We start from the raw sequence: 144,179 nt of genomic DNA, 5'->3' as shown, positions 1-144,179 counted from the left end.
CTCAGTGACTACCACAGCAGTGGGATATTGTGCTCAGTGACTACCACAGCATTCGGATATTGTGCTCTGTGCCTACCGCAGCACTACGATATTGTGCTTAGTGACGACCAGAGCACTAGGATATTGTGCTCAGTGACTACCACAGCACTAGGATATCGTGCTCAGTGACTACCACAGCACTGGGATATTGTGCTCAGTGACTACCACAGCACTAGGATATTGTGCTCAGTGACTACCAGAGCACTAGGATATTGTGCTCAGTGACTACCACAGCACTAGGATATTGTGTTCAGTGACTACCACAGCACTGGGATATTGTGCTCAGTGACTACCACAGCACTGGCATATTTTGCTCAGTGACTACCACAGCATTGGGATATCGTTCTCAGTGACTACCACACCACTAGGATATTGTGCTCAGTGACTACCACAGCACTAGGATATTGTGCTCAGTGACTAACACAGCATTGGGATATTGTGCTAAGTCACTACCACAGCATTCGGATATTGTGCTCAGTGACTACCACAGCACTAGGATATTGTGCTCAGTGACTACCACAGCACTGGGATATTCTGCTCAGTGACTACCAGAGCACTGGAATATTGTGCTCTGTGACTACCACAGCACTAGGATATCATGCTCAGTGACTACCACAGCACTGGGATATTGTGCTCAGTGACTACCACAGCACTGGGATATTCTGCTCAGTGACTACCAGAGCACTGGAATATTGTGCTCTGTGACTACCACAGCACTAGGATATTGTGCTCAGTGACTACCAGTGCATTGAGATATTGTGCTCAGTGACTACCACAGCACTAGGATATCGTGCTCAGTGACTACCAGAGTACTGGGATATTCTGCTCAGTGACTTCCACAGCACTGGGATATTGTACTCAGTGACTACCACAGCACTGGGCTATTGTGTTCAGGTGACTACCACAGCACTGAGATATTGTGCTCAGTGACTACCACAGTTCTAGTATATTGTGCTCAGTGACTACCACAGCACTAGGATATTGTGCTCAGTGACTACCACAGCCCTGGGATATTGTGCTCAGTTACTACCACAGCACTAGGATATTGTGCTCAGTGACTACCACAGCAGTGGGATACTGTGCTCAGTGACTACCACAGCACTAGGATATTGTGCTCAGTGACTACCACAGCACTAGGATATTGTGCTCAGTGACTACCACAGCAGTGGGATATTGTGCTCAGTGACTACCACAGCATTCGGATATTGTGCTCAGTGCCTACCGCAGCACTACGATATTGTGCTTAGTGACGACCAGAGCACTAGGATATTGTGCTCAGTGACTACCACAGCACTAGGATATCGTGCTCAGTGACTACCACAGCACTGGGATATTGTGCTCAGTGACTACCACAGCACTAGGATATTGTGCTCAGTGACTACCAGTGCACTAGGATATTGTGCTCAGTGACTACCACAGCACTAGGATATTGTGTTCAGTGACTACCACAGCACTAGGATATTGTGCTCAGTGACTAAGACAGCATTGGGATATTGTGCTAAGTCACTACCACAGCATTCGGATATTGTGCTCAGTGACTACCACAGCACTAGGATATTGTGTTCAGGGACTACAACAGCACTGAGATATTGTGCTCAGAGACTACCACAGCACTTGGTTATTGTGCTCAGTGACTGCCACAGCACTAGGATATGGTGCTCAGTGACTACCACAGCACTGGGATATTGTGCTCACTGACTACCACAGCACTGGGATATTGTGCTCAGTGACTACCACAGCACTGGGATATTGTGTTCAGTGACTACCAGGCACTGGGATATTCTGCTCAGTGACTACCATAGCACTGGGATATTGTGCTCAGTGACTACCAGTGCATTGAGATATTGTTGTCAGTGACTACCCCAACACTGGGTATTGTGCTCAGTGACTAACACAGCACTGCGATATTGTTATCAGTGACTACCAGAGCACTGGGATATTGTGTTCAGTGACTACGACAGCACTAGGATATTGTGCTCAGTGACTACCACAGCACTAGGATATTGTGTTCAGTGACTACCACAGCACTGGATATTGTGCTCAGTGACTACCACAGCACTGGGATATTCTGCTCAGTGTCTATCAGATCACTGGGATATTGTTCTCAATTTCTATCAGAGCACTGGGATATTGTGCTCAGTGACTACCACAGTACTGGGATATTGTACTCAGTGACTACCACAGCACTGGGTATTGTGCTCAGTGACTACCACAGCACTGGGATATTGTGCTCAGTGTCTACCACAACACTGGGATATTCTGCTCCGTGAGTACCAGAGCACTGGGATATTGTTCTCAATGACTACCAGAGCACTGGGATATTGTGCTCAGTGACTACCACAGCACTGGGATATTCTGCTCAGTGACTACCACAGCATTCAGATATTGTGCTCAGAGACTACCACAGCACTGGGATATTGTGCTCAGAGACTAACACAGCACTGGGATATTGTGCTCAGTGACTAAAACAGCACTGGGATATTGTGCACAGTGACTACCACACAACTAGGATATTCTGCTCAGTGACTACCACAGCTCTAGGATATTGTGCTCAGTGACTAACACAGCACTGGGATGTTGTGCTAAGTCACTACCACAGCTTTCGGATATTGTGCTCAGTGACTAGCACAGCAGTAGTTTATTGTGTTCAGTGACTACCACAGCACTGAGATATTGTGCTCAGAGACTACCACAGCACTTGATTATTGTGCTCAGTGACTGCCACAGCACTAGGATATGGTGCTCAGTGACTACCACAGCACTGGGATATTGTGCTCACTGACTACCACAGCACTGGGATATTGTGCTCAGTGACTACCAGAGCACTGGAATATTGTGCTCTGTGACTACCACAGCACTAGGATATTGTGCTCAGTGACTACCAGAGCACTAGGATATTGTGCTCAGTGACTACCACAGCACTGGGATATTCTGCTCAGTGACTACCAGAGCACTGGGATATTGTGTTCAGTGACTACGACAGCACTAGGATATTGTGCTCAGTGACTACCACAGCACTAGGATATTGTGTTCAGTGACTACCACAGCACTAGGATATGGTGCTCAGTGTCTACCACAGCACTGGGATATTCTGCTCAGTGAGTACCAGAGCACTGGGACATTGTTCTCAATGACTACCAGAGCACTGGGATATTGTGCTCAGTGACCAGCACAGCATTCGGATATTGTGCTCAGAGACTACCACAGCACTAGGATATTGTGCACAGTGACTACAACAGCACTGGGCTATTGTATTCAGTGACTACCACAGCACTGAGATGTTGTGCTCAGTGAGTACCACAGTACAAGGATATTGTGCTCAGTGACTACCACAGCACCGAGATATTGTGCTCAGTGTCTACCACAGCACCGAGATATTGTGCTCAGTGACTACCGCAGTACTAGGATATTGTGCTCAGTGACTACCACAGCTTTCGGTTATTGTGTTCAGTGACTACCACAGCACTAGGATATTGTGTTCAGTGAGTACAACAGCACTGAGTTATTGTGCTCACAGACTACCACAGCACTTGGTTATTGTGCTCAGTGACTACCACAGCACTGGGATATTGTGCTCAATGACTACCACAGCACTGGGATATTGTGCTCAGTGACTACCACAGCACTGGGATATTGTACTCAGTGACTACCACAGCACTGGGCTATTGTGTTCAGTGACTACCACAGCACTGAGATATTGTGCTCAGTGACTACCACAGTACTAGTATATTGTGCTCTGTGACTACCACAGCACTAGGATATCATGCTCAGTGACTACCACAGCACTGGGATATTGTGCTCAGTGACTACCACAGCACTGGATATTCTGCTCAGTGACTACCAGAGCACTGGAATATTGTGCTCTGTGACTACCACAGCATTGGGATATCGTGCTCAGTGACTACCCACACCACTAGGATATTGTGCTCAGTGACTACCACAGCACTAGGATATCGTGCTCAGTCACTACCAGAGTACTGGGATATTGTGCTCAGTGACTACCACAGCACTAGGATATTGTGCTCAGTGACTACCACAGCACTGGGATATTCTGCTCAGTGACTACCACAGCACTGAGATATTGTGCTCAGTGACTACCACAGTTCTAGTATATTGTGCTCAGTGACTACCACAGCACTAGGATATTGTGCTCAGTGACTACCACAGCCCTGGGATATTGTGCTCAGTTACTACCACAGCACTAGGATATTGTGCTCAGTGACTACCACAGCAGTGGGATATTGTGCTCAGTGACTACCACAGCACTAGGATATTGTGCTCAGTGACTACCACAGCACTAGGATATTGTGCTCAGTGACTACCACAGCAGTGGGATATTGTGCTCAGTGACTACCACAGCATTCGGATATTGTGCTCAGTGCCTACCGCAGCACTACGATATTGTGCTTAGTGACGACCAGAGCACTAGGATATTGTGCTCAGTGACTACCAAAGCACTAGGATATCGTGCTCAGTGACTACCACAGCACTGGGATATTGTGCTCAGTGACTACCACAGCACTGGGATATTGTGCTCAGTGACTACCACAGCACTGGCATATTTTGCTCAGTGACTACCACAGCATTGGGATATCGTGCTCAGTGACTACCACACCACTAGGATATTGTGCTCAGTGACTACCACAGCACTAGGATATTGTGCTCAGTGACTAACACAGCATTGGGATATTGTGCTAAGTCACTACCACAGCATTCGGATATTGTGCTCAGTGACTACCACAACACTAGGATATTGTGTTCAGGGACTACCACAGCACTGAGATATTGTGCTCAGATACTACCACAGCACTTGGTTATTGTGCTCAGTGACTGCCACAGCACTAGGATATGGTGCTCAGTGACTACCACAGCACTGGGATATTGTGCTCACTGACTACCACAGCACTGGGATATTGTGCTCAGTGACTACCACAGCACTGGGATATTGTGTTCAGTGACTACCAGGCACTGGGATATTCTGCTCAGTGACTACCATAGCACTGGGATATTGTGCTCAGTGACTACCAGTGCATTGAGATATTGTTGTCAGTGACTACCCCAACACTGGGTATTGTGCTCAGTGACTAACACAGCACTGCGATATTGTTATCAGTGACTACCAGAGCACTGGGATATTGTGTTCAGTGACTACGACAGCACTAGGATATTGTGCTCAGTGACTACCACAGCACTGAGTGTTGTGCTCAGTGACTACCACAGCACTGGGATATTGTGCTCAGTGACTACCACAGCACTGGGATATTGTGCTCAGTGACTACCACAGCACTGGGATATTGTGCTCAGTGACTACCACAGCACTGGGATATTCTGCTCAGTGTCTATCAGATCACTGGGATATTGTTCTCAATTTCTATCAGAGCACTGGGATATTGTGCTCAGTGACTACCACAGTACTGGGATATTGTACTCAGTGACTACCACAGCACTGGGATATTCTGCTCCGTGAGTACCAGAGCACTGGGATATTGTTCTCAATGACTACCAGAGCACTGGGATATTGTGCTCAGTGACTACCACAGCACTGGGATATTCTGCTCAGTGACTACCACAGCATTCAGATATTGTGCTCAGAGACTACCACAGCACTAGGATATTGTGCTCAGTGACTACCACAGCACTGGGATATTGTGCTCAGTGACCACCAGAGCACTGGGATATTGTGCTCAGTGACTACCACAGCACCGGGATATTGTGCTCAGTGACCACCAGAGCACTGGGATATTGTGCTCAGTGACTACCACAGCACTGGGATATTGTGCTCAGTGACTACCACAGCACTGGCATATTTTGCTCAGTGACTACCACAGCATTGGGATATCGTTCTCAGTGACTACCACACCACTAGGATATTGTGCTCAGTGACTACCACAGCACTAGGATATTGTGCTCAGTGACTAACACAGCATTGGGATATTGTGCTAAGTCACTACCACAGCATTCGGATATTGTGCTCAGTGACTAACACAGCACTGGGATATTGTACTCAGTGACTACCACAGCACTGGGCTATTGTGTTCAGTGACTACCACAGCACTGAGATATTGTGCTCAGTGACTACCACAGTACTAGTATATTGTGCTCAGTGACTACCACAGCATTCAGATATTGTGCTCAGTGACTACCACAGCACTAGGATATTGTGCACAGTGACTACAACAGCACTGGGCTATTGTATTCAGTGACTACTACAGCACTGAGATGTTGTGCTCAGTGAGTACCACAGTACAAGGATATTGTGCTCAGTGACTACCACAGCACCGGGATATTGTGCTCAGTGACTTCCACAGCACTGGGATATTGTGCTCAGTGACTAACACAGCACTGGGCTATTGTGTTCAGTGACTACCACAGCACCGAGATATTGTGCTCAGTGACTACCACAGCACCGAGATATTGTGCTCAGTGACTACCACAGTACTAGGATATTGTGCTTAGTGACGACCAGAGCACTAGGATATTGTGCTCAGTGACTACCACAGCACTAGGATATCGTGCTCAGTGACTACCACAGCACTAGTATATTGTGCTCAGTGACTACCACAGCACTAGGATATTGTGCTCAGTGACTACCACAGCCCTGGGATATTGTGCTCAGTTACTACCACAGCACTAGGATATTGTGCTCAGTGACTACCACAGCAGTGGGATATTGTGCTCAGTGACTACCACAGCACTAGGATATTGTGCTCAGTGACTACCACAGCACTAGGATATTGTGCTCAGTGACTACCACAGCAGTGGGATATTGTGCTCAGTGACTACCACAGCATTCGGATATTGTGCTCTGTGCCTACCGCAGCACTACGATATTGTGCTTAGTGACGACCAGAGCACTAGGATATTGTGCTCAGTGACTACCACAGCACTAGGATATCGTGCTCAGTGACTACCACAGCACTGGGATATTGTGCTCAGTGACTACCACAGCACTAGGATATTGTGCTCAGTGACTACCAGAGCACTAGGATATTGTGCTCAGTGACTACCACAGCACTAGGATATTGTGTTCAGTGACTACCACAGCACTGGGATATTGTGCTCAGTGACTACCACAGCACTGGCATATTTTGCTCAGTGACTACCACAGCATTGGGATATCGTTCTCAGTGACTACCACACCACTAGGATATTGTGCTCAGTGACTACCACAGCACTAGGATATTGTGCTCAGTGACTAACACAGCATTGGGATATTGTGCTAAGTCACTACCACAGCATTCGGATATTGTGCTCAGTGACTACCACAGCACTAGGATATTGTGCTCAGTGACTACCACAGCACTGGGATATTCTGCTCAGTGACTACCAGAGCACTGGAATATTGTGCTCTGTGACTACCACAGCACTAGGATATCATGCTCAGTGACTACCACAGCACTGGGATATTGTGCTCAGTGACTACCACAGCACTGGGATATTCTGCTCAGTGACTACCAGAGCACTGGAATATTGTGCTCTGTGACTACCACAGCACTAGGATATTGTGCTCAGTGACTACCAGTGCATTGAGATATTGTGCTCAGTGACTACCACAGCACTAGGATATCGTGCTCAGTGACTACCAGAGTACTGGGATATTCTGCTCAGTGACTTCCACAGCACTGGGATATTGTACTCAGTGACTACCACAGCACTGGGCTATTGTGTTCAGTGACTACCACAGCACTGAGATATTGTGCTCAGTGACTACCACAGTTCTAGTATATTGTGCTCAGTGACTACCACAGCACTAGGATATTGTGCTCAGTGACTACCACAGCCCTGGGATATTGTGCTCAGTTACTACCACAGCACTAGGATATTGTGCTCAGTGACTACCACAGCAGTGGGATACTGTGCTCAGTGACTACCACAGCACTAGGATATTGTGCTCAGTGACTACCACAGCACTAGGATATTGTGCTCAGTGACTACCACAGCAGTGGGATATTGTGCTCAGTGACTACCACAGCATTCGGATATTGTGCTCAGTGCCTACCGCAGCACTACGATATTGTGCTTAGTGACGACCAGAGCACTAGGATATTGTGCTCAGTGACTACCACAGCACTAGGATATCGTGCTCAGTGACTACCACAGCACTGGGATATTGTGCTCAGTGACTACCACAGCACTAGGATATTGTGCTCAGTGACTACCAGTGCACTAGGATATTGTGCTCAGTGACTACCACAGCACTAGGATATTGTGTTCAGTGACTACCACAGCACTAGGATATTGTGCTCAGTGACTAAGACAGCATTGGGATATTGTGCTAAGTCACTACCACAGCATTCGGATATTGTGCTCAGTGACTACCACAGCACTAGGATATTGTGTTCAGGGACTACAACAGCACTGAGATATTGTGCTCAGAGACTACCACAGCACTTGGTTATTGTGCTCAGTGACTGCCACAGCACTAGGATATGGTGCTCAGTGACTACCACAGCACTGGGATATTGTGCTCACTGACTACCACAGCACTGGGATATTGTGCTCAGTGACTACCACAGCACTGGGATATTGTGTTCAGTGACTACCAGGCACTGGGATATTCTGCTCAGTGACTACCATAGCACTGGGATATTGTGCTCAGTGACTACCAGTGCATTGAGATATTGTTGTCAGTGACTACCCCAACACTGGGTATTGTGCTCAGTGACTAACACAGCACTGCGATATTGTTATCAGTGACTACCAGAGCACTGGGATATTGTGTTCAGTGACTACGACAGCACTAGGATATTGTGCTCAGTGACTACCACAGCACTAGGATATTGTGTTCAGTGACTACCACAGCACTGGGATATTGTGCTCAGTGACTACCACAGCACTGGGATATTCTGCTCAGTGTCTATCAGATCACTGGGATATTGTTCTCAATTTCTATCAGAGCACTGGGATATTGTGCTCAGTGACTACCACAGTACTGGGATATTGTACTCAGTGACTACCACAGCACTGGGTATTGTGCTCAGTGACTACCACAGCACTGGGATATTGTGCTCAGTGTCTACCACAACACTGGGATATTCTGCTCCGTGAGTACCAGAGCACTGGGATATTGTTCTCAATGACTACCAGAGCACTGGGATATTGTGCTCAGTGACTACCACAGCACTGGGATATTCTGCTCAGTGACTACCACAGCATTCAGATATTGTGCTCAGAGACTACCACAGCACTGGGATATTGTGCTCAGAGACTAACACAGCACTGGGATATTGTGCTCAGTGACTAAAACAGCACTGGGATATTGTGCACAGTGACTACCACACAACTAGGATATTCTGCTCAGTGACTACCACAGCTCTAGGATATTGTGCTCAGTGACTAACACAGCACTGGGATGTTGTGCTAAGTCACTACCACAGCTTTCGGATATTGTGCTCAGTGACTAGCACAGCAGTAGTTTATTGTGTTCAGTGACTACCACAGCACTGAGATATTGTGCTCAGAGACTACCACAGCACTTGATTATTGTGCTCAGTGACTGCCACAGCACTAGGATATGGTGCTCAGTGACTACCACAGCACTGGGATATTGTGCTCACTGACTACCACAGCACTGGGATATTGTGCTCAGTGACTACCAGAGCACTGGAATATTGTGCTCTGTGACTACCACAGCACTAGGATATTGTGCTCAGTGACTACCAGAGCACTAGGATATTGTGCTCAGTGACTACCACAGCACTGGGATATTCTGCTCAGTGACTACCAGAGCACTGGGATATTGTGTTCAGTGACTACGACAGCACTAGGATATTGTGCTCAGTGACTACCACAGCACTAGGATATTGTGTTCAGTGACTACCACAGCACTAGGATATGGTGCTCAGTGTCTACCACAGCACTGGGATATTCTGCTCAGTGAGTACCAGAGCACTGGGACATTGTTCTCAATGACTACCAGAGCACTGGGATATTGTGCTCAGTGACCAGCACAGCATTCGGATATTGTGCTCAGAGACTACCACAGCACTAGGATATTGTGCACAGTGACTACAACAGCACTGGGCTATTGTATTCAGTGACTACCACAGCACTGAGATGTTGTGCTCAGTGAGTACCACAGTACAAGGATATTGTGCTCAGTGACTACCACAGCACCGAGATATTGTGCTCAGTGTCTACCACAGCACCGAGATATTGTGCTCAGTGACTACCGCAGTACTAGGATATTGTGCTCAGTGACTACCACAGCTTTCGGTTATTGTGTTCAGTGACTACCACAGCACTAGGATATTGTGTTCAGTGAGTACAACAGCACTGAGTTATTGTGCTCACAGACTACCACAGCACTTGGTTATTGTGCTCAGTGACTACCACAGCACTGGGATATTGTGCTCAATGACTACCACAGCACTGGGATATTGTGCTCAGTGACTACCACAGCACTGGGATATTGTACTCAGTGACTACCACAGCACTGGGCTATTGTGTTCAGTGACTACCACAGCACTGAGATATTGTGCTCAGTGACTACCACAGTACTAGTATATTGTGCTCTGTGACTACCACAGCACTAGGATATCATGCTCAGTGACTACCACAGCACTGGGATATTGTGCTCAGTGACTACCACAGCACTGGGATATTCTGCTCAGTGACTACCAGAGCACTGGAATATTGTGCTCTGTGACTACCACAGCATTGGGATATCGTGCTCAGTGACTACCACACCACTAGGATATTGTGCTCAGTGACTACCACAGCACTAGGATATCGTGCTCAGTCACTACCAGAGTACTGGGATATTGTGCTCAGTGACTACCACAGCACTAGGATATTGTGCTCAGTGACTACCACAGCACTGGGATATTCTGCTCAGTTACTACCACAGCACTGAGATATTGTGCTCAGTGACTACCACAGTTCTAGTATATTGTGCTCAGTGACTACCACAGCACTAGGATATTGTGCTCAGTGACTACCACAGCCCTGGGATATTGTGCTCAGTTACTACCACAGCACTAGGATATTGTGCTCAGTGACTACCACAGCAGTGGGATATTGTGCTCAGTGACTACCACAGCACTAGGATATTGTGCTCAGTGACTACCACAGCACTAGGATATTGTGCTCAGTGACTACCACAGCAGTGGGATATTGTGCTCAGTGACTACCACAGCATTCGGATATTGTGCTCAGTGCCTACCGCAGCACTACGATATTGTGCTTAGTGACGACCAGAGCACTAGGATATTGTGCTCAGTGACTACCAAAGCACTAGGATATCGTGCTCAGTGACTACCACAGCACTGGGATATTGTGCTCAGTGACTACCACAGCACTGGGATATTGTGCTCAGTGACTACCACAGCACTGGCATATTTTGCTCAGTGACTACCACAGCATTGGGATATCGTGCTCAGTGACTACCACACCACTAGGATATTGTGCTCAGTGACTACCACAGCACTAGGATATTGTGCTCAGTGACTAACACAGCATTGGGATATTGTGCTAAGTCACTACCACAGCATTCGGATATTGTGCTCAGTGACTACCACAGCACTAGGATATTGTGTTCAGGGACTACCACAGCACTGAGATATTGTGCTCAGATACTACCACAGCACTTGGTTATTGTGCTCAGTGACTGCCACAGCACTAGGATATGGTGCTCAGTGACTACCACAGCACTGGGATATTGTGCTCACTGACTACCACAGCACTGGGATATTGTGCTCAGTGACTACCACAGCACTGGGATATTGTGTTCAGTGACTACCAGGCACTGGGATATTCTGCTCAGTGACTACCATAGCACTGGGATATTGTGCTCAGTGACTACCAGTGCATTGAGATATTGTTGTCAGTGACTACCCCAACACTGGGTATTGTGCTCAGTGACTAACACAGCACTGCGATATTGTTATCAGTGACTACCAGAGCACTGGGATATTGTGTTCAGTGACTACGACAGCACTAGGATATTGTGCTCAGTGACTACCACAGCACTGAGTGTTGTGCTCAGTGACTACCACAGCACTGGGATATTGTGCTCAGTGACTACCACAGCACTGGGATATTGTGCTCAGTGACTACCACAGCACTGGGATATTGTGCTCAGTGACTACCACAGCACTGGGATATTCTGCTCAGTGTCTATCAGATCACTGGGATATTGTTCTCAATTTCTATCAGAGCACTGGGATATTGTGCTCAGTGACTACCACAGTACTGGGATATTGTACTCAGTGACTACCACAGCACTGGGATATTCTGCTCCGTGAGTACCAGAGCACTGGGATATTGTTCTCAATGACTACCAGAGCACTGGGATATTGTGCTCAGTGACTACCACAGCACTGGGATATTCTGCTCAGTGACTACCACAGCATTCAGATATTGTGCTCAGAGACTACCACAGCACTAGGATATTGTGCTCAGTGACTACCACAGCACTGGGATATTGTGCTCAGTGACCACCAGAGCACTGGGATATTGTGCTCAGTGACTACCACAGCACCGGGATATTGTGCTCAGTGACCACCAGAGCACTGGGATATTGTGCTCAGTGACTACCACAGCACCGGGATATTGTGCTCAGTGACTACCACAGCACTGGGATATTGTGCTCAGAGACTAACACAGCACTGGGATATTGTGCTCAGTGACTAAAACAGCACTGGGATATTGTGCACAGTGACTACCACACAACTAGGATATTGTGCTCAGTGACTACCACAGCACTGGGATATTGTGCTCACTGACTACCACAGCACTGGGATATTGTGCACAGTGACTACCAGAGCACTGGAATATTGTGCTCTGTGACTACCACAGCACTAGGATATTGTGCTCAGTGACTACCAGAGCACTAGGATATTGTGCTCAGTGACTACCACAGCACTGGGATATTCTGCTCAGTGACTACCAGAGCACTGGGATATTGTGTTCAGTGACTACGACAGCACTAGGATATTGTGCTCAGTGACTACCACAGCACTAGGATATTGTGTTCAGTGACTACCACAGCACTAGGATATGGTGCTCAGTGTCTACCACAGCACTGGGATATTCTGCTCAGTGAGTACCAGAGCACTGGGACATTGTTCTCAATGACTACCAGAGCACTGGGATATTGTGCTCAGTGACCAGCACAGCATTCGGATATTGTGCTCAGAGACTACCACAGCACTAGGATATTGTGCACAGTGACTACAACAGCACTGGGCTATTGTATTCAGTGACTACCACAGCACTGAGATGTTGTGCTCAGTGAGTACCACAGTACAAGGATATTGTGCTCAGTGACTACCACAGCACCGAGATATTGTGCTCAGTGACTACCACAGTACTAGTATATTGTGCTCAGTGACTACCACAGCATTCGGATATTGTGCTCAGTGACTACCACAGCACTAGGATATTGTGCACAGTGACTACAACAGCACTGGGCTATTGTATTCAGTGACTACTACAGCACTGAGATGTTGTGCTCAGTGAGTACCACAGTACAAGGATATTGTGCTCAGTGACTTCCACAGCTCTGGGATATTGTGCTCAGTGACTAACACAGCACTGGGCTATTGTGTTCAGTGACTACCACAGCACCGAAATATTGTGCTCAGTGACTACCACAGCTTTCGGTTATTGTGTTCAGTGACTACCACAGCCCTGGGATATTGTGCTCAGTTTCTACCACAGCACCAGGATATTGTGCTCAGTGACTACCACAGCAGTGGGATATTGTGCTCAGTGACTACCACAGCATTCAGATATTGTGCTCAGTGACTACCACAGCACTGGCATATTTTGCTCAGTGACTACCACAGCATTGGGATATCGTGCTCAGTGACTACCACACCACTAGGATATTGTGCTCAGTAACTACCACAGCACTAGGATATTGTGCTCAGTGACTAACACAGCATTGGGATATTGTGCTAAGTCACTACCACAGCATTCGGATATTGTGCTCAGTGACTACCACAGCACTAGGATATTGTGTCAGGGACTACCACAGCACTGAGATATTGTGCTCAGAGACTACCACAGCACTGGGATATTGTGCTCACTGACTACCACAGCACTGGGATATTGTGCTCAGTGACTACCACAGCACTGGGATATTGTGTTCAGTGACTACCAGGCACTGGGATATTCTGCTCAGTGAGTACCATAGCACTGGGATATTGTGCTCAGTGACTACCAGTGCATTGAGATATTGTTGTCAGTGACTACCCCAACACTGGGTATTGTGCTCAGTGACTAACACAGAACTGCGATATTGTTATCAGTGACTACCAGAGCACTGGGATATTGTGTTCAGTGACTACGACAGCACTAGGATATTGTGCTCAGTGACTACCACAGCACTGAGTGTTGTGCTCAGTGACTACCACAGCACTGGGATATTGTGCTCAGTGACTACCACAGCACTGGGATATTCTGCTCAGTGTCTATCAGATCACTGGGATATTGTTCTCAATTTCTATCAGAGCACTGGGATATTGTGCTCAGTGACTACCACAGTACTGGGATATTGTACTCAGTGACTACCACAGCACTGGGTATTGTGCTCAGTGACTACCACAGCACTGGGATATTGTGCTCAGTGTCTACCACAACACTGGGATATTCTGCTCCGTGAGTACCAGAGCACTGGGATATTGTTCTTAATGACTACCAGAGCACTGGGATATTGTGCTCAGAGACTACCACAGCACTTGATTATTGTGCTCAGTGACTGCCACAGCACTAGGATATGGTGCTCAGTGACTACCACAGCACTGGGATATTGTGCTCACTGACTACCACAGCACTGGGATATTGTGCTCAGTGACTACCAGAGCACTGGAATATTATGCTCAGTGACTACCAGAGCACTAGGATATTGTGCTCAGTGACTACCACAGCACTGGGATATTCTGCTCAGTGACTACCAGAGCACTGGGATATTGTGTTCAGTGACTACGACAGCACTAGGATATTGTGCTCAGTGACTACCACAGCACTAGGATATTGTGTTCAGTGACTACCACAGCACTAGGATATGGTGCTCAGTGTCTACCACAGCACTGGGATATTCTGCTCAGTGAGTACCAGAGCACTGGGACATTGTTCTCAATGACTACCAGAGCACTGGGATATTGTGCTCAGTGACCAGCACAGCATTCGGATATTGTGCTCAGAGACTACCACAGCACTAGGATATTGTGCACAGTGACTACAACAGCACTGGGCTATTGTATTCAGTGACTACCACAGCACTATGATGTTGTGCTCAGTGAGTACCACAGTACAAGGATATTGTGCTCAGTGACTACCACAGCACCGAGATATTGTGCTCAGTGACTACCACAGTACTAGGATATTGTGCTCAGTGACTACCACAGCTTTCGGTTATTGTGTTCAGTGACTACCACAGCACTAGGATATTGTGTTCAGTGAGTACAACAGCACTGGGCTATTGTGCTCAGTGACTACCACAGCACTGGGCTATTGTGTTCAGTGACTACCACAGCACCGAGATATTGTGCTCAGTGACTACCACAGCTTTCGGTTATTGTGTTCAGTGACTACCACAGCCCTGGGATATTGTGCTCAGTTTCTACCACAGCACCAGGATATTGTGCTCAGTGACTACCACAGCAGTGGGATATTGTGCTCAGTGACTACCACAGCATTCAGATATTGTGCTCAGTGACTACCACAGCACTGGCATATTTTGCTCAGTGACTACCACAGCATTGGGATATCGTGCTCAGTGACTACCACACCACTAGGATATTGTGCTCAGTAACTACCACAGCACTAGGATATTGTGCTCAGTGACTAACACAGCATTGGGATATTGTGCTAAGTCACTACCACAGCATTCGGATATTGTGCTCAGAGACTACCACAGCACTGGGATATTGTGCTCACTGACTACCACAGCACTGGGATATTGTGCTCAGTGACTACCACAGCACTGGGATATTGTGTTCAGTGACTACCAGGCACTGGGATATTCTGCTCAGTGAGTACCATAGCACTGGGATATTGTGCTCAGTGACTACCAGTGCATTGAGATATTGTTGTCAGTGACTACCCCAACACTGGGTATTGTGCTCAGTGACTAACACAGCACTGCGATATTGTTATCAGTGACTACCAGAGCACTGGGATATTGTGTTCAGTGACTACGACAGCACTAGGATATTGTGCTCAGTGACTACCACAGCACTGAGTGTTGTGCTCAGTGACTACCACAGCACTGGGATATTGTGCTCAGTGACTACCACAGCACTGGGATATTCTGCTCAGTGTCTATCAGATCACTGGGATATTGTTCTCAATTTCTATCAGAGCACTGGGATATTGTGCTCAGTGACTACCACAGTACTGGGATATTGTACTCAGTGACTACCACAGCACTGGGTATTGTGCTCAGTGACTGCCACAGCACTAGGATATGGTGCTCAGTGACTACCACAGCACTGGGATATTGTGCTCACTGACTACCACTGCACTGGGATATTGTGCTCAGTGACTACCAGAGCACTGGAATATTGTGCTCAGTGACTACCAGAGCACTAGGATATGGTGCTCAGTGACTACCACAGCACTGGGATATTCTGCTCAGTGACTACCAGAGCACTGGGATATTGTGTTCAGTGACTACGACAGCACTAGGATATTGTGCTCAGTGACTACCACAGCACTAGGATATTGTGTTCAGTGACTACCACAGCACTAGGATATGGTGCTCAGTGTCTACCACAGCACTGGGATATTCTGCTCAGTGAGTACCAGAGCACTGGGACATTGTTCTCAATGACTACCAGAGCACTGGGATATTGTGCTCAGTGACCAGCACAGCATTCGGATATTGTGCTCAGAGACTACCACAGCACTATGATGTTGTGCTCAGTGAGTACCACAGTACAAGGATATTGTGCTCAGTGACTACCACAGCACCGAGATATTGTGCTCAGTGACTACCACAGTACTAGGATATTGTGCTCAGTGACTACCACAGCTTTCGGTTATTGTGTTCAGTGACTACCACAGCACTAGGATATTGTGTTCAGTGAGTACAACAGCACTTCGTTATTGTGCTCAGTGACTACCACAGCACTGGGATATTGTGCTCAATGACTACCACAGCACTGGGATATTGTGCTCAGTGACTACCACAGCACTGGGATATTGTACTCAGTGACTACCAGAGCACTGGGCTATTGTGTTCAGTGACTACCACAGCACTGAGATATTGTGCTCAGTGACTACCACAGTACTAGTATATTGTGCTCAGTGACTACCACAGCATTCGGATATTGTGCTCAGTGACTACCACAGCACTGGGATATTGTGCTCAGTTACTCCCACAGCACTAGGATATTGTGCTCAGTGACTACCACAGCAGTGGGATATTGTGCTCAGTGACTACCACAGCACTAGGATATTGTGCTCAGTGACTACCACAGCCCTGGGATATTGTGCTCAGTTTCTACCACAGCACCAGGATATTGTGCTCAGTGACTACCACAGCAGTGGGATATTGTACTCAGTGACTACCAGAGCACTGGGCTATTGTGTTCAGTGACTACCACAGCACTGAGATATTGTGCTCAGTGACTACCACAGTACTAGTATATTGTGCTCAGTGACTACCACAGCATTCGGATATTGTGCTCAGTGACTACCACAGCACTGGGATATTGTGCTCAGTTACTACCACAGCACTAGGATATTGTGCTCAGTGACTACCACAGCACTAGGATATTGTGCTCAGTGACTACCACAGCCCTGGGATATTGTGCTCAGTTTCTACCACAGCACCAGGATATTGTGCTCAGTGACTACCACAGCACTAGGATATTGTGTTCAGTGACTACCACAGCACTGGGATATTGTGCTCAGTGACTACCACAGCACTGGCATATTTTGCTCAGTGACTACCACAGCATTGGGATATCGTGCTCAGTGACTACCACACCACTAGGATATTGTGCTCAGTGACTACCACAGCACTAGGATATTGTGCTCAGTGACTAACACAGCATTGGGATATTGTGCTAAGTCACTACCACAGCATTCGGATATTGTGCTCAGTGACTACCACAGCACTAGGATATTGTGTTCAGGGACTACCACAGCACTGAGATATTGTGCTCAGATACTACCACAGCACTTGGTTATTGTGCTCAGTGACTGCCACAGCACTAGGATATGGTGCTCAGTGACTACCACAGCACTGGGATATTGTGCTCACTGACTACCACAGCACTGGGATATTGTGCTCAGTGACTACCACAGCACTGGGATATTGTGTTCAGTGACTACCAGGCACTGGGATATTCTGCTCAGTGACTACCATAGCACTGGGATATTGTGCTCAGTGACTACCACAGTACTAGTATATTGTGCTCAGTGACTACCACAGCATTCGGATATTGTGCTCAGTGACTACCACAGCACTGGGATATTGTGCTCAGTTACTCCCACAGCACTAGGATATTGTGCTCAGTGACTACCACAGCAGTGGGATATTGTGCTCAGTGACTACCACAGCACTAGGATATTGTGCTCAGTGACTACCACAGCCCTGGGATATTGTGCTCAGTTTCTACCACAGCACCAGGATATTGTGCTCAGTGACTACCACAGCAGTGGGATATTGCACTCAGTGACTACCAGAGCACTGGGCTATTGTGTTCAGTGACTACCACAGCACTGAGATATTGTGCTCAGTGACTACCACAGTACTAGTATATTGTGCTCAGTGACTACCACAGCATTCGGATATTGTGCTCAGTGACTACCACAGCACTGGGATATTGTGCTCAGTTACTACCACAGCACTAGGATATTGTGCTCAGTGACTACCACAGCACTAGGATATTGTGCTCAGTGACTACCACAGCCCTGGGATATTGTGCTCAGTTTCTACCACAGCACCAGGATATTGTGCTCAGTGACTACCACAGCACTAGGATATTGTGTTCAGTGACTACCACAGCACTGGGATATTGTGCTCAGTGACTACCACAGCACTGGCATATTTTGCTCAGTGACTACCACAGCATTGGGATATCGTGCTCAGTGACTACCACACCACTAGGATATTGTGCTCAGTGACTACCACAGCACTAGGATATTGTGCTCAGTGACTAACACAGCATTGGGATATTGTGCTAAGTCACTACCACAGCATTCGGATATTGTGCTCAGTGACTACCACAGCACTAGGATATTGTGTTCAGGGACTACCACAGCACTGAGATATTGTGCTCAGATACTACCACAGCACTTGGTTATTGTGCTCAGTGACTGCCACAGCACTAGGATATGGTGCTCAGTGACTACCACAGCACTGGGATATTGTGCTCACTGACTACCACAGCACTGGGATATTGTGCTCAGTGACTACCACAGCACTGGGATATTGTGTTCAGTGACTACCAGGCACTGGGATATTCTGCTCAGTGACTACCATAGCACTGGGATATTGTGCTCAGTGACTACCACAGTACTAGTATATTGTGCTCAGTGACTACCACAGCATTCGGATATTGTGCTCAGTGACTACCACAGCACTGGGATATTGTGCTCAGTTACTCCCACAGCACTAGGATATTGTGCTCAGTGACTACCACAGCAGTGGGATATTGTGCTCAGTGACTACCACAGCACTAGGATATTGTGCTCAGTGACTACCACAGCCCTGGGATATTGTGCTCAGTTTCTACCACAGCACCAGGATATTGTGCTCAGTGACTACCACAGCAGTGGGATATTGCACTCAGTGACTACCAGAGCACTGGGCTATTGTGTTCAGTGACTACCACAGCACTGAGATATTGTGCTCAGTGACTACCACAGTACTAGTATATTGTGCTCAGTGACTACCACAGCATTCGGATATTGTGCTCAGTGACTACCACAGCACTGGGATATTGTGCTCAGTTACTACCACAGCACTAGGATATTGTGCTCAGTGACTACCACAGCACTAGGATATTGTGCTCAGTGACTACCACAGCCCTGGGATATTGTGCTCAGTTTCTACCACAGCACCAGGATATTGTGCTCAGTGACTACCACAGCACTAGGATATTGTGTTCAGTGACTACCACAGCACTGGGATATTGTGCTCAGTGACTACCACAGCACTGGCATATTTTGCTCAGTGACTACCACAGCATTGGGATATCGTGCTCAGTGACTACCACACCACTAGGATATTGTGCTCAGTGACTACCACAGCACTAGGATATTGTGCTCAGTGACTAACACAGCATTGGGATATTGTGCTAAGTCACTACCACAGCATTCGGATATTGTGCTCAGTGACTACCACAGCACTAGGATATTGTGTTCAGGGACTACCACAGCACTGAGATATTGTGCTCAGATACTACCACAGCACTTGGTTATTGTGCTCAGTGACTGCCACAGCACTAGGATATGGTGCTCAGTGACTACCACAGCACTGGGATATTGTGCTCACTGACTACCACAGCACTGGGATATTGTGCTCAGTGACTACCACAGCACTGGGATATTGTGTTCAGTGACTACCAGGCACTGGGATATTCTGCTCAGTGACTACCATAGCACTGGGATATTGTGCTCAGTGACTACCAGTGCATTGAGATATTGTTGTCAGTGACTACCCCAACACTGGGTATTGTGCTCAGTGACTAACACAGCACTGCGATATTGTTATCAGTGACTACCAGAGCACTGGGATATTGTGTTCAGTGACTACGACAGCACTAGGATATTGTGCTCAGTGACTACCACAGCACTGGGATATTGTGCTCAGTGACTACCACAGCACTGGGATATTGTGCTCAGTGACTACCACAGCACTGGGATATTCTGCTCAGTGTCTATCAGATCTCTGGGATATTGTTCTCAATTTCTATCAGAGCACTGGGATATTGTGCTCAGTGACTACCACAGCACTGGGATATTGTGCTCAGAGACTAACACAGCACTGGGATATTGTGCTCAGTGACTAAAACAGCACTGGGATATTGTGCACAGTGACTACCACACAACTAGGATATTCTGCTCAGTGACTACCACAGCTCTAGGATATGGTGCTCAGTGACTACCACAGCACTGGGATATTGAGCTCACTGACTACCACAGCACTGGGATATTGTGCACAGTGACTACCAGAGCACTGGAATATTGTGCTCTGTGACTACCACAGCACTAGGATATTGTGCTCAGTGACTACCAGAGCACTAGGATATTGTGCTCAGTGACTACCACAGCACTGGGATATTCTGCTCAGTGACTACCAGAGCACTGGGATATTGTGTTCAGTGACTACGACAGCACTAGGATATTGTGCTCAGTGACTACCACAGCACTAGGATATTGTGTTCAGTGACTACCACAGCACTAGGATATGGTGCTCAGTGTCTACCACAGCACTGGGATATTCTGCTCAGTGAGTACCAGAGAACTGGGACATTGTTCTCAATGACTACCAGAGCACTGGGATATTGTGCTCAGTGACCAGCACAGCATTCGGATATTGTGCTCAGAGACTACCACAGCACTAGGATATTGTGCACAGTGACTACAACAGCACTGGGCTATTGTATTCAGTGACTACCACAGCACTGAGATGTTGTGCTCAGTGAGTACCACAGTACAAGGATATTGTGCTCAGTGACTACCACAGCACCGAGATATTGTGCTCAGTGACTACCACAGTACTAGGATATTGTGCTCAGTGACTACCACAGCTTTCGGTTATTGTGTTCAGTGACTACCACAGCACTAGGATATTGTGTTCAGTGAGTACAACAGCACTGAGTTATTGTGCTCACAGACTACCACAGCACTTGGTTATTGTGCTCAGTGACTACCACAGCACTGGGATATTGTGCTCAATGACTACCACAGCACTGGGATATTGTGCTCAGTGACTACCACAGCACTGGGATATTGTACTCAGTGACTACCACAGCACTGGGCTATTGTGTTCAGTGACTACCACAGCACTGAGATATTGTGCTCAGTGACTACCACAGTACTAGTATATTGTGCTCAGTGACTACCACAGCATTCGGATATTGTGCTCAGTGACTACCACAGCACTAGGATATTGTGCACAGTGACTACAACAGCACTGGGCTATTGTATTCAGTGACTACTACAGCACTGAGATGTTGTGCTCAGTGAGTACCACAGTACAAGGATATTGTGCTCAGTGACTTCCACAGCACTGGGATATTGTGCTCAGTGACTAACACAGCACTGGGCTATTGTGTTCAGTGACTACCACAGCACCGAGATATTGTGCTCAGTGACTACCACAGCTTTCGGTTATTGTGTTCAGTGACTACCACAGCCCTGGGATATTGTGCTCAGTTTCTACCACAGCACCAGGATATTGTGCTCAGTGACTACCACAGCAGTGGGATATTGTGCTCAGTGACTACCACAGCATTCGGATATGGTGCTCAGTGACTACCACAGCACTGGCATATTTTGCTCAGTGACTACCACAGCATTGGGATATCGTGCTCAGTGACTACCACACCACTAGGATATTGTGCTCAGTAACTACCACAGCACTAGGATATTGTGCTCAGTGACTAACACAGCATTGGGATATTGTGCTAAGTCACTACCACAGCATTCGGATATTGTGCTCAGTGACTACCACAGCACTAGGATATTGTGTCAGGGACTACCACAGCACTGAGATATTGTGCTCAGAGACTACCACAGCACTGGGATATTGTGCTCACTGACTACCACAGCACTGGGATATTGTGCTCAGTGACTACCACAGCACTGGGATATTGTGTTCAGTGACTACCAGGCACTGGGATATTCTGCTCAGTGAGTACCATAGCACTGGGATATTGTGCTCAGTGACTACCAGTGCATTGAGATATTGTTGTCAGTGACTACCCCAACACTGGGTATTGTGCTCAGTGACTAACACAGCACTGCGATATTGTTATCAGTGACTACCAGAGCACTGGGATATTGTGTTCAGTGACTACGACAGCACTAGGATATTGTGCTCAGTGACTACCACAGCACTGAGTGTTGTGCTCAGTGACTACCACAGCACTGGGATATTGTGCTCAGTGACTACCACAGCACTGGGATATTCTGCTCAGTGTCTATCAGATCACTGGGATATTGTTCTCAATTTCTATCAGAGCACTGGGATATTGTGCTCAGTGACTACCACAGTACTGGGATATTGTACTCAGTGACTACCACAGCACTGGGTATTGTGCTCAGTGACTACCACAGCACTGGGATATTGTGCTCAGTGTCTACCACAACACTGGGATATTCTGCTCCGTGAGTACCAGAGCACTGGGATATTGTTCTCAATGACTACCAGAGCACTGGGATATTGTGCTCAGAGACTACCACAGCACTTGATTATTGTGCTCAGTGACTGCCACAGCACTAGGATATGGTGCTCAGTGACTACCACAGCACTGGGATATTGTGCTCACTGACTACCACAGCACTGGGATATTGTGCTCAGTGACTACCAGAGCACTGGAATATTGTGCTCAGTGACTACCAGAGCACTAGGATATTGTGCTCAGTGATTACCACAGCACTGGGATATTCTGCTCAGTGACTACCAGAGCACTGGGATATTGTGTTCAGTGACTACGACAGCACTAGGATATTGTGCTCAGTGACTACCACAGCACTAGGATATTGTGTTCAGTGACTACCACAGCACTAGGATATTGTGTTCAGTGAGTACAACAGCACTTCGTTATTGTGCTCAGTGACTACCACAGCACTGGGATATTGTGTTCAATGACTACCACAGCACTGGGATATTGTGCTCAGTGACTACCACAGCACTGCGATATTGTTATCAGTGACTACCAGAGCACTGGGATATTGTGTTCAGTGTCTACGACAGCACTAGGATATTGTGCTCAGTGACTACCACAGCACTAGGATATTGTGCTCAGTGACTACCACAGCACTGGGATATTGTGCTCAGTGACTACCACAGCACTGGGATATTGTGCTCAGTGACTACCACAGCACTGGGATATTGTGCTCAGTGACTACCACAGCACTGGGATATTGTGCTCAGTGACTACCACAGCACTGGGATATTCTGCTCAGTGTCTATCAGATCACTGGGATATTGTTCTCAATTTCTATCAGAGCACTGGGATATTGTGCTCAGTGACTACCACAGTACTGGGATATTGTACTCAGTGACTACCACAGCACTGGGTATTGTGCTCAGTGACTACCACAACACTGGGATATTCTGCTCCGTGAGTACCAGAGCACTGGGATATTGTTCTCAATGACTACCAGAGCACTGGGATATTGTGCTCAGTGACTACCACAGCACTGGGATATTCTGCTCAGTGACTACCACAGCATTCAGATATTGTGCTCAGAGACTACCACAGCACTAGGATATTGTGCTCAGTGACTACCACAGCACTGGGATATTGTGCTCAGTGACCACCAGAGCACTGGGATATTGTGCTCAGTGACTACCACAGCACCGGGATATTGTGCTCAGTGACCACCAGAGCACTGGGATATTGTGCTCAGTGACTACCACAGCACCGGGATATTGTGCTCAGTGACTACCACAGCACTGGGATATTGTGCTCAGAGACTAACACAGCACTGGGATATTGTGCTCAGTGACTAAAACAGCACTGGGATATTGTGCACAGTGACTACCACACAACTAGGATATTCTGCTCAGTGACTACCACAGCTCTAGGATATGGTGCTCAGTGACTACCACAGCACTGGGATATTGTGCTCACTGACTACCACAGCACTGGGATATTGTGCACAGTGACTACCAGAGCACTGGAATATTGTGCTCTGTGACTACCACAGCACTAGGATATTGTGCTCAGTGACTACCAGAGCACTAGGATATTGTGCTCAGTGACTACCACAGCACTGGGATATTCTGCTCAGTGACTACCAGAGCACTGGGATATTGTGTTCAGTGACTACGGCAGCACTAGGATATTGTGCTCAGTGACTACCACAGCACTAGGATATTGTGTTCAGTGACTACCACAGCACTAGGATATGGTGCTCAGTGTCTACCACAGCACTGGGATATTCTGCTCAGTGAGTACCAGAGCACTGGGACATTGTTCTCAATGACTACCAGAGCACTGGGATATTGTGCTCAGTGACCAGCACAGCATTCGGATATTGTGCTCAGAGACTACCACAGCACTAGGATATTGTGCACAGTGACTTCAACAGCACTGGGCTATTGTATTCAGTGACTACCACAGCACTGAGATGTTGTGCTCAGTGAGTACCACAGTACAAGGATATTGTGCTCAGTGACTACCACAGCACCGAGATATTGTGCTCAGTGACTACCACAGTACTAGGATATTGTGCTCAGTGACTACCACAGCTTTCGGTTATTGTGTTCAGTGACTACCACAGCACTAGGATATTGTGTTCAGTGAGTACAACAGCACTGAGTTATTGTGCTCACAGACTACCACAGCACTTGGTTATTGTGCTCAGTGACTACCACAGCACTGGGATATTGTGCTCAATGACTACCACAGCACTGGGATATTGTGCTCAGTGACTACCACAGCACTGGGATATTGTACTCAGTGACTACCACAGCACTGGGCTATTGTGTTCAGTGACTACCACAGCACTGAGATATTGTGCTCAGTGACTACCACAGTACTAGTATATTGTGCTCAGTGACTACCACAGCATTCGGATATTGTGCTCAGTGACTACCACAACACTAGGATATTGTGCACAGTGACTACAACAGCACTGGGCTATTGTATTCAGTGACTACTACAGCACTGAGATGTTGTGCTCAGTGAGTACCACAGTACAAGGATATTGTGCTCAGTGACTTCCACAGCACTGGGATATTGTGCTCAGTGACTAACACAGCACTGGGCTATTGTGTTCAGTGACTACCACAGCACCGAGATATTGTGCTCAGTGACTACCACAGCTTTCGGTTATTGTGTTCAGTGACTACCACAGCCCTGGGATATTGTGCTCAGTTTCTACCACAGCACCAGGATATTGTGCTCAGTGACTACCACAGCAGTGGGATATTGTGCTCAGTGACTACCACAGCATTCGGATATTGTGCTCAGTGACTACCACAGCACTGGCATATTTTGCTCAGTGACTACCACAGCATTGGGATATCGTGCTCAGTGACTACCACACCACTAGGATATTGTGTTCAGTAACTACCACAGCACTAGGATATTGTGCTCAGTGACTAACACAGCATTGGGATATTGTGCTAAGTCACTACCACAGCATTCGGATATTGTGCTCAGTGACTACCACAGCACTAGGATATTGTGTCAGGGACTACCAGAGCACTGAGATATTGTGCTCAGAGACTACCACAGCACTGGGATATTGTGCTCACTGACTACCACAGCACTGGGATATTGTGCTCAGTGACTACCACAGCACTGGGATATTGTGCTCACTGACTACCACAGCACTGGGATATTGTGTTCAGTGACTACCAGGCACTGGGATATTCTGCTCAGTGAGTACCATAGCACTGGGATATTGTGCTCAGTGACTACCAGTGCATTGAGATATTGTTGTCAGTGACTACCCCAACACTGGGTATTGTGCTCAGTGACTAACACAGCACTGCGATATTGTTATCAGTGACTACCAGAGCACTGGGATATTGTGTTCAGTGACTACGACAGCACTGGGATATTCTGCTCAGTGTCTATCAGATCACTGGGATATTGTTCTCAATTTCTATCAGAGCACTGGGATATTGTGCTCAGTGACTACCACAGTACTGGGATATTGTGCTCAGTGACTACCACAGCACTGGGATATTCTGCTCAGTGACTACCAGAGCACTGGGATATTGTGTTCAGTGACTACGACAGCACTAGGATATTGTGCTCAGTGACTACCACAGCACTAGGATATTGTGTTCAGTGACTACCACAGCACTAGGATATGGTGCTCAGTGTCTACCACAGCACTGGGATATTCTGCTCAGTGAGTACCAGAGCACTGGGACATTGTTCTCAATGACTACCAGAGCACTGGGATATTGTGCTCAGTGACCAGCACAGCATTCGGATATTGTGCTCAGAGACTACCACAGCACTAGGATATTGTGCACAGTGACTACAACAGCACTGGGCTATTGTATTCAGTGACTACCACAGCACTATGATGTTGTGCTCAGTGAGTACCACAGTACAAGGATATTGTGCTCAGTGACTACCACAGCACCGAGATATTGTGCTCAGTGACTACCACAGTACTAGGATATTGTGCTCAGTGACTACCACAGCTTTCGGTTATTGTGTTCAGTGACTACCACAGCACTAGGATATTGTGCTCAGTGAGTACAACAGCACTTCGTTATTGTGCTCAGTGACTACCACAGCACTGGGATATTGTGCTCAATGACTACCACAGCACTGGGATATTGTGCTCAGTGACTACCACAGCACTGGGATATTGTACTCAGTGACTACCAGAGCACTGGGCTATTGTGTTCAGTGACTACCACAGCACTGAGATATTGTGCTCAGTGACTACCACAGTACTAGTATATTGTGCTCAGTGACTACCACAGCATTCGGATATTGTGCTCAGTGACTACCACAGCACTGGGATATTGTGCTCAGTTACTACCACAGCACTAGGATATTGTGCTCAGTGACTACCACAGCAGTGGGATATTGTGCTCAGTGACTACCACAGCACTAGGATATTGTGCTCAGTGACTACCACAGCCCTGGGATATTGTGCTCAGTTTCTACCACAGCACCAGGATATTGTGCTCAGTGACTACCACAGCAGTGGGATATTGTGCTCAGTGACTACCACAGCATTCGGATATTGTGCTCAGAGACTACCACAGCACTGGGATATTGTGCTCACTGACTACCACAGCACTGGGATATTGTGCTCAGTGACTACCACAGCACTGGGATATTGTGCTCAGTGACTACCACAGCACTGGGATATTCTGCTCAGTGTCTATCAGATCACTGGGATATTGTTCTCAATTTCTATCAGAGCACTGGGATATTGTGCTCAGTGACTACCACAGTACTGGGATATTGTACTCAGTGACTACCACAGCACTGGGTATTGTGCTCAGTGACTACCACAGCACTGGGATATTGTGCTCAGTGTCTACCACAACACTGGGATATTCTGCTCCGTGAGTACCAGAGCACTGGGATATTGTTCTCAATGACTACCAGAGCACTGGGATATTGTGCTCAGTGACTACCACAGCACTGGGATATTGTGCTCAGTGTCTACCACAACACTGGGATATTCTGCTCCGTGAGTACCAGAGCACTGGGATATTGTTCTCAATGACTACCAGAGCACTGGGATATTGTGCTCAGTGACTACCACAGCACTGGGATATTCTGCTCAGTGACTACCACAGCATTCAGATATTGTGCTCAGAGACTACCACAGCACTAGGATATTGTGCTCAGTGACTACCACAGCACTGGGATATTGTGCTCAGTGACCACCAGAGCACTGGGATATTGTGCTCAGTGACTACCACAGCACCGGGATATTGTGCTCAGTGACTACCACAGCACTGGGATATTGTGCTCAGAGACTAACACAGCACTGGGATATTGTGCTCAGTGACTAACACAGCACTGGGATATTGTGCACAGTGACTACCACACAACTAGGATATTCTGCTCAGTGACTACCACAGCTCTAGGATATTGTGCTCAGTGACTAACACAGCACTGGGATGTTGTGCTAAGTCACTACCACAGCATTCGGATATTGTGCTCAGTGACTACCACAGCACTAGGTTATTGTGTTCAGTGACTACCACAGCACTGAGATATTGTGCTCAGAGACTACCACAGCACTTGATTATTGTGCTCAGTGACTGCCACAGCACTAGGATATGGTGCTCAGTGACTACCACAGCACTGGGATATTGTGCTCACTGACTACCACAGCACTGGGATATTGTGCTCAGTGACTACCAGAGCACTGGAATATTGTGCTCTGTGACTACCACAGCACTAGGATATTGTGCTCAGTGACTACCAGAGCACTAGGATATTGTGCTCAGTGACTACCACAGCACTGGGATATTCTGCTCAGTGACTACCAGAGCACTGGGATATTGTGTTCAGTGACTATGGCAGCACTAGGATATTGTGCTCAGTGACTACCACAGCACTAGGATATTGTGTTCAGTGACTACCACAGCACTAGGATATGGTGCTCAGTGTCTACCACAGCACTGGGATATTCTGCTCAGTGAGTACCAGAGCACTGGGACATTGTTCTCAATGACTACCAGAGCACTGGGATATTGTGCTCAGTGACCAGCACAGCATTCGGATATTGTGCTCAGAGACTACCACAGCACTAGGATATTGTGCACAGTGACTACAACAGCACTGGGCTATTGTATTCAGTGACTACCACAGCACTGAGATGTTGTGCTCAGTGAGTACCACAGTACAAGGATATTGTGCTCAGTGACTACCACAGCACTAGGATATTGTGCTCAGTGACTACCACAGCCCTGGGATATTGTGCTCAGTTTCTACCACAGCACCAGGATATTGTGCTCAGTGACTACCACAGCAGTGGGATATTTTGCTCAGTGACTACCACAGCACTGGGCTATTGTGTTCAGTGACTACCACAGCACTGAGATATTGTGCTCAGTGACTACCGCAGTACTAGTATATTGTGCTCAGTGACTACCACAGCATTCGGATATTGTGCTCAGTGACTACCACAGCACTGGGATATTGTGCTCAGTTACTACCACAGCACTAGGATATTGTGCTCAGTGACTACCACAGCAGTGGGATATTGTGCTCAGTGACTACCACAGCACTAGGATATTGTGCTCAGTGACTACCACAGCCCTGGGATATTGTGCTCAGTTTCTACCACAGCACCAGGATATTGTGCTCAGTGACTACCACAGCAGTGGGATATTGTGCTCAGTGACTACCACAGCATTGGGATATCGTGCTCAGTGACTACCACACCACTAGTATATTGTGCTCAGTGACTACCACAGCACTAGGATATTGTGCTCAGTGACTAACACAGCATTGGGATATTGTGCTAAGTCACTACCACAGCATTCGGATATTGTGCTCAGTGACTACCACAGCACTAGGATATTGTGTCAGGGACTACCACAGCACTGAGATATTGTGCTCAGAGACTACCACAGCACTGGGATATTGTGCTCACTGACTACCACAGCACTGGGATATTGTGCTCAGTGACTACCACAGCACTGGGATATTGTGTTCAGTGACTTCCAGGCACTGGGATATTCTGCTCAGTGACTACCACAGTACTAGGATATTGTGCTCAGTGACTACCACAGCACTAGGATATTGTGTTCAGTGAGTACAACAGCACTGAGTTATTGTGCTCACAGACTACCACAGCACTTCGTTATTGTGCTCAGTGACTACCACAGCACTGGGATATTGTGCTCAATGACTACCACAGCACTGGGATATTGTGCTCAGTGACTACCACAGCACTGGGATATTGTACTCAGTGACTACCAGAGCACTGGGCTATTGTGTTCAGTGACTACCACAGCACTGAGATATTGTGCTCAGTGACTACCACAGTCCTAGTATATTGTGCTCAGTGACTACCACAGCACTGGGATATTGTGCTCAGTTACTACCACAGCACTAGGATATTGTGCTCAGTGACTACCACAGCAGTGGGATATTGTGCTCAGTGACTACCACAGCACTAGGATATTGTGCTCAGTGACTACCACAGCCCTGGGATATTGTGCTCAGTTTCTACCACAGCACCAGGATATTGTGCTCAGTGACTACCACAGCAGTGGGATATTGTGCTCAGTGACTACCACAGCATTCGGATATTGTGCTCAGAGACTACCACAGCACTGGGATATTGTGCTCACTGACTACCACAGCACTGGGATATTGTGTTCAGTGACTACCAGGCACTGGGATATTCTGCTCAGTGACTACCATAGCACTGGTATATTGTGCTCAGTGACTACCAGTGCATTGAGATATTGTTGTCAGTGACTACCCCAACACTGGGTATTGTGCTCAGTGACTAACACAGCACTGCGATATTGTTATCAGTGACTACCAGAGCACTGGGATATTGTGTTCAGTGACTACGACAGCACTAGGATATTGTGCTCAGTGACTACCACAGCACTGAGTGTTGTGCTCAGTGACTACCACAGCACTGGGATATTGTGCTCAGTGACTACCACAGCACTGGGATATTGTGCTCAGTGACTACCACAGCACTGGGATATTCTGCTCAGTGTCTATCAGATCACTGGGATATTGTTCTCAATTTCTATCAGAGCACTGGGATATTGTGCTCAGTGACTACCACAGTACTGGGATATTGTACTCAGTGACTACCACAGCACTGGGTATTGTGCTCAGTGACTACCACAGCACTGGGATATTGTGCTCAGTGTCTACCACAACACTGGGATATTCTGCTCCGTGAGTACCAGAGCACTGGGATATTGTTCTCAATGACTACCAGAGCACTGGGATATTGTGCTCAGTGACTACCACAGCACTGGGATATTCTGCTCAGTGACTACCACAGCACTAGGATATTGTGCTCAGTGACTACCACAGCACTAGGATATTGTGCTCAGTGACTACCACAGCACTGGGATATTGTGCTCAGTGACCACCAGAGCACAGGGATATTGTGCTCAGTGACTACCACAGCACCGGGATATTGTGCTCAGTGACTAACACAGCACTGGGATATTGTGCTCAGAGACTAACACAGCACTGGGATATTGTGCTCAGTGACTAACACAGCACTGGGATATTGTGCACAGTGACTACCACACAACTAGGATATTCTGCTCAGTGACTACCACAGCTCTAGGATATTGTGCTCAGTGACTAACACAGCACTGCGATATTGTTATCAGTGACTACCAGAGCACTGGGATATTGTGTTCAGTGACTACGACAGCACTAGGATATTGTGCTCAGTGACTACCACAGCACTGAGTGTTGTGCTCAGTGACTACCACAGCACTGGGATATTGTGCTCAGTGACTACCACAGCACTGGGATATTCTGCTCAGTGTCTATCAGATCACTGGGATATTGTTCTCAACTTCTATCAGAGCACTGGGATATTGTACTCAGTGACTACCACAGCACTGGGTATTGTGCTCAGTGACTACCACAGCAGTGGGATATTGTGCTCAGTGTCTACCACAACACTGGGATATTCTGCTCCGTGAGTACCAGAGCACTGGGATATTGTTCTCAATGACTACCAGAGCACTGGGATATTGTGCTCAGTGACTACCACAGCACTGGGATATTGTGCTCAGTGTCTACCACAACACTGGGATATTCTGCTCCGTGAGTGCCAGAGCACTGGGATATTGTTCTCAATGACTACCAGAGCACTGGGATATTGTGCTCAGTGACTACCACAGCACTGGGATATTCTGCTCAGTGACTACCACAGCATTCAGATATTGTGCTCAGAGACTACCACAGCACTAGGATATTGTGCTCAGTGACTACCACAGCACTGGGATATTGTGCTCAGTGACCACCAGAGCACTGGGATATTGTGCTCAGTGACTACCACAGCACCGGGATATTGTGCTCAGTGACTACCACAGCACTGGGATATTGTGCTCAGAGACTAACACAGCACTGGGATATTGTGCTCAGTGACTAACACAGCACTGGGATATTGTGCACAGTGACTACCACACAACTAGGATATTCTGCTCAGTGACTACCACAGCTCTAGGATATTGTGCTCAGTGACTAACACAGCACTGGGATGTTGTGCTAAGTCACTACCACAGCATTCGGATATTGTGCTCAGTGACTACCACAGCACTAGGTTATTGTCTTCAGTGACTACCACAGCACTGAGATATTGTGCTCAGAGACTACCACAGCACTTGATTATTGTGCTCAGTGACTGCCACAGCACTAGGATATGGTGCTCAGTGACTACCACAGCACTGGGATATTGTGCTCACTGACTACCACAGCACTGGGATATTGTGCTCAGTGACTACCAGAGCACTGGAATATTGTGCTCTGTGACTACCACAGCACTAGGATATTGTGCTCAGTGACTACCAGAGCACTAGGATATTGTGCTCAGTGACTACCACAGCACTGGGATATTCTGCTCAGTGACTACCAGAGCACTGGGATATTGTGTTCAGTGACTACGGCAGCACTAGGATATTGTGCTCAGTGACTACCACAGCACTAGGATATTGTGTTCAGTGACTACCACAGCACTAGGATATGGTGCTCAGTGTCTACCACAGCACTGGGATATTCTGCTCAGTGAGTACCAGAGCACTGGGACATTGTTCTCAATGACTACCAGAGCACTGGGATATTGTGCTCAGTGACCAGCACAGCATTCGGATATTGTGCTCAGAGACTACCACAGCACTAGGATATTGTGCACAGTGACTACAACAGCACTGGGCTATTGTATTCAGTGACTACCACAGCACTGAGATGTTGTGCTCAGTGAGTACCACAGTACAAGGATATTGTGCTCAGTGACTACCACAGCACTAGGATATTGTGCTCAGTGACTACCACAGCCCTGGGATATTGTGCTCAGTTTCTACCACAGCACCAGGATATTGTGCTCAGTGACTACCACAGCAGTGGGAAATTGTGCTCAGTGACTACCACAGCACTGGGCTATTGTGTTCAGTGACTACCACAGCACTGAGATATTGTGCTCAGTGACTACCACAGTACTAGTATATTGTGCTCAGTGACTACCACAGCATTCGGATATTGTGCTCAGTGACTACCACAGCACTGGGATATTGTGCTCAGTTACTACCACAGCACTAGGATATTGTGCTCAGTGACTACCACAGCAGTGGGATATTGTGCTCAGTGACTACCACAGCACTAGGATATTGTGCTCAGTGACTACCACAGCCCTGGGATATTGTGCTCAGTTTCTACCACAGCACCAGGATATTGTGCTCAGTGACTACCACAGCAGTGGGATATTGTGCTCAGTGACTACCACAGCATTCGGATATTGTGCTCAGTGACTACCACAGCACTGGCATATTTTGCTCAGTGACTACCACAGCATTGGGATATCGTGCTCAGTGACTACCACACCACTAGTATATTGTGCTCAGTGACTACCACAGCACTAGGATATTGTGCTCAGTGACTAACACAGCATTGGGATATTGTGCTAAGTCACTACCACAGCATTCGGATATTGTGCTCAGTGACTACCACAGCACTAGGATATTGTGTCAGGGACTACCACAGCACTGAGATATTGTGCTCAGAGACTACCACAGCACTGGGATATTGTGCTCACTGACTACCACAGCACTGGGATATTGTGCTCAGTGACTACCACAGCACTGGGATATTGTGTTCAGTGACTACCAGGCACTGGGATATTCTGCTCAGTGACTACCACAGTACTAGGATATTGTGCTCAGTGACTACCACAGCACTAGGATATTGTGTTCAGTGAGTACAACAGCACTGAGTTATTGTGCTCACAGACTACCACAGCACTTCGTTATTGTGCTCAGTGACTACCACAGCACTGGGATATTGTGCTCAATGACTACCACAGCACTGGGATATTGTGCTCAGTGACTACCACAGCACTGGGATATTGTACTCAGTGACTACCAGAGCACTGGGCTATTGTGTTCAGTGACTACCACAGCACTGAGATATTGTGCTCAGTGACTACCACAGCACTAGGATATTGTGCTCAGTGACTACCACAGCCCTGGGATATTGTGCTCAGTTTCTACCACAGCACCAGGATATTGTGCTCAGTGACTACCACAGCAGTGGGATATTGTGCTCAGTGACTACCACAGCATTCGGATATTGTGCTCAGAGACTACCACAGCACTGGGATATTGTGCTCACTGACTACCACAGCACTGGGATATTGTGCTCAGTGACTACCACAGCACTGGGATATTGTGTTCAGTGACTACCAGGCACTGGGATATTCTGCTCAGTGACTACCATAGCACTGGGATATTGTGCTCAGTGACTACCAGTGCATTGAGATATTGTTGTCAGTGACTACCCCAACACTGGGTATTGTGCTCAGTGACTAACACAGCACTGCGATATTGTTATCAGTGACTACCAGAGCACTGGGATATTGTGTTCAGTGACAACGACAGCACTAGGATATTGTGCTCAGTGACTACCACAGCACTGAGTGTTGTGCTCAGTGACTACCACAGCACTAGGATATTGTGCTCAGTGACTACCACAGCACTGGGATATTGTGCTCAGTGACTACCACAGCACTGGGATATTCTGCTCAGTGTCTATCAGATCACTGGGATATTGTTCTCAATTTCTATCAGAGCACTGGGATATTGTGCTCAGTGACTACCACAGTACTGGGATATTGTACTCAGTGACTACCACAGCACTGGGTATTGTGCTCAGTGACTACCACAGCACTGGGATATTGTGCTCAGTGTCTACCACAACACTGGGATATTCTGCTCCGTGAGTACCAGAGCACTGGGATATTGTTCTCAATGACTACCAGAGCACTGGGATATTGTGCTCAGTGACTACCACAGCACTGGGATATTCTGCTCAGTGACTACCACAGCATTCAGATATTGTGCTCAGAGACTACCACAGCACTAGGATATTGTGCTCAGTGACTACCACAGCACTGGGATATTGTGCTCAGTGACCACCAGAGCACTGGGATATTGTGCTCAGTGACTACCACAGCACCGGGATATTGTGCTCAGTGACTACCACAGCACTGGGATATTGTGCTCAGAGACTAACACAGCACTGGGATATTGTGCTCAGTGACTAACACAGCACTGGGATATTGTGCACAGTGACTAACACAGCACTGGGATATTGTGCACAGTGACTACCACACAACTAGGATATTCTGCTCAGTGACTACCACAGCTCTAGGATATTGTGCTCAGTGACTAACACAGCACTGGGATGTTGTGCTAAGTCACTACCACAGCATTCGGATATTGTGCTCAGTGACTACCACAGCACTAGGTTATTGTGTTCAGTGACTACCACAGCACTGAGATATTGTGCTCAGAGACTACCACAGCACTTGATTATTGTGCTCAGTGACTGCCACAGCACTAGGATATGGTGCTCAGTGACTACCACAGCACTGGGATATTGTGCTCACTGACTACCACAGCACTGGGATATTGTGCTCAGTGACTACCAGAGCACTGGAATATTGTGCTCTGTGACTACCACAGCACTAGGATATTGTGCTCAGTGACTACCAGAGCACTAGGATATTGTGCTCAGTGACTACCACAGCACTGGGATATTCTGCTCAGTGACTACCAGAGCACTGGGATATTGTGTTCAGTGACTACGGCAGCACTAGGATATTGTGCTCAGTGACTACCACAGCACTAGGATATTGTGTTCAGTGACTACCACAGCACTAGGATATGGTGCTCAGTGTCTACCACAGCACTGGGATATTCTGCTCAGTGAGTACCAGAGCACTGGGACATTGTTCTCAATGACTACCAGAGCACTGGGATATTGTGCTCAGTGACCAGCACAGCATTCGGATATTGTGCTCAGAGACTACCACAGCACTAGGATATTGTGCACAGTGACTACAACAGCACTGGGCTATTGTATTCAGTGACTACCACAGCACTGAGATGTTGTGCTCAGTGAGTACCACAGTACAAGGATATTGTGCTCAGTGACTACCACAGCACTAGGATATTGTGCTCAGTGACTACCACAGCCCTGGGATATTGTGCTCAGTTTCTACCACAGCACCAGGATATTGTGCTCAGTGACTACCACAGCAGTGGGATATTGTGCTCAGTGACTACCACAGCACTGGGCTATTGTGTTCAGTGACTACCACAGCACTGAGATATTGTGCTCAGTGACTACCGCAGTACTAGTATATTGTGCTCAGTGACTACCACAGCATTCGGATATTGTGCTCAGTGACTACCACAGCACTGGGATATTGTGCTCAGTTACTACCACAGCACTAGGATATTGTGCTCAGTGACTACCACAGCAGTGGGATATTGTGCTCAGTGACTACCACAGCACTAGGATATTGTGCTCAGTGACTACCACAGCCCTGGGATATTGTGCTCAGTTTCTACCACAGCACCAGGATATTGTGCTCAGTGACTACCACAGCAGTGGGATATTGTGCTCAGTGACTACCACAGCATTCGGATATTGTGCTCAGTGACTACCACAGCACTGGCATATTTTGCTCAGTGACTACCACAGCATTGGGATATCGTGCTCAGTGACTACCACACCACTAGTATATTGTGCTCAGTGACTACCACAGCACTAGGATATTGTGCTCAGTGACTAACACAGCATTGGGATATTGTGCTAAGTCACTACCACAGCATTCGGATATTGTCCTCAGTGACTACCACAGCACTAGGATATTGTGTCAGGGACTACCACAGCACTGAGATATTGTGCTCAGAGACTACCACAGCACTGGGATATTGTGCTCACTGACTACCACAGCACTGGGATATTGTGCTCAGTGACTACCACAGCACTGGGATATTGTTTTCAGTGACTACCAGGCACTGGGATATTCTGCTCAGTGACTACCACAGTACTAGGATATTGTGCTCAGTGACTACCACAGCACTAGGATATTGTGTTCAGTGAGTACAACAGCACTGAGTTATTGTGCTCACAGACTACCACAGCACTTCGTTATTGTGCTCAGTGACTACCACAGCACTGGGATATTGTGCTCAATGACTACCACAGCACTGGGATATTGTGCTCAGTGACTACCACAGCACTGGGATATTGTACTCAGTGACTACCAGAGCACTGGGCTATTGTGTTCAGTGACTACCACAGCACTGAGATATTGTGCTCAGTGACTACCACAGTACTAGTATATTGTGCTCAGTGACTACCACAGCACTGGGATATTGTGCTCAGTTACTACCACAGCACTAGGATATTGTGCTCAGTGACTACCACAGCAGTGGGATATTGTGCTCAGTGACTACCACAGCACTAGGATATTGTGCTCAGTGACTACCACAGCCCTGGGATATTGTGCTCAGTTTCTACCACAGCACCAGGATATTGTGCTCAGTGACTACCACAGCAGTGGGATATTGTGCTCAGTGACTACCACAGCATTCGGATATTGTGCTCAGAGACTACCACAGCACTGGGATATTGTGCTCACTGACTACCACAGCACTGGGATATTGTGCTCAGTGACTACCACAGCACTGGGATATTCTGCTCAGTGTCTATCAGATCACTGGGATATTGTTCTCAATTTCTATCAGAGCACTGGGATATTGTGCTCAGTGACTACCACAGTACTGGGATATTGTACTCAGTGACTACCACAGCACTGGGTATTGTGCTCAGTGACTACCACAGCACTGGGATATTGTGCTCAGTGTCTACCACAACACTGGGATATTCTGCTCCGTGAGTACCTGAGCACTGGGATATTGTTCTCAATGACTACCAGAGCACTGGGATATTGTGCTCAGTGACTACCACAGCACTGGGATATTCTGCTCAGTGACTACCACAGCATTCAGATATTGTGCTCAGAGACTACCACAGAACTAGGATATTGTGCTCAGTGACTACCACAGCACTGGGATATTGTGCTCAGTGACCACCAGAGCACTGGGATATTGTGCTCAGTGACTACCACAGCACCGGGATATTGTGCTCAGTGACTACCACAGCACTGGGATATTGTGCTCAGAGACTAACACAGCACTGGGATATTGTGCTCAGTGACTAACACAGCACTGGGATATTGTGCACAGTGACTACCACACAACTAGGATATTCTGCTCAGTGACTACCACAGCTCTAGGATATTGTGCTCAGTGACTACCACAGCACTGGGATATTGTGCTCAGTGACTACCACAGCAGTGGGATATTCTGCTCAGTGTCTATCAGATCACTGGGATATTGTTCTCAATTTCTATCAGAGCACTGGGATATTGTGCTCAGTGACTACCACAGTACTGGGATATTGTACTCAGTGACTACCACAGCACTGGGTATTGTGCTCAGTGACTACCACAGCAGTGGGATATTGTGCTCAGTGTCTACCACAACACTGGGATATTCTGCTCCGTGAGTACCAGAGCACTGGGATATTGTTCTCAATGACTACCAGAGCACTGGGATATTGTGCTCAGTGACCAGCACAGCATTCGGATATTGTGCTCAGTGACTACCACAGCACTGGGATATTGTGCTCAGTGACTACCACAGCACTGGCATATTTTGCTCAGTGACTACCACAGCATTGGGATGTCGTGCTCAGTGACTACCACACCACTAGTATATTGTGCTCAGTGACTACCACAGCACTAGGATATTGTGCTCAGTGACTAACACAGCATTGGGATATTGTGCTAAGTCACTACCACAGCATTCGGATATTGTGCTCAGTGACTACCACAGCACTAGGATATTGTGTCAGGGACTACCACAGCACTGAGATATTGTGCTCAGAGACTACCACAGCACTGGGATATTGTGCTCACTGACTACCACAGCACTGGGATATTGTGCTCAGTGACTACCACAGCACTGGGATATTGTGTTCAGTGACTACCAGGCACTGGGATATTCTGCTCAGTGACTACCACAGTACTAGGATATTGTGCTCAGTGACTACCACAGCACTAGGATATTGTGTTCAGTGAGTACAACAGCACTGAGTTATTGTGCTCACAGACTACCACAGCACTTCGTTATTGTGCTCAGTGACTACCACAGCACTGGGATATTGTGCTCAATGACTACCACAGCACTAGGATATTGTGCTCAGTGACTACCACAGCACTGGGATATTGTACTCAGTGACTACCAGAGCACTGGGCTATTGTGTTCAGTGACTACCACAGCACTGAGATATTGTGCTCAGTGACTACCACAGTACTAGTATATTGTGCTCAGTGACTACCACAGCACTGGGATATTGTGCTCAGTTACTACCACAGCACTAGGATATTGTGCTCAGTGACTACCACAGCAGTGGGATATTGTGCTCAGTGACTACCACAGCACTAGGATATTGTGCTCAGTGACTACCACAGCCCTGGGATATTGTGCTCAGTTTCTACCACAGCACCAGGATATTGTGCTCAGTGACTACCACAGCACTGGGATATTGTGCTCAGTGACTACCACAGCACTGGGATATTGTGCTCAGTGACTACCACAGCACTGGGATATTGTGCTCAGTGACTACCACAGCACTGGGATATTCTGCTCAGTGTCTATCAGATCACTGGGATATTGTTCTCAATTTCTATCAGAGCACTGGGATATTGTGCTCAGTGACTACCACAGTACTGGGATATTGTACTCAGTGACTACCACAGCACTGGGTATTGTGCTCAGTGACTACCACAGCACTGGGATATTGTGCTCAGTGTCTACCACAACACTGGGATATTCTGCTCCGTGAGTACCAGAGCACTGGGATATTGTTCTCAATGACTACCAGAGCACTGGGATATTGTGCTCAGTGACTACCACAGCACTGGGATATTCTGCTCAGTGACTACCACAGCATTCAGATATTGTGCTCAGAGACTACCACAGCACTAGGATATTGTGCTCAGTGACTACCACAGCACTGGGATATTGTGCTCAGTGACCACCAGAGCACTGGGATATTGTGCTCAGTGACTACCACAGCACCGGGATATTGTGCTCAGTGACTACCACAGCACTGGGATATTGTGCTCAGAGACTAACACAGCACTGGGATATTGTGCTCAGTGACTAACACAGCACTGGGATATTGTGCACAGTGACTACCACACAACTAGGATATTCTGCTCAGTGACTACCACAGCTCTAGGATATTGTGCTCAGTGACTAACACAGCACTGGGATGTTGTGCTAAGTCACTACCACAGCATTCGGATATTGTGCTCAGTGACTACCACAGCACTAGGTTATTGTGTTCAGTGACTACCACAGCACTGAGATATTGTGCTCAGAGACTACCACAGCACTTGATTATTGTGCTCAGTGACTGCCACAGCACTAGGATATGGTGCTCAGTGACTACCACAGCACTGGGATATTGTGCTCACTGACTACCACAGCACTGGGATATTGTGCTCAGTGACTACCAGAGCACTGGAATATTGTGCTCTGTGACTACCACAGCACTAGGATATTGTGCTCAGTGACTACCAGAGCACTAGGATATTGTGCTCAGTGACTACCACAGCACTGGGATATTCTGCTCAGTGACTACCAGAGCACTGGGATATTGTGTTCAGTGACTACGACAGCACTAGGATATTGTGCTCAGTGACTACCACAGCACTAGGATATTGTGTTCAGTGACTACCACAGCACTAGGATATGGTGCTCAGTGTCTACCACAGCACTGGGATATTCTGCTCAGTGACTACCACAGCACTGGGATATTGTGCTCAGTGACTACCACAGCACTGGGATATTGTGCTCAGTGACTACCACAGCACTGGGATATTCTGCTCAGTGTCTATCAGATCACTGGGATATTGTTCTCAATTTCTATCAGAGCACTGGGATATTGTGCTCAGTGACTACCACAGTACTGGGATATTGTACTCAGTGACTACCACAGCACTGGGTATTGTGCTCAGTGACTACCACAGCACTGGGATATTGTGCTCAGTGTCTACCACAACACTGGGATATTCTGCTCCGTGAGTACCAGAGCACTGGGATATTGTTCTCAATGACTACCAGAGCACTGGGATATTGTGCTCAGTGACTACCACAGCACTGGGATATTCTGCTCAGTGACTACCACAGCATTCAGATATTGTGCTCAGAGACTACCACAGCACTAGGATATTGTGCTCAGTGACTACCACAGCACTGGGATATTGTGCTCAGTGACCACCAGAGCACTGGGATATTGTGCTCAGTGACTACCACAGCACCGGGATATTGTGCTCAGTGACTACCACAGCACTGGGATATTGTGCTCAGAGACTAACACAGCACTGGGATATTGTGCTCAGTGACTAACACAGCACTGGGATATTGTGCACAGTGACTACCACACAACTAGGATATTCTGCTCAGTGACTACCACAGCTCTAGGATATTGTGCTCAGTGACTACCACAGCACTGAGATATTGTGCTCAGAGACTACCACAGTACTTGATTATTGTGCTCAGTGACTGCCACAGCACTAGGATATGGTGCTCAGTGACTACCACAGCACTGGGATATTGTGCTCACTGACTACCACAGCACTGGGATATTCTGCTCAGTGACTACCAGAGCACTGGGATATTGTGTTCAGTGACTACGACAGCACTAGGATATTGTGCTCAGTGACTACCACAGCACTAGGATATTGTGTTCAGTGACTACCACAGCACTAGGATATGGTGCTCAGTGTCTACCACAGCACTGGGATATTCTGCTCAGTGAGTACCAGAGCACTGGGACATTGTTCTCAATGACTACCAGAGCACTGGGATATTGTGCTCAGTGACCAGCACAGCATTCGGATATTGTGCTCAGAGACTACCACAGCACTAGGATATTGTGCACAGTGACTACAACAGCACTGGGCTATTGTATTCAGTGACTACCACAGCACTGAGATGTTGTGCTCAGTGAGTACCACAGTACAAGGATATTGTGCTCAGTGACTACCACAGCACTAGGATATTGTGCTCAGTGACTACCACAGCCCTGGGATATTGTGCTCAGTTTCTACCACAGCACCAGGATATTGTGCTCAGTGACTACCACAGCAGTGGGATATTGTGCTCAGTGACTACCACAGCACTGGGCTATTGTGTTCAGTGACTACCACAGCACTGAGATATTGTGCTCAGTGACTACCACAGTACTAGTATATTGTGCTCAGTGACTACCACAGCATTCGGATATTGTGCTCAGTGACTACCACAGCACTGGGATATTGTGCTCAGTTACTACCACAGCACTAGGATATTGTGCTCAGTGACTACCACAGCAGTGGGATATTGTGCTCAGTGACTACCACAGCACTAGGATATTGTGCTCAGTGACTACCACAGCCCTGGGATATTGTGCTCAGTTTCTACCACAGCACCAGGATATTGTGCTCAGTGACTACCACAGCAGTGGGATATTGTGCTCAGTGACTACCACAGCATTCGGATATTGTGCTCAGTGACTACCACAGCACTGGCATATTTTGCTCAGTGACTACCACAGCATTGGGATATCGTGCTCAGTGATTACCACACCACTAGTATATTGTGCTCAGTGACTACCACAGCACTAGGATATTGTACTCAGTGACTAACACAGCATTGGGATATTGTGCTAAGTCACTACCACAGCATTCGGATATTGTGCTCAGTGACTACCACAGCACTAGGATATTGTGTCAGGGACTACCACAGCACTGAGATATTGTGCTCAGAGACTACCACAGCACTGGGATATTGTGCTCACTGACTACCACAGCACTGGGATATTGTGCTCAGTGACTACCACAGCACTGGGATATTGTGTTCAGTGACTACCAGGCACTGGGATATTCTGCTCAGTGACTACCATAGCACTGGGATATTGTGCTCAGTGACTACCAGTGCATTGAGATATTGTTGTCAGTGACTACCCCAACACTGGGTATTGTGCTCAGTGACTAACACAGCACTGCGATATTGTTATCAGTGACTACCAGAGCACTGGGATATTGTGTTCAGTGACTACGACAGCACTAGGATATTGTGCTCAGTGACTACCACAGCACTGAGTGTTGTGCTCAGTGACTACCACAGCACTGGGATATTGTGCTCAGTGACTACCACAGCACTGGGATATTGTGCTCAGTGACTACCACAGCACTGGGATATTCTGCTCAGTGTCTATCAGATCACTGGGATATTGTTCTCAATTTCTATCAGAGCACTGGGATATTGTGCTCAGTGACTACCACAGTACTGGGATATTGTACTCAGTGACTACCACAGCACTGGGTATTGTGCTCAGTGACTACCACAGCACTGGGATATTGTGCTCAGTGTCTACCACAACACTGGGATATTCTGCTCCGTGAGTACCAGAGCACTGGGATATTGTTCTCAATGACTACCAGAGCACTGGGATATTGTGCTCAGTGACTACCACAGCACTGGGATATACTGCTCAGTGACTACCACAGCATTCAGATATTGTGCTCAGAGACTACCACAGCACTAGGATATTGTGCTCAGTGACTACCACAGCACTGGGATATTTGGCTCAGTGACCACCAGAGCACTGGGATATTGTGCTCAGTGACTACCACAGCACCGGGATATTGTGCTCAGTGACTACCACAGCACTGGGATATTGTGCTCAGAGACTAACACAGCACTGGGATATTGTGCTCAGTGACTAACACAGCACTGGGATATTGTGCACAGTGACTACCACACAACTAGGATATTCTGCTCAGTGACTACCACAGCTCTGGGATATTGTGCTCAGTGACTAACACAGCACTGGGATGTTGTGCTAAGTCACTACCACAGCATTCGGATATTGTGCTCAGTGACTACCACAGCACTAGGTTATTGTGTTCAGTGACTACCACTGCACTGAGATATTGTGCTCAGAGACTACCACAGCACTTGATTATTGTGCTCAGTGACTGCCACAGCACTAGGATATGGTGCTCAGTGACTACCACAGCACTGGGATATTGTGCTCACTGACTACCACAGCACTGGGATATTGTGCTCAGTGACTACCAGAGCACTGGAATATTGTGCTCTGTGACTACCACAGCACTAGGATATTGTGCTCAGTGACTACCAGAGCACTAGGATATTGTGCTCAGTGACTACCACAGCACTGGGATATTCTGCTCAGTGACTACCAGAGCACTGGGATATTGTGTTCAGTGACTACGACAGCACTAGGATATTGTGCTCAGTGACTACCACAGCACTAGGATATTGTGTTCAGTGACTACCACAGCACTAGGATATGGTGCTCAGTGTCTACCACAGCACTGGGATATTCTGCTCAGTGAGTACCAGAGCACTGGGACATTGTTCTCAATGACTACCAGAGCACTGGGATATTGTGCTCAGTGACCAGCACAGCATTCGGATATTGTGCTCAGAGACTACCACAGCACTAGGATATTGTGCACAGTGACTACAACAGCACTGGGCTATTGTATTCAGTGACTACCACAGCACTGAGATGTTGTGCTCAGTGAGTACCACAGTACAAGGATATTGTGCTCAGTGACTACCACAGCACCGAGATATTGTGCTCAGTGACTACCACAGTACTAGGATATTGTGCTCAGTGACTACCACAGCTTTCGGTTATTGTGTTCAGTGACTACCACAGCACTAGGATATTGTGTTCAGTGAGTACAACAGCACTGAGTTATTGTTCTCACAGACTACCACAGCACTTGGTTATTGTGCTCAGTGACTACCACAGCACTGGGATATTGTGCTCAATGACTACCACAGCACTGGGATATTGTGCTCAGTGACTACCACAGCACTGGGATATTGTACTCAGTGACTACCACAGCACTGGGCTATTGTGTTCAGTGAATACCACAGCACTGAGATATTGTGCTCAGTGACTACCACAGTACTAGTATATTGTGCTCAGTGACTACCACAGCATTCGGATATTGTGCTCAGTGACTACCACAGCACTGGGATATTGTGCTCAGTTACTACCACAGCACTAGGATATTGTGCTCAGTGACTACCACAGCAGTGGGATATTGTGCTCAGTGACTACCACAGCACTAGGATATTGTGCTCAGTGACTACCACAGCCCTGGGATATTGTGCTCAGTTTCTACCACAGCACCGGGATATTGTGCTCAGTGACTACCACAGCATTCGGATATTGTGCTCAGTGACTACCACAGCACTGGCATATTTTGCTCAGTGACTACCACAGCATTGGGATATCGTGCTCAGTGACTACCACACCACTAGGATATTGTGCTCAGTGACTACCACAGCACTAGGATATTGTGCTCAGTGACTAACACAGCATTGGGATATTGTGCTAAGTCACTACCACAGCATTCGGATATTGTGCTCAGTGACTACCACAGCACTAGGATATTGTGTCAGGGACTACCACAGCACTGAGATATTGTGCTCAGAGACTACCACAGCACTTGGTTATTGTGCTCAGTGACTGCCACAGCACTAGGATATGGTGCTCAGTGACTACCACAGCACTGGGATATTGTGCTCAGTGACTACCACAGCACTGGGAAATTGTGCTCAGTGACTACCACAGCACTGGGATATTGTGCTCAGTGACTACCACAGCACTGGGATATTGTGCTCACTGACTACCACAGCACTGGGATATTGTGCTCAGTGACTACCAGAGCACTGGAATATTGTGCTCTGTGACTACCACAGCACTGGGATATTGTGCTCAGTGACTACCACAGCACTAGGATATTGTGCTCAGTGACTACCACAGCACTGGGATATTCTGCTCAGTGACTACCATAGCACTGGGATATTGTTCTCAGTGACTACCACAGCACAGGGATATTGTGCTCAGTGACTACCAGTGCATTGAGATATTGTGCTCAGTGACTACCACAGCACTAGGATATTGTGCTCAGTGACTACCACAGCCCTGGGATATTGTGCTCAGTTTCTACAACAGCACCAGGATATTGTGCTCAGTGACTACCACAGCACTGGGATATTGTGCTCAGTGACTACCACAGCATTCGGATTTTGTGCTCAGTGACTACCACAGCACTGGCATATTTTGCTCAGTGACTACCACAGCATTGGGATATCGTGCTCAGTGACTACCACACCACTAGGATATTGTGCTCAGTGACTACCACAGCACTAGGATATTGTGCTCAGTGACTAACACAGCATTGGGATATTGTGCTAAGTCACTACCACAGCATTCGGATATTGTGCTCAGTGACTACCACAGCACTAGGATATTGTGTCAGGGACTACAACAGCACTGAGATATTGTGCTCAGAGACTACCACAGCACTGGGATATTGTGCTCACTGACTACCACAGCACTGGGATATTGTGCTCAGTGACTACCACAGCACTGGGATATTCTGCTCAGTGACTACCAGTGCATTGAGATATTGTTGTCAGTGACTACCCCAACACTGGGTATTGTGCTCAGTGACTAACACAGCACTGCGATATTGTTATCAGTGACTACCGGAGCACTGGGATATTGTGTTCAGTGACTACGACAGCACTAGGATATTGTGCTCAGTGACTACCACAGCACTGAGTGTTGTGCTCAGTGACTACCACAGCACTGGGATATTGTGCTCAGTGACTACCACAGCACTGGGATATTCTGCTCAGTGTCTATCAGATCACTGGGATATTGTTCTCAATTTCTATCAGAGCACTGGGATATTGTGCTCAGTGACTACCACAGTACTGAGATATTGTGCTCAGTGACTACCACAGTACTAGTATATTGTGCTCAGTGACTACCACAGCATTCGGATATTGTGCTCAGTGACTACCACAGCACTGGGATATTGTGCTCAGTTACTACCACAGCACTAGGATATTGTGCTCAGTGACTACCACAGCAGTGGGATATTGTGCTCAGTGACTACCACAGCACTAGGATATTGTGCTCAGTGACTACCACAGCCCTGGGATATTGTGCTCAGTTTCTACCACAGCACCAGGATATTGTGCTCAGTGACTACCACAGCATTCGGATATTGTGCTCAGTGACTACCACAGCACTGGCATATTTTGCTCAGTGACTACCACAGCATTGGGATATCGTGCTCAGTGACTACCACACCACTAGGATATTGTGCTCAGTGACTACCACACCACTAGGATATTGTGCTCAGTGACCACCAGAGCACTGGGATATTGTGCTCAGTGACTACCACAGCACCGGGATATTGTGCTCAGTGACTACCACAGCACTGGGATATTGTGCTCAGAGACTAACACAGCACTGGGATATTGTGCTCAGTGACTAACACAGCACTGGGATATTGTGCACAGTGACTACCACACAACTAGGATATTCTGCTCAGTGACTACCACAGCTCTGGGATATTGTGCTCAGTGACTAACACAGCACTGGGATGTTGTGCTAAGTCACTACCACAGCATTCGGATATTGTGCTCAGTGACAACCACAGCACTAGGTTATTGTGTTCAGTGACTACCACTGCACTGAGATATTGTGCTCAGAGACTACCACAGCACTTGATTATTGTGCTCAGTGACTGCCACAGCACTAGGATATGGTGCTCAGTGACTACCACAGCACTGGGATATTGTGCTCACTGACTACCACAGCACTGGGATATTGTGCTCAGTGACTACCAGAGCACTGGAATATTGTGCTCTGTGACTACCACAGCACTAGGATATTGTGCTCAGTGACTACCAGAGCACTAGGATATTGTGCTCAGTGACTACCACAGCACTGGGATATTCTGCTCAGTGACTACCAGAGCACTGGGATATTGTGTTCAGTGACTACGACAGCACTAGGATATTGTGCTCAGTGACTACCACAGCACTAGGATATTGTGTTCAGTGACTACCACAGCACTAGGATATGGTGCTCAGTGTCTACCACAGCACTGGGATATTCTGCTCAGTGAGTACCAGAGCACTGGGACATTGTTCTCAATGACTACCAGAGCACTGGGATATTGTGCTCAGTGACCAGCACAGCATTCGGATATTGTGCTCAGAGACTACCACAGCACTAGGATATTGTGCACAGTGACTACAACAGCACTGGGCTATTGTATTCAGTGACTACCACAGCACTGAGATGTTGTGCTCAGTGAGTACCACAGTACAAGGATATTGTGCTCAGTGACTACCACAGCACCGAGATATTGTGCTCAGTGACTACCACAGTACTAGGATATTGTGCTCAGTGACTACCACAGCTTTCGGTTATTGTGTTCAGTGACTACCACAGCACTAGGATATTGTGTTCAGTGAGTACAACAGCACTGAGTTATTGTGCTCACAGACTACCACAGCACTTGGTTATTGTGCTCAGTGACTACCACAGCACTGGGATATTGTGCTCAATGACTACCACAGCACTGGGATATTGTGCTCAGTGACTACCACAGCACTGGGATATTGTACTCAGTGACTACCACAGCACTGGGCTATTGTGTTCAGTGACTACCACAGCACTGAGATATTGTGCTCAGTGACTACCAGAGTACTAGTATATTGTGCTCAGTGACTACCACAGCATTCGGATATTGTGCTCAGTGACTACCACAGCACTGGGATATTGTGCTCAGTTACTACCACAGCACTAGGATATTGTGCTCAGTGACTACCACAGCAGTGGGATATTGTGCTCAGTGACTACCACAGCACTAGGATATTGTGCTCAGTGACTACCACAGCCCTGGGATATTGTGCTCAGTTTCTACCACAGCACCGGGATATTGTGCTCAGTGACTACCACAGCATTCGGATATTGTGCTCAGTGACTACCACAGCACTGGCATATTTTGCTCAGTGACTACCACAGCATTGGGATATCGTGCTCAGTGACTACCACACCACTAGGATATTGTGCTCAGTGACTACCACAGCACTAGGATATTGTGCTCAGTGACTAACACAGCATTGGGATATTGTGCTAAGTCACTACCACAGCATTCGGATATTGTGCTCAGTGACTACCACAGCACTAGGATATTGTGTCAGGGACTACCACAGCACTGAGATATTGTGCTCAGAGACTACCACAGCACTTGGTTATTGTGCTCAGTGACTGCCACAGCACTAGGATATGGTGCTCAGTGACTACCACAGCACTGGGATATTGTGCTCAGTGACTACCACAGCACTGGGAAATTGTGCTCAGTGACTACCACAGCACTGGGATATTGTGCTCAGTGACTACCACAGCACTGGGATATTGTGCTCACTGACTACCACAGCACTGGGATATTGTGCTCAGTGACTACCAGAGCACTGGAATATTGTGCTCTGTGACTACCACAGCACTGGGATATTGTGCTCAGTGACTACCACAGCACTAGGATATTGTGCTCAGTGACTACCACAGCACTGGGATATTCTGCTCAGTGACTACCACAGCACTAGGATATTGTGCTCAGTGACTACCACAGCCCTGGGATATTGTGCTCAGTTTCTACAACAGCACCAGGATATTGTGCTCAGTGACTACCACAGCACTGGGATATTGTGCTCAGTGACTACCACAGCATTCGGATTTTGTGCTCAGTGACTACCACAGCACTGGCATATTTTGCTCAGTGACTACCACAGCATTGGGATATCGTGCTCAGTGACTACCACACCACTAGGATATTGTGCTCAGTGACTACCACAGCACTAGGATATTGTGCTCAGTGACTAACACAGCATTGGGATATTGTGCTAAGTCACTACCACAGCATTCGGATATTGTGCTCAGTGACTACCACAGCACTAGGATATTGTGTCAGGGACTACAACAGCACTGAGATATTGTGCTCAGAGACTACCACAGCACTGGGATATTGTGCTCACTGACTACCACAGCACTGGGATATTGTGCTCAGTGACTACCACAGCACTGGGATATTCTGCTCAGTGACTACCAGTGCATTGAGATATTGTTGTCAGTGACTACCCCAACACTGGGTATTGTGCTCAGTGACTAACACAGCACTGCGATATTGTTATCAGTGACTACCGGAGCACTGGGATATTGTGTTCAGTGACTACGACAGCACTAGGATATTGTGCTCAGTGACTACCACAGCACTGAGTGTTGTGCTCAGTGACTACCACAGCACTGGGATATTGTGCTCAGTGACTACCACAGCACTGGGATATTCTGCTCAGTGTCTATCAGATCACTGGGATATTGTTCTCAATTTCTATCAGAGCACTGGGATATTGTGCTCAGTGACTACCACAGTACTGAGATATTGTGCTCAGTGACTACCACAGTACTAGTATATTGTGCTCAGTGACTACCACAGCATTCGGATATTGTGCTCAGTGACTACCACAGCACTGGGATATTGTGCTCAGTTACTACCACAGCACTAGGATATTGTGCTCAGTGACTACCACAGCAGTGGGATATTGTGCTCAGTGACTACCACAGCACTAGGATATTGTGCTCAGTGACTACCACAGCCCTGGGATATTGTGCTCAGTTTCTACCACAGCACCAGGATATTGTGCTCAGTGACTACCACAGCATTCGGATATTGTGCTCAGTGACTACCACAGCACTGGCATATTTTGCTCAGTGACTACCACAGCATTGGGATATCGTGCTCAGTGACTACCACACCACTAGGATATTGTGCTCAGTGACTACCACAGCACTAGGATATTGTGCTCAGTGACTAACACAGCATTGGGATATTGTGCTAAGTCACTACCACAGCATTCGGATATTGTGCTCAGTGACTACCACAGCACTAGGATATTGTGTCAGGGACTACCACAGCACTGAGATATTGTGCTCAGAGACTACCACAGCACTTGGTTATTGTGCTCAGTGACTGCCACAGCACTAGGATATGGTGCTCAGTGACTACCACAGCACTGGGATATTGTGCTCAGTGACTACCACAGCACTGGGAAATTGTGCTCAGTGACTACCACAGCACTGGGATATTGTGCTCAGTGACTACCACAGCACTGGGATATTGTGCTCACTGACTACCACAGCACTGGGATATTGTGCTCAGTGACTACCAGAGCACTGGAATATTGTGCTCTGTGACTACCACAGCACTGGGATATTGTGCTCAGTGACTACCACAGCACTAGGATATTGTGCTCAGTGACTACCACAGCACTGGGATATTCTGCTCAGTGACTACCATAGCACTGGGATATTGTTCTCAGTGACTACCACAGCACAGGGATATTGTGCTCAGTGACTACCAGTGCATTGAGATATTGTGCTCAGTGACTACCACAGCACTAGGATATTGTGCTCAGTGACTACCACAGCCCTGGGATATTGTGCTCAGTTTCTACAACAGCACCAGGATATTGTGCTCAGTGACTACCACAGCACTGGGATATTGTGCTCAGTGACTACCACAGCATTCGGATTTTGTGCTCAGTGACTACCACAGCACTGGCATATTTTGCTCAGTGACTACCACAGCATTGGGATATCGTGCTCAGTGACTACCACACCACTAGGATATTGTGCTCAGTGACTACCACAGCACTAGGATATTGTGCTCAGTGACTAACACAGCATTGGGATATTGTGCTAAGTCACTACCACAGCATTCGGATATTGTGCTCAGTGACTACCACAGCACTAGGATATTGTGTCAGGGACTACAACAGCACTGAGATATTGTGCTCAGAGACTACCACAGCACTGGGATATTGTGCTCACTGACTACCACAGCACTGGGATATTGTGCTCAGGGACTACCACAGCACTGGGATATTGTGTTCAGTGACTACCAGGCACTGGGATATTCTGCTCAGTGACTACCATAGCACTGGGATATTGTGCTCAGTGACTACCAGTGCATTGAGATATTGTTGTCAGTGACTACCCCAACACTGGGTATTGTGCTCAGTGACTAACACAGCACTGCGATATTGTTATCAGTGACTACCGGAGCACTGGGATATTGTGTTCAGTGACTACGACAGCACTAGGATATTGTGCTCAGTGACTACCACAGCACTGAGTGTTGTGCTCAGTGACTACCACAGCACTGGGATATTGTGCTCAGTGACTACCACAGCACTGGGATATTCTGCTCAGTGTCTATCAGATCACTGGGATATTGTTCTCAATTTCTATCAGAGCACTGGGATATTGTGCTCAGTGACTACCACAGTACTGGGATATTGTACTCAGTGACTACCACAGCACTGGGTATTGTGCTCAGTGACTACCACAGCACTGGGATATTGTGCTCAGTGTCTACCACAACACTGGGATATTCTGCTCCGTGAGTACCAGAGCACTGGGATATTGTTCTCAATGACTACCAGAGCACTGGGATATTGTGCTCAGTGACTACCACAGCACTGGGATATTCTGCTCAGTGACTACCACAGCATTCAGATATTGTGCTCAGAGACTACCACAGCACTAGGATATTGTGCTCAGTGACTACCACAGCACTGAGTGTTGTGCTCAGTGACTACCACAGCACTGGGATATTGTGCTCAGTGACTACCACAGCACCGGGATATTGTGCTCAGTGACTACCACAGCACTGGGATATTGTGCTCAGAGACTAACACAGCACTGGGATATTGTGCTCAGTGACTAACACAGCACTGGGATATTGTGCACAGTGACTACCACACAACTAGGATATTCTGCTCAGTGACTACCACAGCTCTAGGATATTGTGCTCAGTGACTAACACAGCTCTGGGATGTTGTGCTAAGTCACTACCACAGCATTCGGATATTGTGCTCAGTGACTACCACAGCACTAGGTTATTGTGTTCAGTGACTACCACAGCACTGAGATATTGTGCTCAGAGACTACCACAGCACTTGATTATTGTGCTCAGTGACTACCACAGCACTAGGATATGGTGCTCAGTGTCTACCACAGCACTGGGATATTCTGCTCAGTGAGTACCAGAGCACTGGGACATTGTTCTCAATGACTACCAGAGCACTGGGATATTGTGCTCAGTGACCAGCACAGCATTCGGATATTGTGCTCAGAGACTACCACAGCACTAGGATATTGTGCACAGTGACTACAACAGCACTGGGCTATTGTATTCAGTGACTACCACAGCACTGAGATGTTGTGCTCAGTGAGTACCACAGTACAAGGATATTGTGCTCAGTGACTACCACAGCACCGAGATATTGTGCTCAGTGACTACCACAGTACTAGGATATTGTGCTCAGTGACTACCACAGCTTTCGGTTATTGTCTTCAGTGACTACCACAGCACTAGGATATTGTGTTCAGTGAGTACAACAGCACTGAGTTATTGTGCTCACAGACTACCACAGCACTTGGTTATTGTGCTCAGTGACTACCACAGCACTGGGATATTGTGCTCAATGACTACCACAGCACTGGGATATTGTGCTCAGTGACTACCACAGCACTGGGATATTGTACTCAGTGACTACCACAGCACTGGGCTATTGTGTTCAGTGACTACCACAGCACTGAGATTTTGTGCTCAGTGACTACCACAGTACTAGTATATTGTGCTCAGTGACTACCACAGCATTCGGATATTGTGCTCAGTGACTACCACAGCACTGGGATATTGTGCTCAGTTACTACCACAGCACTAGGATATTGTGCTCAGTGATTACCACAGCAGTGGGATATTGTGCTCAGTGACTACCACAGCACTAGGATATTGTGCTCAGTTACTACCACAGCACTAGGATATTGTGCTCAGTGATTACCACAGCAGTGGGATATTGTGCTCAGTGACTACCACAGCACTAGGATATTGTGCTCAGTGACTACCACAGCCCTGGGATATTGTGCTCAGTTTCTACCACAGCACCAGGATATTGTGCTCAGTGACTACCACAGCAGTGGGATATTGTGCTCAGTGACTACCACAGCATTCGGATATTGTGCTCAGTGACTACCACAGCACTGGCATATTTTGCTCAGTGACTACCACAGCATTGGGATATCGTGCTCAGTGACTACCACACCACTAGGATATTGTGCTCAGTGACTACCACAGCACTGGGATATTGTGCTCACTGACTACCACAGCACTGGGATATTGTGCTCAGTGACTACCAGAGCACTGGAATATTGTGCTCTGTGACTACCACAGCACTAGGATATTGTGCTCAGTGACTACCACAGCACTAGGATATTGTGCTCAGTGACTACCACAGCACTGGGATATTCTGCTCAGTGACTACCATAGCACTGGGATATTGTTCTCAGTGACTACCACAGCACAGGGATATTGTGCTCAGTGACGACCAGTGCATTGAGATATTGTGGTCAGTGACTACCACAACACTGGGTATTGTGCTCAGTGACTAACACAGCACTGTGATATTGTTATCAGTGACTACCAGAGCACTGGGATATTGTGTTCAGTGACTACGACAGCACTAGGATATTGTGCTCAGTGACTACCACAGCACTAGGATATTGTGTTCAGTGACTACCACAGCACTAGGATATGGTGCTCAGTATCTACCACAGCACTGGGATATTCTGCTCAGTGAGTACCAGAGCACTGGGACATTGTTCTCAATGACTACCAGAGCACTGGGATATTGTGCTCAGTGACCAGCACAGCATTCGGATATTGTGCTCAGAGACTACCACAGCACTAGGATATTGTGCTCAGTGACTACCACAGCACCGGGATATTGTGCTCAGTGACTTCCACAGCACTGGGATATTGTGCTCAGTGACTAACACAGCACTGGGCTATTGTGTTCAGTGACTACCACAGCACCAAGATATTGTGCTCAGTGACTACCACAGTACTAGGATATTGTGCTCAGTGACTACCACAGCTTTCGGTTATTGTGTTCAGTGACTACCACAGCACTAGGATATTGTGTTCAGTGAGTACAACAGCACTGAGTTATTGTGCTCACAGACTACCACAGCACTTGGTTATTGTGCTCAGCGACTACCACAGCACTGGGATATTGTGCTCAGTGACTACCACAGCACTGGGATATTCTGCTCAGTGATTACCAGAGCACTGGAATATTGTGCTCTGTGACTACCACAGCACTAGGATATTGTGCTCAGTGACTACCAGTGCATTGAGATATTGTTCTCAGTGACTACCACAGCACTAGGATATCGTGCTCAGTGACTACCAGAGTACTGGGATATTGTGCTCAGTGACTTCCACAGCACTGGGATATTGTACTCAGTGACTACCACAGCACTGGGCTATTGTGTTCAGTGACTACCACAGCACTGAGATATTGTGCTCAGTGACTACCACAGTACTAGTATATTGTGCTCAGTGACTACCACAGCACTAGGATATTGTGCTCAGTGGCTACCACAGCCCTGGGATATTGTGCTCAGTTACTGCCACAGCACTAGGATATTGTGCTCAGTGACTACCACAGCAGTGGGATATTGTGCTCAGTGACTACCACAGCACTAGGATATTGTGCTCAGTGACTACCACAGCACTGGGATATTGTGCTCAGTGACTACCACAGCAGTGGGATATTGTGCTCAGTAACTACCACAGCATTCGGATATTGTGCTCAGTGCCTACTGCAGCACTACGATATTGTGCTTAGTGACGACCAGAGCACTAGGATATTGTGCTCAGTGACTGCCACAGCACTAGGATATCGTGCTCTGTGACTACCACAGCACTGGGATATTGTGCTCAGTGACTACCACAGCATTCGGATATTGTGCTCAGTGACTACCACAGCACTAGGATATTGTGTTCAGGGACTACCACAGCACTGAGATATTGTGCTCAGAGACTACCACAGCACTTGGTTATTGTGCTCAGTGACTGCCACAGCACTAGGATATGGTGCTCAGTGACTACCACAGCACTGGGATATTGTGCTCACTGACTACCACAGCACTGGGATATTGTGCTCAGTGACTACCACAGCACTGGGATATTGTGTTCAGTGACTACCAGGCACTGGGATATTCTGCTCAGTGACTACCATAGCACTGGGATATTGTGCTCAGTGACTACCAGTGCATTGAGATATTGTTGTCAGTGACTACCCCAACACTGGGTATTGTGCTCAGTGACTAACACAGCACTGCGATATTGTTATCAGTGACTACCAGAGCACTGGGATATTGTGTTCAGTGACTACGACAGCACTAGGATATTGTGCTCAGTGACTACCACAGCACTGGGATATTGTGCTCAGTGTCTACCACAGCACTGGGATATTCTGCTCAGTGAGTACCAGAGCACTGGGACATTGTTCTCAATGACTACCAGAGCACTGGGATATTGTGCTCAGTGACCAGCACAGCATTCGGATATTGTGCTCAGAGACTACCACAGCACTAGGATATTGTACACAGTGACTACAACAGCACTGGGCTATTGTATTCAGTGACTACCACAGCACTGAGATGCTGTGCTCAGTGAGTACCACAGTGCAAGGATATTGTGCTCAGTGACTACCACAGCACCGGGATATTGTGCTCAGTGACTAACACAGCACTGGGCTATTGTGTTCAGTGACTACCACAGCACCGAGATATTGTGCTCAGTGACTACCACAGCTTTCGGTTATTGTGTTCAGTGACTACCACAGCACTAGGATATTGTGTTCAGTGAGTACAACAGCACTGAGTTATTGTGCTCACAGACTACCACAGCTCTTGGTTATTGTGCTCACTGACTACCACAGCACTGGGATATCGTGCTCAGTGACTACCACACCACTAGGATATTGTGCTCAGTGACTACCACAGCACTGGGATATTGTGCTCACTGACTACCACAGCACTGGGATATTGTGCTCAGTGACTACCAGAGCACTGGAATATTGTGCTCTGTGACTACCACAGCACTAGGATATTGTGCTCAGTGACTACCACAGCACTAGGATATTGTGCTCAGTGACTACCACAGCACTGGGATATTCTGCTCAGTGACTACCATAGCACTGGGATATTGTTCTCAGTGACTACCACAGCACAGGGATATTGTGCTCAGTGACGACCAGTGCATTGAGATATTGTGGTCAGTGACTACCACAACACTGGGTATTGTGCTCAGTGACTAACACAGCACTGTGATATTGTTATCAGTGACTACCAGAGCACTGGGATATTGTGTTCAGTGACTACGACAGCACTAGGATATTGTGCTCAGTGACTACCACAGCACTAGGATATTGTGCTCAGAGACTACCACAGCACTAGGATATTGTGCTCAGTGACTACCACAGCACCGGGATATTGTGCTCAGTGACTTCCACAGCACTGGGATATTGTGCTCAGTGACTAACACAGCACTGGGCTATTGTGTTCAGTGACTACCACAGCACCAAGATATTGTGCTCAGTGACTACCACAGTACTGGGATATTGTGCTCAGTGACTACCACAGCTTTCGGTTATTGTGTTCAGTGACTACCACAGCACTAGGATATTGTGTTCAGTGAGTACAACAGCACTGAGTTATTGTGCTCACAGACTACCACAGCACTTGGTTATTGTGCTCAGTGACTACCACAGCACTGGGATATTGTGCTCAGTGACTACCACAGCACTGGGATATTCTGCTCAGTGATTACCAGAGCACTGGAATATTGTGCTCTGTGACTACCACAGCACTAGGATATTGTGCTCAGTGACTACCAGTGCATTGAGATATTGTTCTCAGTGACTACCACAGCACTAGGATATCGTGCTCAGTGACTACCAGAGTACTGGGATATTGTGCTCAGTGACTTCCACAGCACTGGGATATTGTACTCAGTGACTACCACAGCACTGGGCTATTGTGTTCAGTGACTACCACAGCACTGAGATATTGTGCTCAGTGACTACCACAGTACTAGTATATTGTGCTCAGTGACTACCACAGCACTAGGATATTGTGCTCAGTGACTACCACAGCCCTGGGATATTGTGCTCAGTTACTGCCACAGCACTAGGATATTGTGCTCAGTGACTACCACAGCAGTGGGATATTGTGCTCAGTGACTACCACAGCACTAGGATATTGTGCTCAGTGACTACCACAGCCCTGGGATATTGTGCTCAGTTACTGCCACAGCACTAGGATATTGTGCTCAGTGACTACCACAGCAGTGGGATATTGTGCTCAGTGACTACCACAGCACTAGGATATTGTGCTCAGTGACTACCACAGCACTAGGATATTGTGCTCAGTGACTACCACAGCAGTGGGATATTGTGCTCAGTAACTACCACAGCATTCGGATATTGTGCTCAGTGCCTACCGCAGCAATACGATATTGTGCTTAGTGACGACCAGAGCACTAGGATATTGTGCTCAGTGACTGCCACAGCACTAGGATATCGTGCTCAGTGACTAACACAGCACTGGGCTATTGTGTTCAGTGACTACCACAGCACCAAGATATTGTGCTCAGTGACTACCACAGTACTGGGATATTGTGCTCAGTGACTACCACAGCTTTCGGTTATTGTGTTCAGTGACTACCACAGCACTAGGATATTGTGTTCAGTGAGTACAACAGCACTGAGTTATTGTGCTCACAGACTACCACAGCACTTGGTTATTGTGCTCAGTGACTACCACAGCACTGGGATATTGTGCTCAGTGACTACCACAGCACTGGGATATTCTGCTCAGTGATTACCAGAGCACTGGAATATTGTGCTCTGTGACTACCACAGCACTAGGATATTGTGCTCAGTGACTACCAGTGCATTGAGATATTGTTCTCAGTGACTACCACAGCACTAGGATATCGTGCTCAGTGACTACCAGAGTACTGGGATATTGTGCTCAGTGACTTCCACAGCACTGGGATATTGTACTCAGTGACTACCACAGCACTGGGCTATTGTGTTCAGTGACTACCACAGCACTGAGATATTGTGCTCAGTGACTACCACAGTACTAGTATATTGTGCTCAGTGACTACCACAGCACTAGGATATTGTGCTCAGTGACTACCACAGCCCTGGGATATTGTGCTCAGTTACTGCCACAGCACTAGGATATTGTGCTCAGTGACTACCACAGCAGTGGGATATTGTGCTCAGTGACTACCACAGCACTAGGATATTGTGCTCAGTGACTACCACAGCCCTGGGATATTGTGCTCAGTTACTGCCACAGCACTAGGATATTGTGCTCAGTGACTACCACAGCAGTGGGATATTGTGCTCAGTGACTACCACAGCACTAGGATATTGTGCTCAGTGACTACCACAGCACTAGGATATTGTGCTCAGTGACTACCACAGCAGTGGGATATTGTGCTCAGTAACTACCACAGCATTCGGATATTGTGCTCAGTGCCTACCGCAGCAATACGATATTGTGCTTAGTGACGACCAGAGCACTAGGATATTGTGCTCAGTGACTGCCACAGCACTAGGATATCGTGCTCAGTGACTACCACAGCCCTGGGATATTGTGCTCTGTGACTACCACAGCACTGGGATATTGTGCTCAGTGACTACCACAGCATTCGGATATTGTGCTCAGTGACTACCACAGCACTAGGATATTGTGTTCAGGGACTACCACAGCACTGAGATATTGTGCTCAGAGACTACCACAGCACTTGGTTATTGTGCTCAGTGACTGCCACAGCACTAGGATATGGTGCTCAATGACTACCACAGCACTGGGATATTGTGCTCACTGACTACCACAGCACTGGGATATTGTGCTCAGTGACTACCACAGCACTGGGATATTGTGTTCAGTGACTACCAGGCACTGGGATATTCTGCTCAGTGACTACCATAGCACTGGGATATTGTGCTCAGTGACTACCAGTGCATTGAGATATTGTTGTCAGTGACTACCCCAACACTGGGTATTGTGCTCAGTGACTAACACAGCACTGCGATATTGTTATCAGTGACTACCAGAGCACTGGGATATTGTGTTCAGTGACTACCACACCACTAGGATATTGTGCTCAGTGACTACCACAGCACTGGGATATTGTGCTCACTGACTACCACAGCACTGGGATATTGTGCTCAGTGACTACCAGAGCACTGGAATATTGTGCTCTGTGACTACCACAGCACTAGGATATTGTGCTCAGTGACTACCACAGCACTAGGATATTGTGCTCAGTGACTACCACAGCACTGGGATATTCTGCTCAGTGACTACCATAGCACTGGGATATTGTTCTCAGTGACTACCACAGCACAGGGATATTGTGCTCAGTGACGACCAGTGCATTGAGATATTGTGGTCAGTGACTACCACAACACTGGGTATTGTGCTCAGTGACTAACACAGCACTGTGATATTGTTATCAGTGACTACCAGAGCACTGGGATATTGTGTTCAGTGACTACGACAGCACTAGGATATTGTGCTCAGTGACTACCACAGCACTAGGATATTGTGCTCAGAGACTACCACAGCACTAGGATATTGTGCTCAGTGACTACCACAGCACCGGGATATTGTGCTCAGTGACTTCCACAGCACTGGGATATTGTGCTCAGTGACTAACACAGCACTGGGCTATTGTGTTCAGTGACTACCACAGCACCAAGATATTGTGCTCAGTGACTACCACAGTACTAGGATATTGTGCTCAGTGACTACCACAGCTTTCGGTTATTGTGTTCAGTGACTACCACAGCACTAGGATATTGTGTTCAGTGAGTACAACAGCACTGAGTTATTGTGCTCACAGACTACCACAGCACTTGGTTATTGTGCTCAGTGACTACCACAGCACTGGGATATTGTGCTCAGTGACTACCACAGCACTGGGATATTCTGCTCAGTGATTACCAGAGCACTGGAATATTGTGCTCTGTGACTACCACAGCACTAGGATATTGTGCTCAGTGACTACCAGTGCATTGAGATATTGTTCTCAGTGACTACCACAGCACTAGGATATCGTGCTCAGTGACTACCAGAGTACTGGGATATTGTGCTCAGTGACTTCCACAGCACTGGGATATTGTACTCAGTGACTACCACAGCACTGGGCTATTGTGTTCAGTGACTACCACAGCACTGAGATATTGTGCTCAGTGACTACCACAGTACTAGTATATTGTGCTCAGTGACTACCACAGCACTAGGATATTGTGCTCAGTGACTACCACAGCCCTGGGATATTGTGCTCAGTTACTGCCACAGCACTAGGATATTGTGCTCAGTGACTACCACAGCAGTGGGATATTGTGCTCAGTGACTACCACAGCACTAGGATATTGTGCTCAGTGACTACCACAGCCCTGGGATATTGTGCTCAGTTACTGCCACAGCACTAGGATATTGTGCTCAGTGACTACCACAGCAGTGGGATATTGTGCTCAGTGACTACCACAGCACTAGGATATTGTGCTCAGTGACTACCACAGCACTAGGATATTGTGCTCAGTGACTACCACAGCAGTGGGATATTGTGCTCAGTAACTACCACAGCATTCGGATATTGTGCTCAGTGCCTACCGCAGCAATACGATATTGTGCTTAGTGACGACCAGAGCACTAGGATATTGTGCTCAGTGACTGCCACAGCACTAGGATATCGTGCTCAGTGACTACCACAGCCCTGGGATATTGTGCTCTGTGACTACCACAGCACTGGGATATTGTGCTCAGTGACTACCACAGCATTCGGATATTGTGCTCAGTGACTACCACAGCACTAGGATATTGTGTTCAGGGACTACCACAGCACTGAGATATTGTGCTCAGAGACTACCACAGCACTTGGTTATTGTGCTCAGTGACTGCCACAGCACTAGGATATGGTGCTCAGTGACTACCACAGCACTGGGATATTGTGCTCACTGACTACCACAGCACTGGGATATTGTGCTCAGTGACTACCACAGCACTGGGATATTGTGTTCAGTGACTACCAGGCACTGGGATATTCTGCTCAGTGACTACCATAGCACTGGGATATTGTGCTCAGTGACTACCAGTGCATTGAGATATTGTTGTCAGTGACTACCCCAACACTGGGTATTGTGCTCAGTGACTAACACAGCACTGCGATATTGTTATCAGTGACTACCAGAGCACTGGGATATTGTGTTCAGTGACTACGACAGCACTAGGATATTGTGCTCAGTGACTGCCACAGCACTGAGTGTTGTGCTCAGTGACTACCACAGCACTGGGATATTGTGCTCAGTGTCTACCACAGCACTGGGATATTCTGCTCAGTGAGTACCAGAGCACTGGGACATTGTTCTCAATGACTACCAGAGCACTGGGATATTGTGCTCAGTGACCAGCACAGCATTCGGATATTGTGCTCAGAGACTACCACAGCACTAGGATATTGTGCACAGTGACTACAACAGCACTGGGCTATTGTATTCAGTGACTACCACAGCACTGGGATATTGTGCTCAGTGACTACCACAGCACTGAGATGCTGTGCTCAGTGAGTACCACAGTGCAAGGATATTGTGCTCAGTGACTACCACAGCACCGGGATATTGTGCTCAGTGACTTCCACAGCACTGGGATATTGTGCTCAGTGACTAACACAGCACTGGGCTATTGTGTTCAGTGACTACCACAGCACCGAGATATTGTGCTCAGTGACTACCACAGCTTTCGGTTATTGTGTTCAGTGACTACCACAGCACTAGGATATTGTGTTCAGTGAGTACAACAGCACTGAGTTATTGTGCTCACAGACTACCACAGCTCTTGGTTATTGTGCTCACTGACTACCACAGCACTGGGATATTGTGCTCAATGACTACCACAGCACTGGGATATTGTGCTCAGTGACTACCACAGCACTGAGATATTGTGCTCAGTGACTACCACAGCACTGGGATATTCTGCTCAGTGTCTATCAGATCACTGGGATATTGTTCTCAATTTCTATCAGAGCACTGGGATATTGTGCTCAGTGACTACCACAGTACTGGGATATTGTGCTCAGTGACTACCACAGCACAGGGATATTGTTCTCAGTGACTACCACAGCCCTGGGTATTGTGCTCAGTGACTACCACAGCACTGGGATATTGTGCTCAGTGTCTACCACAGCACCGGGATATTGTGCTCAGTGACTACCACAGCACTGGGATATTGTGCTCAGTGACTACCACAGCACTAGGATATTGTGCTCAGTGACTACCACAGCACTAGGATATTGTGCTCAGTGACTAACGCAGCACTGGGATATTGTGCTAAGTCAGTACCACAGCATTCGGATATTGTGCTCAGTGACTACCACAGCACTAGGATATTGTGTTCAGTGACTACCACAGCACTAGGATATGGTGCTCAGTGACTACCACAGCACTGGGATATTGTGTTCAGTGACTACCAGGGCACTAGGATATTGTGCTCTGTGACTTCCACATCACTAGGATATTGTGCTCAGTGACTACCACAGTACTGGGATATTGTGCTCACTGACTACCACAGCACTGGGATATTGTGCTCAGTGAGTACAAGAGCACTGGGATATTGTTCTCAGTGACTACCAGAGCACGGGAATATTGTGCTCAGTGACTACCACAGCACCGGGATATTGTGCTCAGTGACTACCACAGCACTGGGATATTGTGCTCAGTGACTACCACAGCACTAGGATATTGTGCTCAGTGACTACCACAGTACTAGGATATTGTGCTCAGTGACTAACACAGCACTGGGATATTGTGCTAAGTCAGTACCACAGCATTCGGATATTGTGCTCAGTGACTTCCACAGCACTAGGATATTGTGTTCAGTGACTACCACAGCACTAGGATATGGTGCTCAGTGACTACCACAGCACTGGGATATTGTGTTCAGTGACTACCAGGGCACTAGGATATTGTGCTCAGTGACTTCCACATCACTAGGATATTGTGCTCAGTGACTACCACAGTACTGGGATATTGTGCTCACTGACTACCACAGCACTGGGATATTGTGCTCAGTGAGTACAAGAGCACTGGGATATTGTTCTCAGTGACTACCAGAGCACGGGAATATTGTGCTCTGTGACTACCACAGCACTAGGATATTGTGCTCAGTGACTACCAGTGCATTGAGATATTGTGGTCAGTGACTACCACAACACTGGGTATTGTGCTCAGTCACCACCACACCACTAGGATATTGTGCTCAGTCACTACCACAACATTAGGATATTGTGCTCAGTGACTACCACAGCACTAGGATATCGTGCTCAGTGACTACCAGAGTACTGGGATATTGTGCTCAGTGACTTCCACAGCACTGGGATATTGTACTCAGTGACTACCACAGCACTGGGCTATTGTGTTCAGTGACTACCACAGCACTGAGATATTGTGCTCAGTGACTACCACAGTACTAGTATATTGTGCTCAGTGACTACCACAGCACTAGGATATTGTGCTCAGTGGCTACCACAGCCCTGGGATATTGTGCTCAGTTACTGCCACAGCACTAGGATATTGTGCTCAGTGACTACCACAGCAGTGGGATATTGTGCTCAGTGACTACCACAGCACTAGGATATTGTGCTCAGTGACTACCACAGCACTGGGATATTGTGCTCAGTGACTACCACAGCAGTGGGATATTGTGCTCAGTAACTACCACAGCATTCGGATATTGTGCTCAGTGCCTACTGCAGCACTACGATATTGTGCTTAGTGACGACCAGAGCACTAGGATATTGTGCTCAGTGACTGCCACAGCACTAGGATATCGTGCTCTGTGACTACCACAGCACTGGGATATTGTGCTCAGTGACTACCACAGCATTCGGATATTGTGCTCAGTGACTACCACAGCACTAGGATATTGTGTTCAGGGACTACCACAGCACTGAGATATTGTGCTCAGAGACTACCACAGCACTTGGTTATTGTGCTCAGTGACTGCCACAGCACTAGGATATGGTGCTCAGTGACTACCACAGCACTGGGATATTGTGCTCACTGACTACCACAGCACTGGGATATTGTGCTCAGTGACTACCACAGCACTGGGATATTGTGTTCAGTGACTACCAGGCACTGGGATATTCTGCTCAGTGACTACCATAGCACTGGGATATTGTGCTCAGTGACTACCAGTGCATTGAGATATTGTTGTCAGTGACTACCCCAACACTGGGTATTGTGCTCAGTGACTAACACAGCACTGCGATATTGTTATCAGTGACTACCAGAGCACTGGGATATTGTGTTCAGTGACTACGACAGCACTAGGATATTGTGCTCAGTGACTACCACAGCACTGGGATATTGTGCTCAGTGTCTACCACAGCACTGGGATATTCTGCTCAGTGAGTACCAGAGCACTGGGACATTGTTCTCAATGACTACCAGAGCACTGGGATATTGTGCTCAGTGACCAGCACAGCATTCGGATATTGTGCTCAGAGACTACCACAGCACTAGGATATTGTACACAGTGACTACAACAGCACTGGGCTATTGTATTCAGTGACTACCACAGCACTGAGATGCTGTGCTCAGTGAGTACCACAGTGCAAGGATATTGTGCTCAGTGACTACCACAGCACCGGGATATTGTGCTCAGTGACTAACACAGCACTGGGCTATTGTGTTCAGTGACTACCACAGCACCGAGATATTGTGCTCAGTGACTACCACAGCTTTCGGTTATTGTGTTCAGTGACTACCACAGCACTAGGATATTGTGTTCAGTGAGTACAACAGCACTGAGTTATTGTGCTCACAGACTACCACAGCTCTTGGTTATTGTGCTCACTGACTACCACAGCACTGGGATATCGTGCTCAGTGACTACCACACCACTAGGATATTGTGCTCAGTGACTACCACAGCACTGGGATATTGTGCTCACTGACTACCACAGCACTGGGATATTGTGCTCAGTGACTACCAGAGCACTGGAATATTGTGCTCTGTGACTACCACAGCACTAGGATATTGTGCTCAGTGACTACCACAGCACTAGGATATTGTGCTCAGTGACTACCACAGCACTGGGATATTCTGCTCAGTGACTACCATAGCACTGGGATATTGTTCTCAGTGACTACCACAGCACAGGGATATTGTGCTCAGTGACGACCAGTGCATTGAGATATTGTGGTCAGTGACTACCACAACACTGGGTATTGTGCTCAGTGACTAACACAGCACTGTGATATTGTTATCAGTGACTACCAGAGCACTGGGATATTGTGTTCAGTGACTACGACAGCACTAGGATATTGTGCTCAGTGACTACCACAGCACTAGGATATTGTGCTCAGAGACTACCACAGCACTAGGATATTGTGCTCAGTGACTACCACAGCACCGGGATATTGTGCTCAGTGACTTCCACAGCACTGGGATATTGTGCTCAGTGACTAACACAGCACTGGGCTATTGTGTTCAGTGACTACCACAGCACCAAGATATTGTGCTCAGTGACTACCACAGTACTAGGATATTGTGCTCAGTGACTACCACAGCTTTCGGTTATTGTGTTCAGTGACTACCACAGCACTAGGATATTGTGTTCAGTGAGTACAACAGCACTGAGTTATTGTGCTCACAGACTACCACAGCACTTGGTTATTGTGCTCAGTGACTACCACAGCACTGGGATATTGTGCTCAGTGACTACCACAGCACTGGGATATTCTGCTCAGTGATTACCAGAGCACTGGAATATTGTGCTCTGTGACTACCACAGCACTAGGATATTGTGCTCAGTGACTACCAGTGCATTGAGATATTGTTCTCAGTGACTACCACAGCACTAGGATATCGTGCTCAGTGACTACCAGAGTACTGGGATATTGTGCTCAGTGACTTCCACAGCACTGGGATATTGTACTCAGTGACTACCACAGCACTGGGCTATTGTGTTCAGTGACTACCACAGCACTGAGATATTGTGCTCAGTGACTACCACAGTACTAGTATATTGTGCTCAGTGACTACCACAGCACTAGGATATTGTGCTCAGTGACTACCACAGCCCTGGGATATTGTGCTCAGTTACTGCCACAGCACTAGGATATTGTGCTCAGTGACTACCACAGCAGTGGGATATTGTGCTCAGTGACTACCACAGCACTAGGATATTGTGCTCAGTGACTACCACAGCCCTGGGATATTGTGCTCAGTTACTGCCACAGCACTAGGATATTGTGCTCAGTGACTACCACAGCAGTGGGATATTGTGCTCAGTGACTACCACAGCACTAGGATATTGTGCTCAGTGACTACCACAGCACTAGGATATTGTGCTCAGTGACTACCACAGCAGTGGGATATTGTGCTCAGTAACTACCACAGCATTCGGATATTGTGCTCAGTGCCTACCGCAGCAATACGATATTGTGCTTAGTGACGACCAGAGCACTAGGATATTGTGCTCAGTGACTGCCACAGCACTAGGATATCGTGCTCAGTGACTACCACAGCCCTGGGATATTGTGCTCTGTGACTACCACAGCACTGGGATATTGTGCTCAGTGACTACCACAGCATTCGGATATTGTGCTCAGTGACTACCACAGCACTAGGATATTGTGTTCAGGGACTACCACAGCACTGAGATATTGTGCTCAGAGACTACCACAGCACTTGGTTATTGTGCTCAGTGACTGCCACAGCACTAGGATATGGTGCTCAGTGACTACCACAGCACTGGGATATTGTGCTCACTGACTACCACAGCACTGGGATATTGTGCTCAGTGACTACCACAGCACTGGGATATTGTGTTCAGTGACTACCAGGCACTGGGATATTCTGCTCAGTGACTACCATAGCACTGGGATATTGTGCTCAGTGACTACCAGTGCATTGAGATATTGTTGTCAGTGACTACCCCAACACTGGGTATTGTGCTCAGTGACTAACACAGCACTGCGATATTGTTATCAGTGACTACCAGAGCACTGGGATATTGTGTTCAGTGTCTACCACAGCACTGGGATATTGTGCTCAGTGTCTACCACAGCACTGGGATATTCTGCTCAGTGAGTACCAGAGCACTGGGACATTGTTCTCAATGACTACCAGAGCACTGGGATATTGTGCTCAGTGACCAGCACAGCATTCGGATATTGTGCTCAGAGACTACCACAGCACTAGGATATTGTGCACAGTGACTACAACAGCACTGGGCTATTGTATTCAGTGACTACCACAGCACTGGGATATTGTGCTCAGTGACTACCACAGCACTGAGATGCTGTGCTCAGTGAGTACCACAGTGCAAGGATATTGTGCTCAGTGACTACCACAGCACCGGGATATTGTGCTCAGTGACTTCCACAGCACTGGGATATTGTGCTCAGTGACTAACACAGCACTGGGCTATTGTGTTCAGTGACTACCACAGCACCGAGATATTGTGCTCAGTGACTACCACAGCTTTCGGTTATTGTGTTCAGTGACTACCACAGCACTAGGATATTGTGTTCAGTGAGTACAACAGCACTGAGTTATTGTGCTCACAGACTACCACAGCTCTTGGTTATTGTGCTCACTGACTACCACAGCACTGGGATATTGTGCTCAATGACTACCACAGCACTGGGATATTGTGCTCAGTGACTACCACAGCACTGAGATATTGTGCTCAGTGACTACCACAGCACTGGGATATTCTGCTCAGTGTCTATCAGATCACTGGGATATTGTTCTCAATTTCTATCAGAGCACTGGGATATTGTGCTCAGTGACTACCACAGTACTGGGATATTGTGCTCAGTGACTACCACAGCACAGGGATATTGTTCTCAGTGACTACCACAGCCCTGGGTATTGTGCTCAGTGACTACCACAGCACTGGGATATTGTGCTCAGTGTCTACCACAGCACCGGGATATTGTGCTCAGTGACTACCACAGCACTGGGATATTGTGCTCAGTGACTACCACAGCACTAGGATATTGTGCTCAGTGACTACCACAGCACTAGGATATTGTGCTCAGTGACTAACGCAGCACTGGGATATTGTGCTAAGTCAGTACCACAGCATTCGGATATTGTGCTCAGTGACTACCACAGCACTAGGATATTGTGTTCAGTGACTACCACAGCACTAGGATATGGTGCTCAGTGACTACCACAGCACTGGGATATTGTGTTCAGTGACTACCAGGGCACTAGGATATTGTGCTCAGTGACTTCCACATCACTAGGATATTGTGCTCAGTGACTACCACAGTACTGGGATATTGTGCTCACTGACTACCACAGCACTGGGATATTGTGCTCAGTGAGTACAAGAGCACTGGGATATTGTTCTCAGTGACTACCAGAGCACGGGAATATTGTGCTCAGTGACTACCACAGCACCGGGATATTGTGCTCAGTGACTACCACAGCACTGGGATATTGTGCTCAGTGACTACCACAGCACTAGGATATTGTGCTCAGTGACTACCACAGTACTAGGATATTGTGCTCAGTGACTAACACAGCACTGGGATATTGTGCTAAGTCAGTACCACAGCATTCGGATATTGTGCTCAGTGACTTCCACAGCACTAGGATATTGTGTTCAGTGACTACCACAGCACTAGGATATGGTGCTCAGTGACTACCACAGCACTGGGATATTGTGTTCAGTGACTACCAGGGCACTAGGATATTGTGCTCAGTGACTTCCACATCACTAGGATATTGTGCTCAGTGACTACCACAGTACTGGGATATTGTGCTCACTGACTACCACAGCACTGGGATATTGTGCTCAGTGAGTACAAGAGCACTGGGATATTGTTCTCAGTGACTACCAGAGCACGGGAATATTGTGCTCTGTGACTACCACAGCACTAGGATATTGTGCTCAGTGACTACCAGTGCATTGAGATATTGTGGTCAGTGACTACCACAACACTGGGTATTGTGCTCAGTCACCACCACACCACTAGGATATTGTGCTCAGTCACTACCACAACATTAGGATATTGTGCTCAGTGACTACCACAGCACTGGAATATTGTGCTCAGTGACTACCACAGCACTGGGATATTTTGCTCAGTGACTACCACAGCACTGGGATATTGTGCTCAGTGACTCCCACAGCACTGGGATATTGTGCTCATTGACTTCCACAGCACTGGGATATTGTGCTCAGTGACTACCACAGCACTGGCATATTGTGCTCAGTGACTACCACAGCACTGGAATATTGTGCTCAGTGACTACCACAGCACTGGGATATTTTGCTCAGTGACTACCACAGCACTGGGATATTGTGCTCAGTGACTACCACAGCATTCGGATATTGTGCTCAGTGACTACCACAGCACCAGGATATTGTGCTCAGTGACTACCACAGTACTAGGATATTGTTCTCAGTGACTACCACAGCACCGGGATATTGTGCTCAGTGACTACCACAGCACCGGGATATTGTGCACAGTGACTACCACACCACTAGGGTATTGTGCTCAGTGACTACCACAGCACTAGGATATTGTGCTCAGTGACTAACACAGCACTGGGATATTGTGCTAAGTCAGTACCACAGCATTCGGATATTCTGCTCAGTGACTACCACAGCACTAGGATATTGTGTTCAGTGACTACCACAGCACTAGGATATGGTGCTCAGTGACTACCACAGCACTGGGATATTGTGTTCAGTGACTACCAGGGCACTAGGATATTGTGCTCAGTGACTTCCACATCACTAGGATATTGTGCTCAGTGACTACCACAGCACTGGGATATTGTGCTCACTGACTACCACAGCACTGGGATATTGTGCTCAGTGACTACAAGAGCACTGGGATATTGTTCTCAGTGACTACCAGAGCACTGGAATATTGTGCTCTGTGACTGCCACAGCACTAGGATATTGTGCTCAGTGACTACCAGTGCATTGAGATATTGTGGTCAGTGACTACCACAGCACTGGAATATTGTGCTCAGTGACTACCACAGCACCGGGATATTGTGCACAGTGACTACCACAGCACTAGGATATTGTGCACAGTGACTACCACACCACTAGGATATTGTGCTCAGTGACTACCACAGCACTGGGATATTGTGCTCACTGACTACCACAGCACTGGGATATTGTGCTCACTGACTACCACAGCACTGGGATATTGTGCTCAGTGACTACAAGAGCACTGGGATATTGTTCTCAGTGACTACCAGAGCACTGGAATATTGTGCTCTGTGACTACCACAGCACCGGGATATTGTGCACAGTGACTACCACACCACTAGGGTATTGTGCTCAGTGACTACCACAGCACTAGGATATTGTGCTCAGTGGCTAACACAGCACTGGGATATTGTGCTAAGTCAGTACCACAGCATTCGGATATTCTGCTCAGTGACTACCACTGCACTAGGATATTGTGTTCAGTGACTACCACAGCACTAGGATATGGTGCTCAGTGACTACCGCAGCACTGGGATATTGTGTTCAGTGACTACCAGGGCACTAGGATATTGTGCTCAGTGACTACCACATCACTAGGATATTGTGCTCAGTGACTACCACAGCACTGGGATATTGTGCTCACTGACTACCACAGCACTGGGATATTGTGTTCAGTGACTACAAGAGCACTGGGATATTGTTCTCAGTGACTACCAGAGCACTGGAATATTGTGCTCTGTGACTACCACAGCACTAGGATATTGTGCTCAGTGACTACCAGTGCATTGAGATATTGTGGTCAGTGACTACCACAACACTGGGTATTGTGCTCAGTGACTAACACAGCACTGGAATGTTGTACTCAGTGACTACCAGAGCACTGGGATATTGTGCTCAGTGACTACCACAGCACTGGGATATTGTGCTCAGTGACTACCACAGCACTGGAATATTGTGCTCAGTGACTACCACAGCACTGGGATATTGTGCTCATTGACTTCCACAGCACTGGGATATTGTGCTCAGTGACTACCACAGCACTGGGATATTGTGCTCAGTGACTACCAGAGCACTGGAATATTGTGCTCAGTGACTACCACAGCACTGGGATATTTTGCTCAGTGACTACCACAGCACTGGGATATTGTGCTCAGTGACTCCCACAGCACTGGGATATTGTGCTCAGTGACTACCAGAGCACTGAGATATTGTGCTCAGTGACTACCACAGCACTGGTATATCGTGCTCAGTGACTACCAGAGCAGTGGGATATTGTGCTCAGTGACTTCCACAGCACTGGGATATTGTACTCAGTGACTACCACAGCATTCGGATATTGTGCTCAGTGACTACCACAGCACTGGGCTATTGTGTTCAGTGACTACCACAGCACTGAGATATTGTGCTCAGTGACTACCACAGTACTAGGATGTTGTGCTCAGTGACTACCACAGCACTGAGATATTGTGCACACTGACTACCACAGCAATAGGACATTGTGCTCACTGACTACCACAGCAGTAGGATATTGTGCTCAGTGACTACCACAGCACTAGGATATTGTGCTCAGTGACTACCACAGCACTAGGATATTGTGCTCAGTGACTACCAGAGCACTAGGATATTGTGCTCAGTGACTACCACAGCACTGGGATATTGTGCTCAGTGACTACCACAGCACTGGCATATTGTGCTCAGTGACTACCACAGCATTGGGATATTGTGCATCTCTGATGCTGATCTCCAAGTCATTGTTGCCTCATTCGCCAGTACATAAGACACTCAAAACCTGCAAAGGAAAGGCCTGGCCTTCTGCAAATACAACACTCTCCACATATGAGATATTGCCAAAATGGAAAGAAAGTGGTTTACCGAGATGTTGCCTGGACTGGGGGCCCGAGTTACAAGCAGTGGTTGTGTAGACTAGGACGTTATTCCATGGGATGTAGGAGGCTGAGACGTGACCTGCAAAAGCTACATAAGACCATGGATTGTTGGGAGGTATAGACAGGGTGGAAGCACATAGTCATTTCCCTAAGGAGGGAGTAATAAAAAAAACAAGAAGGCATATGTTTGTTATAGGAGGTGAAAGATTTAAAAAGATCAAGAGGGACAGCTTCTTCATGCAAAAGGTGGTGTGTATTTGGAATGATCTGCCAGAAATTGCCATTGCCATTGAGGTGGGCACATTGTTATATTTATCTAAATACAGGACAGGAGAGGTTTTCAGGGCTAATGAGTCAAACACAGGCCGATAGGTCTAGCTCGCTGAGCAACACAGTTGTCATGGTCGAGTTGGGCCAAAACACCTATTTTCAAGCTGTATGCCTCTATAACTCTAACAATGTCCCCTGAAGAACAAGGACAGCTTCCTGAAGATTTATCAACACCTCCCACTGACAGTTATGGCCTCAGACCTGACACAAATCCCATGTTCTCCCAAGCAGTGGTGATCTCTGCTCCCTTCTGTGCTTCTGAGGCCTGCATCTTCTCAGCAAGGTCCTCAACAACTGGAAGGATGTCATTAATTTTGCCTTTGCAATATCTTCCAAATTCAAATTAGTATCATCCCTCTGGTTGACACCCCAGTCATGAGTCCCTGCTTATTCTTTGCCAGATTCTCTGTCCAATTAAAGGACCATTGGCAGATGCTTTACGTCAAGACTTGGTACCACTTGTTTCGGCTGCGTTTCCTTTGAGGTATTTATGATGTGGTCTTATCTCATCCCCCAAGAACAACTTTAATTAGTGGAACAACACCTAAGGTCACACCCAACCCAATGTATGAATATTTATTTTTCTATTTTTATGTAACCCACCGTATGTGAGCCTTTCCCACTATCCCGGTCCATCCAGGGTCTCTGTCCCTTAGTTCACCTCTCTCATCCATCCCTCCCCACAATATCCCCTCCACCACTCCTGTTTCACCCCTCCCTCCTCCCTTCACCTCTTTATGCCAACTATACACTCGGAGTCATGATTCAAACCATCAACCCTCCCTTTCCCTCCGACCACTGAGTTCCTCAAGCAGTTTACACCTTCCCTCTGCTGTCATTTATCGACCACTGCCAGCACGCAGTGTGCACTCTCCCCTCTCTGCGCTTCGTTCTTAGTAGACAGCAACTTCTCTCACGCGCTGCTCCCTCGGGATCAGCAGCGTCCTCTTTTGTAACTCCAAAGCCCCCTCTTTTCCTTCTCCCTTTCTTCACTGCGTGTTTGAGTTATATTCTGTCTGTTGTGTGCTTGCGATGACACTGTAAGCAAGTCTTTCATTCTCCCTTAGCTGTGCACATGACAGTACAGCTGATTCGACTTGACTAGGTCGGTTAGCCTTTGCAGTATTATTCTGATGGTATCAGCCAGTCTCTGTTAGTTTCCTCGGTTGTACTTGCCAAGGTCCACTCTCCACTTTCTTCTTTCTTCGTCAGCAGGAGGATGAGTATTTGGAATCAACAGATGAGAACCTGGTGCGAGGAAACTGGTCCTTGAAGACTGACTATGTGCTGTCAGTGGTCGGCTTCACTGTGGGACTGGGCAACCTCTGGCGTTTCCCTTACCTGGTGTACAAGAATGGAGGAGGTAAAACATGGGGTCCAGACAAGCCGAGTGTGTGTTCAAAGGGAACACAAAGGTATCTCCCTTTCTGAACTGAACACTCATCACAAGGTGGCAAACCTCAAAGGGATGACTAAGAATGCGGGTGGTTATAAACCCTATGTTGAGCTGTTGAAGTGATGGAAGGTGTCTTCACCTTGGGCCACTGATGATTGTACAGCTTCATTAATCTAGTTTTACAAGCAAGCTGTTTGTTCCCTGGAGGACACCCCCTCCCCGATAAACCAGCCTCAAAATTCATGTGAATCTAATACACAGATTTCCCATCCATCTAGTTATCCGGAGGAAGCAGTGCATTTGGGAGAACACCTGCTTCCTGCCTCCACTTCTGCCTCATCCGCACAGACTGATCGCACCTGGAATGTGTAGGCACGAGACTCAGTCCACAGATCTCTGGACAGAGCTTCGGTTGAAGCTGTGGGGTAGGCTGGGTGTATGCATCAGTGTTGAGAATGTTGTAATTCATATTGCAGTGCCCAATAACCCATCCCAGAGTGCTTCTGTAGATCCCCTGCCAGCCTCCTAGCTACTGGAGTTCACTATGTCCATGGTAATTTGAAACTGATACGTGTACACATTGAGCGGTTCCAGGCTGGGATCACATACACAGCTTCTCTCTGACACCCCTTTGAAGTGTACTCACATGTGCATAGTTTGGAGACTGTCCAGTGCAATTGGAAGTGAAACAGCGTTGCATGTTTCACAAATGACGAGGACTTGAGGATAGAAACCAGGTATTAAATGTGGTGATATTTGGTTGGATTTAATAAATACCAGTTTCATACTGATCACCCTGATGTCAATGCTGCTGTCTTACCCTTCTGTTCTCTGTTTTCCAGGGGCTTTCCTCATTCCCTACACAATCATGATGGCAATTGCCGGAGTGCCACTGGTCTTCCTGGAAACTGCTTTGGGACAATTTGCCAGCCTGGGACCTCTGGCAGTGTGGAAAGTTGTACCCATTCTACAAGGTTAATGTGTAGACAATACAACTGAGCTCTTTTAATCAGCATGTACCAGTAGGTCCAGTCTCTGACCCACGGACTTTCCAACTGCTGATCCCTTGCGGTGCTCTGCTATGATGAGTCTTTCAGTAGAGTGAATTATGCAGCCTTTGCACAGGGGAAGTTGCTCGAGAATTGTAATGTTGGCACAGCGTTCAGGAGCATCTTCATTTGCATTGAAATCTCAGGGCTGTAAAGGAGAGCACCTAGATTTTTAATTGTTATATTTCCCTAATGTTTTAAACATTTAAATATGTTTTAAATGTATTTAGATGATTTACATTTTTGTTAAAAACTTCATTACATTTTACATGTTTATTTTTAATTGTTTTGAATACTGGGACATCGTGAAGCATCTAAAGAACTGTTGTCTCTGACAGAGGGCAATGTTTTTCTGCCTGTCACAGCCGGCTTGTTGTTGGGGCTTGTTTTCCCCACTCATTTGACAGGAGGTCAGGAGGCACAAAGTCCTCCAGATGAAGAGGGGCTTATTGATGAACAAGGTCCTGCAGGTAAATAGGGCTCTGTCACTTCAGCCAATTCAGTCTCCATGGACAAAGCAGGTCTGTGGAGGGCTAATATGCACCTTTGGAAAGCTTAGGACATTATGTAAGTTCAGAAGCACAGCTGGGTATGGGATCTTTCAGATCATCAAACAACTCTGAGAATCCTGCATGTAATAACTACACCTATAGATCTCCATGGAAACAGTGACACATTATAAGAACCAAACTAAAACACCACAGATGCTGGAAAACTTACCTGAAAGCAGAAAATCCTGGAAACACTCAACAAGTCTGGCAGCATCTATAGAAGGAGAAACAGAGTTAATATTTAAGACTCCTGACCCAGTTAACTGTTTCTTTTCCCACATATTATGGAACATCCCCCCTCCAATCTTGTGCTGGCCTAGCCTCTGTAACTATCCAAATCAGGCACAGTCCCATGGTGCCCATCAGAACTGTCAAGGTACATTTACAGCCATTGGTAGTGACCAGTTTTGCAAAAGGGTTCTATAATGAGATGCCCAGTGCACCAGGACCACATCGCCCGTGTCAGGCAGGCACGAAACTCACTCATTCAGAAGTCAATTGAGTTTCAGTCCTCATCACATTTGCCTACAACATGGCAGCCATTAGCCAGGTGAGAATGGAAACAGTGAGATCTAGTGATGCCTAGCCAGGGAGATAGCACATCAGCAAAGTTAACAAGAGGCTAACATTAGATATCTAACCACAATGGTTATATAAACAACAGAAATAGTTAGATATAAACATAAGAGATTCTGTAAATGTTGGAAATCCAGAGTAACGCACACCCAATGTTGGAGGAAATCAACAGGTCAGGCAGTATTCATTCTTTGGGGTACTCCTCTGTTTTCATGGATGTTTGCAAAGAAAAAGAATTTCAGGGTGTATATTGTATACATTTCTCTGACATTAAAAGTACCTATTGAACCTATTTATGGAAATGAATAAGCAGTCAACATTTCGGGCTGAGACCCTTCTTTGGGACGGATAGCTAGACATAGTAGTTTATCTCACAACTTCTGAAAAGAGAGAACCAGATTTTTCATTCACTGCTATGAGCTGTCATCCACCAGAAATGTTGTCTATTTCTGCCTCAACAGGTGCAGCTTGATCTGCTGTGTATTTTCAGCTATTAATCTTTTCTTTCATTTCAGGTTTCTAGCATCTGCAGTAGTTTGCTTTTGTAGCCATATAACCAAGTTATCTCTTTGTTATCTTCCTGACCAGATGAAGATTAACCAGACTTTCTCCAACCATTGTGGAATAGAATCAAACAGGAGAAATAACTAGATTGAGAGACGTTCATCCTGTATCCCATCCTAGGCTATTTCTTCCAATATTCTTGCCAACATGACTGTGTTGGCTACTTGCAGTGTTAGGGGTTTATAAGCCACAGTGCCCACCTTTATGATGAAATGCCTCTGCTCAAAGCATTAACTGTCCATTTCTTTCCATAGATGCTGCCTGATCAGCTGAATTTCTTGAGCAGTTTATTTTGTTTTGCTGCTTATTATTAAAAAGCTTCAACTCTAGCAGTTGGCAATTCTATGAAAATAGTGTTTTACAAGGGAATGATATTGTGGTGCTCCAGGGGCTTGGTCGACAGTTCGCCCCAGCATTCCTAGTGGCCAGCATTACTTATCGTTTCTGTTTTGAAATGCGTTCGCTGTGTGCGTGTTGAACAGAGTTATGGTGAGATGTTCAAGTTCATCTATTTTTGTTCAGGCTACACGGTTATTCATTTGTGTGTTTGTGCGCCATCCTGACTGTAACCGGGATGCTTAATAACTACCTCCCCTGTCTGTATGTGACTGAGTTAGTTCTCTCCGAGCTATTGCACTCTGTCTGTTATTGTGCGTGTCACAAAATAAAAACAGCAGTTGAGATAAATTATCTCTTCTCATCTCTCATCATGGCCCAAATGCTCACCACATTGATGCCAGGAGCAGGATCAGAAATTGACAGCAAAATAAAATATTCTGGGAATGAAGGGGTTAACATATGAGGAGTATTTGGCAGCTTTGGGTCTGTACTCACTGGAATTTAGAGGAATTCCATTGAAATCGACTGAATGTTGAAAGGACTAGATAGGATGGATGTGGTGAGGGTGTTTCCTGTGGCAGTGGTATCCAGAACTAGAGGGCACAGCCTCAGAATGGAGGGGCAACCTGTTAGTACAGAGGTAAGGAGGAATTTTTTAAGCCAGAGAGTAGTGAATCAGTGGAATGCCCTGTCACAGCTTGTGGTGGAGGCCAAGTCCATGGGTATATTTAAGGTGGAAGTTAATTGTTTCCTGATTGGTCAGGGCATCAAAGGATATGATGAGAAGGCAGGTGTATGGGGTTGAGTGGGATCCGGGATCAGCCATGATGGAATGGCGGAGCAGACTTGATGGGCTGAATGGCCTAATTCTGCTCCTATGCCTTATGGTCTAATGACATTGGATGGAGCACCTTCAGACCCGAGGAATAAGTCGAGAATGGAGTAGTATGCCTCCTCCACACCCCTGGGCCGGGCTCCCGATGACAGGACGCCAACCTGGAGGGAGAATCTGGACACCGAGCATTGTGGCTTCCCACTGGATCCGAATGGGACGAGTCTACCAAGCTCCCCAACCCGGGGAGAGCGCATCACCTGCCTCCATCGCAGCCCACACCGGGGAGCTCAAGATACCACTGCCACAGGAGTTCAGGCAAGCAGCAGGAATCACCAACGCTACCTGAGCAAGAGGAAAACCAACGGGACTCGGCAATTGACGCCACAAGGTCCACCCTGAAGCTCCCCAGGTATAACAGTACCGGCTGCCTGGAGCCTTACCTGGTGCAAGCCAAACTTTCTATGTGGCTCAGCAGGTGGAGTCCCACCAAGATGGTGGTACACCTTGTCCTGGCACTGGAGGGCGATGCCCTGCGGGCCCTCCTCGACCTAACGCCGCTGAGCAGCATGACTACAAATGCCCTCGTAGCAGCGCCAGAGTGGCCTTTCAAGCAGAGGCCATCAGAGGAAGCAATGAGGCAACAACTGGGCAGCAGCCGGCGTCTTGTAGGAGAAATCCTAGGGATCTTTGCCACTGCTCAACGTGGCTAACCCCAGTTCCCTCCCACAGTCCACGAAAAGCTTGCTCTCCACACCTTTGTAAAGACGCTGGTACCAGAGCGCCATCGGCAACACGTTCGCCTGACATCACCATCATTGCTGGCCGACACGGTCACAGAGATTGAGGGGGACGAAACAATTTTAGCTCCCCCCCCCAAGGCGTTCTAGCATCACCCTGCACCAGCAGCATGTCACAGCCTAGCGCAGCCATTGGGAAATACCGAGTGGTTACAGTTGTTCGCTTGTGTGTTTGTGTGCCACCCTGAGTGTAATCAAGGTGTTTAATAATCACCTCCCTGTCTGTATGTGATTGAGTTGGTTCTCATCGAGCTATTGCACTCTGTCTGTCATTGTGCTTGTTGCAATAAAAACAACAAGCCCAGTTGAGATAAATGAGCTCTTCTCGTCTGTGGTCAAATTCTCATCACAATATGCATAATAGTTCTGTCATTCCCAGCAGACGTCACTGTTGGCCATTCAGTCGACTCTTCAGAGGATTCAAGAAAAGAGAAACTTTCCTTATTTCAGTCTACTGTCACCTAGATTCATGCTCCTTTTTGTCTTTTAGTTGATTTTAACGATCGGCTTCTCCTTACACTTTTCCTGAGAGGCAAATACTCCAGCATGTCCCTGGCACATACCATCAGCCTGAGCTTAGGGCTGGTCCTTATGTCTGATTGATGTTTATTGCCTTCATTCACAGGAAAGTTTCTGTTCCCATCAGGACCAGGCTCAGGGGGACAGTATTTACCATTGACCTATTCCAGCAGAGAGGCCTCCCTCTCATGAGCTGCAGGGCTAGATCTACAGCAGTATTCTCTGATAGTGTGGGACCATTGCACTGACACAGGCAGTCAGCTGTACTCTTGTGATTGCAGATTTAATTTCCATACCAGAGCCTCAGAGAGGTGTGTTTAGCTGTAGTACTGAGGGAGTGCCGTGCTCTCTGGGGTGGTGTACCTCAGATGAACAATTGCACTCTGAGCCTGCCCCAGTCTGTGTCATGATGGTACAGGTGGCTGGGCAACTTCCTGCTCTATACCCTTCTTTCAAACACCATCAGTGAGAAAGATTATCTGTAATGTATGTGCTCTTTTATAGGTTTTATTTAGTTGAGAACCTGTAGCAGTATATATTGCAAATTAACTACACTTCAATTGTTGCAAGAAGCTTTTTGATGTCATACTAACGTAAAAAGAGCTACTTAGGTGCAAGTGTCTGAAAACTTACAGACCACATTGGTGCCAATCTCATTCATAAGGTGGTGAATACTTAGTTCTAACATACTTCTCTCTGTGTGTGGTTGAAGGTTTGGGGATCCTGTCATTTATTTTATCAGTACTTCAAAGCATCTACTACAGCATCATCATCAGCTACAGCCTGTTCTACCTGTTCTCCTCCTTCCAATACCCCCTGCCATGGGACAACTGTTCCAGCTGGTCGGATAAAAATGTATCCTGTGCCAGAGGTAATGTATATATTAACTGTTAGACACGTCTGCTCGATATAGGATATCGAACATAGAGCATGGAATAGTAAGCACAAGGCAGGACCTTGTCTGCACCAACCATGATGCCAATCTCATCTGGTGCACTCCTTCCATTTTCTGTCTGTTCATGTATCTGTTTAAATGTTTGTTAAATGCTGCCAACATACTTCCTTCCACCATCTCCCCTAGGCACTGACATCTCTCTGTGTAAAAATTCTTGCATATCTCCTTTAAACTGTCTCCATCTAAGCTAAACTGGTATCTTCTACTATTTGACATTTCCACCTGGAATAGAGACTGACTACCTTTCTTGTGCCTCTTAAAATTTGTACACTTTTATCAGGTCTCCCTTCAGTCTCTGATGCTCAAAAGTAATTTAAAAAAACAATCCAAGTTTGTCCAAACTCTGCCTTTAGGTAAACTCTTCAATCTGAATAATTGGTCTGAAGGGCTGTTCTGTGCTACAGTTCTCCATGTTTCTACAATCCTATGCCAGACCCAGATGAGACAGAGATCTGTGTTCAATCCTGAGCTCCAGTGCTGTCTGTGTGGCGTTTGCATGTTCTCCCCGTGACCATGTAGGATTCTACCAAGTGCTTCAATTTCCTCCCACATTCCAGCAATGTGCTAGCCAGTAATCGGCTGGCGTAAATTGCCCCTTGTGTATAGATGAATGGATGAGACTGACATAGGGGAGTTGTCTCACTGTATCTGCTCGGACATGGAGAGAATCAAAGTGGGATTGATTAGAAGTGTTGATCATGGGTGTTTTGATGGTCAGCGTGGGTCACTGAGCTGAAGGGCTATTTTCAGTGCTGTTGATCCATGTTGGAGTTCTCTATGATTCTTTGATGAAGTAAAACTATCCTCCGTGGCCACTTTATCAGGCACACATGTACACCTGCTCGTTAATGTAAATATCTAATCAGCCAATCATGTGGCAGCAGCTCAATGCATAAAAGCTTTCAGAGGTTCAAAGGGTTCATTTGGTGTTTGCACCAAACATCTGAATGGGGAAGAAATGTGATCTAAGTGACTTTGACGGTGGAATCATTGTTGGTGCCAGATGATGTGACCTGAATATCTCAGGAACTGCTGATGTCCTGGTTTCACACACAACAGTCATGAGCATTTACAAAGAATGGTGCAAAAAAAAAACACATCCAGAGAGTGGCGGCTTTGTGGGCAAAATCACCTTGATAACGAGAGAGGGCAGAGGAGAATGGCCAGACTGATTCAAACTGACTGGAAGGCACCAGTAATGATCATGCTTTATAAGACTAGTGTGCAGAACGCCCTTTAAGTGGATGGTCTACTGCAGCAGAAGACCATGACATACACTCAGTGGCCACTGTATTAGGTACAGGAGGTATAACTCTAGGATAGTCTGATGAATCTTTTTGACAGTTCCAACACATAATGGTGATTAGGTACAGTTACATGTTTGGCCTTCTTGATATCTAACTCAGTTCAACTTCATAGTTAAACAGAAAGTGCAAACCATTCACGATTGGCATTTCCGGGAGGATCTCACTGATGTGAAAATGGAATAGTGTGTTGCTTTAACAGGATGAACCCAGAGGAAGGAGCATGTAGTTATGATGAAACACATCAAAAAATTGTAATTCTACATGGTTAGTGTAGAGTTGGAGGATTCAAGGCCTAAGATGGATTTTGAATTCAATAGCCCTTGGATTCAGTTTCTTTACATAACTTCATTTCAGCTTTATGGGATGACATCAGACCTGTAGAGGCTGAGGAGAGGGAATTGGTTTCATTAGGTGACCTTTGATGTCACCTTTTGGTGGGATCAACATTGTTAGTGAGGATTATGGTGGGGGGGTTATATGGGAGGCAGGGTTTGAGGGTCGGCACAACAATGTGGGCCGAAGGGCCTGTACTGTGCTGTACTCTATGTTCTATGTTCTATTATAGATAACACTCATTAACAGATGTTGAAAACAATGAGAAATTTCAAAAGGATGAAAAATATGCAACATTTTTATGAGTATTTGTATCTTTGATTTCAGTGTAAGAAATTGAAACAATGGGCTATTCATCTCGTTGTGTCTGCTCTGTCACTTATGGACTCACAGAGCCCCACAGCACAGAAACAGACCCTTCAGCCTATTTAGTCTGTTCCAAACTATTAACCTCTCTTGTCCCATCCAAGCTGAACCCAGACTATAGCTCTCCATACCCTTCCCATCCTTGTACCAATGCAAATTTCACTGAAGTATTGAAATCAGACCCGCATTCACCATTTCGCCAGCAGCTCATTCCACACTCTCACCACCCTCTGAGTGAAGAAGCTCCCCCTCATGTTCCCCTTAAATATTTCACCTTTCACCCTTAATCCATGACCACTAGTTCTAGTCTCACCCAACCTCAGTGGAAACAGCCTGCTTGCGTTTACTCTATCTATACCCTTCATAATTTTATACACTTCTGTCAAATCTCCCTCAATCTTTGATGCTATAGGCATAAAGTCCTAACCTGTTCAACTTTGCCTTATAACTGGAAACATCTTTGTAAATTTTCTCTGCACTCTTTCAATATTATTAATGTCTTTCCTATAGGCAGGTGACCAAATCTGCACACAACACTCCAAATTAGGTTCTAACAATGTCTTATACAACTTCGATATAACATCTCAACTCCTGCACTCAATACTTTGATTGATGAAGACCCATGTGCCAAGGTTTCTTTATAACCATATCTACCCGTGACATCATTTTCAATGAATTACAGATCTTTATTTCCAGATCCCTCTGTTCTACCAAACCACTCTGTGATTTATTGCTCTCTGTCTAGGTCCTACTCTGGTTTGTCCTGCCAAATTGCAACACCTCACACTTGTCTGAATTAAATTTCATCTGCCATTCTTCCAGCTCTTTGCGAGCTTTCATAGTCTTCCTTGCTGTCCACTACAACCCCGGTCTTGGTGTCATCACAAATTTGCTGATCGAGTTAACCACATTATCATTCAGATCACTGATACAGATGACAAACCACAACAGATCCCTGCAGCACACTACTAGTCACAGGCCACCAGTCACTAAGGCAACCATCTACTACCACTCTCTGGCTTCCCCAGTGAATACCTAATCCAATTTATTGCTTTATTTTGAAAGACAAGTGAGTGAACCTTCTTGACGAACCTACCATTTGTCACTTTGTGAAAGGCCTTGCTAAATTCCATGTAGACATTCTACTGCCTTGCCTCATCAACATTCCTGGTAACTTTCCTTGAAAGACTCTGCAAGATTGATTAGATATGATCTATCACGCATAATACCATGTTGCCTATTCCTAATCAGTCCCTGTCTATGCAAATACTAATTTATCTGGACTCTTAGAATACCTTCCAGTAGCTTTCCTATAAATAATTTAGTGAGATTATGGTTGCTTGCCTACCTACACTAGCTCATATCCTCTGTTTCAATAAATATCTGAAAATCTTTGATGTCTGAAATATAGTATCAATATTGGACAAGCTAAAGATTCGCTAAGTGTAGGATTGTGATTTTGTTCCTTACATGTCATTCACAGTGAACAGAGCTCTTCTCAGCTGAAGATAACAGGTGCAGTTAGAATTTGCTTTAAATGTTTGACTAGAATGACAAGTAGCTTCCTGCAAATGCTGCTGATATCAATTTGGTCAGTGTGTTTAGAAATTAATTATACTGGAAATATAATGCAGGAGAAACATCCTGGGACTCTTTGGCAACGACAGTTGTACCGGTGGTTCAGAAAGGCAGCTCGCCACCACCATGGGCAGTAACTGCTAGCCTTGCTAGTGGTGTTAGTCAGAATATGACTAAGAAAGTGTGTTCTGGGTAGGAACACAATGTACTGAATGGCTTCTTACTGTGGGGCAGTTAAGCTGATACTCTTAAGCTCTTCTGTTTCAGAATTCATTTGCAATGTTTCTTTGCCAACTGGAGGCTACAAAATAATTCAAAACAAAACATGCGCCAATAGAATCACTACAAAGTCAGCAAGTGAAATCTACTGGGAGTGAGTATAAATAATGCAGCCACAGAGATTGCTCATTGGTGGATTTGAATATGCCATCTGATGAACGAATGGAGCAATATCCATATAGATCTGCGCTGAGATTCTGGTGGGGTTTGGGAGGATTGTCCTGGGCTTCCTCAAGAACTGGTGAGCCAGCATCCATAGAGTCACACAGCAAAGCCTTTAGCCCAACTTGTCAATACTGATCAACCTGCCTGAGATAGTCCCTTTTCCCTGCGTTTGAATCATATCCTTTTAAACCTTTCCAATCCATGTACCTGTCTAAATATCTCTTAAACGCTGTGATTGTACTTCCACTGTCAGTTTGTCCACTTGCTATGAGCCTCTGTGCTAACTTGTTGTCCCTCAGATATTGTTTAAATCTTAACCCCCCCATCTTAAATCCAGAAGCATAACATACCCAACTGGAGACTGGGACCCCAGTGAGCAGGGACGCATACTGATGAGTCGCAATGGGCCAGAGTTCAGGCAGTAAGCAGGAACATTTCATGTGCTGGAACTTTATCCTCCATTCCTCTTTTCCTGATGTTGGATGTGAATGGAACCTCTCCTGACCTCACATAAGAATATTATAAACAAAAGAAATTGGAGTGGGAGTCAGCCATCTGGTCCATTAAGCCTATTTTGCCCTTTCCCCATAACCCTAGATTTCACCACCATGCAAAAATCCATCAGATTGTGCCCTAATTTTATTCAATAACATAGCTATATTGCTCCCCTGGACAGAGAATTCAACAGATTCAGTACTCTCTGGGAAAACAGTTCCTCCTCATCTCTATTCTAAATATAATACCCCAAATCTTCAGGCTATTTTCCCTAGTTCTAGTCTTACCTACATACAAGTGGAAACAACTTCTGCCCCTATTTTATCCATCCCTTTCATAATTTTATATGTTTCTATAAGATCCCCTCTCATTCTTATGTATTCTGGTGAGTATAGTCTAAGGCATATCATCTCTTCTGATAGGCTAACCACTTCATGTCCGGAATAAACCTGGTGAATCTCCTCGGCGCTCCCTCCAACACCCATATATCTTTTTTCAAGTAAGCAGACCATAACTGCATGTCGTACTCCAGGTACACCCTTATCAGTACCCTGCACAGTTGCAGCATAACCTTCCTGCATTTAAATGTAAACTCTCTAACTATAAACGCCAACATTCCATTTGCCTTCCTAATATCCAATTACATTCGCAACCGAACCTTTTGTGATTCATGTATAAGCACTCCCAAGTCATTCAGTTTAATAGCATACTCCAATTTTTCACCACGCCCAGAGTTATCAAATGCTCCTCGCGTGATAAGCCTTTCAATCCCAGAATAATTTTTGTGACCCTTCTTTGAACTCTCTCCAGTGTCAGCACATCCTTTCTTAGAAAAAGGGCCTAAAACAGCTCACAATACTCCGAGTGAGGCCTCACCAGATTATAAACCCTCAACATTACATCTTTGCTTCTGTATTCTAGTCCTCTCAAAATGAATGCAAACATGGCATTTGCCTTCCTCACCACTGACTCAACCTGCAAATTAACCTTTGGTACCTCTGACACCTCTCACTCCCTGTCCCTGTCCATACAACAGAAGGTAAAAGACAGTTTCCTCTTGCATTCTATAGAAGGAGTTTTTCAGGAAGAAGCAATAGTAGACCTCCTCCTCGGGAACGTGTGTGCCAAGTAACAGAAGTGACAGTTGGGATGAACTCTGGGTCCAATGGCCACAGCATTTATTAGATTTTAAATAGTTATGGTAACAAAAACAAGAGCAAGTCTACAAGTTGGAGTGGAGTAGGGCCAACTTTGAGGGCATTTGGAAAGGTCAACTTGGTGACTCTAATTAAAAGCAAGAGGATGGTTTTTAAAAGGGTCAAATCAAGAGTCTAGGGCAGCCTATTTTTTTAAAGTAAAGGATAGGCATACTAAGTTCAGAGAACTTTAGCTGATGAGAGATATTGAGGCTCTGGTAATGAAAAAAAATGAAACATATGTTGGATAGCTATTCTGGATTGGGTGTTATGTAATGAACTGGAGAAGATTAGGGAGCTTAAGGTAAAAGAACCCTTAGGAGACAGTGATCATAATATGATTGACTTCAACTTGAAATTTGATGGGGAGAAAGTCTGTTGCCACAGTATGTCAATGGACTAAAGAAAATTATAGTGGTATGAGAGAGGATTTGGCCAAATGAAATTGGAAAGAAGTGTTGGCAGGGATGACAGCAGAGCAGCAATGGTGTGAGTTTCTGGGAAAAATTAGGAAGGGGCATGATAGATGTATTCCAAAGCTGAAGAAATACTCAAATAGCAAAATAGTACATTCATGCATGACAAAGGAAGTCAAACCTAATATAAAAGCAAAAGAGAGCAAATTCGTAGGAAAACAGAGGATTGGGAAGCTTTTAAAAACCTAGAGAGAATAACTAAAAGAATCATTAGGAGAGAAAAGATGAAATATGAAAACAAGTTAGCAAACAGTATCGAAGCATGTTCAAATATATAAAAAATAAAAGAGAGGAGAGAGTGGATATAGGACTGCCAGAAAATGAGACCAGAGAAATGATAACGGGAGACAAGGAGATGGCAGATGAACTAAATGAGTATTTTATATCAGTCTTCACTGTAGAAGACACTGGCAGTGTGCCAGGTGTTGAAGGGTGTGAGGGAAGAGAAGTGAGTGCAATTACTATTACAAGAAAGAAGGTGTTCATAAAGCTAAAGGACCTAGGGGTATACAAGTCTCCTGGAGCAGAGGAACTGCACCCTAGGGTTCTGAAAAAGGTAGTGGTAGAGATGGTGGAGGCATTAATAAATATCTTTCAAAAATCATTGGACTCTGGCATGGAGCCAGAGCACAGGCAAATAACAAATGTCACTCCACTCTTTAAGAAAGGATGAAAACAGCAGAAGGGAAATTATAGACCAGTTAGCCTGACCTCAGTGGTTGGGAAGATGTTGGAGTCAATTGTTACGGACGAGGTGATGGAGTATTTGGTGACACAGGACAAGATAGGACAAAGTCAGCACGGTTTCCTTAAGGGAAAATCTTGCCTGGTGAACCGGTTAGAATTTGAGGAGATTACAAGTAGGATAGATAAAGGGGATGCAGTGGATTTTGTATATCTGGACTTTCAGAGGGCCTTTGACAAGGAGCTACACATAAGGCTGCTTACCAAGTTAAGAGCCCATGGTATTACAGGAAAATTACTGGCATGGTTAGAACATTGGCTGATTGGTAGGAGGCAGCAAGTGGGAATAAAAGGATTCTTTTTTGGTTGGCTGCCAAGGACTAGTGGTGTTCTGCAGGGGTCGGTGTTGGGACCACTTCTTTTTATGCTGTATATAAATGATTTAGATGATGGAATAGATGGCTTTGTTGCCAAGTTTGCGAATGATACGAAGATTCATGGAGGGGCAGGTAGTGTTGAGGAAATAGGTAGGATGCAGAAGGACTCAGACAGATTAGGAGAATGGGCAAGAAAGTAGCAAATGAAATACAATGTTGGAAAATGCATGGTTGTGCTCTTTGGTAGAAGAAATAAATGTGTAGACTATTTAAAAAAATGGGAAGAAGATCCAAAAATCTGAGATGCAAAGGGGCTTGGATGTCCATGTGCAGAACACTCTAAAGGTTAACTTGCAGGCAGAGTCAGTGGTAAGGAAGTCAAATGCAATGTTAGCATTCATTTCAAGAGGTCTAGAATACAAGAGCAAGGGTATGATGCTGAGGCCTTATGAGGCACTGGTGAGCCCTCGAGTATTATGAACAGTTTTGGGCTCTTCATCTTCAAAAAGATGTGCTGGCATTGGAGAGGGTCCAGAGGAGGTTCACAAAGATGATTCTGGGAATGAAAGGATTATCACACAAAGAATGTTTGATAGCTCTGGGTCTGTATTCATTGCAATTTAGAAGGATGGGGGGGAATCTCATTGAAACCTTTTGAATGTTGAAAGGCCTAGACAGAGTAGATGTGGAAAGGATGTTTCCCATGGTGGGGGAGTCTAGGACAAGAGAGCACAGGTTCAGGATAGATTGGCATCCATTTAAAACAGAGATGCAGAGAAATTTCTTTAGCCAGAAGGTGGTGAATTTATGGAATTTATTGCCACAGGCAGCTGTGGAGGCTAGGTCATTGTGTGTATTTAAATCAGACCTTGATAGGTTCTTGATTGGACACGGCTTCATAGGTTACAAGGAGAATGTCGTGGAGTGGGGCTGTGGAGGGCAAAAATAGATTAGTCATGATCAAATGGCAGAGCAGACTTGATGGGCCAAATGGCCTAATTCTGCTTCTATGTCTTATGGTCTTATATATTGCATCTGTGTTCAAATCAATCCCTCAAATATAAAAATGTTTATGACAAGGCTTAAGAAGGAAATTAGGAGGGTAAAAAGAGGGTATGAGATGGTTTTGGCAAGTAGGGTGCAAGGTGATCCCTATTATATTACTAGTAACAGGATGAATAAGGAGAGACTACATCCTGTTGAAGACCATCAGGTCCACCTATTTGTGCAGACTCAGGAGATATCTAAGGCTTTTAATGCCTTTTTTCCCCCATGGTGTTTATTAAGGACAATACTGTAGCTAGACTTGTCGTGCTGTAACAAGTAATTAAGTCTTGGATAATTTGCATATTATGAGGAAAGTGATATTTGCAGCCTTGAAGTGTATTAGAGTGGACAGACCTCCAGGATATGGCCATGTGTATCCCTAAATCTTATGGAAGTCCAGAGAAGAACCCTGGAGGCTTTTGCAGAGATAGTTGTTTCATCATGAGCAACTGGAAAGTTCCAGAAAACTGAAGGGTGACTAATGTTCCATTGTTCAAGAAGAATGACAAGGACCAGTCAGACACTATAGGCTGGTGAATCTGAACTCAGTTGTATGGATATTACCGTGGAGGGGGAAGCAGAATTCTGAGCAACAAGGTCTACCAACACTTGGGTAGTTAAGGCCATTGTTTTGTATATGGACAAGTATTTTGGAGTTTTTCAAACAGATACCTAAAGGAATAGATGAAGGTAGGGCAGTGGCCATTGTTTACATGTGCTTCAGTAAAGACTTTGACAAAGTCCTACATGGCAGTCTGATGCGAAAGGTTAGGTCACATGGGATTGAGGAGGAGTTAGGTTCAGAGTCCAGGTTGGAAGAATAGGTTAGGTTAAATCCAACTTTTAAACTACACAGAAGAAGGGGAGGCATGTGTAGCTTGTAAAGTGTAAGCTGTTCGCAAGACCATCCAGCCTTCTCCACAAACCTCCTTCCCACCCCCCAGTTTCAACTGGCTCGAGTAGGAATTGTGTATCAGTAGCATTCCTCCAGAGAAATATCCTGGAAGGCAATGCCAAAGGGTGTTCCAATGTTGGCCAGTCCTTAGACCCAGGGTCTTCCCTGCTTTCACTGGCTAGGTGAGATTATCCTGTCTTAGTCATCTGCCTACCACTCTCTGACAAACGCATATTATCTGCTCTACTCCAGTTCCAATGCACATTTGATTGGCTCACAAAGAACGAACAAGAATGAATTACATTTACCTTTATGTTTAGTTCCTTGCTGACATATTATTCCATTTCTAGTTTCCTCTTGCAAATTAACTCTTGAGTAAGTGAATGCATCCAATTCTCCCTCATCCTAAAGTTTTTTGTCTTCATTTAGTGAGAAAGTTTTACGACGCTCACCTTCAATCAGTCATACTGGAAACTTAAACTGGGATTTGGCCCTTTGCCTCCTCCTAGCCTGGCTGATCGTTTTTGTCGCAGTTTCTAAAGGAATCAAATCTTCAGGAAAGGTAACTTTAGTCTGAAGGTCCTTACATGGAATTTTTTTCTTGAACTGAGCTGAAGGAAAGATGTACTAGAAGACAAGGTGAACCGTTGTGACGAGACCGATAGACAGCCACCATATTTTGTAGTGGCTTGTGGTCAGGAAGTAGAAGGCTGCAGTCAATCAACTAGTCTGCAGTCAAAGGTCAGGGATGGAGGTACCTGGTCCAAGGTAGATAATCCCTCATTAGCAAAGAGGTGAGAGGTTACCAGGGGTTGACAGGGACCTGTAATATGAGTTACGGTCAGAGCAGCTCTGGTTTTGTTGCATGGTGAAGCAGGATTGAGGCGTAGAGTGCATCTGACACTAATTTATTTTTACAAATAAGTATGTATCTTTGTTGGTAGAAAATAGGGAAATGAAATTAAGTGAGGTAATGTGTTTTGCAAGGACAAATAAGGCAAGACAATATACAAAACAATTTATAATAGGATACTGAAAGGTTACAAGGACAGTTAGGTTTGGACTGCAAATCCAAGTTAATATGATTAGAAAGCAAAACAAACTCAGAAAATCTGGAATAAAACTCCAAGCAGTTTCAAACTCTTGGGAGTACATATCATACACAACATCTCATGGCTCCAGAACACATCCTACACAGTCAAGGAAGCTCACCAATGCCTCTACTTCCTGGGGAGGCTGAAGGGAGCTGGAATTTACTGACATCCTTCTACCGATGCAGAGTAGAGAGCATCCTAGCAATCACTGCTTGGTGTGAATCCTGCACCGTAGCGGACACGCAGGCAGTCAAAATGCTTGACGTATCATTGGCACCAGTTTACCTGCCATCAAGGACATGTATACAGCAAATTGCCGGGAAAGGGCAAGTAACATCATGAAGGATTCCACACAGCCTGCTCATTGAATTTTTATACAACTCTCATTAGAGAGGAGGCTACGTAGCATCCTTACGATACCATCAGGCTCAAAAACGGTTACCTTCCCCAAGCAGTAATGCTGATCAAAACCTCCACCACCTAACTCCACCACTAATTTATTATCTCCCATAATGTCACTTTATGTGCATATAATCAATCTACAGTATTTATTATAAGCTATCTTATGTATTTATATTTATTATTATTATTATTATTATTATCATTATCATCATCATCATCATTGTGTTCTTTATCAGATCCAGAATAACATTCTGCTGACACTTATGTACAGGAATTCACATTAAACAATCTTGAATCTTGAATCCTGAATTAAAATAGAAAATGCTGGAAATACTCGGGTCAGGCAGCAACTATGGAGAGAGAACAGAGTTAACATTTCATAATAATGCTCTTTCATCACAACTATATGAGAAAGAAATCAAGAGAACCAAGTCTTTAAAAAAACATCTCAGTGAGTTTGGAGATTCTTAAGAAGTCTTTCTGCATTGAATTGGTCTGTGGGCAAGGAGTATGAGAAGATAAAGTGGGGCACATTACAAAAGGTGGATTTAAAGAAAGATTTGAATGAAATATCATTGATCTGAAATGTGTTTCTCCCTCTACAGATGTCCCTCTCCTGTTGACTATTTCCAAGACTTTCTGTTTTAACTTCAGGTCATTACGTACCCTTGATTGTCATACCATAGAACACAGGGATCAGGAAAGACATGCTAGACCTGTATAGAACATGAGCTAGGTCACAGATTTAGGATCTTGTGTAAAGTTCAGGAAGCAACAGGTAGGGAGGATGTGATAATGTGTGAGATTCTGGGGATGAGGCTTATGAGAGAGACTGTCTGGAATGGGAATTTCCAACCCTTTTTTATACCATGGAGCCCTACCATTAACAAATGAGTCCATGGACCACAGGTTGGAAACCCCTGCTCGAGAATGCATTTGCTTCCTTAGAAATCAAACAACTCAAGTGCTTGTTAACATGAGCTGTATAAAATTATAAGATGCTTCACATGATAAACAAGAAAAATCAAGCTTCATTCCTAAGGACAGAAATAACTTGGGGCAAGTAATGGTAGAGGTATTTGACTCAGTGAAAGGTGGGGCCTGGAAATATCAGTCTGAAAGGGAGATGGTGGCAGAGACCCTCATCACATTGAGCAGTTCCATAAGTGAAGAATCATACACATGACAATGGTCGAGTTGGAAAGTACCATTAAACTAAAGTTCTTACTTCTGCCCTTCATGGCCTCTTGCTGTGCTATAGATGCCATGATTTTATGAGATATTGATAAATGAGCATTGGCTTGTGGAGAGTGATATTGGCGGTGAAGTTTCAGCCAATTCTGGCCACAGTTGATCATCGCCACCGCTGATCACCCCAATAATGTGCCACATGGTGCCTACAGGAGTCCACACATGTTCACATCTGCATTGGGAGCCCCAGATGCTGTAAATGGCATCCCGAGCCAGGTAGCTCCTGACATTCCATCATTTCTTCAATGCACTGCTGTCTGAAAACTGATGAGAAAAATACTCAAAATGAAGATTAATCAAACATTCAAATGTTGTATAAAAGCAGAAATGCTCAAAATTCCTAGGAGATTAAGAAGCAGGGGAGAGAAACAAATAATAAGACCATAAAATATAGGAGCAGAATTAGGCCATTGGGCCCATTGAGTCTGCTCTGCCATTTCATCATGTGTGATGCATTATTCCTCTCAGTTCCATTCTCCTGCCATCTCCCCATATCCTTTCATACATGGATCAATCGAGAATCTATCAACCTCTGCCTTAAATATACATAAAGAGTTGGCCTCCACAGCAGTCTGTGGCAACGAATTCCACAGATCCGCCACTCTCTGGCAAAAGAAATTCCTCCTCATCTCTGTTCCAAAGGGACACCCCTCTATTTTGAGCCTGTGTCCTCTAGTCCTAGACTTTCCCACTATAGGAAAGATCCTCTCCACATCTACTTTATCGAGGCCTTTCACTGTTCAATAACTTTCCATTAGGTCACCCCTCATTCTTCTGAATTTTAGTGAATACAGGCTCAGAGCCAACACACACTCATCATGAGGCAAGCTGTTCAATCCTGGAATCATTTTCATGAACCTCCTTTGAACCCTCTCCAGTGTTAGCACATCCTTTCTAAGATAAGAAGCCCAAAACTGCTCACAGTACTCCAAGTGAGGCCTCACCAGTGCTTTATAAAGTCTCAACATTACATCCTTGCTTTTATGTTCTAGTCCTCTTGAAACAAAAGCTATAATTGCATTTGCCTTCCTCACCATAGACTCAACCTGGAAATTAACCTTTAGGGAATCCTGCACAAGGATTCCCAAGTCCCCTTTACAACTCAGATTTTTGAATTTTCTCTCCATTTAGAAAATAGTCTACCTTTTTATTTTTTCTACCAAAGTGTGTGACCACACACTTTCCATCTGCCAGTTCTTTGCCCATTCTCCTATTCTATTTAAGTCCTTCTGTAGCCACTCTACTCCCTCAAAACTACCTGCACCCCTATGTAGCTTCGTATCATCTGCAAACTTTGCAACAAAACCATCAATTCCATCATCCAAGTCATTGACATGTAAAATAATATTGCAGGTGGAACTCAGAAGGGGAATACCCTTTAACCCATTGACTGAATTATCTCTAAAACTAGTTCCTATGACAATCCAGGCCTCAGCCCATCTCAAATAACTCCATCACTCCTTCATCCTGTTGACAAATTAAAAGTTCTTTCAGCAGAGACAGGGAGTGAGACAGGTTGAAACTTTAGTTCTGTTTCTCTATCCCAGGTGCAGCCTGATCTACTGAATGTTCTCAACATTTACGGTTTTCACTTCAGAGTTGCAGCATCTGAAGTTTTCTGATTTCCCTTCAGGTTTGGAAGCTCTGCCCGCACTATGTCAGCTAAAGCACGACCACAGTCCTGGTGAAAGGTCTCAGCTGAAATGTCCGATGTTTATCCCTCTCTCTATATGCTGATTTCCTCCAGCATTTTGTGAATGTTACTCTGGATTTGCAGCAGTTTGCAGAATATCTTGTGTTTATGATTCCTAGCCCACATTCCTTGATTTCTGTGCTAGTCAGCAATCCATTGCTCTCAGATTTGATTGATATGGATGACTGTGCCTCCACAGAATCTCTAATGTGGATTGGAAAAAGTCCCTTCGCCGTTTCATGTCTAATTTACCAGTCCCTGCATTAACCCTGTCGGGTGCTCACAGAACCTTTGCTGTTCTCACTTCTTGTTCTCATAAAACAAAGACCCAGACTTCTCATATGACAGATCGATATCCAGGGGATCTGTCTGATAAACATTGGCTGCACTCCGTCTACAATAAATTCATTTTCTCTTTGGTAGTGAGACCAAAATTGTGCACAGTATTCCAGGTGGTCTAACCATGACTTTATATTGTATAACTGTAACAAAAAAACTTTTACTCAAATCCTCTTGCTAACTGAGACCAGCATACTCTTTGCCTTTTCAAATATTTGCCACACTTTATCATTTAGGAGCATAGAGGGAGGATATTTGGCCCATTGGATCCATTCTAGCTCCCAGGGGAACAATCCCATAAGTCCTATTCCCCTTCTCCTTATTTCCCTGCCCTGTGTAACTTATTCGCTCTAATATATCTATCAATTCCTATTTGATGTCTATCATAACCAGCCTACACAAAGGGGTAATTTAAAATGTCTAATTAAACCTGGGATGTTGGGGGCAATCTGAAGCACCCAGGGAAACCCACATGGAGAATGTGACAACTCCACAGGATTGGAGGTCAGGATTGAATCCATGTAGCTGAGGTCTTAATGCAACAGAACCAGCTGCTGGGACACACCCAAGACGTGTCTTTGAGTGCCAATATTCACCATTATAAATTGCACACTACTAGTGCATATCATTTCTGCAAATCAGTTCCATTAAAAACAAATTGTAGGATCATAGTTCCACATAGATGCGTTATTTGATTTCATACTTAGTGAGGACAGTGAGGTAGTAACTTCCTTCCCACTGTGCTTATTTCTATTGACATTCTTAGATGTTGAGAATAGCAAGGAGAGAGAAAAAAACAGCCGTTGACAACAAACAAGGAAGTTTGGTAAATTAGTTTGTTGTTGTCAGACATAATGAGATACAGTGCAAATCTTTGCTTAGCATAGCATCCATACAGATAATTTCATCACATTGAGGTGGTCGAAAGGAAAGGCAGTAACAGAGTACAGAATTCAGTATTACAGTTATAGAGAAACTGCAGTGCTGGTCTCAGAATTTATATGTAAAAGAGTACAATGACTGTGAAAGAAGTAATGAATAGATCTGCAGAGACAAGCTTACAATGAATTGCCACACTCTGATGTCATCTGCTACAAATGTCCAATTGACCTATCGGAACTTCCGTCAACCTTTTCTGAATTGCCTTCTATACAGGAGCTTCCACTCAAGAAACTATTTGCCCTCATTTTTCTTAATGTAGGTCATTGCCAAGGGTAAAGGCAGTTTCTGACTTTCCAAGCATGACCATGCAAAATTTTCACTTGTCCTAAGATCTTGTTTGGCACAACAGATGATTATTATTGGTAGATTATTGCAACTTTTACTGAGATACATTGAAAGATTTTGTTTTTCTGCCACCCAGAAAAATCATGCCATACATAAAAATACTGAGGTAGTAAAAGGAAAAGCAAAATGCAGAATCTAGTCATACAGTTACAGAGTACAGTGCAGGTAGAAAAATAACATGTAAGGACATGATGAGGTAGATTGATACATCAAGAGTTCATATTTCAGTGTGTGAGAAGTCTGGTCTAGAGTCCGTTAACAGTGGGATGGGAGTTGTCCTTGAGTCTGGTGATACACACACTCAGCTTTCGCATCTTCTGTCCAACAAGACAGAAGGAGAAGGGAGAGTGACCAGCGTGGTAGGGGTCCTTAATAATTTCCAGGTCAATGGGAAATGTACATGTAGGTAATGGTGTAGCTGGTTTGTGTGATGGAATGATCCATGTCCACAACTCTCTGCAAGTTCTTGCTGTCTTGTACAGAGTGGTTGCATCCGAATAGCATGCTTCCTGTGATACATCTGAAGAAATTTATAAGAGTAATAGGTGAAATACCGAGTATCCTTAATCTTCTGAAGAAGTAGACACACTACTGTGTTTTGTTGGCCATTGTGGCTGAACCAGGGCAAATTGTGGTGACATTTATACCAAGTAATTTAAAGCTCTCAACCAACTCCATTTCAGCATCATTGATTGAGACAAAGCCATGTACTCTGCTCCACTTCCTAAGTTAATGACCAGCTCATTCACCTTCTTGATATTGAGGAAAGGTTGCTCTCCTGATTAACAATAGGCTTGATTTTCAATTTCTTACTTGACTAAGGGTTTCTTTACATATGAAAAACAGATTTTTTCATTAAATATGTAAGTTATGGCTCAGTCACCTTCTTCAGCATTAACATTTAGGCTGAACTTTTATGCAATGGCGTGGGAGTGTTGCAGGTTTGAAGTGCCATTTCTTGTCTTAAAAGTTAAATCATTGCTTCATTCACTCTGTTGGTCAGACAATGACATTCTGTTGTTCTGCTGCCTTGGCCAATGTTTACCTTTCACTGTCATTTCTAACATAGATTACCCTGTTACTACCATTGCGCTATTTGAGGGAGCTTTCTGTGTACATATCACCTGCCGCATCTTCAGTGTTGCCTATGAAGCAGCTGGGACAGACACTGTATACATACAGTCATTAATTTTATTCCATTACATGCAATATACACTCAGTGGTCACTTTATTAGGTATGCCTGTACACCTGCTCATTAATGCTAACATCTAATCAGCCAGTCATATAGCAGTTGCATAAAAGCATGCAGACATGTTCAAGAGGTTCAGTGTTGTTCAGACCAAACATCATAATGGGGAAGAAATGTGATCTAAGTTACTCTGACCATGGAATGATTGTTGGTGCCAGATGGAGTGGTTTGAGTATCTCAGAAACTGTTGATCTTGTGAGATTTTCACATGCAACAGTCTCAGAAAAGTTCCAGAAAATGGTGCAAAAACAAAAACATAGAGTAAGTGGCAGTTCTGTGGGTAAAAAATGCCTTGTTAATGAGAGAGGTCAGAAGAAAGTGGCCAGACTGTTTCAAGCTGACAGCAACTCAAATAATCACCTGTTACAACAGTGGTATGCAGAAGGGCACTTCTGAATGCACAGCATGTCAAACCTTGAAGTGGATGGGCTACAGCAGCAGAAATTGTGGACTTATACTTCGTGGCCACTTTATTAGGTATAGGAGGTTCCTAATAAGTGGCCACTGAGTGTATTTGGCCCATTACACTGGCTGGAATGTCTTATTACTTTGATTATCAATACATATTAGCTTTTCTCTATTTAGATCTTTGTCCTCTACATATTTCTGCGTTGAACATAGTTTTAATAGCTTACTATTCAATTAGATTAATATTGTAACCATTGACAATTCAACAATCGTTCTCTGTGGCCAGGTGGTTTACTTCACCGTGACATTTCCTTACTTCGGTCTGATTTTACTTTTGATCCGAGGGGTGACCTTGACTGGCGCTAACAAAGGGATTGAATTCTACATGGGAAACCAGTCAGACTTCTCCAAGCTCGCTGATGCTGAGGTAAACATACTTGCTAACTCAAGTAATACAAGATTATTAATTTCTCCATTTTTCTCTGAACTCAAACCTCACAGGCCATCTGAAAATTGTGAACCAAATCTCAAATTGCGCTTTAGCAGTCAAAAAACTGAGTTCAGTCCTTCAGTTTGCTTCGGAAATCCAGATATGTGATTTGATTATCTCCCATAATAAAGAAAACTATGATTTAATAGGCTGGAAATTCACACACACATACACACACGCGCGCACACACACACACACACACACACACACACACACACACACACACACACACACACACACACACACACAAGTTTCTAGTCAGAGCTTGAGGGCATTTAACAGCAAAGTCTGCTACATGAGATCCAGGAAACGGCTGAGGTAGATTACACCTACAGAATGGGTGCATGGTCTTTGCAATGTTCTGTGTTTGACAATGATGCTCATGGCAGCTTTGTACATGAAGCAATGATGATGCTTACATGACCAAGATGTGAAGTAATAATCTTGACTTAAAGCTCTGAAACCAGCTGCAATATTACCTGCCATTTAGATGGCAGGTGAGGTAAACGTTGGCAAAATACGAGGAAAATTATCCACCACTAATTGATTCTGCTTCACGCCCAACAGGTTTGGAAAGATGCTGCAACACAAACTTTCTATTCCCTGTCAGTGACCCTGGGTGGGCTGATTGCTCTGTCGTCCTACAACAAGTTCCACAATGACTGTTGCACAGATGCCATCAGTATTTGTATTATCGATGGCCTCACAAGCATGTTTGCTGGATTCGCCATATTTGCTATTCTTGGACATTTGTCATATGATACGAATATGCCGGTTTCTGAAGTGACTCATTCAGGTACTAGTAAACAGAAGAACTTATCAATTTACAGTTTGTGTTCTATCTGTAAGGTTTATGACCGTTTTAGCATCTGTCAAGTTCTAAAAGCCTAATTGCGAAGTTGTCTATTACTATTGGTAAATTTAGAGTTAGACATTCGCCATGTTGGATATAGAGAACATCCTTCCCCAATGATACAGCTTGTGGAGCTGCTGCCTCACAGGGTTCATCACTGACCTCCAGGGCTGTCTGTGTGGAGTTAGCACATCTCCCCTGTCACCATGTGCATTTCCTTTCGTTTTCTCCCTTATAATTAAGAGGAGAAGTTGGCTGGTTAACTGGGTGCTGTAAGTTCTCCATGGTGTACAATTTGACTAGTTCAATTTGGAGGAAGCTGATAGGAATATGGAGTTGATAACATTGGTTATGGCAGGATTAATATTAATGCTTGCTTTATGGATTACATGGACTCATTGAGTTGCAGGATCTGTTAATCTTTATGGTTTTGAATAAAAAGGCACTTAGTACTCGGCGTTTTATCTAAGATCAAGTGTAGTACTCTGTGAGTATTACATCCCTCTTTGGCTCGGTGGTAATAGGGAATTTAGAAACAAATAGAGTTTGAGTCAAAACAGTTGTGTGAAGGGAAGGTCTTGTTTGAGAAAACCATTTTAGGATAGGACTAACAGAATCAAAAGGAGAAAAACACTCAGATTCAGGGAACACACAAAAAGATGCATATATGAATTAAAGACTCACAAGATTATGGGTTCATATTCAGATTTATTTATAAATCACACGTACATTGGAATATCTAGTGAAAGTCCTTGCTTGCATTAACAACGTGTTGGGAGCTGCCCACAAGTGTCACTACACATTCTGACGCCAACGTAGCCCACAATGTTCTGCTGAACAACACAAACAACAACAAAACAAAACATCAACAGCAAAACCAGCACATTTTCCACCCTCCCATCCACCCATTCACACACAGATAGATCTCCAACTCCAGGATAGGTTGCTCCCTGCCTCTGACCGCTATCTGTTTTAGCAGAATCTCAGACATCTGGCCTCTAACATTCAGTCCCTGTCCCAGATTCACAACCATCAGGCCTCTGACCCCCAAATATGACATCCAGAGTCTTTGATCTTCAAGCCTCAACCACCAGGTTCACCAGCTTTGGTCTTTGACCTTGAGGCTTCAACTTCCAAACTCACCGACCTCTGGGTATCAACACCAGGGCTTGCTGATCACAACATGTTGACCTCCAGGCTCACTGACCTCTGTGCCTCGATCTCCAGATTCGCAGACATATGAGTTTTAACCCCAGAACTTGCCAATTACAGGTTTCTGGCCTCAGGAACTGCCAAATGACCTCCTTAAGCTTCCAAATCCTGGCAATAGCTGACCTTGTGAAATAGCAGCCTTTCTTTCTCAATGCCCGCAGACCTTAACCCTCTGTCCTCAGGTTTCACTGGCCTCTGAGTTCAGAGCATTCTGTCCTGAACACCAACACACAATCCTTCACCCAACTCAACGTTCTCCACCCCTGACCTCACTCTGTCCATTTCTGTCCCTATACCTGAACCTGAATACCCCCACCCAACCTGCACTGTTCCCAAAAACCATCCCTACAAAGTTAATAAACTAAGTCTGAGCCACAATCCGAAAGGACATTGAGGCTCAGTGCCATCATATAAGTGATATATTATCATGACTGTAGCAATGGGAATGGTCATCAAACAAAGAGAAGAATGTGTAACTTAGTCACTGTGCAGGATGACAGTCACCAGGGCCAAAATTGGTCCTCAGCACTCCGCCATTTGTATTGAAGACAAAATATAACATATTCTAGTTTAACGCTGACATAGTGCTAAGGGGAATAGCGAAGAAGGAATAATCTATGGACAGGATGAAAGTGTGAGCAGAAAGATGAACAATATATGACGATATGATTTCATTCACTTTGGAATGAAGAGTAGCAAAACAACTTTTTAAAAAGTGAGAAATATAATTGTTGGTGTATGGGGAAACTTGGATTGGTTCTGCAGGTACAAGAAAATATGGCAAGAAAAATGATACATGGTTGATGACGTCTTACAAACGTAGAGAGCATTGGAATGCTGTATCCAGTTTTAGGTCCCTTGAATCTGCATTTCACAGTCATCTTGGACTGATTGCAAGGATAATGGGATTGGCTGAGTAAGGCTGACATTTTGGTATTTAAATTTAGGGAATTCGACTGGCAATTCTTTGAGAGTATTTGATAGGACAGAAAGCTCTTTCCTCTGGCTGTGAAGTCTGGGACTAAAGGCATTGACTTTGAATAAGGTGTGTAGGCTTAAGATGAGGAGGAGAAAGGCTGGGGACTGTAAGTCACTTAAAATTGGTGCCTAGTCACTGGGGAACTAATGCTAAGATCAATAAGGGATTGGGGGTATGGAGACGGGTAAGCCAAATGAATGTAATGAGGGATCAGTCATAGCAGGGCAGATTTGTGTAGCTAAGAGGTTGACTGGGGCTCCTGCTGCTTCTCTTTTTATATTATTTTGCCTGAGGCATGGTGCCTTGAGGTGAGTTCAGATCTTCTACTGGGACACGCTCACTGTGGACCAAAAGAAGAGTTATTTCACAGTGTTACTATTTGATGGGGCAGTGGAACTGTACACTGGGAGGGTTTACTGCAAAGTGGGAGAACGAACCAGGTACAGTCAACCTGTCAAACTGCAATATCTGGTCAGTTACAGATTCAGACTCCCGATCTGGTCTATGCCCTTGCCCCTAGAGACTTGCTTGAGGATGTGCTTTACTGTCTATAACAATCCAGTCAAATGGTTTCAAATGAAGTCTGCAGACCAGATTTTCAGTGGACTAAATTTGAACTAATAAAATACTGGGAGTGTTCATATGCTTCATTTTAGTTGCTATTTTGGTAACTTGCTGCACCACACATGGTATTGGCAAATGGTGAAGCAGGCTACCTATAGTGAGGCTGATTCCAACTGTTCCTTGTAGCAAAAGGAAACGGGGGCAGGTTGGGAATAGGCCAGTCAGTGCTGTTCAGTTACTTCAACTGCAAAACCAAATTGTTATCACTGGATTGAGTGTTGCTTAACACAAATCTGTTATAACCAACTTTAGTCTCATTATTGAAGCCAGACTACTTTTCTTCCACACTCCAGGTTTTGGATTGGCTTTTGTTGTCTGCCCAGAAGCTCTTCGTCATTTGCCAATTTCTCCTCTTTGGTCTGTTATATTTTTCTGCACAATTATTGCACTGGGGTTTTCCAGTCAGTCTGTACTAGTAGGTGAGTGTAACAATTTTTAACTTCATTTCCATCCCATATTATCAAAAGCAAAGCTGCTAATTGATTAGATAAGTAATTCCAAATGCATTTATATTAATTTCCTTACTGCATACTGCCATTGAAATAATTATGAATGTATTTAGGAAAAACATTATAATGTTTCAACCCAATTACATCTATCCCTAGCTGCAGGTGGATCTCAAACCAAACTCTGAATTACCTCTCTTTCTTTGTTTATTATATTGTTCAATAAGCTGTTAGCACATTGTTGTACCAAGGGTGACAGACATCTAACAGCCTCAACCCAATTCCTTTGTGCATAATATGGCTCTAACGTTTGAAAGATCTTTCACTTGATCTCCATTGACTTTTATTAAGACTCCTGATGCCACTCCCAATCAACTGTTGCCTTGAAGTCAAGGGCAGCCACTCCTATCACTAAGCTTCTTCATGCTCAAAGGAAATCCAATCTAAGCCCATCATCGGCATTGAAGACTCGATGCTGCGTTACTGTTGAAAACTTTCAGAACAGACTGACTGGGTATAGTTCAGCCAGACTGGATTCGTCCTAGATTTTTGTGGACAAAATGTAACTGGAAGAAAAATTACACATTACTGGGTAGATATCAGGTTTGTAAGAGAAAGAGCTTACCTAGAAGTAGAAAGAATTCTTTTGCATATCACAATAACCTCACATTTCACGAGCCTTTGGCCTTTGCCATAACCAGTGGTTTTAGTTGTTCCTTGATATTACACAGATTGTATCCATTTGACTCAAGGCTGGAATTTGCTGTTTGTGAGGATCTGAAGAGGCATCATCCTTGGTACTTCTGGCTGAATTGGTTGTGAATGGTCAACATTTGGTTCAGCTTCATCCTTCAAACTCACATTCTGGACCTTGTGGTCACTACGAACAGAGATATTTTAATTATACACATTCCCCTCCAAGACCCTCCTGCACCACCTCTGCTTTCGCAATGGGATGTGGCAGGGCTACAGAGTCATGATGGAATTGATTGGTAATTGGATTGCTTAGCTTTGCCAGTTGCATGCAATGTTTGCCATTTATCACACAAGGAGTCCTCTGTCACCGTTCAGTTAGGCTGAGAGAATATCGGGTACACACAACGCGGAACAGGCACTTTAATCGACTGGGTCTGTGCTAATCTTCAAACACTCATTAACATTAAAACTATGTAAACACCACTTTCTATTTGTCAACGTTACCAGAAACTCCTCCAGATCACTACCCTTTATCAATGGCCGGTTGGCCTACATATCCACATGTATTTGGGATATGAGAGGAATTCCATCGGAAGAATGTGCACATTCCATACTGACATCAGCAGGGGTCAGGATACAACTAAATCCCTGGAGCTATGAGGCCACGTCTTTAATAGCTGTGTCACTATGCCAGCCTCTGTCATCTTAGGTTAATCTTATGGCTTAGAACCATAGAACCATAGAACACTACAGCACAGAAAACAGGCCATTCGGACCTTCTAGTCTCTGCCAAAACTTTACTCCACTAGTCCCATTGACCTGCACCCAGTCCATAACCCTCCAGGCCTCTCCCATCCATGTATCTATCCAATTTATTCTTAAAACTTAAGAGTGAGCCTGCATTTACCATGTCAGGTGGCAGCCGGTTCCACACTCCCATCACTCTCTGAGTGAAGAAGTTCCCCCAATGTTCCCCCTCAACCTTTCCCCTTTCACCCTAAAGCCATGTCCTCTCCTATTTCTCTCTCCTAATCTAAGTGAAAAGAGCCTACTCAGATTTAAAATTTTCATTTTTAAAATCTTTTTTATTAATTATTATTAAAGATCAACAAAAAAAACATTAAGGTAATCAAGTCAACATGTCAATATATACAATGAAGAATCAAATTATCAAATAACTGATTAACAATACTCACATTTACTCTGTGTATACCCCTCATTATTTTGTAAACCTCTATCAAATCTCCCAGCATTCTTCTACGGTCCAAGGAATAAAGTCGTAACCTGTTCAATCTTTCCCTGTAACTCACTCCTGAAGACCCAGCAACATCCTAGTAAATCTTCTCTGCACTCTTTCAATCTTACTGATATCCTTCCTATAGTTAGGTGACCAGAACGGCACAAAATATACCAAATTTGGCCTCACCAATGTCTTATACAACCTTGCCATAACATCCCAACTCCTATACTCAAAACTTTGATTATGATGGCAAAGTGAAGTTCTGCTAGTCCTTCAAGATACATTGTGGTTGCATATGTTTACCTCGTGATTTCCTTTCATCAGTGAAGGAGCACATTCAGCCCATCACAGCATTACTATCAGTCCCATTTTCCCTGCAACCTACTCTCCCTCACATACTCATCAACTTTCGCCTAACTCCCACCCAGCGGCACAAAGGGCAACTTACACCAACCCGTGATCCTTTCTAGTAGCAGACTTTTGAGATGTGAGTGGGGAGGAGTAGGGGAACGAACAAATGCAAACTCCAATCAGACACCACAAGAGGTCAGGTTTGAACCCAGGTCCCTGGAACTATCAGACAGCAGCACTGCAGAGACTTGGATGGCTCAGGGGCAGGAATGGTTACTTCAAGTCCCAGGCTTCAGATATTTCAGAAAGCACAGGGTGGGAGGCAAAAGAGATGAGGGCATGGCACTGTTGATCAGAGATAGTGTCACGGCTGCAGAAAAGGAGGAAGTCATGGAGGGGTTGTCTACAGAGCCTCTGCGGGGTTTAGATGGAGTTTGTTAGGTGTGTTCAGGAAGGTTTCTCGACACAATATGTAGATAAGCCTACAAGAGGAGAGGCTGTACTTGATCTGGTATTATGAAATGAACCTGATCAGGTATCAGATCTCTCAGTGGAAGAGCATTCTGGAGATAATGATCACAATTCTATCTCCTTTACCGTAGCACTGGAGGGGGATAGGAACTGAAAGGTTAGAAAAGTGTTTAACTGGAGTAAGGGGAAATATGAGGCTATCAGGCAGGAACTTGGAAACATAAATTGGAAACAGATGTTCTCAGGGAAACATACAGAAGGAATGTGGCAAATGTTCTGGGGATATTTGCGTGGCGTTCTGTGTAGGTACATTCCAATGAGACAGGGAAAGGATGGTAGGGTACAGGAACCATGGTGTACAAAGGCTGTTATAAATCTAGTCAAGAAGGAAAAACAAGCTTATGAAAGGTTCAAAAAACTAGGTTTATGATAGAGATCTACAAGATTATAAGGCTAGCAGGAAGGACGTTAAGAATGAAATTAGGAGAGCCTGAAGGGGCCATGAGAAGGCCTTGGTGAGCAGGATTCAGGAAAACCCCAAGGCATTCTACAAGTATATGAAGAGCAAGAGGATAAGGCGTGAGAGAATAGGACCAATCAAGTGTGACAGTGGAAAAGCGTGTCTGGAACCTGAGGAGATGGCAGAGGTACTTAATGAATACTTTCCTTCAGTATTCACTACGGAAAAGGTTCTTGGCAATTGTAAGGATGACTTGCAGCAGACTGAAAAACTTGAGCATGTAGATATTAAGGAAGAGGATGTGCTGGAGCTTTTGGAAAGCATCAAGTTGGATAAGTCACCGGGACCAGACGAGATGTACCCCAGGCTACTGTGGGAGGCAAGGGAAGAGATTGCTGAGCTCCTGATGATGGTCTTTGCATCATCAATGGGGACGGGAGAGGTTCCAGAGTACTGGAGGGTTGCCGATGTTGTTCCCTTATTCAAGAAAGAGAGTAGAGTTAGCTCAGGAAACTATAGACCAGTGAGTCTTACTTCAGTGGTTGGTAAGTTGATGGAGAAAATCCTGAGAGACAGGATTTATGAATATTTGGAGAGTCATAATATGATTAGGAATAGTTAGCATGGCTTTGTCAAAGGCAGGTCATGCCTTACGAGCCTGATTGAAATTTTTGAGGATGTGACTACTGTAAACACATTGATGAAGGAAGAGCAGTAGATGTAGTGTATATGGATTTCAGCAAGGCATTTGACAAGGTACCCCATGCAAGGCTTATTGAGAAAGTAATGAGGCATGAGATCCAAGGGGACGTTGCTTTGTGGATCCAGAACTGGCTTGCCCACAGAAGGCAAAGCGTGGTTGTAGACAGGTCATATTCTGCATGGAGGTTGTTGATAGTGTGGAGGGTTGTCAGAGGTTACAGCAGGACATCGATAGGATGCAAAACTGGGCTGAAAAGTGGCAGATAGAGTTCAACCCAGGTAAGTGTGAGACAGTGGAGGAGGCAGATATGATAGGGTCTTTTAAGAGACTCCTGGATAGGTACACGGAGTTTAGAAAAATAAGGGCTATGGGTAACCCAAGGTAATTTCTAAAGTAGGGACATGTTCGGCACAGCTTTGTGGGCTGAAGAGCCTGTGTCGTGCTGTAGGTTTTCTGTGTTTCTACTACCTGCTGTGCCACTGTGCTGCCCACACTGAATGCAAGTCTTACCCCAGCTTGTGAACAGCCAGCTTCTCTGCAGCCCCTACATACAATCAAGTGTTTGGGAGACCCTACCGGCAACTGTTTTTACATTGGGTATAACAGTGCCATATTGAACCCAAGAAGAATGCATTCCATTTAATACCTTGATGCCCATATTGTGAACCTTATGCAGAGACTCACAATCCAAGCCAATAGCTGTGTCCTTTTTAAAACTGTCAATAACATTTAAAACCTTGTCTGCAATAAAATCTTTTAAATGACTATCATTATTTGTTCAAAATTATTTTGGGCTAAGTTTGTGAAATTATTAAGAATGGCAAAACAAAATGTAAACTGCTTCTCAGACTATCTATTCTCAAGAGATAACTGATATAAGTTAAAGGATAGGACCTCCAGGGCTATGATCTCAGGATTGTTACCTGTGTCACATGCTTGTGAGGAAGATTATACATTTTAACGTGTAGCTAAGGAGATGGTGCATGAGAAAAGGCCACATATTTTTGGATCATTGGGCTCTCTACCGGGGACGCTGAAGCCTGTACAGTTGGGACGGCTTGCATCTGAACAGGAGGGGTACTTATATCCTTGTGGGAAGGTTTGCTATTTTCTGTGCTGTATGATGGAGGTGTTAAACTGGAGCAGCAGGGGATGAGAACCAGACATCAGAGCAGATAGTGGAGTGGATGCAGGGAAAGCTATTGTTAAGCCTACGTGCAAAGTCAGGAATTGAAAGATTGAGCATAGTGGGACTAATGTTCAGAATTATGTATATTTCAATGCAAGGAGTATTGCAGGATATGTGATGAGCTCAGGGCATGGGTCAGCATATAGGATTATGACATTGTAGCCATTAGTGAGACCTTTTTGCAGGAGGGGCAGGACTGGCTGCTCAGTATTTCTCTAGATGTGATAGAGCAGGAAGGGTTAAGGTGGAAGGGATCATTACTAGTCAGGGAAAATATCACAGCTGTGCTCAGGCAGGATAGAGTGGAGATCTCATCTATTGAGGCAGTATGGGTGGAACTGAGGAATAAGAAACCGATGACCACGTTAATGGGATTGTATTATAGACCATCCAACAGTCCACAGGAACTAGAGGAACAAAGGATCATAAGGTTGTGATAGGAGGGGATTTTAACTTTCCACATATTGACTTAGTTGCTGGTGGTGTAGTGGCATCAGCATCAGACTTTGAGGCAAATAGGCCCGGGTTTGAATCCAGCCAGCTCCTTGCACGCTTTGCAACTGTGCTGGGTTGAGTGTCAAACTAGCAACTCGGCCTCATAAAAAAACAGTCAAATGCAATGGAAATAGCAAAAATGCGGCCCAATATGCCGAAAGGCGTGAAAAGGAACAACAATATTGATTGGGACTCCCATACTGTAGAGAGGTTGGGTGGGATAGAGTTTGTCAAGTATGTTCAGGAAAGTTTCCTTAATCAGTTCATAGAGGTGTAATTGAGAGAGAGTGTGATACTAGATCTGTCAGGGAATGAGACAGGGCAAGTGTCAGATGTCTGTGTAGGGATACACTTTGCACCTAGTGATCATAATGTCATTAGTTTCAAAATAACTATGCAAAAAGTTGGTCTGGCCTCAGGTTGAGATTCTAAATTGGGAAAAAGTCCAATTTTGATGCTACCAGAAGGGATCTGGCAAGTGTGAATTGGGACAGGCTGTTTTCTGGCAAAGGAGTACTTGGTGAGTGGGAGGTCTACAAAAGTGAAATTTCGAGAGAACAGAGTTTATATGTTTCAAAATAAAAATCAAGGATAACAATTTTAGGGAACCTTGGTTTTCAATAGATGTTGAGGACCTGGTTAGGAAAAAGGAGGTGTATAGCAGCTACAGGCTGGAGTGGCAAATAAGATACTTGAGGATTATAAGGAATGCAAGAGAACTCTTAAGAAAGAAATCAGGAGAGCTAAAAAAAGGCATGAAGTTGTTGTTGCAGACAAGGTGAAGGAGCATCCCAAGGGCTTCTACAGATTTACAATATTAAGAACAAAACAGTAGCAAGGGGCATAATTGGTCTTCTGGAAGATCAGAGTAGTCTTCTGTGCATGGAACTGAAAGAAAGGGGGGAGATCTTGAACAGGTTTTTATGCATCTGTCTTTACTCGGCAGAGAGACACATCTATAGAAGCGAGGCAAAGCAGCAGTGAGGTCATGGGCCATATACGGATCAGAGAGGAGGAGGTGTTCATTGTCTTGAGAAAAATTAGGGTCGATAAATCCCCAGGACCTGATATTGTGTTCCCTCGGACCATGTAGGAGGCTATTGCAGAAATTACAGGGGCCCTAGCACAGATATTTAAAACATGCTTAACTACAGGAGGGTAGGAGGATGATAGCTAAGGTTGTTCCATTGTTTAGGAAAAGCTCTAAGAGTAAGTCAGGAAATGATAGGCTAGTGAGACTGACATTAGTAGTGGGCAAGTTATTGGAAGGGATTCTAAGAGATCAGCTATTTTTTTCAGAGAGTTACCAGGAAAGTTAATGAAGGCAAATCAGTGGATGTTTTCTACCTGAACTTTAGCAAGGTATTTGACAAGGTTCTACATGGGAGGTTGGTCAAGAAGGTTCAGTCACTTGGCATTCAAGATGAGGTAGTAAAATAAATTAGACATTTGCTTCGTGGGAGAAGCTGGAGGGTGAAAGTAGACAGTTGCTTCTGGGAGTGGAGGCCTGTGTGCTGCAGGGATCAATAGATGGTTGCTTCTGGGAATGGAGGCCTGTGTGCTGCAGGGATCAACAGGTGGTTGCTTCTGGGAATGGAGGCCTGTGTGCTGCAGGGATCAATAGGTGGTTGCTTCTCAGAATGGAGGCCTGTGTGCTGCAGGGATCAATAGGTGGTTGCTTCTGGGAATGGAGGCCTGTGTACTGCAGGGATCAATAGGTGGTTGCTTTTTGTCATCTATATCAATGACCTGAATGATAATGTGGCGAACATCAAGACTGGGGGTGTAGTGGATAATGGAGAAGACTATCAAAGCTTGCATCAGGATCTGGACCAGCTGGAAAAATAGACTGAAAAATAGCAGAAGGAAATTATTGCAGACAAGTGTCAGATATTGCACTTTGTGAGGACAAACCAAGGCAGGACTTACACAGTGAGTGGTAGGGCACTGAGGAGTGCAGTAGAACAGGGGGAGTGGGAACATAAATTCATGATTCCTTGAAAGTGGCATCACAGGTAGCTAGGGTCAAAAAGAAAAGCTTTTGGCACATTGGCCTTCATAAATCAAAGTAGTGAGTACAGGAGTTGGGATATTACATTGAAGTTGTGAAGCCGAATCTGGAGTACTATGTGCTGTTTCTGTCATCTACCTATAGGAAAGATCTCAATAAGATTAAAAGAGTGTAAGAAAAATTTACAAGGATGTCGCCAAGACTTGAAGACCTGAGTTATCAGGAAAGGTTGAATAGTTTATGATTTATGTCCTAGAGCCTAGAAAAATGTGGGGAGAATGAGGGAAAGGGTAGGGGGGTAGGTTGAAGATGGTATCAGAGTACCATAAGAATGTGTTGTAGGCTGCTTACAAAACTTCTCAACATTCTTACTTTGAATTACTGTCACTACTGTCTACAGCCTGTATTTTTTCTTCAAGCTATATATTTCTGAATTGTCTTAATAAATTAATGATTGCATAGTCTTCTGAAGGACTCAGCGGACTTAACTCTTGAGCATGCAGGTACAGCACCTTTAAGCAGATGAAGGTACATCACCATGGCCAGAAGAGAGAAAAGCCAGAAGGACTCCAGACCAGGGTGAGACGCAGAGGAATAGGACTGCCTCTACCCAGAATTTTGTTAGCAAACATGCAATTGCTGGAGAACAAAACTTAGGACCTAAGAACAAGGTTGCTGTATCGGAGACAAAAGGGGAATTGCTGTGTTCTGTGTTTCATGGAGACTTGGCTCATTCCGGACACAGCAGATGAATCAGTAAGAATTGAAGGCTTCTTAATACATAGAATGGGCTGAACTGCTTATCAGAGAAGGCAATAGGTGGCGGTCTGTATTTCATGCTAAACTCTTTGTGGTGCCTAGACGGGACGGTTTGTCGTACTCTTGTTCCCCAGACCTGGAACATCTAATGTTTAAATCCCGACTGTTCTACTTATCAAGAGATTTCTCCTCTGTGATCCTGACTGCAGCTTACATACAGCCAAAAGCTGATGTTAATCAAGCACTCGAGTTACTGAATGCTGCCAAACAAGAAACAGGCCATGCCAGCACATTTCAGATCATAGTCAGGGACTCCAATCCGGCTTGTTTGAAGAAATCTCTGTCCAATTATCATCAGCAGTTAACATGCAGCACTAGGGATCCCAACAAATTATACTACTGCTACTAAACAATAAAGAATTCCTACCGTTTCATGCCCAGACCGCATTTCACAAAATCTGATCACTTGACTGTCCTTCCACCCACATACAGGCAGAGGCTAAAGAGTAAGGCTTCAGAGATAAGGACAACAAAGAGGTAGCTACGGGATGCAGAGGAATGGATACAGGATTCCTTTGAGTCGGTGGACTGGGCATGTTCAAGGAGTCATCAGAGGATCTGAATGAATACATCACAGTTCTTATGGACTTTGTGAAAACAGTTGTAGACAAGTGTGTCCCCATAGAATCATCCAGAGTCTTCCCCAACCAGAAGCCCTTGCTAAACCATGAGATTTGCAATCTGCAAATGGTCAGATCAGTGACATTTATGTCTGGCAACCAAGTTAGATACAAGAGGTTAAGGGTACAATCTCTGAAAAGTCATCAGATGTGCGAATTGGCAATTCCAGACCAAACTTGAATAACTGAAGGATGCCCGACAGCTGTGGCAGGGTTTGAATGCTATTACCTCTTACAAAAGAAACCAAGCATCAAAGGCTTTGCTCCCAGATGAACTCAATGCCTTCTGTGCTGACTTTGACCATCAAAGCATGGAGGCACTTTCACAAACTTCCAGATCCCCCAATGACCCTGTGATTTTTGTCTCTGAGGCTGAGGTGAGAATATCCTTCAGGAGGGTGTACCCACAGAAAGCATCTGACCCATATAAGGTACCTGGTCAAGTACAAAAGACCCATACAGATCAATTGGCTGGAGGGTTCACCAATATCTTTAACCTTTTGCTTCAACAGTCAGAGATACCCGCCTGCTTCAAGCAGGCTTGAATTATACCGGTGTCTAAGAAGAATGTGGTTACCTGCCTCAATGATTTGAGAGGTTGATGCTGAAACATATAATCTCCAAGCTGAGAAGTAACTTAGATCTGGTCTAATTTGCTTACTAGCATATCAGGTCCACAGCAAATTATACATTTCATGGGCTATTTACTCAACCCTGGAATACTTGAACAGCAAAGGTACATACATCAGGATATCCTTTATTGACTACAGCTTGATATTCAATACTATCATCCCTCAAAACTAATCAAAAAGTTTCAAAACCTTGCCCTTGATACCTCCTTGTACAACTGGATCCTCCATTTCCTCAGTTGCAGACACCAGTCTGTTTGGATTGGCAACAACATCTCCTCCACGATCTCCATCAACACGGTGCACCACAAGGCTGTGTGCTTAGCCCCTTGCTCTACTCGCTTTACACTTATGACTGTGAGCACAGCTCAATGGTATATTTAAGTTTGCTGACAACACCACTGACATTGGTGAAATCAAAGGTGGGGGTGAATCAACATATAAAAGGGAGACTGGAAATCTGGCTGAGTGGTGCCAAAGCGACAACCTCTCACTCAGTGTGGGCAAGACCAAGGAGCTGATTATTGACTTCAAGAGGAAGAAACTGGAGGTCCATGAGCCAGTCCTCATCAGGGAGTTAGGGGTGGAGAGGGTCAGCCTTCGGTGTTATCATTTCAGGGGACCTGTCCTGGGCCCAGCTCATTAAGTGCAATAACAAAGAAAGCACAGCAGCCCCTCTACTTCCTTTGGAGTTTACAAAGATTCAATATGATATCTAAAACTTCCATTGCAGAGGAGACCCTGGAATGGAAGTATCAATGCCCGTGAACAGAAAATCCAATAAAAACAAGTGGATATGGCCCAGTCCATCATGGATAAAGCCCCCCTCACCATTATGCCCATCTGCATGAAGCACTGTCGCAGAAAAACAATGTACATACTCAAGGATTCACCCAGCGTGGCCCTGCTCTCTTCTCACAGCTGTCATCAGAAAGAAGATACAGGAGCCTCAAGACCCACACTACCACATTCAGTCGCAGTTATTACCCCCAAACATTAATCTCTTGATGGAGTGGAGATAACTTCATTCACCCCATCACTGAACTGTTACACAACCTAACCACTCAATTTCAAGTACTCTGAATCTCATGTTCTCAATAGTTATTGTTTATTTATTTATTTTTGTTTATTTTTTTTCTTTTGTATTTGTATAGTTCGGTGTCTTTTGCATATTGGTTGTTTGTCCAACCTGTTGGTGTAGTCTTTCATTGATTCTATTATGTTTCTTTAATTTACTGCGTATGCCTGCAAGAGCACGAATTTCAGGGTTGTACATAGTGACATATATGTACGTCAATAAAATATTTACTTTGAACTTTAAACTCTTATAGAGTTATGCAAAATTATGAGGGGTATAGATTGGGTAAATGCAAGCAGGCTTTTTCCACTGAGGTTGGGGAGGGTAAGTCTGGAACTATAGGTCATGGGTTAAGGGTAAAAGGTGAAATATTTAAGGGAAGCATGAGGTGGCTCTTCTTCACTCTGAGTGTGGTGAGGGTGTAACACTCCCAGCAGAATTGGTGGATTCATGTGCAATTTCAATAGTTAAATGAAATTTGGATATGTACATGTGTGGGAATGGTCTGAAGGCTATGGTTCCGGTGCAGGTTGACGAAACTAGGCAGATTGATAGCTTGGCATGGATTAGATGGGCCAAAGGGCCACTTTCTGTGCTGTAGTGTTCTCTGATTCTATGATTCCTGAAGGCATCTTCAGCTGTCTGGAAACTTCGTTTGTTTGGGAGATGAGCAGCTCTTGTGAATTTTTGTGACATTAATCTATGCAGATTATCCCCTACTTTAATCTTCAAATACAAAATAGGAAGTAGGTATCCACAAATTTCCACTTTTAAAGGCCTCAGGAAAACACCAGGAAATTAATTTACAGAAGACCATAAAACCATAAGACATAGGAGCAGAATTAGACCATTTGGCCTGTGGAGTCTGCTCTGTTATTTCATCATGGCCGATCCATTTTCTCTCTCAGCCCCAGTCTCCTGCCTTCTCCCTGTATCCCTTCATGCCCTGACTAATCAGGAATCTATCAACCTCTGCCTGAAATATACCCAATGACAGCCTTCACAGCCATCCGTGACAACGAATTACACAAGTTCACCATTCTCTGGCTAAAGTTCCTTATCATCTCCATTTTGAAAGAACACCCCTCTATTCTGAGGCTGTCTGTCTGGCCGCAGACTCTCCCATCCTCTCCATATGCACTCTATCAAGGCCTTTCAACATTCAATAAGTTTGAATTTGGTCACTCCTCATTCTTGTGAATTCCAGTGAATTCGGGCCAGAACTATCAAATGCTCTTCATACAACAAGCTGTTCAATTCTGCAATCATCCTGAACCCACTCCAGGTTCAGCACATCCTTTCTTAGATAAGGGGCCCAAAACTGCTCAGAATACTCCAAATGAGGCCTCACCAGTTCTTTATCAATCCTCAACATTATGTCTTTGCTTTTATCCTCTAGTGCTCCTGCAGTAAATGCTAACATCGCATTTGCCTTCCTCACCTCCAACTCCACCTGTAAATTAACCTTTCGTGAATCCTCTGAGGATGCCCAAGTCCCTTTGTGCCCCAGATTTCTGAATTTTCTCTCCATTTAGAAAATAATCTCCCCTTTTATTTCTTCTATCAAAGTGCATGACCATACAACTCCCACACTGTATTCTGTGTGTCAGCTCTTTACCCATTCTCCTAATCTGTCTAAATCCTCCTGTAGATTCTCTACTTCCTCAAAACTACTTGCCCCTCCACCTATTTTTGTATCTTCTGTGAACTTTACAACAAGGCTATCGGTTCCATCATCCAAGTCGTTGATATATAACATAAAAATAAACGGTCCTAACATAGACTCCTGTGGAACACCACTAGACAGCAGCAGTCAACCAGAAAAGGCTCCCTTTATCCCCATTCTTTGCCTCTCCTGCCAATCAGCTACTGTTTTATCCATGCTAGACTCTTTCCTGTAATATCTTGGGCTCTTAACTTATGTAGTTTCATGTGTGGCACCTTGCTAAAAGTATTCTGAAAATCCAAGTGCACAGCATCCACTAATTCTCCTTTGTCTATCCTGCTTGCTATTTCTTCAAAGAATTCCAACAGATTTGTCAGGCTGTCATAGTCCGGTCCGTGAAGTTCATATTCTGGTCCGTGAAGTTCATATTTCGTTCCACGGTCCAGTCCATCGACCCTTGGTCCAGGTTTTCCTATCTACCCTGTTTCTGTTCTTGTTGAGCTAATTGAGGCAGCTGATGCTCGTTGGGGCTGGCTGCATAAATACCTTCAGAGACCCAGGCGTGGCTGCTGGATTGTTCTTGTCCTTACTCCTTGGATCCCTTACCCTGCCTTCTGTTTCCTCGCCTGAAGCCCTGCCTTGTCTTGCCGGTAACTCTCGCCCCACCTGAAGTTCTCGTCTTGCCTTGCCTTGTCTTGCTGTCTGGTCCTGGAGCCACCCTGTACCTAGCTTCTTTCCTGTCCCTTGACTCCGCCCAGGTAAACCAGGCCATCTTGCCGTTACCTGGGGTTGGTTCTGTTCCTTCCTGTCTGTTGCCTCTGTTGGGTGGTGGTCCGCGCCCTGCCCAGGAGGAGCCAAGCCTCGCCCCAAGTCTCAAGTTTCCTGCCTCCTGCCAAGCCTCGCCTCAATTCTCAAGGCCCCTGCCTCCAGCCTCAGCCTCGCCTCGCCTCCAGCCTCCAGCCTCACCTCGTCTCCAGCCTCGCCTCGTCTCCAGCCTCCAGCCTCGCCTCAAGTCTCCAGCCTCGCCTCGCCTCAAGTCTCCAGCCTCCAGCCTCGCCTCGCCTCAAGTCTCGCCTCGCCTCAAGTCTCCAGCCTCCAGTCTCGCCTCGCCTCAAGTCTCGCCTCGCCTCAAGTCTTCAGCCTCCAGCCTCGCCTCGCCTCAAGTCTCGCTTCGCCTCAAGTCTCCAGCCTCGCCTCGCCTCGCCTCAAGTCTCCAGCCTCCATCCCCGCCTCAAGTCTCCAGCCTCGCCTCGTCTCCAGCCTCGACTCGCCTCAAGTCTCCATCCTCCAGCCTCGCCTCAAGTCTCCAGTCTCCAGCCTCGCCTCAAGTCTCCAGCCTCGCCTCGCCTCGCTTCAAGTCTCCAGCCTCCAGTCTCGCCTCGCCTCCAGCCTCGCCTCACCTCAAGTCTCTAGCCTCGCCTCGTCTCCAGCCTCGTCTCGCCTCAAGTCTCCAGCCTCCATCCCCGCCTCAAGTCTCCAGCCTCCAGCCTCGCCTCGCCTCCAGCCTCCAGCCTTTCCTCGCCTCATCTCCAGCCTCTAGCCTTGTCTCGCCTCATCTCCAGCCTCCAGCCTTGCCTCTAGTCTCAAGCCTCCAGCCTCGCCTCTAGTCTCAAGTCACCAGCCTCCTGCCAAGCCTCGCCTCGTCTCTTGCCTAGCCTCGAACCTGTAGACTCCAGCCTCTAGCCTCTTGCCAAGCCAAGCCAAGTCTCTAGCCTCTAGCCTCAAGCTTCAGGCTTGTAGATTCCTGCCTCATCCTGCCTGCCTGCCAACCCTCGTCCTTGCCTGGTTCTGGGGTCCGAGCCAGAGGCAAGACCCAGGTACTGGATCCTTGTCCAGTCTCTGGCTCGGAGTCCAAGCCCGGGCTCCTAGCTCTCTTGTTCAGTTCTGTTCCAGGTTCCTGGTTTTCCTGTCCATGTCCTTGCCATCACCCTGTATCCTAGTCCTGTCCCTAGTACTTCAGTGTCTGTGTCTTGCACTTGGGTCCGTTCCCAGCCACCATCTTATGACACGGGCAAGATTTTCCCTTGAGGAAACCATGCTGACTATGTTCTATTTTATCATGCACCTCGAAGTACCTGAAATCATATCCTTAACAATCAATTCCAATATCTTCCCATCCATTGAAGTTAGACTAACTGACTTCAGTAGAGTGACATTTATAATTTTCCAGTCTTCCAGAAACATTCCAGAATCTAGTTGTTCTTGATAGATCATTACTAATGCCTCCACAGTCTCTCCACCCACCCTTTTCATAACCCTGGGGTGTACACCATCTGGTCCAGGTGACTTATCTACCTTCAGACCTTTCAGTTTCCCAAGAACCTTCTCCCTAATAATGGCAACTTCACCCATTTCTGACCCCTGACACTCATGAACTTCCACCATGCTACTTGTCTCTTCCACAGTGAAAAGCAATGAAAATTACTTATTCAGTTCATCTACCATTTGCTTGTCCCCCATTACTACCTCTCCAGCATCGCTTTCCAGCGGACTGATATCTACTCTCACCTCTCTTTTACACTTTTAGCATCCTCTTTAAAATTATTGGCTAACTTACTCTCGTATTCCATCTTTACCTTCTTAATGACTTTTTCAGTTGCCCTTTGTTGGTTTTTCAAAACTTCCCAATCTCTAACTTCCCACACATCTGTCAGCTTTCCTTTGGAATACTTCTTCCTCTTTGGTATGTATATGTCCTGTGCCTTCTGAATTGCTTCCAGAAATTACAGCCATTGCCGCTCTGCTGTCATCCCTGCCAGTGTCCTTTTCCAATCAATTCTGGCCATCTCTTCTCTCTTGTCTCTGTAATTCCCTTTACTCCACTGTAATTCTGATGCATCTGACTTCAGTTTCTCCTCAAGTTTCAAGGTGAATTCAATCATTATATGATCACTTTTCCCCAAGGATTCTTCCACCTTAAGCTGTCTAATCAATTCTGGTTCATTAGCCAACAACCAATCCAGAGTATCTGATTCCCTAGTAGGCTCAATCACAAGCTGCTCTAAAAAGCCATCTTGCAGAAATTCTAGAAATTCCCCTTCTTGGAATCCAACACCAACCTGACCTTGCCAATCTACTTGGATATTGAAATCCCCCATGATTATGGTAACATTGCGCTTTAGATATGCATTTTCTACCTCCCATTGTAATTTGTAGACCATGCCCTTACCACTGTTTAGGGGTCTATATATAACTCCCTTTAGGGTTTTTTCACCCTTGCAGTTCCTTAGCTCTACCCACAATGATTCAACACCTTCCGAACCTTTGTCACATCTTTCTAATGATTTCCTATCTGATAGAACCTTAATGTTTTATTCTCATTTGAGAAGATCATCCAAGGATGTTGAATAGCAGGAGAAATCTCAACGAAGTTCCCTTATTATGGGTGTAGCAACTCATGTTACATGAGGTTAGTAAGCACAGACTGGGAGCAATATTATGCATGATTGAAAATCAAGCTGAAAGCTGGTACATCTGCTCCTAGAAATACATAGAAAAATAGAAAACCTACAGCACAATACAGGCCCTTCGGCCCACAAAGTTGTGCCGAACATGTCCTTACCTTAGAAATTACTAGGCTTACGTATAGCCCTCTATTTTTCTAAGCTCCATGTACCTATCCAAAGGTCTCTTAAAAGACTCTATCGTATCCACCTCCACCACCGTTGCCGGCAGCCCATTCCACACACTCACCACTCTGAGTAAAAAACTTACCCTTGACAACTACTATGTACCTGGGCCCCATCACCTTAAACCTGTGTCCTCTTGTGCCAACCATTTCAACCCCGGGAAAAAGCCTCTGACTATCCACATGATCAATGCCTCTCATCATCTTATACACCTCTATCAGGTCACCTCTCATCCTCTGTCGCTCCAAGGAGAAAAGGCTGAGTTCACTCAACCTATTCTCATAAGGCATGCTCCCCAATCCAGGCAACATCCTTGTAAATTTCCTCTGCACCCTTTCTATGGCTTCCACATATTGCTGTAGTGAGGCGACCAGAAGTGAGCACAGTACTCCAAGTGGGGTCTGACCAGGGTCCTATATAGCTGCAACACTACCTCTCGGCTCTTAAATTCAATTCCATGATTGATGAAGGCCAATACACCATATGCCTTATTAACCACAGAGTCAACCTGCACAGCTGCTTTCAGCATCCTATGGACTCGGACCCCAAGATCCCTCTGATCTTCCACACTGCCAAGAGTCTTATCATTAATACTATATTCTGCCATCAAATTTGACCTACCAAAATGAACCACTTCACACTTATCTGGGTTGAACTCCATCTGCCACTTCTCAGCCCAGTTTTGCATCCTATCAATGTCCAGCTGTAAGAGTCACTGTTCTATAATTTCCTGGGCTATCTCTACTCCCTTTCTGCTGCCTCTCACTCTGCTGCCTGCTGGATATGGTGGTCTTTTTAAACCTTTTGCGCTCTTTTGGCTGACATCACGCGCCTGCACAGTCTTGCCTCTCTTTTACCCCAAGTGGTAAAAACTGCCTTGGCTCCAAAAATCAGCCGTTCACTCGCAGCCTTCTTGCTCTGAATCAAAAACATGCACAATATTCAATAAGATCATAAACACACAAGAGAGTGAAGATGCTGAAATTTGGAGCAGAAAATGAGTCAAGAAGGAGGAAGGAAATGGTTGATGTTTCATGTTGAAACTCTGCTTCAGGAACCCTTTCTTGACAGCCTAGGCAAAGCTGAAATTATTGAAAGGGAAGAAGAAAACTTCTTGTTGACTAGAGTCACACCTTGCCCAAAGGAAAATGATTATGGTTATTGGAGGTCATTCATCACTGTTGCTGGAGGTGTTTAGCCAGGAACAGAGAAGCCTCAGTATCAATTTAACCTCAGCTGCTTTTCAAAAAATGACAGATCTTTGCCAACAGTCAAATCCATGGCTGTGATTTAAAAGTTTTCAAACATATTCAGACTCCATTAAAACCAGATGCACATGATTTAAAGCAACACAGAAAAAAATATGCAGAATAATAAAATTACTTCACACCCATTAAATGCTAATAAATTATATCACCTGATATTTTGTTTCCACCAGAAGTCATTATAACATGCCTACAAGATGAGTTTCCTTTCCTGCTCCGAGAAAAACGTCTTTATCTAACAGCCACTGTTTGTTTGGTCTTATACCTTAGCGGTGTTTTTTTCGAGACACAGGTGAGAAGTATTTTATTAGATTTTGAGATTTATTGTTACATTGTGTTCTAAAGTGTACATAAGTAACAATATCATATTGATAGTTATTGTCCACATAGTTAATATTGCCTATTTAACTGGATGCAGAATTCACCAGACTCACTTCTCTCATTCCTTCTGTTTATAGATGACTAGTGTGGAAATGCTTTCCTTAAAGAAAGTAATAGTGATCACCCTTTTTCTAGCTTGTATAGTTTGACAGTAGCACACTGTTAAATTGGAGCACCCACATGATCATCTCCCCTGAAATAATCTACAAAAACGTTCCATTTTGCTCAATACTTTGGATATTCTACAGAGCCCATGTGGAGCGAATGGAACTCGTGTTGGTAGCTACAACGGGCAGTGTGGATATAACAAAGTGAGAGGCCTGTCTCTGTGTTGCACAATTCTATTATTCACTAATCCCATTTCATCACATTGGATAGTACCAGCCACTCTATGTGACCAAGTTTCCTTTTCCTTCTGACGTTGGCATGAATTCTATTAATATCTATCTAATGGTTGACTTGAAATTGAGGCAGCACCTCTAGAAAGAGGTACAGTCGATGTTTCGTGCCGAGTCCCTTCGCCAGGACTAACTGAAAGAAGAGCTAGTATGAGATTTGAAAGTGGGAGGGGGAGGTGGAGGGGGAGATCCAAAATGATAGGAGAAGACAGGAGGGGAGGGATGGATTTTAGAGCTGGAGAAGGGAAAGGATCATGGGACAGGAGGCCTGGGGAGAGACAGAAGTGGGGAGGGGAGCCCAGAGGGTGGAGAGCAGGCAAGGAGTTATAGTGAGAGGGACAGAGGGAGAAAAAAGAGAGAGAGAGAAAAAAAGGGGGAATAAAAAATATATAAAATAAATAAATAAGGGATGGGGTGTGAAGGGGAGGTGAGGCATTAGCGGAAGTTAGAGAAGTCAATGTTCATGCCATCAGGTTGGAGGCTACCCAGACAGAATATAAGGTGTTGTTCCTCCAACCTGAGTGTGGCTTCATCTGTACAGTAGAGGAGGCCGTGGATGGACATGTCAGAATCGGAATGGGATGTGGAATTAAAATGTGTGGCCACTGGGAGATCCTGCTTTCTCTGGCGGACAGAACGTAGGTCCTACGCTCCTTATATTCCGTCTGGGTAGCCTCCAACCTGATGGCATGAACATTGACTTCTCAAACTTCTGCTAATGCCCCACCTCCCCCTCATACCCCATCCGTTATTTGTTTATTTATATACACACATTCTTTTTCTCTCCCTCCTTTTTCTCCCTCTGTCCCTCTCACTTTACCCATTGCCCATCCTCTGGGCTTCCCCCCTCCTCCTTTTCTTTCTCCCTAGGCCTATGATCCCCTCATTTCCCTTTTGCCAATCACCTGTCCAGCTCTTGGCTTCATCCCTCCTCCTCTTGTCTTCTCCTGTCATTTCAGATCTCCCCCTCCCCCTCCCACTTTCAAATCTCTTACTAGCTCTTCTTTCAGTTCATCCTGACGAAGGGTCTCGGCCCGAAACGTCGACTGTACCTCTTCCTAGAGATGCTGCCTGGTCTGCTGTGTTCACAGGCAACTTTTATGTGTGTTGCTTGAAATATGCAGATTTCCTAGTGTTTATGAGTTGAAATTGAGTCCACCCATCTTTAATGCTCTAAAATTCACCCTTTTTAGTGTCTCTGAAGATTCTCAGTCATCCTGGTCATTGTATATCAAGCAGTAGTAAATCAAGACATCTCCACAACAGTTCACACCTCCATTGATGGAAAGATAAGACTAATGACCCTCTCATTACCTCTATGACTCTGAACAACCCTCATGTGATTGCTATACCTTTAAACAACTCACAAAGTTTATAAACTGGAAAACTAGGCACCATGAATTAGAACTGAAGAAGCCTCTTGGATGAGTCATGAAATGTCTTCTAGACAACACAGCAAGTCCATTTGCCTTGATTTGCAACTGCTTGACCTCCCTTTCAGTGTAACTGTTTAGCTCAGTTTCAACTAGAATCTGCTGTTTATTGGATGATAAAAATGAAGACAGCTTCAGTTATGTTTCTTTCCTAAAAAATCCTGTTGCGAAGATTTTGTGGCAACAGGATTTTGAATGGGATGATAAGAAGGAAGTAGAGGGAGATGAGCCAAACTGCAAGTTCTCTGCTATTGCTAAGTAATAGAAGATGACATTGTACCTAGTAGGAGAGGGGTATATGGGAGTTACAATAATGACAGAACAGGTTAAGAAAAGTGTCACTTACCTACTTTAACTTCATTCACTCAGATCTACTGTTGAATGTCCTTCCTATATCCCACCCAATTTTCAGAATCTACGTAAAATCAGCAGTCTATTCTAAAGATGTTACTTCCCCACCTGGTTAAAATTTCCCCCAGTCTATCCTTTCCTTTTGCTCTCTGAGTCATTGCTCTCTTGTGGAGAAAGCTCCACCAAGATGTTTGTCTATGTTGAACTTGGTTAGAAAGAAGGTAGCAATTTATACAATGCTCTATTAAAGTGAATTCTGTTTATTCTATTTTAGGCTGGGATTTACTGGTTAAATTTAATAGATACTTTCTGCTTTGGATGGGGCTTACTTTTGATGGCTTTGTTGGAACTAATTGGTATATGCTGGATCTATGGTAAGTGCAGCAAAAACTAATTTGCCTGCAGGAATCACTAACTTGCATCACTAGGAATTAATTATATTGTGTGATTATCTCATGGCTATTCATGGATGTGCCTTTGGTACAATTTTTTTTTCCCAGAGCATTTTAAGCATGAGAACCCTGTAACACAGATATACACACTTTCTCAATGCCAGACAAATATTGACCTATTTCTTTAAGAGTGCATCATCTGACATTGGAGACGTTAGGGTGTATTCTGGAGTTGGGGTATATAGCAAATGCTAATTTCAACAGCAGCCACTCTTCAGATTGGAATGTGGATTGCAGACTGCTTTTAAAAATGCAGCGCAGAACAGTGGGCTTCTCAGAACTGCAGCTTTGTGTCAATGGCAAACAAAAAAAAACACTTCACTTAGACCTCAGATGTCTGCATATGCACGAATGCATCCTAGAGTCAGTGGGGATTAACATCCATTTTGGGTGTCTGGAGTGTGGGTGTGAAGAAGAAAAAAGTGAAAATTGTATGTAGTTCAAAGGAAGCACTGTAGGTACATTGTAACTATAGAATGGTCCTGTTGTTATCTTTGATCTTTAGCATGTAAAATGTCATGTAATATTGAGTCAAGGAGGCCTCTTCTTCCAGGGGTGTCTACTTATGAAGCCTGCTGATTGTTTGCTGAATAATCACTTCTATATCCTCTAGCTTCAGTGTCTCTTCGGTGACTTTGTTCACCACACAACAGGAGAAGTGCAGGAAAAAATTCCATGACCTTGTATATCAAGGTACATGTGTAACACTTTAACCTGAATCTCACTCATGTCTCTGATTGATATCTGTTATTCATGTAGAACTCTAAGATGGCCAAGGTCAATGAGATGGCTTCAGTACAAGTTTCCTAAGTAAACCAGGTTCCCCAGAGCACACCATATTAGTTAACTGTGCTCCTCTGCTTTCATTGATTGGCAGGTGTGAACAGATTCATTGGTGACATTGAGATGATGAATGGGAAGAAGAGTTTCTTCTTCTGGATATGGTGGAAAGTGTGTTGGGCTTTGATTACACCAGTCATCCTGACAGTAAGAAGATTTTACATCCTGTGACTAATTAGTCAAGCTGCAAAAACTCCACCTCATTCTATCCTGACTTTGTCTTGTGCAACTTTTTTATGCAGGTAGTCCTGGCCTGGTCCATAAACTCATTCACTTCTCTGAAATATGCATCAATTGATTATCCGAAATGGGCGACAATACTTGGATGGCTGATGATCGCATTCTGTCTGATGTGGATTCCTCTAATCGCCATCTTAGAGATCACTGCTGCTGAAGGTGGCAATATTTACCAGGTAAGCAAGCCACTTCCAAAGCACGTTATTTCCAGTGATGCTGTGCATACACGAGTTCCTACCAACAAAGTTTTAGATTCATAGAGCAAAAGATAGAATCAGGCCCTTCACTCCACTGAGTCCCTGTTGATTATCAAGTATCCATTTAATTTAATACTACATTAAACCCTTTTCATCACAACTCTTCCTTCAATTCTTCCACTTGTCTACACATTAGGGACAACTTACAGTGGCCAATTAACCTCTCAGCCTCCACACTTTAGGGATGTGGGAGGAAGCTGGAGCAGCTTGGCAAAGTCACTGTAGCCACAGAGAGTGGACAGACTCCACACAGTCAGTGCCCAGGAACCATGGTCGCCGGCGCACTGAGCTGGCTGCTCCATGAGCTCTTTCTGTCCTGCTCAATGATCTGAGCCACTTTCCACAAGTGCGTCACTTGCACAACTATATTTTGCTTTATTTTGTACTCCTAGGAGAATCAAGCTGATAACAGATGTAACAGAAAGCAATAACGAGCAGAGACACTGTAGAAACACATGTATCAAAATGCATAAGGATTGATGTAGAAGGGCATTGATGATGGATAAACTTGTCACAAGTAACATTTGCCTGACAACTTCCCTCTGTGGATTCTTGTGCCTTAGTTAATAGAGAGAAAAGTACTGGAATCCATCAGTATAAAGGGGGTGGTGTGTTCTGACCAAATGCTGAGGTGCATGGATATTGGGAGATATTTGGGTCCAAAGCTATTTTTTTCTAAGGAGTTCTGAATTTCAAAGTGTTCTTTGCCCAATCACACACATTGTTCCATCTGAAAGGAAAAGGTGGAGAGTAGGAATGTCATTTCCTAGTTTACCTCCCATTCATCTTGATTCTGAAATATATCCCCCACACTTTCTTACTGTTGTTCAAACCCAGGATGTCTTCCCCAACAATCCTTCAACAGTGGAGCTGTTCAGAAAGTTCACCAGTTCCACAATGTCAGGCTGGGGTAACTGAGAACAACTGATAATGTGATAACTCCTGAATTCATAATTCCAAACAGTCTTTTGGGAAGAGGTAGAGGAAAAAGTGTAAGGCTGGGTGGAACAAAAAAGCAAAATCCCAACAGTGAGTCAAAGCAGAGCAAGTGGCAGCAAACCTGACCATACGGTGGGTGTAGGGATGTTCTCCGAGCAGGTGGAAATGAATTGTGCTGCAACAGCCCAGAGATAGAAAGGAATGCAAAGCAGAGTAGGCTCCTTTGACCTGGGAATGTGGTGGCAAAGGTTGGATACTGTCAGGGATGTGGTTACTCTACAGCCCTCTGTCAACATCCCAGAACACGTAGCACTCTCCTCCATTACCAGCACCTGCTGATCAGTTAGACAGATGGAGGAAGGTGATACAGCAACAAGCAATCTGCTGGAAGAGCTCAGAAGCAGTGAAAGAAAAATAGACATTTCAGACTGAAATGCTGACAGTTCCTCACTCCCCCACAGATGCTGCCTGACCTTCAAGTTCCTCCAGCAGATAGTTTCTCTAGATTCCAGCATCTGCAGATCTTTGTGTCTCCAAAGGTGAAACAGAATGTGGATGGGGAGGAATATGGCAGAGTATGAACTGCCCCAAACATTATTCCATGAAAAGGGTCCCATTGTCATTTTATACATACCTTTTGTTCTGCACTAGGAAACAAGTAGTGTGTCTAGTCGCAGTTGCAAGTTCATCAAGTTAACATCTCAGCTAGTAAAGATTATCTTGCTCATGACTGTACAGTTTGCGATCACATGCCTTTCATTTACCTGGTCCTTTTCCCCATTGTTTACTGTATGTTTCTGATTCTTTATCCCAGATATTATACGAGCAAGAAAGTCACAATTAACTTGTGGAAGACCATAACCAGAGTATTGTTTGGTTCTGGATACCATACGTCCAGAAAAAAGATCAAAGTTTGGAGGGGTTTCTGAACAGATGTACTAAAATGGAGAGACACAAAATTGCAGAGGCTGGAACTTGAAGCAACACAAAAGGGGCTGGAGGAACTCTGTTGGTTAGGCAGCATCTATGGAAGGAAAGTCATCATTTTAGGTCAAGACCCTTCATATGGACAGAAAAGGGGAGGTAACCAACATAAAAGTTGGAGGGAAAGTGTCAAGCAAGTGCTGGCATGAGTGACTCTCATATTTTCTTATGACAGAGAATGAGGCCATTCAGTTCACTGAATCTCTGCTAGTTCTGTGAGCATTGCCATTCCTCCAATAATTCTCCTGTAACCTTCCCTGCTCCACCTTTCCAATTTATTGCCCCAAGATTCTTCCATTCACTCACACACTGGAGGCAATTTATAATGCCCTACTAACCTACCAATCCCCACACTCCTGGGGTGTGGGAGAAAACTGGAGCACCCAGGAGAAACCCATCTGCTCACAGGGGGAGCATGCATGGATCCCAGGCTATTTTAGTTGTGTGGATAGTCATTGAGATATAGAGTCATAGCTTAGAAACAAACCCTTCGGCCCATCATGGCCATGTTGACCACTGATTACTCATCTACATTGATTCCATTATTAGCACATGGTCCACAGCCTTCTGTGTCTTGGCATTTCAAGTGCTTCTTCTTTCAGTATCTCCCCTATTCACTCCCTGAGATAAATAAACATTTTAAACTATCACTCTCGGGAAAGAACTTCTGTAGAGTGGAGAAAAAAGTACCCAAACAGTAATAGCAATTCTATCTCTCTGTTTATCTAACATGTAAAAGGTGTGGCAGATACAATATAGTTCTTACACTATGTTCAAATTCACTTCTGAATTAACAGCTCCTTGATCATTTTATTTTTTTTCCACAGAGAGTATTAACCTGTCTCAAACCAACTTCTGACTGGGGTCCATACTTGAAAGAACACAGAGGGCAACGATATGAAAACCAAACAGATCCTAGCTTATTCCAACTCCATTCACGTATTTCTACTGCTCTTCTGCTCAGACCTAGATAATGGGTGGCTTTGACCCTCTACAAAGGAAAAAATTCACTTTCAGGTCCAAGGAGATCCATTCCTTTCAAACCAGGCAACTGGCAGCCTCACCAGGAATCCTTGATAGATGTGCTACAAATGGACTGGATTTTTTTCAGTGGAAGGGGATGAATATTTGGGGGTCTAAGGCAAGGGAGCAAGGGATGTAATCTCACCATCTCATGGAATTGACTGAAGCCATTATCCCCATATCACATAACCTGCTGAGATAAATCCAGGCCTCCACAAGCATCACAGCAGAATTCCTAAACATGCTCCACCATAAGTACCCATGCCTTTCCTTCAACATAACCCTACCCTGTAGCACCTCATCCCACCCCACCAGGTCCCGAACCTTTCATTTCACTGGTGAATTTTTTTTTCCTCTCCAAAATCTACAAAACTACCTAAGGGGTGTCATTAATTACAAAACGATGACTCATTCATAGGTATTTGTCTTTAATCTTTCAAGTTGTTGACTTGCATTGAAAGATTTTTGACTTCTGTATTGCTACTAATTTATTTATATAGAATTATTTTAAATAAATTATTTTAATTGAGCAAGAATATGGTGAAAAGCTACTAATGAGTAAGGATAGGATGTAGTTCCTTTTTTAAATGGTTACTATGATAAGCAGTGATCAGACTCAATTGTACATGGATGCCCAAATCTTAAAGTTTCACATTAAACAAACTAGAACATTTTACTGAACATGTTCTCTCTTTAGCTTCATTCCCATCCAGTTATGAGAAACTTTGACCTTTCTCAAGTTAAAACTTTAAAACATATTCAAGAACAGTTCATTCAACAGGTCAGTTTGGTGAAAACTATTTTAAAACTGCAGATGCTGAAACTGTGAGATAAAAAGAGAAGTGCTGGTACTCTCAGTAGTTCGGAAAGAGAGCAGAGTTAAGGTTACAGATAGAAGACTCTTCATCAGAAATGGAAGTATTTAAAAAGAAAAAGTGGGAGTGGGAGGGAGAGGGAGGATGTCTCTGGTAGGGTAAAAGTGAGGTGACTAATGGGGATAAGCTGTAAACAAGGTTATCTGGTCAATGGGTGAATGTGAGCTGAGAAAGACAACATAGACAAAAGACTGCAGAACTTACAAAATGCAGAGCAGGGAGCCATGTCCAGGTTGGACATATTCTCCATTCCACACAGAGAGAAAAGAGAAAAATGAAGAATCTGAGCAAATATAGATAGATAGATAGATAGATATACTTTATTGATCCCGAGAGAAATTAGGTTTTGTTACAGCCGCACCAACCAAGAATAGAGCGCAAATATAGCAATACAAAAACCACAAACAATTAAACAACAATATGCAAACTATGCCAGATGGAAATAAGTCCAGGACCGGCCTATTGGCTTAGGGTGTCTGACCCTCCACGGGTGGAGCTGCAAAGTTCGATGGCCACAGGCAGGAACAACCTCCCATGATGCCCAGTGTTGTATCTCGGTGGAATATGGCCGGAGTCCAACAGCAACAAGTTCAATATCCGTTCTACAAACACGTTCCTGGATCGTAATATGACCCGGATTGCACCATCCATGTTAACCAGAACAGTAAGCCCCCAACTCCTGTGTGCTTACCGCTCTCAGTGCACTTCCGGTCAGCCCGAACGGTCTGGAAACCATCCATGGAAAAGTTTTGATCGAGTATGTCCTCGTGCAGCCCCAGTAAAACACATAACACTGCACTCCCGAAATGTTCTCTCCCGCAGTATCAGAGAAGGATGACTGAAAGGCTGAGAAAGGCATTATTTTCACTCAAGTTGTAGAGTTAAACATTTAGCATAGTAAACTGCAACATACCCAGATGAAGGATGAGGTGCCGGTCCTCAAGATTGTGGTTGTAATCATCAAACTCCTCTTTGCCACCATAACCTTTGTTCCAAATGATGGCCGCTTTCACTATTCTCAGAACTCTGGAGTCATAGAGTCATACAGCATAGAAACAGGTCATTTAGCCCTACTCATCCATGCTAACCAGGGTGGTTATCTTATCTAGTTCAAATTGTCTGTATTTGGTCCATATCGCTCTACCTTACCTTTCCATCTACCTTTTAAACGTTGTAATCCTACTTCTGTGTACCACGTCCTCTGGCAGCTCACCGCTATCTGTGTGAAGAAGTTGCCCCTCAGATCTCTTTTAATTCTTTCCCTCTCAATTTGAACTGCTGCCTCCATTTTTATCATTTAATGGCTGAATTGTCTTGTATTTAATAGCTCTTAAGAGTTTAACTTGCCTTGAGTAGTAACAGCTGATCTTATAATTTTTAACATGATGTATGCAATACAACAAGGGTCACCGAGTTACAGTTGTAGAAAGACCAAATAAACAAGCAACTGAATTTGAAGACAGGGCCTCTAATCTGCTCCATTTGTGTAGGAGATAGTTATAAAAAGATATAATATAACCATCTTGTGATCGCATCTTGAATTTACATATATACTCATCTAACATAACAACCATAAACGTATCTTCATAAAGTCACTGAGATGAAAAGCCTTTTAATTCACCTTGTTTTTGCCAACTTTTTGTCTATCACTCTATCCTATTTGCACACATTAGGTCCATATCCTTATACACTTTGCCTATTTAAATGTCTGTCTAAATATTTCTTAAACTGTTATCTGATTCCATCACCTCCTCTGGCAGAGATCCAGATATCCGTCACTCTGTGTAAAACACGTACCCCTCAGGTACCCATTAAAATGCCTTGATCCCACTTTATGACATCCCTATCACGGGAAGATTGATGGAAGAACAAGTCCTGGTCAACCGCTCATGACAATCATGAGTTAAGTCAAGGGACAGACAGAGAAAAGTTTGGAAGAGTTTATTAGAACTTCTCAGATTAAAGACCATGATCACCCATATCACAAAGCCTGTCAAAATCGAGGGGCCTGTGAGTTGGTTACATTTACTGTACCAGTTCCCAGACCCATCTGTCTATATGGTATTGCATCACCTGAAATCATGTACCTTTAATAGGCGGACCCTCAGGATTGAGAACGACTGTCTTCTGACTCTAGTAGTTCGGCTTCTCAGGGGACGAAGGTGCCAATGAAAGACCCATGGACTCAACTATAGATGGGGCAGAATGGGTGGGTGGAGCACCTCTTCCATCATTTACACCTGTGTGATCGTGACGTAGAGCAGATTATGTGTAGAGTCTGAATACTCTCTTGAATACTTCTTCTTGACCTTAATTGGTCTTGAGCCAAGTAGTGCCAGGACTCGTTAGGAAAGTTGTAACTTTTTAAGAGGCTTTGAGCATTGTCTTCATTATTTCTTTCCATCCTTGAAAGAGCTTGCAATACAGGGCCTGTTTGTGACTTTGGTGTTGGGTGTGCAAACAAGTCCATTGGGGAAGTCGGAGCCTGACGTCTGCAAGTCAGAGTCTGCTGGAGGCTTGGCTTGGGGGTTAAAGGACTAACTGCGTTTTGCTGTTGTTTTCTTGCTTGTTGTGTTCCATTTGGTCCTGCTGAGCATTGTGGGCATGCCATGTTGGCACTGGAATGTGTGGGAACACTTGTGGACTGCCTCCAGCATACCCTCAACATGTTTTACTGTATGTTTTGATGTACACAAGATAAATAAGTGTGAATCTTAAAGTTTAAAGCTCGAATCATTGTAATCTGGCCAACACGCTCAGTGCTGGAGGTGGTGACCTGTAAGAGGTTACAATTAATCTTCCAGTGATATTGGAGGCTGTTGTAGAGGCAGCATAGGTGGTATTTTTCAATACACTGATGTGTCCATGTAGATTAAATCTAAAATCTAGATTATATACTGTAGGATGGCAGGAATCCTACTGCTGTGCGGTAGACTTGGCGTTTTGTGATGAGTCTGAGTTCAGGATCTTCAAATACTCTTTTTCTCGACCAATCAGGAGCTGTGCTGGCACAAATGAAGTTGGTGAAGATATTAAGATACGGTCTCTGTTTTCCAGGTCTCATTGTCAGTGTTTATTATTTGAGCTCAGTGAGGTGCAGAGGAAATTAGTCTCGAGGCTGTTGAGTCCCTCTTGTAAGAGTTAATGATGGCATTCCAGTACACATACATCAGCCTGGTCTGTATGCTACAGCTCGACTACTAAAGCTCAGATAAACTTAGTTCTAACAGTTTCCCAATATCAACTGGACAGGCTGACCCTTAGAATGATGCGCCAGAACCAGCAGGAAATCAGTCAGCATTGGCCCATCTTGGGAATCATAGACTCATCACAAAACTCCAGCTCAGGTCCGGTTCATTGTCTGCACAGGGTCCAACAGAAGCAGAATCAATTGCACAGAACAACAGTATCATGCACCTTCTCAAGCTGATTAATTTAGCTTTTACATGTTATTGATCATGTTACTAGTTAAACCGACTGGAATGGTACAGTCTTGGACAATCCAACATTCATTATAGATAATATTTACTTTATGCCTCAGTAAAAATAATATCCTTTGCTGTAATCATTCCCGCAAAGATTACTACTTAATTTCTAATCCTATTATTTCACTATTTAATTGGATTCAGCACTGCAAACATTTTAGTGGTAAACAGGACAACATAACAATCCCTCGCCATGCTCAGGAGATTTATTTCACTGCAACATTCCAATATGTGTTTCTGATAGTACAGTACTCCTAGTCTGAGGAGTAACTTGGGACAGGCTATAAAGGGATTGAATACTACATTGGAAGTCAGTCGTACTTCTCAAAGCAAGTGAATGTTGGTGATAACTCACAAGGATTATCAATTTCATTAGTGTTTCTCAGGAATATGCCTCTGTTCTCAGATTTATGTTAATAGTAATTTGTCGAAGGATATCAGCTATATTTCTTATCATCAGAATGCATCATTTACTTTAGAGATGATGGTGTTTAGAATACATATACATCTGAAATAGGTTTTTTATCCAATTTTGAAAAATATTCTCAAGGTTGCTGGCTTTTCAGAACAGCCAAAATTCTATACCTATTGATTGAAATAACCACACAATTTTAGTTGGCTTAAAGCAATATCAACAACAAACCACTCAAACTTACTGCTCCTTGGCTCACAATGAGAGATTTCAGGTGACTGCAGGCACTGACCTGAGTCAGTGAAGCCTTGTACAACTTCACGCTGCACAATTGCAAATGCCACCACTTGGTGCTCCACCCACAGAAATGTCTACAGGCAGCTGGCTAAGCAACACACACAATTATTTTGAATTATTTAAAATAATAATAAATAAGTAAAAAAACAATTAGTACATTTAAGTTAGCTCAATTGATTAAAAGCACATAAGTAACCTGAAGCTCACTTTCAGCCATACCTCTCTGTGCAACGAATGGGTCACTCAACATACTCAGCTGCTAGTGAATTGTAGGGAACTTCCATTATACCTTTGTCCTCCATGAGAACATCAGAATGAGTGTCAGTGAGAGGCTGTCATAAGTATCTCTCAGGAGTCTTTAGACTTAAACTTCTTTGCACACTTGTCTGGAAATGTCAAGTATCCAGACCTCACAACATTGTCTTCTGTTTCCAAACAATGCTAATTCAAATATGGATGGATAGTTCATTCAATGGGCAATTGACCTAATAAATTATAGGAGTTATATGCAGGAGTATATGGGAATCTGATATACAACGCTGGGGGGAATTGGTTACTGTTCGGAGGCCTGTCGATAAGACATGGAAGAAAAATTACAATGGGAGATCGAGAAGGGAAACATTACGATGGTCATGGGGGATTTATAGAATACCTACAAAATAGCTTTTCAGAGCAGCTTTTTGGTTCCACGAGGGAAAAGGCAATTCTGTATTGCATGTTGTATAATGAACCAGATTTGATCAGGGAGCTTAAGGTAAGTGGTGTTAGTATAGATTTGCATGATAGTAAGCATAGATGCGGTGGGACAAATGGTCTGTATCTGTGCTGGACAACTCTATGACACTATACAAAAGCTGAGAGGACAATAGAGAATGATGATCGGGGAAACCTGTCACATGAAGTGGTTAAAGCAAAAGTTCATGAGACACTTAAGGAAAAGCTTGATACTTTTTAAAAACGCAAACATGAGGAATTCTGCAGATGCTGGAAATTTAAGCAACACACATCAAAGTTGCTGGTGAACGCAGCAGGCCAGGCAGCATCTCTAGGAAGAGGTACAGTCGACGTTTCAGGCCAAGACCCTCTTGGCCTGAAACGTCGACTGTACCTCTTACTAGAGATGCTGCCTGGCCTGCTGCGTTCACCAGCACCTTTGATGTGTGTTGCTTGATACTTTTGTGTGGGTGCACAGATACAAAAGCAGAGTAAGATAACACTGCTTGGATACCCTCTGTGACAGCAGTTTGTAGGCAAGCTTCTAGGTTCCTGCTCCACTTGGTCTGACTTGTGCCGCCTGCTCCAAAGAATGAGCACCTTTGTGAGGATTGGGGCTGGCTCGAATCCGTGACATCTTTCTCACAGGTCATCTAAATAGACGTGTGTTAAAGCCACGCACTGTGTAGTTAGTGCCGCATGTCTGCTGAAATCAACGTTACAACATATTGATTTTGACACAATCCAGATTTTCTCCACTGGTGTTGACAATGTTGAGATTTTTAATCTGAACGTTAAACTGAAGTTAATATCACCTATATTTTTTATGGTGCCCCAAGGAGGCATAAGGGATCAAGGGAAAAATTCGTGCTTTCATAGTAAATGTTTGGCTTCTAATTCAAATCCACTTACATTGTTTCTCTTCTGAATGGTGTGATAATTATGCTCATCTTTTTCATGGGACAGTTATCAGATTGAACTTTATAAAGCACACGTTATGACAGCATGCCTGAATCTGACCTTTCACTGGCTCACTCATCTTCTGGCCCCAAGAAATTTTGTAATGAACTAATCAATTGCGACTAAGAAGGTGCCCAGGAAGCTTAATAGTCTGAGGGTGGATAAATCTCCTGGACCTGATGGAATGCACCCTCAGGGTCTGAAGGAAATATCTGGAGAGATTGCGGAGGCATTAACAATGATCTTTCAAGTATCGATGGATTCTGGCATTGTACTGGATGAATGGAAAATTGCAAACGTTACTCAGCTATTTAAGAAGGGTGGGAGGCAGCATAAAGGAAACTATAGACCTGTGAGCCTGACATCAGTGGTTGGGAAGTTGTTGGAATCGATTGTTAAGGATGAGATTACGGAGTACCTGGAGGCACATGACAAGACAGGCCAAAGCCAACATAGTTTCATGAAAGGAAAATTCTGCCTGACAAACCTACTTCAATTCTTTGAGGAAAGTACAAGCAGACAAAGGAGATGCAGTAGGCATGGTGTACATGGATTTTCAGAAGGCCTTTGACAGGGTGCTGCACATGAGGCTGCTTAGCAAGATAATAGCCCATGGAATCACAGAGAAGTAACTAGCATGGGTGGAGCATTGGTTGCTCGGCAGAAAACAGAGAGTGGGAATAAAGGAATCCTATTCTGACTGGCTGCCAGTTACCAGTGGAGTTCCACAGGGGTCGGTGTTGGAACCATTACTTTTGATGATGCATGTCAATGATTTGGACTACGGCATTAATGGATTTGCGGTTAAGTTTGCCAATGATACAAAAATAGGTGGAGGAGCGGTTAGTGTTGAGGAAACAATCAACCTGCAGAGAGATTTAGATAGGTCAGGGGAATGGGCAAAGTGGCAAATGAAATACTATTTTGGAAAGTGTATGGTCATGCACTTCACTGGAAGAAATAAATGGGCAGACTATTATTTAGATGGGGAGAGAATTCAAGATGCAGAAATGCAAAGTGACTTGGGAGTCCTTGTGCGTGATACCCTAAAGGTTAACCTCCAGGTTGAGTCGGTTGTGAAGAAGTCGAATGCAATGTTGGCATTCATTTCTAGAGGTATAGAATATAAGACCAGGAATGTGATGTTGAGACTCTGTAAGGCACTCATGAGACCACACTTGGAGTATTGTGTGCAGTTTTGGGCTCCTTATTTTAGAAAGGATATACTGACATTGGAGAAGGTTCAGAGAAGATTCACGAGAATGATTCCAGGAATGAAAGAGTTACCGTATGAGGAAAGTCTGGCATCTCTTGGGCTGTATTCCCTGGGGTTCAGGAGAATGAGGGGAATCTCATAGAAACATTCTGAATGTTAAAAGGCCTGAACAGATTAGATATGGCAAAGTTATTTCCCATGGGAGGGAATTCCAGGACAAGAGGGCACGACTTCAGGATTGAAGGATGTCCTTTTAGAATTGAGGTACAGAGAAATTACTTTAGTCAGAGGGTGGTAAATTTGTGGAATTTGTTGCCATATGTGGCTGTGGAGGCCAAGTCCTTGGATGTATTTAAGGCAGAGAAAGGTAGGTTCTTGATTAGCCAGGGTATCAAAGGGTATGGGAAGAAGGCAGGGTAGTGGGGATAACTGGAAGAATTGGATCAGCCCACAATTGAATGGCAGAGCAGACTCGATGGGCTGAATGGCCTACTTCTCCTATATCTTATGGTCTTATAGGTTCTTTTGGGTTTCTTATTTTGTAGCTGCCTGTGAGGAGACGGATCTCAAAGTTGTATAATGTAAACATACTTTGATAATAAGTGTACTTTGAACTTTGAAAACTGCTCACAATACTCCAGGTGAGGCCTCACCACTGCCTTATAAGGCCTCAACATTGCATCCTTGCTTTTATATTCTTGTCCTCTTAAAATAAATGCTAACATTGAATTTTCCTTCCTCACCACTGACTCAACCTGCAAATTAACCTTTGGGGAAATGTGCAGAAGGCCTCCAAAGTCTCTTTGTGCCTCCGATCATTGAAGTTTCTCTGCTTTCTGCATCCTCAATACTACCTGCTCCTCCACCTGTTTTCATATCATCTGAAAACTTGGCCACAAAGCCATCAATTCCATCATCCAAATCATTGACATATAACATTAGAATAAGCAATTCCAGCAGAGACCCCTGCAGGACACTACAAATCACCAGCAGCCAATGTAAAATGGCTCTCTTTATTCCCAGTCTTTACCTCTTGCCAATTAGCCAATGCTCTATCCATGACTTCAGCCTATTTTATCAAGTGCCTCCAAGTACCCTGAAACCATATCCTTAACAGTCAACTCCAACATCTTACCAACCAGTGTCGTCATATTAACTGGCCTATAATTTCCTTTCTTCTGCCTCTCTCTCTTCTTGAAGAGTGCAGTTACATTTGCAATTTTCCAGTCCTCCAGAACCATGGCAGAATCTATTGACTCTTGAAAGATCATTACTAATGCTCCCATAACCTCTTCAGCCTTCTCTTTCCGAATCATTGGCTCATCTTCTCAAATTAGAATAAAATATTAAGGTTCTATCAGAGAGTTATTTAATTTCCTGGTGTTTTCCCAAGGCTTTTAATTGCTTAAATTTGTAAATACCTACTTCCTATTTTCTATTTAAAGATTAAAGTAGGGGACACTCTGCATATATTAATGTTACTAAATTTCACAGGAGCTGCTCATGTCCCAAGCAAACTAAATTTCCAGACAGCTGAAGATGCCTTCAGGTATCATAGATCAGAGAACAGAGAACAGAGAACACTACAGCACAGAAAGAGGCCCTTTGGCCCATCTAGTCCATGCCAAGCTATTAATCTGCTGTTCTCTGCACCGGAATCATAGCCTTCAGACCCTTCCCACACATGTGCCTATCCAAATTTCATTTAAATGTTGAAATCAAATGTGCATCCTCCAATTCTGCTGGCAGTCCCACACCCTCACCACACTCAGGGTGAAGACACTCCCGTCATATTTCTCTGAAACATTTCATCTTTCACCCTTCACCTCTGACCTTTAGTTCTAGTCTCACCCAACCTTAATGGAAAAAGCCTGCTTGCATTTACCTTATCTATAACCTGCACAATTTTACACAACTTTATCAAAGTTCAAACTATGTTTTTTATCAAAGTACATATACGTCACCATATACAACCCTGAAATTCATTTTCTTGTGGTCATACTCATTAAATCCAAAAAACATTATAGAATAATTGAAAGACCACACCCAACAGGACAGATAAACATCAATGTGTAAAAGACAACAAACTGTGAAAAGACAGAAGAAAAGAAATAATAATCTCAAATAAATAAGCAATAAATATTGAGAATATGAGATGAAGAGTCCTTGAATGAGAGTCCATAGGTTGTGGGACCAACTCAGTGATAGGACGAGTGCAGTTGAGTGAAGTTATCCCTCCCGGTTTAAGAGCCTGATGGTTGAGAGGTAATAACTGCTCCTGAACCTGGTGGTGTGGGTCTTGAGGCTTCTGTATCTTCTTCCTGATGGCAGCAGCAAAAAGAGAGCATGACCAGGGAGGTGGGGTCCTTGATAATAGATGTTGCCTTCCTATAGAGGTTTATCAAGGTTTTAGATGTCATGCTGTATCTTCACAAACCTCGAAGGATGTAGAGACACTGCTGTCATTTTTTCATAATTGCACTTATGTGCCGGACACAGGACAGAACCTCTGAAATGACAGCACTGAGGAATTGCCAATCCTCTCCTCCTCTGATCACCCAATGAGGACTGGCTCATGGTCCTCCCATTTCCTCCTCCTGAAGTTAATAATCAGCTCCTTGGTCTTGCTGTCATTGAGTGAGAGTTGTTGTTGTGACACCACTCAGCCAGATTTTCAACCTCCCTCCTATATGCTAATTCATCACCACCTTTGATTTGGCCAATGACCGTGGTTTTGTTATCGAACTTAAGTATGGCGTTGGAGCTGTGCTTAGCTTCATTGTCTTAAGTATAAAGCAAGTAAAGCAGGGAGCTAAACACACAGTCTTGTGGTAAACCTATGAAGGAGATGTTGTTATCAATCCAAACTGACTGGGGTCTGTCTGCAAGAGAGGAAATCAAGGATCCAATTGATTATTGTTTGAGGGGATGATGGTATTGAATGCCAAGCTGTGGTTGATAAAGAGCATCCAGGTGTATGTATCTTTGCTGTCCAAAAGTTCCAGAGGTGAGTGAAAAGCCAATGAAATGGACTAAATGTAAAAAGAACAACCTGCGAACACAGTTTACCAATAAAATAAAATCAGCTCAGTACCTACTTTTGTATTTATTTTATTTAAAGATTCTCCATACAACAGGTCCTTCAGTCTAACAAGCTGAACTACCCAGCAAGCCACCTATTTAACCCTAACCTAAACACATGACAAATTATAATAACCAACTAACCTACTAACCACTGCATTCTTAATTTCATAGTTTGAAGTTCAAAGTTCAAAGTACATTTATTATCAAAGTATACATTAATCAACCTTGAGATTTGTCTCATAACAGGCAGCCACGAAACAAAGTAACCCAAAAGAACCCATTTAAAAAAGAGAATCAAGCACCCAATGTGCAGAGAGAAAAAAAAACAAACATGCAAACAATAAAAGCAAGCACATATCATACTAAGTTAAAGTTCACTAAGGGTCTGTCCCCACATCTTTAGTTGAGCACAGAGTGGAGTAGTGAGCTGAACCAGCCCATCCCTCACCTTGGGCCCCAACACCCTAACCTTTTCAATCTGACATGGCACCTAAATCCTCGTTCAAATATCCGGTTCTGTAGCTTCAATACATTCTGGGACCTCGATTCAGCCTGTAAACAGATATAATAGATAGCCTATAGACAGATGAGATAGCTCAGAAGGGTAGGTAAACGAAGAAGATGCCATCAGTGATAGGGGACTCTGTAGTTAGGGGGTTGGACAGGTGATTCTGTGGACGCAGGAAAGAACTGCAGATGGTAGTTTGCCTCTCAGGTACGAGGGTCCGGGATGCTTCTGATCACGTACACAATATCTTGAAGTGGGAATGACAACAGCCAGAAGTTGTGGTACGTATTGGTACCAACAACATAGGTGGGAAAAGGGAGGAGGTCCTGAAAACAGACAACAGGAAGTTAGGAAGGAAGTTGAGAAGCAGGACCTCAAAGGTAGTAATCTCGGGATTACTGCCTGTGCCCCGTGACAGTGAGTAAAGGAATAGAATGAGGTGAAAGATAAATGCGTGGCTGAGGGATTGGAGCAAGGGGCAGGAATTCAGATTTCTGGATCACTGAAACCTATCCTGGGGCAGGCGTGACCTGTACAAAAAGGATGGGTTGCACTTGAATCTGAGGGAAACCAATATCCTGACAGAAAGGTTTGCAAAGGCTATTGGGGAGAGTTTAAACTAGAATTGCTGGGGGGTGGGAACCAAACTGAAGTGACGAAGGAAAGAGAGATTGGCTCACAAATAGAGAAAGCTTGGAGACAGTGTGAAAGGGAGGATAGGCAGGTGATAGAGAAGGGACACGCTCAGACCGATAGTTTGAGATGTGTCTATTTTATTGCGAGGAGTATTATGAACAAAGTGGATGAGCTTAGAGCGTGGATCAGCACTTGGAGCTATGATGTTGTGGCCATTACAAAGACTTGGATGGTGCAGGGGCAGGAATGGCTACATCAAGTGCCGGGTTTTAGATGTTTCAGAAAGGACAGAGAGGGAGGCAAAAGAGGTGGGGGCGTGGCACTGTTGATCAGAGATAGTGTCACGGCTGCAGAAAAGGAGGAAGTCATGGAGGGGTTGTCTACGGAGTCTCTGTGGGTGGAAGTATGAAATAGGAAGGGGTCAATAACTCTACTGGGTGTTTTTTTATAGACCACCCAATAGTAACAGGGACATTGAGGAGAAGATAGGGAGACAGATTCTGAAAGGAGTAATAATAACAGGGTTGTTGTGGTGGGAGATTTTAGTTTCCCAAATATTGATTGGCATCTCCCTAGAGTGAGGGGTTTAGATGGGGTGGAGTTTGTTAGCTATGTTCAGGAAGGTTTCTTGACACAATATGTAGATATGCCTACAAGAGGAGAGGCTGTACTTGATCTGGTATTGGGAAATGAACCTGGTCAGGTGTCAGGTCTCTCAGTGGGACAGCGTTTTGGAGATAGTGATCACAATTCTATGTCCTTTACCATAGCATTGGAGAGGGATAGAAACAGACAAGTTAAGGAAACGTTTAGTTGGAGGAAGGGGAAATATAAGGCTATCAGGCAGGAACTTGAAGGCATAAATTGGAAACATGTTCTCAGGGAAAGGTTAGGAAGAAATGTGGCAAATGTTCAGGGGATATTTGTGTGGGGTTTTGCATAGATACGTTCCAATGAGACAGGGAAAAGATGGTAGGGTACCGGAACCGTGGTGTACAAAGGCTGTTGTAAATCTAGTCAAGAAGAAAAGAAGAGCTTATGAAAGTTTCAAAAAACTAGGTAATGATAGAGATCTAGAAGGTCATAAGGCTAGCAGGAAGGACTTTATGAATGAAATTAAGAGAGCCAGAAGAGGCCATGAGAAGGCCTTGGCAGACAGGATTAAGGAAAACTCCAAGGCATTCTACAAGTATGTGAAGAGCAAGAGGTTAAGACGTGAGAGAATAGGACCAATCAAGTGTGACAGTAGAAAAGTGTGTATGGAACCGGAGGAGATGGCAGAGGTACTTAATGAATACTTTGCTTCAGTATTCACTACGGAAAAGGATCTTGGTAATTATAGGGATGACTTGCAGCGGACTGAAAAGCTTGAGTATGTAGATATTAAGGAAGAGGATGTGCTGGAGCTTTTGATTGTTACGAACTGTAACGTTTTAGAAATAAACCAGCAGCAAGAGATTTCACACTGATTCGGGTTTTAATGTTAAAACCACTATCTTTATTAGTACCTACTTATAATATCGTAATTTAACCAAGATAAACAAATGTTAACAGTGTTATGTGTGTATTTGTGTGTAATATAGCTCCCAAACTAAGTTAAGCTTGGGGAAACAAAGCTTAGAGTCTTGAGATGGTAAAGTAGGAAAGTTCAGTTTATCCACGGAAGGAGAGAGATATTTCTAATCCAGGGTGAAATGTAAAGAAAAGGTGGTTACGTCAAATTTCACAGGTAAACGAAAGTATCGTCGTCAAAGATCTTGTCCGTCGTATCGTTCCAAATCCACATACGAGTTATCACCAACAGTGATCTATCACAGGGTTATCGTCTTCAAGGGATAACCACACAACATAACCAGGCAAGGGTTAACACATAAGTGGTCTCCACAGGATATCCCAAACAAAATCCACTCCTTTAGATTATACGAAGTGACAGAACCATATTCGTTGCGCACCATGTGCCGATACTTAACCCAATCTTTTGGGCTTAAAAGAGTTTCAAAGAATCGCAGTGACCAGCTGAAGTTTCAGCAGCTGGTCATCTTCTCTCTCTCTCTCTCTCTCTCGATTGTGACTGTCTGTGTCCTTGTTTTAAAGTTAAACAAGCTGCAAGTCAGTCAGCGAACAACATCATCGTCCCGCCTCAACATCATAGGCGCTCTTAAAGTGACAGTCCACAGTAAACAAAACTTGTGGGTTCGTAACATGGATCAAATTGGATAATTCACCGGGACTAGATGGGATGTACCCCAGGCTACTGTGGGAAGCGAGGGAGGAGATTGCTGAGCCCCTGGCAATGATTTTTTGCATCATCACTGAGGATGGGAGAGATTCCAGAGGATTGGAGGGTTGTAGAGGTTGTTCTCTTCTTCAAGAAAGGGAGTAGGGGTAGCCCAGGAAATTATAGACCAGTGAGTCTTACTTCAGTGGTTAGTAAGTTGGTGGAGAAGATCCTGAGAGGCAGGATTTATGAACATTTGGAGAGGCATCATGTGATTAAGAATAGTCAGCATGGCTTTGTCAAAGGTAGGTCGGGCCTTACAAGCCTGATTGAATTCTTTGAGGATGTAACTAAACATATTGATGTGGGTAGAGCCATAGATGTAGTGTATATGGATTTTAGCAAGGCAATTGATAAGGCACCCCATGTAAGGCTTATCGAGAAAGTAAAGAAGCATGGGATCCAAGGGGACATTGCTTTGTGGATCCAGAACTGACTTGCCCACAGAAGGCAAAGAGTGGTTGTAGACGGGTCATATTCTGCATGGAGGCTGGTGACCAGAGGCGTACTTCAGGAATCTGTTCTGGGACCCCTACTCCTTGTGATTTTTATAAATGACATGGATGAGGAAGTGGAGGGATGCATTAGTAAATTTGCTGATGACACAAAGGTTGGGGGTGTTGTGGATAGTGTGGAGGGCTGTCAGAGGTTACAGCAAGACATTGATAGGATGCAAAACTGGGCTGAGATGTGACAGATAGAGTTTAACCCAGATAAGTGTGAGGTGGTTCATTTTGGTACGTCAAATATGATGGCAGAATATAACATTAATGGTAAGACTCTTGGCAGTCTGGAGGATCTGAGGGATCTTGGGGTCCAAGTCCATAGGACACTCAGAGCTGCCATGTAGGTTGACTCTGTGGTAAAGAAGGCATACGGTGCATTGGCCTTGATCAATCATGGGATTGAGTTTAAGAGCTGAGAGGTAATGTTGCAGCTATATAGGACCCTGGTCAGACCTCACTTGGAGTACTGTGCTCAATTCTGGTTGCCTCACTGCAGGAAGGACGTGGAAACTATTGAAAGGATGCAGAGGAGATTTACAAGGATGTCACCTGGATTGGGGAGCATGCCTTATGAGAATGGGTTGAGTGAACTCAGCCTTTTCTCCTTGGAGCGACGGAGGATGAGAGGTGACCTCATGGAGTACAAGATAATGAGAGGCATTGATGATGTGGATAGTCAGAGGCTTTTTCCCAGGTCTGAAATGGCTAGCATGAGAGGGCATAGTTTTAAGGTGCTTGGAAGTAGGTACAGAGGAGAGGTCAGGGGTAAGTTTTTTTACGCAGAGAGTGGTGAGTGTGCGGAATGGGCAGTGGACAACAGTGGTGGAGGCAGAAACAATAGGGTCTTTTAAGAGAGTCCTGGATGGATACATGGAGCTTAGAGAAATAGAGGGCTATGTGTATGCCTAGGTAGTTCTAAGGTAAGGACATGTTCGGCACAGCATTGTGGGCTGAAAGGCCTGTATTGTGCTGTAGGTTTTCTCTGTTTCTATATTTTATTGACCCAAAGGAAATTACAGAGTCACAGTAACATTAGAAGAGCACAGATATGCAAATATTAGAAGAGAAGTAGAAAGAATAAAAAACAAGTTACGTCAAACAGTCTAACAGGAGGGGGTCATCTCTTCCCCGGCTATAGATTGACTCATTATAGAGCCTAATGGCCGAGGGTAAGAATTACCTCATACAGCACTCTTTGGAGCAGTGCAGTTGTCTTAGTCTATTACTAAAAGTGCTCCTTTGTTTAGCTAAGGTGACGTGCGAGTGTGAGAAACCTTGTCCAGATTTGCCAGGGTTTTCCACAGCATCTTTTGTTCTACCACAGCCTCCAGTGTGTCCATTTTGACTACTATAACAGAGCCAGTCTTTCTAATCAGTTTTTTGAGCCTGGTTGCATCACCTGTGTTGATGCCATTGCCCCAGTAAACCTCCACATAGAAGATTGTACTGACACAACAGACCGGTAGAACGTGTGAAGGAGAGGCCTACATACTCCAAAGGAGCTCAAGTCTCCTCAAGGATTAAAGGCAACTCTGGCCCTTCTTGTACACAACCTCTGTGTTGGTGCTCCACTCAGGTCTGTCATTCAGGTGCACCCCCAGGTACTTGTAGGTCGTCACCACATCTACATCCTCACCATCATAGTAACAG

At 45.1% G+C, this 144,179-nt stretch overlaps 1 protein-coding gene across 1 annotated transcript; it reads left to right on the top strand.

Annotated features, from left to right (window-relative positions):
• Window positions 1-73,853: 73,853 nt before the first annotated feature.
• On the top strand, window positions 73,854-129,275 carry LOC140203694 (sodium- and chloride-dependent neutral and basic amino acid transporter B(0+)-like). The gene is made up of 15 exons (XM_072269740.1): window positions 73,854-73,940; window positions 75,047-75,197; window positions 76,073-76,204; window positions 81,173-81,322; window positions 85,300-85,372; window positions 91,043-91,175; window positions 98,624-98,764; window positions 99,395-99,623; window positions 102,789-102,914; window positions 120,437-120,555; window positions 123,101-123,200; window positions 124,156-124,265; window positions 124,361-124,531; window positions 127,363-127,474; window positions 129,256-129,275. Exons 1-15 carry the CDS (start codon window positions 73,854-73,856, stop codon window positions 129,273-129,275), a joined length of 1,854 nt encoding a protein of 617 aa, XP_072125841.1.
• Window positions 129,276-144,179: the final 14,904 nt, after the last annotated feature.

This window comes from Mobula birostris, chromosome 10 (assembly GCF_030028105.1).
Source record: "Mobula birostris isolate sMobBir1 chromosome 10, sMobBir1.hap1, whole genome shotgun sequence".
NCBI classification, from domain to species: domain Eukaryota; kingdom Metazoa; phylum Chordata; class Chondrichthyes; order Myliobatiformes; family Myliobatidae; genus Mobula; species Mobula birostris.
The sequence above is the reverse complement of the archived record's forward strand: the minus strand, read 5'-3'. Positions and strand labels throughout refer to the sequence as shown.

Bases quoted from the DNA above. Each gene is read 5' to 3' on its own strand.
- LOC140203694 (XM_072269740.1), top strand. From the start codon at position 73,854: ATGAGTCAAACACAGGCCGATAGGTCTAGCTCGCTGAGCAACACAGTT. The intron at 73,941-75,046 runs GTATGCCTCTAT...TTTCTTCGTCAG, and splicing joins AAAACACCTATTTTCAAGCT to CAGGAGGATGAGTATTTGGA. The intron at 81,323-85,299 runs GTGCCAGAGGTA...TGCCAACTGGAG, and splicing joins GTCGGATAAAAATGTATCCT to GCTACAAAATAATTCAAAAC.